Below are 142,403 nucleotides of genomic sequence, written 5' to 3'. Positions count from 1 at the left end.
CTGCCTATCCATGAGCATGGGAGATCTTTCCATTTTCTGACATCTTCTTCAATTTCTTTTTTCAGGGACTTAAAGTTCTTGTCATATAGGTCCTTCACTTGCTTGGTTAGTGTTACCCCAAGGTATTTTATGTCATTTTTGGCTATTGTAAAGGGTGATATATCTCTAATTGCCTTCTCAGCTCCTTTGTCCATTGTATATAGGAGGGCTACTGATTTTTTTGAGTTGATCTTGTATCCTGCTATGTTGCTGAAGGTGTTTATAAGCTTTATCAGTTCCTGGGTGGAATCTTTGGGGTCACTCAAATATACTATCATGTCATCTGCAAATAGGGAAAGCTTGACTTCTTCCTTTCCAATTTGTATCCCCTTAATCTCCTTATGTTGTCTTATTGCTCTAGGGATGCAAGGGTGGTTCAACATACGAAAGTCCATCAATGTAATACACCATATAAACAAACTCAAAGAAAAAAACACATGATCATCTCACTAGATGCAGAAAAGGCATTTGACAAAATCCAACACCCCTTCATGATAAAAGTCTTGGAGCGATCAGGAATACAGGGAACATACCTAAACATAATAAAGGCAATTTACAGCAAACCAACAGCCAACATCAAATTAAATGGAGAGAAACTCAAAGCAATTCCACTAAAATCAGGAACGAGGCAAGGCTGTCCACTCTCCCCATATTTATTCAATATAGTATGGGATTTTCTTTTCTGATTCAATCTATTAGGTGTTCTGTAAGCTTCTTGTATCATTATAGGAATCTCCTCCTTTAAGTTAGGAAATTTTTCTTCTATGATTTTATTAAAAATATTTTCAGGGTCATTAAGCTAGGATTCTTCTCTTTCTTTTATTCCTATTATTCCTAGGTTTGGTCATTTCATAGTGTCCCAAATTTCCTGGATGTTTTGTATTGCTGCTGAAGGGGAAAAAAATCAGTAGTCCCCTTGAGCATCATCCCCCATCTCAAGGTATCTGTTGACTGGTGACTGAACTCGTGTGGAAATAAGGCTGAAACAATAAATCTAAATGTATATCCTGGACCCAGAAAAACAGATTATAGGTAGTAAAAATATTATGTCTCTATAGATGCCCTGCATCTTGTCAGTATCCTGGGACTTTCTGCAAACATCCTGTCAGCCATTAGTAATTTCATGCTTAAAGCTCAGCCAATAACTTCAAAGAACTATCTCACTCCTAGCTCCCTCATCCAATCCTAGGACACTAAGATATGCAACCCACTGCTTGTAAACTTTTTCCTATATAAACCCCTTGTAATAAGTGCTCAGGACTTCCTCCTTCACTGCTGTAACTGAGTATCAGATGAGGTTCTTGCTCAGGCTTGAATAAAAAAAAAACCTTTTGTCTTGGCATCAGAAGTTGGCTCCTTGGTGGTCTTACCAGGGGACTCATGACACAGGCATAACATTTGGGGGCTCGTCTGGGATCCCCCCACTACCCCTGGACCCTGACTCCAAAGGTTTTGGACCAATCAGTGGGTTTTTATCTGTTTCCTGTTGTGTTGCCTGTCTTCCCTGTTAACCTCAGTTTTTGTAAGTCAGAGACGTGGACTCCTCCAAAGATTCTTTTTGGAGACAATTGGTGGAGCCTAAGTGGGTGCACTGGGGGGCCCAAATTGCAGGGTCTGGAAGACGTTCCAGACCCCATGAATAGAGATTCTGAATCCATTTTGGAGGTCTGAGGACATCCAGTCTTTATGGTTTTCGGAGTCTTAAATCCCCTGGACCCAGATCAGAGGCAGAGGCAAGACTTTGACATACTAAATATGTGTGAGAGAGTCTGTTCATTCTGCTGGGCCCTTGTTATTGTTCTAATTGTCCTGTCTCTGTGTGTGATGCTGACAATTGACACTAACTGCTAATATGGGACAGACATCTTCCTCCCTTCTAGGTTTATGTTTGGTGCACTGGAGTGATGTGACAGGCATCGCTCAAAAGAATAATGTTCAGATTCGTAAGGGTGCTGGGTGGTGGTGGCGTATGCCTTTAATCCCAGCACTCAGGAGGCAGAGGCAGGCAGATCTTTGTGATTTCAAGGCCAGCCTGGTCTACAGAGCAAGATCAGGAAAGGTGCAAAGCTACACAGAGAAACCCTGTCTCAAAAAAACAAAAAAAAATGCATAAGGGCAAATTTAACATTTTCTGTAATTCAGAATGGCCATCATATAATGTGGGATGGCCTCCAGAGGGTACTTTCAATGCCCTCCTCATCAACGCAGTGGAGGAGATTGTTTTTCGACCATGGAATGGCTGCCCTGACCAGATACTATACATAGTCACCTGGAGGGAGCTAACTGAAAATCCCCCCTCTTGGGTCAAGCCCTTCTTGCTGCAACAGGTAAAGGTGCTGGTAGCAGAAAAGAAGTGGGACCCACATTCTCCCCAATTTTACAGGGTGCCACCCCAAGGAAGACATGCCCCCCCACCATGTGCTGCCCACTGCTCCAGGCCCAGCGTCACAACTGGAGGCCCCTGCCAGGCCAGCAGCACCCGATGCTCCAGGCCCAGCGTTACAGCTGGTTGCACCCACTGCACCAGCAGCCCCTGCTGTGCCTGTGGCCCCTGCTGCTCCAGGCCCAGCGTCACAGCTGGCAGCACCCACTATGCCAGTGGCCCCTGCCACTCCAGTGGCCCTGCCACTCCAGACCCAGCATCAAAGCCTGTGGTACTTCCACCATGGGGCCCAGTGCTCAGAGCACCCCTACCACCTGGTCCAATGAGGTAGAGAGGGGAGAATACCAGAGGGGAGAGTGCTAGAGAAGTTATCCTGCCCAGGGTTGGAGAGGTGGGTCCGGCTCGAGTCACACAGAGCCAAAGCACACCCCCACTCCAGGGTCCTGTGGTCCTACCCCTGAGACCAGCGGGGCCACCAGGTGAGAATGGAAGCCAGCAGTTTCACTACTGGTCATTCACTACCAGTGACCTATAAACTGGCGTTCACAGTACTCCCTTTTCTCTGAGAATCCTCGTGATCTCACTAACTTATTCGAAACTATCTTGTTCACCCATATGCCCATGTGGGATGATTGTCAGCAATTATTACAGATGATCTTCACCACTAAAGAGCAGGGAAGGATTATCCTGGAGGCCCACAAATTGGTGCCGGGACCTAATGGAGAGCCAACAGTTGGTCCTGCCATAATAGACATGGGCTTCCCAACTATATGGCCCAATTGGGATCATAACACTGCAGAAGGTAAGGAGAGGCTCAAGATCTATTGCCAGACTCTGTTGGCAGGTCTGAAGGCAGCAGCTAGATGGCCTGACAATATGAGTAAGGTATATGACATAAGACGGGGAGCTGAGGAGAGCCCAGCAGCCTTTTTAGAATGTCTGCAGGAGGCCTTCAGGTGATACACTCCATATGATCCAGAAATCTTGGTATAACAGTTCTCCCTGGCTGACAACTCTAATCTCCACCCTCTTGGGACCCCTACCGCTACTAGTCCTCATACTAACCTTTGGGCCCTGCCTCTGAGAGAGCAAGACAAACTTCATTTTAAAGAAAAACTTCATTTCTAATAGCACTAGGATGCAAGCTGAAATAAGTTTCAGTAAAACTTAGAATAGCCTTCAAAATAGCTCTTAGAGAAATGTAAACAACCAGCTAGGACCCCACCAGGGTGGGAAGGCTATGGCCAAGAAGTAGTTATTATGATAAACAACATTTGTTGGGCTCAAATGTCCTTGGACAATGTCTGAGAACTCTAAACGTCCTTCCATAGTTGTTGTTGATGAAAATTCCCCTGGACCCCAACCAGTAACCTAACCTTGTCACACCAAAACTCGTACTTCCCAGCTTGTGGTTTTTCTCTTTAAAAACCCCTTACTCTAAGAGCTCAGGGTCATCCTCATCCACCTGCTAGTCAGAGTATTGGACACAGACCAAGCCCAGGCTTGCTTTGCTATTAATAAACCCCTTTGTGCTTGCATCGGATATCGGCTCTGTGGTGGTCTTGTTCAGGGGGTCTCGAGACTTGGGCATTACATCTCTTAAACAAGCTGATGCAATTCATCAGAGAGAGAAAGATTGGGGACCATTCAATTAATTGTGCAAAGGACTCAAACTCAATATGAGATCCTCAACCAAGACATAGAAGAGGGCCATCTGGCTTGGGATAGGCACTCAGTCTACCAAATCAGGCATTGACAACCTATGATTTTGTGTCCTCAAGTCACTAGGAGAGGAGGGAATGAAGGAGGGAAAATCAGTAGCCTCCTTGAGCATTGGCCCTCATCTCGAGGTATCAGTTGACTGGTGACTGAACTCAGAGCTGACCAGAGACTGAACTTGTGGAAATAAGGCTGAAACAATAAATCTAAATGTATATCCTGGACTCAGAAAAACAGGATATAATGAGTAAAAAGTTTATGTCTCTATAGATGCTCTGCATCCTGTCAGCATCCTGGGGCTTTCTGCAAACATCCTGTCAGCCATTAGTAATTTCATGCTTATAGTTCAGCCAATAACTTCACCTCTGGCTCCTTCATCTAATCCTAGGACACTAAGATATGTAACCCACTGTTTGTAAACTTTTTACCTATATAAACCCCTTGTAATAAGTGCTCGGGACTTCCTCCTTCACTCACAGTAACTGAGTGTCGGACAAGGTTCTTGCTCGGGCTTGAATAAAGAAACCTTTTGTCATTGCATCGGAAGTTGGCTCCTTGGTGATCTTGTTGGGGGACCTGTGACGAAGTCATAACACAAGAAAATGTAATGGAATTCAGCTACTATCCCAAAAGCTACTACTTGGAAAGGTCAAGGACTTTTCCAAAGGTCAAGCCATGGCTTAAGAAGTCTTGGTGATAATTTAGCTTTTGCATATATATTAGCCAATTCTTGCAATGATTTCCTTGTATACTATGTATGCTTCTAAGAACTGCTAACAGTGTATTTTATCTGAAATACCTATCAAGCATCCAAAGCCAAACAAGCTCCTGAATTAAGGTATATTAAGCTCAGACCTTCCTTTCTTATACAACCTTAGTGGTATTTATACTAACATTATAGACTCCTAACATTTACCTCACCACCTCTAGGAATGTAGTTTGAGCACATAAATTCCCTTTTTCTGGTATATTAACTGGTTTTAGGTCTTAGTTGACCTCCTCCTTTACCACTCCCCTTTTGGGTTGTTAAAAAAAAAAAAAAAAAAAAAAAGCCTGACAGTCACTGCCTGAGGAAAACTCTTGTCTGCCTTCATGACCCTGTAAGGATTCAAGCCTGGTGACCTTGCTTTAACTAGAGCATTGCTATTGCATGGGTATAGAACTGTAAACCTCAGAGACTTAGAGAGGATTTTGACTGGAGAAGTTTTTTGACTGGAGAACTAGATGGAGAACTAGAAGAATGAGATGGGAGACGAGGAAGAGCCAGATGGGGAAGAATGAGATGAGAAAGACCAAGATGGGGCAGAACTAAGATGAGAGAATTAAGATAGAACTTAGAGGGGACAGCAGATAAATGTAGAGAGAAATCAGGCAAGAAAGGAGCTAGGCATGAGAACAGAATTGAAGCTGTGTAAATAGAATTTTATCATAGAGGAATAAAATAGATGGACGAAAAAGCTCAATGTACATAGATTCTTTCTCCTGAAAATAATTCGCACCATTTATAGCTTCTTTTCTGGGCCCCTGGGAAGAAGATTATTAAGGCTGGACCATAACAATATTCAAGATTATATCAGGAATTTAGATGTTTTAACATTTTCTTTGACCAATGTATCTATGTCTTCTATTGTATCTTCAACGCCCGAGATTTTCTCTGCCATCTCTTGTATTCTGTTGGTAATGCTTGCATCCATAGTTCCTATTCACTTACCTAGATTTTTCATTTCCATAATTCCCTTCACTTGTGTTTTCTTTATTGTGTTTCCATTTTCAGATCTTGAACAGTTTTATTCATTTCCTTCAACCGTTTATTTGTTTTTCCCTTGACTTTCTTGGCTTTCTTTCATTTTTTTTCCTCCAATTTTTTTTTGTTTTGCCTTCTTGATTTCTTCAAGGGATTTATTCACTTCCTCTATAAGGACCTCTATCATCTTTATAAAATTGTTTTTAAGTTCTTTTTCTTATGCTTCATCTGTGTCGGAATATTCAGGGCTTGCTGTAGTAGGATAGTTGGGCTCTGGTGGTGACATATTGCCTTGGCTGTTGTTGATTGTATTCTTACACTGGTGTCTAGGCATCTGGGATTGGGGTGATTATCTGTCTAGGTGCTGATTTCTGAGTTTGTCTTCATTGGATGGATGTTGTTTTTTTTTTTTTTTCTTAGTTTCTGTTTCCTCTGTGGTCTTCTGGCTGGTGTGGCCTCTGGTCAAGATGGGAGTATCTGCCCAAGTTGGGGGTGGAACACCATGAAGAGGAGGGTTGGGGGTAGGGTGGAGGCACTAAGAGAGTGAAGGAGGTCCTGGGCAGATGTCATAAGCATTGCAGCTCAGATGGAATGGTCAAAAGGCAGGTTTGCATTTTTTCCTTCAGAGTTCAAACCACCCTGTGAAAATCTCAGACTATCAGGACTATGTTTTAGGTTCTTTTCCCTTTTTACAACTTTATTATTTCTCCTCAGTCCTTTCAGGAGCCCAGTCCATCCTCGGTCAGACAGGCTCACTGCCACAGGAGACCCTGAAGGATCTCTAACTGGTCATAGTCTCTTTCTGACACACCCCTCCCACTCTGCTTCCTTCCCATCTCCACCGAGACAGTGAAATGCAACTTTATTTTACCAAACAGCACAGAATACTGGACAGTGAGGGTTTCATCAGAGGCTTCTAGGTCTACGATTAATTGAAGTCTGGGGACAGACTCCCAAGAGACTCCCTGAAGGGTTCCCCAGTTCCCTGGCACATAGGAGCGTTGGCAGCTCTTGATCTGGCCAGAAAATAGCACTGAGCCACCACACTGTTCTCAGACCTGAGCCTGGTGTAGATCAGAAACTTGTGAGTCTGTTTTCATGGGCTACAAGGTCAGAGGTCAGACTTCTCAAGACAAGAACTGATTGACTAAATGCAAAGTGTTGGGGGAACAGCGAGAAGAGTGATGATACAGGGGACTTGAGGCTCACTCTGCAGCACAAAACAGGAGGGTAAAGTCTAGGAGGGAGAACGCTAGCTACTGACAAAGCAGTCGCTCTCCATGAAGGAAGTTCGCTCTGGGTGGTGACTTGTGCTTGAACCAGAGATCCAGGGCAGAAACTTTGCAAAGGAAGAACAGGTTACATCTGGATCTGAGAAAAGACAGGATGTCCTCTACCTTGAAGTCGGGATCATATGAAATGCACTTCCTCAACAAGAGGAAGAGGTAGGAAGTAAAAAATAAAAATAAGGCACCTGTGCTATAGATGAATGAGTGATTGACTATAGAGGTCAAAGTCTGTCCTGACCCAGTGAGGAGGATCTTGGGTCTTCCTGTGACATCAGCAAATAGCTAACGAATGGTAGTGCTGCCTCCCTGCTTTGCTCAGTGACTCCAGATTTTACAAAGGCTTGGAGAATAGCCCTCACCAAGGACCCTGCCGGCCTGTAAGTATTCATTGCTGTTGTTACAGTTGACTGTGACTATTGTCAATGGGGGAAGACAACGTCGCCCTCTAGTGGTCCTCTTTGGGGGATTGTTGCACTTCGGGCTGGGAAAAGCACTGCTTGGATATTGCTCTTCCCCTTGTGAGGCAGAGGAGTGGGGTTCAGAGAGAAGTGCACAGGGCTGCAAGATAGCAAGCATGTAAACGTAATTTATAGAGAGAAATCTTGTATAGTATTCGAGGGACCAGCCTTAATATTAATACTTCCCAGAGGTTCAGGAGAGAGAACTACGAACGGAGAGGACTATTTCCGGGAAATAGAATCTCAGCACATCGAGCTCTATAGTCCACTTGCTTTAATTCCTCCCGGATAACATCCTATTTACACAGCTTCAGTTCTGTTCTCATGCCTAGCTCCTTTCTTGCCTGATTTCTCTCTACCTTTATCTACTGCTCCCTCTAAGTTCTATCTTAATTCTGCCTCATCTAGGTCCTTTTCATCTCATTATTACCCAGCTAGTACTTCCCCAACTGTCTCTTCCTCACCTTCCATCTTGTTCACATGTTCTCTCTCTGTGTCAAAATCCTCCTTATCCCTCTCCATTATCCGTCTCTCAGTTCTCCCCAAGTCTCTCAGGAGTCCAGTTATAAACCCAAGCAATAGCAATTCCCTGGTCGAGCAAGATCACCAGGCTTAAATTCTAGGGGGTCATAAAGGCAGGTAAGAATTTTCCTCAGGCAGTGACCACCAGGCTTTCTTTTACAATCCAAAATGGGAGTGGTAAAAGGGGAGGTCAACTGAGTGCTAATGATTGGTTAGTATATGAAAAAGGGGGTCTATGTCAGTCTACATTCCGAGAAGTGGTTAGGTAAGAAGTTAGGGGTCTATAAAGTTAGTAAGGCTGTAAGAAAGCAGAGTCCAAGCTAACTTGTGTAAAGCTATTACTTAAGGTCCACCTAACCTAGGCGGTGTCTCCTTGTGGAATTTACCTTAAATCAGGAGACTAGCATGTGGTGGTCTGGAATGTTATTTCTGTTAGTCCTTGAATATGGCTAAGGGAGATATCTGATTCCAGTGCTGAAAGGGGAGAAATGGATGGGATGGGGGGAAGGAAGCCTTTCCTGAGGCTGTTCTCCAAATACCTTGAATGTGTATGTCCAGAGAGTCATCAGTCCACACTGTTAGCACTTCTTAGGAAAAAATCAATTGGGAAAACTATGAAGGCACACATGATTTTCATAACAGAAGACAGCTGATATATAGCAAGCCAAATAATACCAAAAGCTCCTTGGAATTTGGCTTCCTCTGAAGGAATTCCTTGATCCCTTCAGGTAGTGGCTTTGCCATAACCAGTTGAGTTCTTATAATATTTTCCTGCAGCCCAAAGCAGAGAAAGATGCACCCCCTCCTATCACGGCACATACTTCCAACCTTACTCCCTTAGAAGTATACTGTTTCTAAACAAGTTAAATGTCTCCTTTGCTACTACTGTCCATGTGTCTCTGTCCAATATCATGTTCCAAGACACAGAGCCTGGAAATCCAGGTGGGTGCCCAATGTCCCCTAATTTCTTGACGGCACTTGGATATTCTAAAGGCAGAGTTTATGGGCAGTGTGAGGAGTAGGAAGAGAGTTTTTAAAGTGCAGTTGGTCCACACACTTCCTGTCTTTTGTCATTTTCACAAAAGCACAGTGCAGGGTTTCTTTGATTACCAATTGCTCAGACAGAACTCATGCTACAGTGAAAGCTGAATATGTTATGTGGTTGACAAGAAATGTGACTTTTAAGAAAGAAGCAAAAGGCCATTTACCCCAGAAGGATCCAGGGCTCACACTTCCTTCTCTTTAATTTCTAGGGGAACCAAGGTCATCAGTGTTAACCTCTGGAAGACTAAACCATGGGTGCTGATGGGAAAAGTCGAGTGAGGGTTTTGTTAATACGTTCTCTGTGCATCATTTAGCCACAGTTACATAGTTCCTTACCGAATTATCATTTTGGCATGCTGAGGTAAGTATATAACACTTCCATCAACAGTTACTGGTTTATTACACTTTCTTTTTAAAGTTAAAGCAGCCTTACAGGTCCACTAAGACATACTGTGCTGTTTTTCTTTTATTCTCAGATGAAAGAAGGCATGACAACCTAGGTTGGATGAGAAGAAATAAAGCATAGTACTGATAATGGAAGCCAACCTTATTGTGTTTGTTGCACGGGCCGAGCATTTTCATGACAGACATGGGAAATCAGCTCAGTGGGGAACAGAATATGAGATATTTGTTGTGTAGATAAGAATTGGGGAGGAAGGCAAGTGTCACACGTGCTCACAGTGCCACACTCCTGCAAATATCTGACCTTACGAACAATTTAAATGAGTTTATCCTGGACCCATAATCTATTTTAAGAATTTTTGTGACATCTATAGATGACGAACATTATTAGGAAAATGTGTGAAGTGCTATAACCACTGCCTCTTGGGTTGTTAATGTAGAAATGAATCATTTTCAATTGATGGAACCTAGTAAGTAAAACAGGACAAACAGCTAACCTATTCGGACAGATGACTAGAATTTCCTGAGCTGCCAAAGGGTTTCCAGGGAAGCTCACTCAAGAGATGCTCTGGAGTGAAGGCCAGTGGGAAAGAGCACTTAAGAAAAGAACATGGGGGCTGGAGAGGTAGCTCAGCAGTTTAGAACACTGGCTGCTCTTACAGAGGACTGGTCATTCACATGGAAGCTCACAACTATCTGTAGCTCCAGTGCTAAGGGATCTGACGCCCTCTCCTGGCCTCCTTGGTACTGCAACAGACTCACATTCAGGCAAAATACCTATATGCATAAAATAATTTTAAAGAGAAAGAAATGTGTAAGACTCAAAAATTCCAAGAGACTGGTGTTCATAAAAAACATCAAAGAGGGACAGTCAGGGCTACACAGAGAAACCCTGTCCCCAAAAAATCAATAATAATAATAATAATAGTAATAATAATAATAATCAACCATAAAAGATGGGAGGAAGGAATAATTGTGTTAGAGGTTATCATCAAAGAGACTAATTATTAATTTGTTTTAGTCAGAATAACTGTAGGCTATGATCTTGCTAAGGCCTAGGTAAAATACTTCAATGGGGTGAAGTTTTAATATGTCTCTGTTCCTAGACAAAAGGAGAAATATCTTGGTCACTGGAGTGGTTTCTTAGAGATACAGCCTCAGACAAAGCCAAGACTGGAAGCAGAAGAGAAGTGAAGCAAGCGTCTGAGGAGAGGGCAGAGAAAGGACAGCACACCCTGAAAGGGACAGGCGGGGAAGGAATAAAGAGCTGGTGTCCTTGTGTTGTGGGGGTGGCTACCGCTTTCATTGAATTGGACCCGAAAACTGATCTGCACAGGGTAACGGGCATCATTTGAGTGGCATGTTCCCAGTGCTCAGACCAAACACAGAAGAAGTACTGAGCCACATTCTCTTTCTGTTTTTAACTGTGTAGTCCATAAAAGACTGTTGTGTGTGGCTGGAAACTCAAGATGTAGGTTTGGGATAGGAAATAGCTGACTGTATCTATTGCCTGGTGTTTAGTTTTGGTTCAGCTAACACCTGCCTGCCGTTATTCTTGAACCTCTCCGATAATTACAGGCTGTTCTGTTCGTGGCTTATTTTTAACTGGCCATAGTGACCTGAAAGTTGGGATTTTCCATTATCGCTTCTGATGCCCATCCCCTTCCCCGTTCCCTATTCCTCTGCCTCACCCCAACACCTCTCTTGAGGAACTCTCCCTTTCAGAGTCCCAGCCCCAGGTGGTAGAGCTGAGGCATTGACCAAGAGACTAAAATTATTTCAGCCAAGTGCTTTCTCTGTGATACTTTTTATTTTACCACTGTAGATTTTCAGTTGATAAAAGAAATTCTGAATGAAAATATGGACCCGAAGAATAAAACTACAGCTGATTTCATCCTGCTGGGGCTCTTCCCCAACTGCAGGTACCCAAACCTCCTCATCGTCCTCATCCTCTTCATCTACACCCTGGCCTCTGCTGGGAATTCCATCCTGATATTCCTCATCTGGCTGGACCCCCGCCTTCACACCCCCATGTACTTTTTGCTCAGTCAGCTGTCTCTCATTGACCTGGCTTACATCTCTAGCACAGTGCCCAAGGCGGCTACCAACTACTTCACCGGGAGGCAGAGCATCTCCTTCTTTGCCTGTGCTGCTCAGATGTTTTCCTTCCTCACCCTTGGTCTTGCTGAGTGTATCTTATTGACACTAATGGCCTATGACCGCTACGTGGCTGTCTGTAACCCTCTGCGATACACCATTCTCATGAGTCCCAAGGTTTGTCTGAAGATGGCTGCCTCCACCTGGATCGGCGCAGTTGCCGCAGCCCTCGTTCATACTATCTACCCCATGAATTTTCCTATCTGCGGCTCCAGGAAGATCAATCATTACTTCTGTGAGATGCCCGCCATTCTGAGAATGTCTTGTGTGGACACGTCAGTCTATGAGATGGTGAAGTTTGTGTCAACCATTATCTTTCTCCTGGCCCCATTCACTCTGATCCTCACCTCCTACACCCTCATATTCCTCACCGTCCTCAGGATGAACTCTCCCAAGGGGAAGAATAAAGCCCTGGCCACCTGCTCCTCCCACCTGACTGTCGTGAGTCTCTATTTTGGTCAGGCCATCTTCATCTACATGACGCCCACTTCTTCCCACACACCTGACCAAGACCAGGTAGGAGCTGTGCTGGGCACCATCGTGACCCCCATGCTCAATCCTCTTATCTACAGCCTGAGAAACAAAGAAGTGATAGGAGCCCTACAGAAGTGCACCAGCAGATGCTGTAACTGTGACAATGCCAGGTCCCTCTGGTGAAATGTCCTATCCTTCATCTGAAAAGTCAATTTAAGTCAACTTAAATCCCAATTGGAAATAGAATGTTGTGAGAAAGGAACATATAAGACTCATAGAAATTGGAATTTATTGGAATGTTGTTGTTCTTAGTTCCATAGTGGTGACTTTAGTTGAGCAAAACCTTAAAAAGTATTACTTATTTGTAAAATTACATGGATTTTGACAATAACATCTGTGCAAAGATAAAGCGTTCCTTAATTTGTTGAGTTACAAGTCAAGAATCTATTTGTTATTCTAGCATTCCCATTTTGAATTACATTGCTAATTTAAATATCATCCTGTCAATGTTTCCTTTTCATTTTTTAACTCTCACTTAATCCCTTGAGATGATTTGTGCAATTAAATTTTTCTTTGTTCTAACTGAATGCATTACTGATTACATTTATCAGGAACAGGTGTGAACCATCTTTTCTTCCTACATTTTAACCCTTTTCATGAGTTATTAGGATAGCTCCATTTATATATTTACATATATGTATATATAGATATCAAAATAATGAGTGAGCTCATTTCCAATTACTGATGATATTCAGTGTGCTTTCTGAAGAAGGTAGATGGTGGAATTTTCATGCAATCATGTTGTCTTTAAGTGAAACAAGCAATAATAAAGTCCCATATTATGGAACAGAGGCTGAGCATTACAGGCCTCCACCTTCCTTACAGTCAATGCATAATCACACACTCTTAAAAACAAATGTGGCAAAATAAAAGGTAGACAGCATATAACCACAAATATAAAAATAGAGAAAATCAATTTGGGAAATTGTAACAATTTGTTGGGCTTGAAAAATTATAGCAAAATTTAAATGCAATCAGTGACCCTCCTTAAGCATCCCCTCACTCTTCCTTTCCACTTAGACCATTCCTGGACGTGTGTCGTGGTTGAGGTTGTCACAAAATTGTATGTTGACAAGCCTTCACTTTCTGGAGAATGATCATGAGATGACACGGAATTTACCTCGTGGGGATTTTAATTTCAATGCTTTTGAGATAAAGGACTTTAAAGTTATGAAGTTAAAACTACGAATTAGGAAATTTTCACTTTAGAAGCCCAGGTACTCACGCCGTTTTACAGCCAATTCTTACCAAACATCAGAGTAACTTCTCATCTCCACACTTGGTTTTAGGAGTTATAAGGACCTTTAAAAGCAGCTAAATAACTCACCATTTCAGATACTATAGGCTCTGTGAAAACACATGATTTTCTTTCATAGAACCATACTTTGATGAAATTTTCTGTTTTCTATATATTTTCCATTTCCTCAGATAAATTAATCCTTGATACCTTTAAGTTCTCAGAATTTTTCCCAGCTCTACCAGGGTATTCCTGGAAAAATATTTGCATGTATCTAATATGTAAAATGTAGTGTTGAGATAAATGGGCTTTGTGAGACAATTCCAGCAACGACATGTGTAACATCCAGCCATCATCTCCCCCAATGCCTTTGGTGGTTCAAATACTTAAGAATATACTCTCTAGAAAAGTTTTGTGTGTGACTATTAGCCTCCTAGTCTAGTATATCTTACTAGCATTACACAATCTATTTTTCCTTTCCTCCTAATCCCACTTGATGTCCACGTGTAGTAATCTGTTACCGAATACTGGGTGTTACACGTAGAGACTGATAGTGCATACAAACGGCTTCATTTGCTTTCAAAAGAGATTCATCCTCTTTTTAATGAATATACTCTTCGAATGGCAAACTATCACACAAGTCTATATGATAATCTACCCAGCCAGCAGCTGTTACAGGCATTGGTATATACCATCCAACCAGTGTGTAAGTAATTATTGTAAATTTATTTATAGTCACTAAAAAACAGAAAAAATCCAACATGCTTTTTAACCATTGTACATTGAGACAAACTAACCTGTGGTAAATAAATGGAAGAAAATTAATTAGCAGCAAGAAAGTCTTTAATGCCTTTTGTTGAGTGAAAGAATCAAGCCTCAAAAGGCTGCGTGTTGTATGACCCCATGAACAGGACTTCTAGGGAAAAGAACTTCTGGGTACAGAGGATCAGTCATTTCCGAGAGCTTGCGAGGGTAGTGGGAGAAGAGAGTATTCGCCCACAAAGGGGGCAAAGGGCCTCTTGATGATGATAAACACAGGTGTTGTGTTAGCCACTTTCTAGAAGGTCTGCAAACGTTGTAATCTTTCCCAAATAATTCCCACAACAGTGCAGGTGTTCAGAGATTGTTCAGAGTTCCACGCTTGCCACAGAAATAAACAGCTGACTTGCACACATTTCTCACACACTCTGGTCTCTGGTGGGAGGTATCCACTTACCTCCTCAGTGTTAGTCACATCTTACAATGGTTCCAACATTTTGTAGCAATTTTGTCTTCTTTCTCAACAAAGAAAGTTTGCAGACCTGCTCTGTCTAAGGAAGCAATATCTGGAAAGCCAAAGGAGGGAAAACAAGGCTTTGCAAGGTCAGTCAGGCAATAAACCTTTGGCCAAAGTAACCACAAGGGGGAAAGAATGGGGTGGAATGAGAGAAAAATGGCCACTCCCATACACACAAACACATTCGTCCTATATAGTGAAATTGGAGGTCAGCTCATTACAATAGATGCCGCTATTCAAAGGGCTGAAAATAAGAGACACAGGCATGGTGGCACATACCTATAATCCCAAAACTTGGGAGGTGGAGGCAGGAAGAACAGGAATCTCAGGTCATTCTTCTCTATACAGCAAGTTCAAAGTCCCCTGGGGCTACATGAGCCACTGTCTCAAAAATAATAAGACCACAGGCACGTTAAGCAGTAGTAAAACTGTCCACATCATTTTAAAATAAGTTTTATTTAGAAGACTGTCGTTGGAAGGATGCTTCATTATATTCAAATATTGCAAGAGAAGGGAGCATGTCAGGGCATCTGAGAAAGAACTGTCAAGAAATAGAAGCCATGGGCAGAGAATGCCAGCAGCAAACATTCATGTTCTTCAGGATGGAGTGGGTTTCAGACTGGATTATCCCAGCAACTCCAAGGATACAGTGGCTGCCTTTAATTTCCACTGTGTGAACAAGCAGGGCAGCCAGACTGAGCCTAGGGTGAGCAGGGCAGCTGGACAGCCGCTTGCATGAGACAGTCCAGTAAAGATGGTGAATGGGAGGATGATTGCTGGACAGGTGGGTTGCAAATGACACATGAGTTTACCAAAGAAGCTGTTTACCAACCTTCACCTCTTACCTTACCGTAGGAGTCAACAGAGGGTAGATGCCAACATACAGGAATATAGACAAGGCAGCCATGAATTGCAAGTACTAAAATACTGCAGTCTAAGGGGCAGATTCCCCCAGATTGTTCAGTACGGTGTGGGACACTCTGGAAATAATCCTCCATATCTGTATTATCTGTGCACTAAACTCTGGGGGTCACACACTCTAGCCCTTCCTCCCTTCCTCAAACACTGAATTTACATATAAGTGACCTCCTCGGTCTGTCTCTTGCCCACTTGTGCTGTTCTGCAGAGGTCTCACTTCATTTGGTACTGTCTGTGATACAAGCTGGGCATGCTTCCATCATAAAAATTCTCCTTAAACTTCTGCCAGCTATCTATGAGTCTTATATAGTTAAATCCATTAGCTTAACTCTCCAGTTAGCTCAATCCTCTTTACCTTTGACCTCCTGCAAAGATACTGTGCAAAATTCCCTTGAGTCTTTGAACTCCATCCGCAAAGAAGATATTCAAACAAAGCCCTGGTGTCTTGAGAGGTCTCCTGCCTTACATAGACATTTCTATACCTTAGCATGTATTTCTTCCTGATTGGTAAGATCTACTGAGACCATGCACCACTCAGACCTTGAACCAGTGCGTGCTGTCCTGTGTCTCACTGACAACACCCAGAGATGCAATGGGGAAAACATACAGTGAAATAAATCTCGGATTTACTCTACACTACAGATGGCATACCAGGACACATTTTCAAGAGAAGACTGTGCACTGAAATGGTCCTCACATGAAAGCATAAGTGTTGTTCTCCCAACACAGGCACAAATCTCAACATAGAATCAAGGGCAAACTTTGCCCATGCTTCTTCCAAGAGTTAATAATTCCAAAGTAACTGATTCCAGAATTGCTTAAGTAGGTGAAATAGCAAAGGATTCAAATGAATGCTAAAATCCTAGACCTAGAAGACACTAAGTACTCCATCAAAGATCACTTAGAAATAAAAATATAAATCATCAAAGAAGTGGAATATAAAACCAGCATGGATTACTTGAGAAAGAGATGAGGAAAACAATTCTATTCTCAAGAACATTACTGAGTCATAAGCTCATCCAACAAAGTAGAGGACCTCACTACAGGGAGCCAAAAAAAGAACACTGAAGAAAGAAACCATAGAGAATGTTAAAAGATGGAAAGACCATCTATGCTCATTGGTGGAATTGGTGGGATTAACACTGTGAAAATGGTCATGTTTTCAAAAAGCATCCCATAGGGTCAATGCAATCCCAATAAAAATCCAAAGACATTATCACAGAAAAAAATCCTAAAATGAATATGGAAACACAAAAAAAGGTCCGGTATAGCCAAAGAAATTCTGAACAGAAAGAGTAATGCTAGAAGCATTACAATAGTCTATTTAAGGTTGTATAGTCACAGAGCCATGGTAACAACAACAGCTTGACAGTAACACAAATGCAGACACTTAGACCAATTAAATAAAATAAACCCATCCAACTACAACCATCTGGTTCTTTACAAAGGTACCAAAAACACACACTGATGCAAAGACAACCTCAACAAAGGCTCTTGGGAAAACTGGATATTCAGACCCGGAAGAATGACACTAGACCCTATCTCTCACCATGAACAAAACTCAGCTCTAAGTGTATAGAAGACCTGAGTGTGAAACCAGGAACCCTTAATATACTATAGAAAAACCAGGAAAACACCACAAGATGTGATGTGGACAATGACCTCCTCCAATAGCCAAGAAAACAATAACTACAGCTGACAGATGAGATTGTACCAAAATAAAAAGCTGCTGCAGAGACAAAGAAACAACGGAGTACAAAGACAGCCCAGATTGCAAAATGGAAGAGAATATCCACCAGGCATTCATCATTGTATATACCCAGAATATACAAAGAACTCAAAAATGAAATATAAAAGAACAAATGATCTAATGTACAAACAAGCTTAGTAGATACTTTTTTAAAGTGAACAGGGGTTATTTAAGGGTCCAGTCTATCGTGGCAGAGCAGTGAAGGCAGCAGGCGTTTGGAGAATTGGGTCATATCACATCCACAATCAGGAAGCAGAGAGAGATTAATGCAGCGGTAGGCATTTTCAGGAGAGAAAGGACAAATGGCCAGTGCATACATAAATCAGTATTCAACCCCTTTGGTCGGCAGAATGAGGATCTTACAAAATAGATGCAGCCTGCACCCTCTCAGGAGAGGAGAACTAGTGCTGTGTATAAATAAATAAAACAGTCTTAAGCAGACTTACCAAAAGATGGGAAGAATCGGTAGCCAAGACGGTGCCCCTTCCTTGAAGAAGATGAGAATATAAGAAAACCATGGTAGTACCATGGTGGTTATCATAAATGCAACTGCCCTTCCCGGAGACCACCAGCTCACAAGTGCGAGAGTCTGTGTGAGAGATCTTCACAATCCCTGGCACATCTCAGTAGAACTGGTAGATTTCTTTGGGCTGCAATTGGCAGGCTTGGGGTATAGAATGTAGGAGTGGTAAAAGCTAGTGTCCCCCAGCCCAGATCTCGAAGGCCGCTGGTAAATGTTGAGAGCCAGGCCAATCCAAGGCTTTCTCAGAGGCCCTGGTAAAAGGATGAAGGGAACTTAGCTCTTGCCTGAGGCAGACTTAGCAAGGAGCAGGGAGGCTTGTGGGAAGAACAAGGAGTTTGGTGGAAGCAAGAGATGGCAAGAGAGGATAATAGGGGAGAATATAATCAAAGCGTATTTTACAAAATATATGAGACTGTGAAAGAACAAATTTCAAAGAGTCATAGAATTCAAATGTGGGGAATTCAGAAGTAACCATTAGTTGACTTTTGTATTTGATTGTACCTATATTTAACTGGGAGAATATCCCTCCAGTGGACACTTCCAGGGTGCATTCCTGACCTCTGTTACCTCGGATGCCCCACTAAGACCTAAGCATCACTCTCTAAAGTCCCTCCCAGTAGACCAGTTATTCTGCAATCCTGAAGAAATTCAGGCAGCTATCAGAGAAAAGAACTAATTGATATCTGGAGACAAGATTCCCAGAGGACAAAGGCAATGTGGGCTCCCAGAAGTGCTTGTGTAATGGAGACATAAGCACCCTCTCAAGCTGTAGTCATTTGTGCCCTGTAGTAATTAATGAGGGTGACTAGCTTAAGTGTACTGGGGGCTGCGTGTGACCAGGCTGCCTGGATCAAATCCAGGCACTGTACTTGTACTAGTCTTGGACGAGCATGATGGTTCAGGGTTTGAGCTACAACCAAACAACCTCAGCGTGCTGTGAGAATGATCAGTGAAGCAATTACCACAGGACTCCCTCCTGCTCAGAGTGGCAAGCCATGATCGTCTTTCTATATGACATTTCTTCCCTTCCAGAAATGTGTTTGAATTTCATAATTATTTGTATTATCTTCCTATAACCCTAATTTTTATCTAATTGCTCTTCAAGTCTAACCAGGCTAAAGAACAAAGCTAGATGGAACTCAGCCTGCAGCATCCAAGCGTATTAAGCCAGCCATCAAGAGAAGACAGCAGACCCTGACTGTGTGTTGGCACTGACTTAGGACCTGATCACCCCAGTGTTGAGACCACAAGTGGTAATGATCTGAAAAGGTAGAATAATGTTTCCTTGGGTGACCGCCACTTTTAACCAGTAGTGTCATAATAGATGTTTACTTGGATAAATGCTTAAAATAACATCTGTGGGACTCCCAGACTGGTCTCAACAGGTTCATTCCCCTCCCCCTGTACACTTTCCTTCCTCCTATCTTTTCCTTTCTTGGCACTGGATGGTTTTACGTACCAGGCATTATGTGATGGCACTGAGATCCAGACTGATCAAGCCAGGCTTCTTCCAAGCAGACAGACACATCAACAACCAGAAATGCAGAAATGCCTGTTACCTGGGTAGGGCACGCCAAATAAAGGCCTTGTTGATGAAGAGGCCAAGCCTCATTCAGTCACTAGGCTGCCTTGTCACCTCAAAGCCCGTCATTACATACAAGTCCCTCTTTCAGATCAAAACTAATTCTTCATGGCCTTAAAAACATCTCATGTCGAGTGAATTCTGGTCTTTGAAGGGGACAATGATATGTAGTTCAATTGTAACAAATGCTTCTCTCTGGCTGGGGGAAGGGGACTCTGAGTATGAGAGCACTTCGGGGTATGTGAAAATCTCCAAATCCCCTTCCCCCATTCACATCTAATATGCTTTGAAGACAAAAGGGATCTCTAGTATTGCCTCATCTGATCTCTGGAGAGAGTTCTGTCTCATTCAGCAGAGCCAGAGTAAGGGTCTGCTGGGAAAGCGTTACCAAGGGGGCTGGGAGCACACTACAGCTGATGCAGTCAGGGAGATGGCCTGGGACACTGAACAGAGTACAGAAGGACCCTAAAGGCCAGCCTAGCCTCCTGAGTCTCTCATCTCATTGTCCCCAATTTTAGACAGGAATCAAAAGTTGAGCATTGAATTTCATTTCAGGTTAGTTCCAGGACATCCCATAGTTGCACTCAGGGTGTAGAGAACAAGCTCACATCCAGCCAGATCGTGCTGTATCCAGGTGAGTAGGTGGGTACCTGCATCACGTGGGTGACATTACCCAGAGCCATCAGCCGCATGTGTTATGTATCCAACTGGATATTATAAAACATGCCTCCATTGATCACATTGAAACTAAGAAAGAAAGTGATTCAGTCAGAAACAAATTAATAAGATTATTAGCAGAGGCTGAGGCAGATGGTGAGTTCAGGATTTCTGTATGTGATGCTGGAGATTGAACCCAGGGCCTTCAACATGCAAGGCAAGCACTGTAATACACTCCAGCTCCTGAGACATCTTGGTAAACAGTCCAATTACATTTTGATGTGCTGGTCAGACCAGCATGTCAATGTATTGGTATGTAAGTGGATCATTGAGCTACCAGAGTGCAAGATTCAAACAGAACCTGGTACTAGAAAATTTGTTCCATTTTCTATGATTGCATTTGACTAAGAATATCAGAAAAAGTGAGTGTGGAGCAAGAACTACTTAGTGATTGAAGTAAACAAAGAAAGTATCTCAGAAATGCAAAGGCTGTTACAGAACAAAAAAATTCACACATTGCTTCTCTAATTGACCCAACATGTCATTCTCCTATACACAAGGCAGATGACCAGAAATTACAATCATCCTCTCAGTTTAAATGTATTAGAATTCCTCAACAGGCATTTTTTGCCAAAGAACCCAACTATTTTTTTTAAGTGTGTGTGTGTGTGTGTGTGTGTGTGTGTGTGTGTGTGTGTGTGTGTGTGTGTGTTATGCATATGGCTATGTGTACATGCTTACAGATGACTCAAGAAGCCAGAGAGGACATTAGATCCCCTGGATCTGGAGTTCTAAGCAGTTGTGAGCTAGCAGCTAGATGTTGAACTGAGGTACTCTGGAAGAGCAGCGAGCACTCTTAACCTCTGGGCCATCTCTTCTGCTCTGCAGTGAATCCTTTTTGACACCTCCCTGGTCTGCCCATGCTTGCACCATCTCGCATCAGCGTTAATGTCACATACAACATATTTAAGTAGCCCTGTCCTCAGTCTTAAGACCTCACCTTTCATCCCCAAATATATTTTCACAAGAGTGAGTTTTATTCTAATAAAAGGTCTGGTCAACTTTGTTTTTCTTTGATTTGATAATGATATTCAAAGGATGCAATTCTGGTATTACATCCTTTCTAATGTTTTCTCTGCACTGCCCAGCTCATCGTTGAGAGTCCAGAACATGAACAGAGGGAATGGGACCTCGGCAGACTTCATTCTCCTGGGGCTTTTCCCAGAGCTGCGCTATCTGGGCATCCTCATCACTTCCATTCTCCTGATCTATTTCATCGCGTTCACTGGGAATGCCGTCCTGGTCCTCTTGATCTGGGCGGACTCCCGTCTCCACACCCCAATGTACATACTGCTCAGCCACCTCTCTCTTATTGACTTGGCCTTGATTTCCACTACTGTCCCAAAGATGGTCATCAACTTTTTCTCCAGGAAGAAAAGTATCTCCAAAGTTGCCTGTGGGACCCAGATTTTCTTTTTCTTTGCCCTTGGGGGTAGTGAGTGTCTCCTTTTGACCCTCATGGCTTACGACCGCTATGTGGCTGTCTGTAATCCCTTGAGATATTCAATTATCATGAACTCTAGAGTCTGTCTGTGGATGGCCCTAGTGTCCTGGGGTGGAGGCGCCCTGAATTCGCTCATCAACACCATCTACACCATGCACTTTCCGTTCTGTGGCTCCAGGGAAATTCATCACTTCTTCTGTGAGATGCCTGCCGTCCTGAAGCTCTCTTGTGAGGACACTTCCTTGTATGAAACAGTGGTGTCAGTCATCTGCATCGTATTTGTTCTTCTCCCCTTGGGACTCATCATGTCCTCCTACCTGCTCATCTTCCTCACTGTTCTCCGAATGAATTCTCCAGAGGGCAGGAGGAAAGCACTGGCCACATGCTCCTCTCACCTGGCGGTAGTGAGCCTCTACTACGGGCCAGCCATGATCATCTACATGACCCCCCACTCTTTCCACACTTCGGAACAAGACGAAATACTCTCCATGATTAATGCCATCTTCACCCCCATGCTCAACCCTCTCATCTACAGCCTGAGGAACAAGGAGGTGCTTGCTGCTCTGAGAAAAGTAGTGAGTCGACGGTTTATTTTAAAGTAGAAGCCAGGGATGGTGGTGCACCCATTAATCCCAGCACTTTGGAGCAAAGGCAGGTGGGTCTCTGCAAGTTCCAGGGCACTCTGGTCTACATAGTGAGCCCCAAGCCAACCAGAGCTACATAATATAATTCCTAACTGCAATCTAAATACTTATCCTTATGCCCACAGATAGGTGTAGCTCTTGTCCCCCACCAAAGAAGCTTCTCTGTGGTAAATGGAGACCATTACAGAAAGCCACAGCTGGTCAAAAGGCAGAGAATTGGTGGCAGGGTGCCTTGCCCCACCATCATCTACAACACAGGTCCCACACCTAAGCATCAGGGAACGTTGCTCTGGGCTTTTAAGAATGATCTCACCTTGTTCATATTCTCTACAACACTATCGATGGTCCATTCATTAATAAATGTTTAATGAGAATATGCTCTGTAACCGATGTTGCCACATTCTCAGGGAGATCATAGGAACAACCTCTTATTTTTATGTAATGGAAAAGTAATGTGGGAATGCCTCTGGGGATGAAGAATGGTGCATTATGGGAAATGAGTGATGCAGATGGAAGCTGGGAGCAGACAGCATTTGGGTGCAATACTATGTTGCTCTTCCAGGAGGACTGGATCCTTCTGAAGTGGTCACTCAGAGTGGATGGTAAGTAAGAGGAACTGTGACTACTGCTGGTCAGGCTCATTGATTTAAATAAGTGTGCAAAAGTGTTGAGCTCCTAGCTCCATACCATATAACCCCAAACAAAGAAGCATTCAGTGGACCAGCTGTGTTTTCATATGATGACCTGGACATTACAACATTAATCTCTGGTCCTCAGAGTTTAACGAAGGCTAATATGATCTATTATTGTAGGGTCCCCACGAGGAAAATTCCTCCTCTTCCTCCTCATGTTTGTCTCTCCCACCAGTGTTCACGAAATGAGAAACTGGCCTCATTTCTCAAAGGAAGCTGAAGTGGGAGCCTGGCTCTGGGCTAACCTCATGTCTAAGTGTGAGATGTTACCCTGATAAAGGAGAGACATGTTCTCCTTTGCAATAGCAACATCTTTCAAGTTTCAACCAAACACCAGTGGCACTGACAATATCCTGAAGAGACCAAGGAGAAAAGGACTCCGGAGAAGCGGCAGCCACTCTGAATTTAATAAATATGCACTACCAGTGAGGAACAGCCACATTGCTCAGATGGCCACAACCACAGAGGCACAGATTCCACCCAAACCTATGGAGACACTGCAGGGCCACAAGACAGAGGTGCACAAGCCCGAAGCCACCAACCTGCTGAGATCACATCTCACTTGTGAGTAGAGCCTCACTCACCACAGCAGGAGAACCAAGGTAAAGGAACCACTTGCTGCCCTTCCAGGGCAGAGACTGCCCCTGCTGAAACCCTGAACAAGGTCTCTCAAAGAGGAGGAAGAGACCAGGGACAAGAGGCGTTAGACTTCCCCGGTGGACTGATTCACAGGGCACCTTGACAAGTGCAGAAGGCTAAAGTCTTGAGGACCACACCATGTCCAGGGCAGAACAACCAAAGCCAGTGGTCAAGGGCTGCAGGAGGTCTGCAAGGCACGCTGTTTGGGACCAGGACCTGAGACATCCTGAGCATTAGATGCTGTGTTAGTGACTTTTCTCTTGCTGTGACCAAGTACCTGACAAGATGCAACTTAAAAAGGGTTTCTTACAGTCTGAGGGCACAGTCCATCACGGCAGGGGAAGTATGGTGCCTGAGGGAGGCTGCTTGCTCACATCTGGGTTGGTGGGAAAGGAGAGAAAGGAGAATTCAGTGCTTACACAGCTTTCTCTCTTTTCATTTGTTGTTGTTGCTGTTGTTGTTGTTGTTGTTCAGTCCAGAATCCCAGCCCATGGGATGATGCCCAACGTGGGCAGGTCCTCTTCTAATCTTCTCTGAAAATTCCCAGACACACAAAGGTGTCCCTCAATAACGTCCTTTACAGTTCTTAACCCAATCAAGTTGACGATGAAGGTTAACCATCATTGATGCCATATTTGAAAAATTGCAGGCCAGTGATGGGGCTGGCTGCCAGGGTTAACAGTATGAGTTTGGTCCAGGGACCCACATGGTAGAAGGAGAGAACTGACTCCCACGAAGTGTCCCCTGACCTTCATGTATGCCAACACACACACACACTTTATATATATATAATGTTTTAAAGACCCATTAAAGAGCACAACAGTTAAAGAGAATTTTTTTTCACTTAGGATGTATTATAACACAACCTAGTGAATACAGCAAATGGTTATTACAGATTTCAAGTTCACTAAGTGTAAATTTTAAATATTCTCATCACTGAATGTGGTATTTGGATCGACAGATATACTAATTATCTTGATTAAATCATTTTATATTGTTACATTCTAAAACGATGGCATAATTTTTAACCACATACGCATAGAAACTGTATTTTATCGATTTTTTTAACTAAAATTTTTAAATAAAAGATTTTATACATGCCAAATGCATTAGTTCTTTTAAGTTGTCAAGGAGTACCCATAGAAAGAAAAGAGATATGAGTGTCACTGAGGAGGTGATGGCCAGAAATGAAACCATCCAAGCTACAGATGGGGCTGTGTGAGGGATGAGCGGTGAAGGCTGAGGTGTGAGGGCTAAGGTGGGAGACTGAGGTGGGAAGATGAGGTTTGAAGGCTGAGGTGTGAAGGCTGAGGTGTGAGGGCTAAGGTGGGAGGCTGAGGTGTGAAGGCTGAGGTGTGAAGACTGAGGTGTGAAGGCTGAGGTGTGAGGGCTAAGGTGGGAGGCTGAGGTGGGAAGATGAGGTGGGGAGGCTGAGGTGTGAAGGCTGAGGTGTGAGGGCTGAGGTGTGAGGGCTAAGGTGGGAGGCTGAGGTGGGAAGATGAGGTGGGAAGATGAGGTTTGAAGGCTGAGGTGTGAAGGCTGAGGTGTGAGGGCTGAGGTGTGAAGGCTGAGGTGTGAAGGCTGAGGTGTGAAGGCTGAGGTGTGAAGGCTGAGGTGTGAAGGCTGAGGTGTGAGGGCTGAGGTGGGAGGCTGAGGTGTGAAGGCTGAGGTGTGAAGGCTGAGGTGGGAGGCTGAGGTGTGAAGGCTGAGGTGTGAAGGCTGAGGTGTGAAGGCTGAGTTGTGAGGGCTAAGGTGGGAGGCTGAGGTGGGAAGATGAGGTGGGGAGGCTGAGGTGTGAAGGCTGAGGTGTGAGGGCTGAGGTGTGAGGGCTAAGGTGGGAGGCTGAGGTGGGAAGATGAGGTGGGAGGCTGAGGTGTGAGGGCTGAGGTGTGAAGGCTGAGGTGTGAAGGTTGAGGTGTGAGGGCTGAGGTGTGAAGGCTGAGGTGTGAGGGCTAAGGTGGGAGGCTGAGGTGTGAAGGCTGAGGTGTGAAGGCTGAGGTGTGAAGGCTGAGGTGGGAGGGCTAAGGTGGGAGGTTGAGGTGGGAAGATGAGGTGGGGAGGCTGAGGTGTGAAGGCTGAGGTGTGAAGGTTGAGGTGTGAGGGCTGAGGTGGGAGGGCTAAGGTGGGAGGCTGAGGTGGGAAGATGAGGTGGGAGGCTGAGGTGTGAGGGCTGAGGTGTGAAGGCTGAGGTGGGAGGCTGAGGTGGGAAGATGAGGTGGGAAGGCTGAGGTGTGAGGGCTAAGGTGGGAGGCTGAGGTGGGAAGATGAGGTGGGAGGCTGAGGTGTGAGGGCTGAGGTGTGAAGGCTGAGGTGTGAAGGCTGAGGTGTGAGGGCTGAGGTGTGAGGGCTAAGGTGGGAGGCTGAGGTGTGAGTGCTGAGGTGGCAAGGCAGAATGGAATGCTGTGGTGGGTAGAAAAGCTGAGGTGTGAGGTATGAGGCTGAGGTGGGAGGCTGTGGTGGGAAATCTGAGATGTGAGGTCCAGGGTAGGAAGGCTGAAATGGGAGGCCTGAGGTGTGACACTGAGGTGGGAAGGCTTGCTGTCTATGAAAGATCACTTGATTATCCACATGGAAGAGTCAACACACTGGAAGCTGTCTGATTGTGAAAAGTCCTCAGGAGGCCTGGGAATTTTCCCGGGGTGTCCCCCAGGCTCCGGATGGTTGTGGGTCCCTAAGAGCCCCTCAACAGAGTGTTTAGGAACCAATTCTGGTGATCTAGAATATGCCACTGCTTGTCAGAGCTGCTCACCAGGCACCACTCTGCACCACAATCAGGAAGTGTCAGGAGAGTGATGGGTCCTCTGGAGGAGCCTCCTGAACTGCCATGGTGGCTCTTCACCCTGCTGGGATTTGCCTCCCGCCCACCTTAATTCAAATCTAGAGAATGACTTCATGCCAATAAACAAAAATAATTATCTCCAGTGTTGCCAGTCAACATAAGGGAATACCAAAGCTAGTTACAATTTCTCAGTCCCTTAGGGATACCATAAAGCAAACACACTTTCTGGCAAATTACAGCCATAGTTAAGTCTGACTAAGCACCCTGACACTCTGAATTCACTAACAACCGACTGAGTGGAAATAGTCAATTTAATATTACTCCATGAATTATGGTACATATATTACTACATATATTATGGCAATTACATTGAGGGGAACGGTAAAAATACCAATCATTGACCATCTCAGAGTTCAAATTTCCCCCATTTTCCACATGTAGAAAGCACAGTTTCCACCACTGTAACTATAATGAGGTTTCGCATTATACATTACACTTTCATCATTCTCATCATCCTTCCGTTTCACTACATATTTTAAAACTGGTCATTTTTAAAGGTTAACAGCGCTCCCTGGGGTAAACCGAGAACATGCACACACCTACTTCTCTATAGCTTGGCAGTGGTGGTTCGTTCACTCTTATACTATTATAGTCCAAGCTACAGAGAAGCTGTGAGCATGTGACTTGGTTCCCCTCATTCATAACTGCTCCACCATAAGTTCACAGAAATGAAGCTATAGGGTCAATGTGTTTTCTAAATGTTTCGCTAATCTTCATTGCTACAAAATTTGAATGTGCACATAAAACTTGAGTATGTACGATTTGGGATTTCAGATTCCGTGAAAACCCAACACTTGAGGTAACTCTTCTGTAAATATATTTGAATGATCCGGTCTCGGCACATTCAGCTCTCTATAATCTACTAAGGGGGTGGTTTTGATGGGGGTCTGATGGGTCTGCCCAGAGCAGCACTAAACTAGGTAGCTAAAGTCAGGGGCACAGCAGCTGCTCGGGGGAACTCCAAACCCCCTCAGTGGTGAGAGTAAAATACTTTCATGGATGAAAGGTAAACATCATATGTTTTCTGTCATGTGTGGTTCCTAGATTTCATACAGATATATACAATCATGTACATACATATGACACAAAGGAAGAGATGAAACTGTCCAGGGGAGTAGTGTCGTGGGAAGGGAAGGGGAGGGGAAGAGAAGGAATGTGTTAGCTGTACAATGTGTTGTGTGAAAGTGTTCTTACACAACACAGTACTGTGTACAATGAACACACAAGATACTGTTTCTTTAAAACACCTTTGCCTATCGCAGATTCCAGGAAAAGGACTTTTCTTTCTTCCTCCCTCCCTCCCTCCCTCCCTCCCTCCCTCCCTCCCTCCCTCCCTCCCTCCCTCCCTCCCTCTCTCTCTCTCTCTCTCTCTCTCTCTCTCTCTCTCTCTCTCTCTCTCCAAGATATGGTTTCTCTGTGTAGTCCTGGCTGTCCTGGAACTCTCTACGTAGAACAGGCTGAATTAAACTCAGAGACCTGTCCGCCTCTGCCTCCTGAGTGCTCTGAGTGCTGGAATTAAAGATGTGTGCCACCCAAAATTAAAATGAATAAATAAATAAATACGTTCACTGATGGGATGCTGCATTCACAAAGCCCTAGAATTTGACATTTTAAAGCCAATCCCTAAAGCGAGCTATGGGGCATGATAGTCCTTGATTTAAAACCTGGCTCAGCCCCTTGTCCCCGAGAAAGTCATGGGATTGTCCCTGCCGCCTTGGAGCCCACAGATGTGATGATTCATATTTCATGGTACTGACATGAGGATGAAAAGCCCAACACCCACGACTGACATGACAAGTGTATGGCGAGTGGCAGCTACTCACATCATTATGCTTAATGTTAAGAGTCAATACGTCCAGAGGTTTAAACACTAATTTTGTATGAGTATGTAAACATGTATATGCATGCATGTGTGTGTGTGCGTCCTTATGTATGCTTGCATACACATGTTTGCACATGCCTTTGAAAGCTAAAAATCAACTTCAGATATCATCCATCATATTCTCTCCACCTTGTTTTTTGAGACAGTCTCTCATTGGTCTAAAACCCACGGATTAGACTAGGTGGCTGGTCAGGGAGCCCCAGGGAGACCCCTGTCCCCACTGCTCCAATGCAAGGATTAAGCACACACCAACAAGCTCAGCTTTTTAATGTAAGTTCCAGGGACCAAGCTCAGTTCTCATGCTTACAAGATAAGCATTTTACCAGGGGAGCCACCTCCCCAGCTCTAAAATATTATATTGACAAAAATATTTCAATATGTAGGGAAAATGTCACAATGACCACATTTCCTGTAACAATAGTTGCTTACCTGTGGAAAACCATTGCAGTGGGGTTAGTGCAGGATAGTAGACACAGGTCTAGAGACCAGGTGATACCAAAGTGGGAAGAGTCCAGTTTTAAGCAATGGTGCAAATAACTAGGGACCTCCAACTGTCCTCACCTACACACCCACATTATGCAATGATTGAAAAGAAAGACAATAGGAACTTAGTAAGAGGCTGGAAGTGATCCCGTCTCTATCAGTAAGAAAAGTGTCTGAACACCACATAAAATTGGCATTTGTGTGAATGCCTGTAATCCTAGCACTTGGGAGGTAGAGGCAGGAGGACCTGGATTCATCTTTGGCAATATAAAAATTTTCAAGACCAGCCCAGACTATATGAGGTTCAGAGATGGGAGGAGAGAGAGCGAGAAAGAACAACTTCAATCACACTGTGGGCATCCATGCACCTGTGATGACCTAAACCCCAGGGGTAAACATGGGGCTAGTGTGGTACACACTGGCCATGTGGAAGACCGGGAAGGGTCTGTGGTGACCTGTGACCACATCCCAGATCTGCTGTTGGTTGACCGGGGCACTGAACTAGTTAACTGTCATTTTCATGTTTAAAAACAACGATTTATCTCTCCCTCTGTCATGTTACTGTGTAAGTGAGATAAGGTAGAACATGTCTAACACAAAATAGGAGGTTAAAAAAAATTACTCCATTCTAATTTCCTTCAAGTTAAGAAATAAAAACACATTGTAACAATAAGACTTAAAAAAAAAAAACATTATAACTGAAGCTGGGTGTGGTGTCACATGCCTTTAATCCCAGCACTCAGAGGCAGAAGCAGGTGGACTCTGTGAGTTCAAGGCCAGCCTGGTCTACAAAGCAAGTTCCAGGGCATCCAGGGCTACACAAAGAAACCCTGTCTCAAAAAAAATACATGCATACGTATTATAACTAAAACCAACTTTAGTTGATACAAGAAAAGGATGAGAGAGGGAGGGAGGGGGAGGGGGGGACAAGGGAGGACTTGTATGTCTCTAATTGCTCACTGGCGAGCAGTTTCCCCAGACACCAAGGAGATGCTCTGTTGATCTGTTCACATGCACCCAGGATTGCCCAAGCACTTTATGAATATATATGTGATTTAGAACAATAGCCTGAGGGCCCTGGTGCCCTGAAGGTCCTTCAATACAGCTGAGTGTGTGTGTGTGTGTGTGTGTGTGTGTGTGTGTGTGTGTGTGTGTGTGTGTGTGTGTGTGTGTGTGTGTGTTTGCATTCTCTAAAAACAAAGAGCTTTTGGCAGAGTTTGACATGAGCTCTTATTTCCAACTCCTCAAGATCTAGCTTGTATTTCCTTGTAGAATCACCGGGTTTCCTGCTCAGAAAACACCAAGGAACACTTGGGATCCAATAGGAAGACAATCTCTGGCATTTCAGATTCAGAGAACTCCTCCAGCCCGACGACAGGCCTCGGATCTGTGCACAGGTGAGGAACGCCTCACCTTCATCACTGACTGCGGGGGGAGAAGGTGGATAAAGAGCCCAGCTCTTCCATCATCTGCTACTTAAAGACAAACATCCCTCTCTGCTGGGGTGTCCCGTGTCCGGGAAGCCCAACTGTCTCCATTCGTTAGCCATGAGCTGCCCTCTGTTCAGGTACTGAGTTGGACACACACAAGCTGAGAACTATGAGCCTGGGCTCATCATCCTGTATGTATCTCCTCATATATATTACATTTCTTTAGAAATTTCAACTTAGGTTTAGCTCAATCAGTGCCTGTAAATTATATGTCATGGGATTAAGCTAAGTCTTTAATTGGTGTTTCTTAAATAATTCTCAGATAGACTATCATTCACGATATTTGGAGAAGTGAGGTTTTGGAGAGCAATGTCAGAACAAGACCTGGCTTTGGGTCAGAATGCGCTAGAATCCACCACTCTGCCATCTCAGAATCCCAGCTTTCTATAGCTGTGGAAGACTCTGCGTCTTTCACAGAGGCAGAAAGGAAAGATAGTACAATCATCTGCATCCAGAGAGCATGGACCTGAGAAAGCCCAGTGTCACAGTGAAAACTGCGGGGCACAGAGGAAGCCACCTCTCCTCCTAGAGACCTGCTCCAGCCAGTGACAAAAATGACTCGGAAATTGGTGACTCCCACCACGGGCCTTGACAGTCTGCAGAACAGTGAAGCCAGAACTAAGTGAGGACGTTCTGTCTGTAGGCCAGGCCTTGGAGCGGTCGGGGACCCCGTAGCTGCTGTTGCTTTAGGCACAGGCTGACCCTGTACTCAGACGAGCCTAGCAACCCCCTGGGCTCGGCAGGGAGACACACTCTGCCTGTTTTCTCATCTGCCCAGTTAGCTGCTCGTGCCAAGCTCTTCACTTGCTGACCGTGTTTGTATCCCCAGAAGCCTGGGCTGAGGCTGTTTGGATGCTATGATGGTGGGAATTGACATCACTGAGAGAGTTTCTCCTGGGCTCTGGAGATAAGCTCCGTCAGTAAAATGTTTGTCTCGCAAGGTTGAGACCCTGAGTGTGATCCCCAGAACCCACATTAAAAGTGGGGTGTGGTGATGTGCTTTTATCCCAGTACTGGGGAAGAAGAGATAGGACCCCTGATAGTAGCCAGCCCAGCCTACTCAATGAGCTCCAGGGCAGTGAGAGACCCTGCCTCAAAAAACAAGTTAGACGGTGTCTGAGGAGCGACACCCAAGGTCGTCCTCTGACCTCCACACTCATGACCACACACGTGCACGTCTGCCCACACGAACATGCACACACAGCTCTTCCAGCTCATTCTTCATCTTTTCCCCTCTGATAATAGTGATCACACCCGTCCACACTACCCCTCAACATGCTAATTCAGCTCCCACCCAGGAAAGGGGATAGAAACACCCTCACATAAGTTTAGGACAGTTCAAGCTCACCACAGCCAAGGGCAGAGCAGGAGTGGACTTTCTCAGCCTCCGAGCTGTGGGTGTGTTGGGCTGGCTAACTATCTGTGCTATAATTGTTTGTGCTAAGAGCCCGACATGGGCTACTCCCCCCCACCCCCGCCCCACTGTGGGGTAAGCCAAACCTGGTTGTGAGCATCTGGCTAGAGCAGTGGTTCTTACAAGCCTCTGAACAGTGCTTATTTGGAAGGGTGTTGACATAGACCTCTGAGATCCACACCCAGTTTCTCACCTGTCAGATTCAAGTTGGAGGCTGAGGATTTTTACAGTAAACACATGTTGAATGGTGCTTATCTGGATTCTGTGCCCTGGTCTACCCCTGTGGCTGCTGGCAGTGGGCAAACCCATCACTCCTGTCCAGGGAATCCCTAACTCAGTAGATTTGTTTGTGCTCAGAATTTTTTTAAACCTTCCAAAGACCAAGCTATGCCCCCAGACCAGTTAAATGGCTGGTTTTAGAATGAAGCACAGGCCTCAGGACTTGCGGAGCTGTGGAGATCTTTTCAACATGAAGACTGACAGACTTCTATGTGAAGTCCCACTTCATCTCTGACTTAGAGACTTGGGACGAGGCAGTTGACAGCCCCTCAGAACGCTTGTCATGTAAGTCCAGCTTGCACAGGACAATGACAAGCCCTGCTCAGGACTGCATAATTGATGTCCTGAGAGTGGGAAATCAGGGAAGCTTCTCAGTGGTGGCATTCTGGAGTGTGTGGGTGTGCCGGCAATCGCCACCAGCTTACTGTCCTTGTCAGTAAAGGTCAGTAGAATATACTGTTCAGAGAAGGGGATCTGAGGGACGAGAACTCTTAATGAGTGCCCTGTGTGAAGAGGACAAATTTCACACTCAGTTTTCATGGCTCCCCATGCAGACTTCCCAAGGGAGCTGCTTTGGCCTCTGCACTTCAGCCTGCAGCTCTGATAGAACATGGAAGAAGAGGAGAAGTTGATGAGAGAGGAAGGCTCCTGATGGACAGTGCAGACTGGGACAGTGTGAGGTGAGTTGGGGAGGGGAAGACAATTCTCTTCTCTCTCAAGGTCTCAGCATCAGTATCTCTGATAGTCAGCAGGGTTTTTGAACATCAAATACCTGACATTATAAAAGTTAGGGCTATACCTTATGAGTATGGGGAGCAGTGAATGTCAATCCAACCATGAGATGAAATAAGACATAAAGATATAAAATCAGCCCAGAAAAAAAAACATAGGAGTCAAAACAACCAAACCAACCTTGGGCTAATACAGCCTATAATAGTAAACATATGAGTCACACCTATAAATCCCTTTATTCTTTCTAGTCACTCTTTAGTGCCTGTTGTCTGCTAATTCTGATCTCCACATGCGAGAAGAGATAAGAACAGAAAGCCTCATCTCTTCTGGAACAGTGTGAAGGAAAAAGAATTTCTTTGAGTAATTGTTCTGAGACACACACACACACACACACACACACACACACACACACACACACTCATACAGATAAGCATGTACACACAGGCAGGCACCTGTCACATACATTGAAGGGCACATGTGTACATGACTATAAGAACCCACCGAAGGAAGAAAACTCATGTTGGAACAAAGAAGGAAGCATTGCTGAGTCAGGCAGGAGTGCCCAGCTCCTAAAGGGGGTGTTGACTTCACATGACCATGGCATGGAGTGAAATAGAGGTGGTGGAGCCTCTGTGAGCAAGCGTGCTTTCCAATCTACTCCACACATCTTCCATGCACCTCCAGCACTGCTCTTGAAACAGCACTATCCAAATTCTATGGGATAACATAAGAGAAAGAAATGCATAGTCCTTCACCTCAGATAGTCTGCATTCTGCATGGGGCTATCCCCATCACACTACATCCTGTTTCAGGAGTCAAAACATGGTGACAGGGAGTCTACACATGGGAGGGACTACAAGCACTTTACAGAAAAGTATGTGGTTAGGACGAAAATGAAGTTGCTTGTGTGAAAAGAGTCCACATTGTATCTACTCTGGAAAAGGCACCCATCCTCATATCCCTAGTCTACACTCACAATAACCCTGGGAAGCGAGTGCTAGGACCCATGTTACAAAGAAGTCCATGTGAGCTACGCAGTGGCAACAACATGGATGCCAGCAGCAGCCAGTGCTCAGGGGGATGGGTCCTCCTGCAGACATTCCCAGGTGTGCACCACTTAATGCTCTCATTCTTTGAGACAGGAACCTGGGGCTGAGTAACCTGCCCAAGTCACATAGCTGAGAATCAGTGGACCTTGGTCAGGAGCCCAAGCAACTTGCTAACATCTTAACCACAAGCTTTAAACTGGGTAAAACCTGAAAAGGACATTCGGCTAGATCAGAATAAAAACATTACAGTGTGTGAGCTCCTAGGCTTGCTAATTTGCCTCAGTGGAGAGGAGGGGAGGGAAAAGATTTCCTGCAGAGATTCCCCAGGGGTGATTACAGCTGCAGGAGGCATTCCGTGCTGTCTTGAGAGTCTTTGGGCGGTCACGATGTAGCAGGATTGCCACTGGCATCTAGAGGGTACAGATGGCGCTAAGTGTTCTACAATACTTGCAGTCAGGGCATCACTGACTGCAAAGGATTACCCAGGAGTGAATGCCCATGGTGCAGAACAGCTGTGAAGATTCCAGCTGTAGCTGAAAGGTCAAGTTTGTGGGCCATGTTTCATGTTGCTCACCAATAAGATGAAGACAGTAGACCGGATTCCTTGCAGATATAAAAGCTGAGATGTTTGAGACATAAGTAAGTTGTACTTACAAAAATGGCAAAGCTTCTCGATCCCTTTAGGGGAAAGTCTTAAATGCACCAGAAACTTCATTTTTATTTTAGTACGAGGTCAGTGGATCAGGGGGCCATTGACAAGACAGTGTGATACAGTTCTCAAGAGGAGGGAACATGCCTGCTACCCAAGGCCACACAGGAAAGCACTATATGGTTGGTCAGGAGTCAGAAGGAAGGAGCATAGAGTATAGACAAACTCTCCCTGGTTTGTTGTCATTTTTAGTTTGAGGCAATTACTTGTGTATCCCAGGCTGGCCTCAAATTCACTGTTTAGACAAAGATGACCTTGAACTTTTGATCCCCCTGTCTCTACCCACCCCACCCCCACTGCTGGTATTACAGGTATGTGCCACTATGTCTGGTTTGTGTAGTGCTGAAGATCAAACCCAGGACTTGTGCGTGCTAGGCAAGCACTCTACCAACTGCACTACAGCCCCGTTGACTCTTCCTCAGTTTTGTCTGATTGTTGTTGGTTTGTTTTCTCTAAGAATGAATGAGCAAGTAGGTAAGCAGTGGTATGGGCGTGATTCAAATGACTTGGGCTGGCTCTGGGTATAGGCATCATTTCTAATTGCCCAGAATCTTGTCCTGGGATCATCTAAGATAAGATGATAGGTGTCCCAGACTGTGACCCCTGATACTAGAAAACTATGGGCTGTAGACTCTAGAATGGAAGGTTTGCATATAAAAGGCAGGCTGGCAGGCGTATTGTTAGGAATTAGCCCTGAGAGGCATCATTCATTTTGACTTAGTGCTGTCTGTAATGGTTGGTTCTAACAGTGCTCTTCTGTGCTCTACTCCTGAAAGAGGCTTTAGAGTAGACGCTGGGATCCTGGGGTAGTCGAGCTCGGAACTTGTTTGACTCGGATCTGAGATCTTTGTGCCTAGCAGGGCTAGCCTAAGAACGGTGCTGCGGCTGAAGCTGTAAACAGGGCTCCTTTGCAGAGCTCTAAGAGCCAAGAAAAGCACCATGGAGAGCTGCTTCCTGCCTCCTGCTCCTGGCTGTCTTACTGTGGGACAGTCCTGGCTTCCCCATCAGCAGTACAATCTGGCTGGGGTCTAGTTAGTGGCTCTCAACCCAGATCACCCATCACAGCATTCTGTGACAAGGATGGTGCTATATCTCAGTGGGTAGAGTGCTTGCCTAGTATGCAAGAAGCCTGGGTTCCATCCCTTGCATCTCATAAAAGCAAACATCAGGGCACGTGCCTAGAATTTCACCCGGGATGTGAAGGCAGAAGAATCAGAAAGGTTCAAAGTCATCCTTGGCTATATAGTGAGTTTGAGGCCAGTCTGGTTGCATGACAGCTTGTCTCAAAACGATTGATTGATTAATTAATTAATTAAATTTTAAAAACCAGCAAGCAGTCAGTCTTGGAGACTAGATTCAGGGACAAGATACTCAGCTTGCTCTGCCCTGGTAGTGATCCTCACAGGAGTGTTGAACTTAGGCTCTGCTGTGTCCCAGAGACCCACCTGCCAACAGCAGTGGTCTCCTGCACCCACAGCTCCTTCAGGGGACTCTGGGTGGTTCTTTATTTTCCTTCAGTCATCCCACTCAAGTCATTTGCTGCCAGACCCCAGCAGCTAGTCAAGGCATTCCCTGGGATACAGGATGCTGGGAACAGTGTTCCAGCCTGCCATGGTGAACAGAGGAATTTGCCTGAAGGGGAACAGGCCAATAACCTCATCCTAGCATCAGAAATTAACCTGATTGTATCCCTTCTCTGGCCTCCACAAACTGCCTTTGGGTGACTTGTTTCCCATTATAACTTCCCTGAGCTGTTCCTTGAGACTGGAGCTCACCTGAGTGAATGCAGTCTGAGGGTGGAGGACCCGGTGTCTCTGGTGCTCCCAAGAGACATTACTACAGCTGCTTTCCCTATTCCTTGCAAGGGAGTCCATGTGTTTATATTTACAGAGCCCAGTGGGCATCAGAATGTTACAGGGGCTCTGAGCACTGAGACAAGACTCATTTATGAAACTGTTGAAGATCAGAAAACAACAGTATGAAGATGACCACTATTTAGTGTTAAAACCCATAGAAAGCAATCACTGCATCAGAGCATGAAAACTCAAATGTGAGTTTCCTGTGGCCAGGACCACAAGGGAAGTGTGGGGCGGGGCAGCTTTGGCAGATGACAAAATGCCCCTTTTCAGCAATACCCACAGCTCTCGCTTGTAAGAAAAATGAGTCACACAAACCCTCATATCAACAAGAGTGTCGAACCATGTAATTCACACATGTGTGGACCTAGCCCTCGGGTCGGCCACAAGGCTGTAAAATAGTTTCCTGTGTGTATCTGTTTGCTTAGAACTGAAAATATCAATAGCTATGCGTATCTCATGAATGGAGGGGGGCATGTTGTGATGTGCTGGGTTTTTTCCAAGCATCCTTGTTTTCTCTGTGGGATGGAAAGTTAAACTGTTAGTCTATATATAGTCTTTCTTCTTTCACAGCACATGTTTGGAGTGGTGTGTTTCCCCCTGAACACTGTTTTCACTCCAGGCCATGCTTTCAATAACGGTTTCCCTATGAAATAATGACCCTACAAATCCTGGCAAGAACATTAATGACAAAGTATGTCTGCTGCCCCTCCGGCTCCCTGGGTGGTCCCTTGGGCTCTCCCGCTGTTCTCTTCTCACCTCAACCCTTCTCCCTCTCTCTGGTGAAGAACTGGTTCTCTCTCCCACAGGGCAGCTCAGCAGGAGATGGGCAGCAAGCACTGGAATTACTCCACCACTGGCTTTGTCCTCACGAGCCTTTTTAACAACAGCCAGCTACACCTGTTTCTGTTCAGCATGGTGGTGTTGGTCTACATCCTTGCCATGGCCGGCAACACGGCCATGGTCCTTCTGATTTGGATGGATACCCGACTCCACACACCCATGTACTTCCTCCTCAGCCAGCTGTCTTTTCTGGACATCTTCTTTACGTCAGTCACTGTCCCCAAGATGATAGTGGGCTTTCTCTTTGGTTGGACAAGCATCTCCTTCGGGGGCTGTGGGGCACAGATGTTTTTCTTTATGTTCCTGGGGGCTGCAGAGTGCCTCCTGCTGGCCCTCATGGCTTATGACCGCTATGTGGCCATCTGCAACCCTTTGCGCTACCCGGTGCTCATGAGCCGCCGCGTGTGCCTGCTCATGGTTGTGGCCTCCTGGCTGGGAGGATCCCTCAACGCCTCCATTCAGACCTCTCTGACCCTTCAGTTCCCCTACTGTGGCTCTCGGAAGATCTCCCACTTCTTCTGTGAGGTGCCCTCGCTGCTGATGCTAGCCTGTGCAGACACAGAAGCCTATGAACAGGTACTCTTCGTGACAGGCGTGGTGGTCCTCCTGGTACCCATTACCTTCATCACCACCTCCTATGCGCTCATCCTGGCTGCTGTGCTCCGGATGCGTTCTGTGGAGGGGCGTCAGAAGGCCCTTGCCACATGCTCTTCCCACCTAACAGTCGTCAATCTCTTCTATGGGCCCCTTGTCTATACCTACATGCTACCTGCTTCCTATCACTCCCCGGGCCAAGATGATGTCGTATCCGTCTTTTACACCGTTCTCACACCCATGCTTAACCCTGTCATCTACAGCCTCAGGAACAAGGAAGTAACAGGGGCAATGAAGAAGGCGATGGGAAGGTGTGGAGTCAGTAGGGACTCATGAGACCTGAGAGAGGCCTGGAGGCAAGCACCTCAGCTCATCATCATCATCTGCACTGACTCCTAAGGCATGTCTACTTCATATCTGTAACTTCAGGATCCTATTCTGGGACTCCTCCGTGGTCCAGGAAGTCAACTCCCAAACTCATACGCAGAGGAGTGAAAGGAAAAGCCATCACACACACACACACACACACACACACACACACACACACACACACACACACACACACCAGTAACTACGGTTTTCTTTCTGCAGAGAGTCATCTACACTGTCTCCCCTCCGCCTCAGCAAACCCCAGGCTTCTTTGTGGACCACAGTGGTAACCCATCCTCACTATATCGCTGAGCATCTGAGAGCTTCCCCGTCCAACCCCAGCAAAAGTCGAAGACCCACAAATCCCCTCATCCCTGGTTACTTCCTAACCTTCTTCATAGGCACCCTGTCTTCAAGTCACACTGTCCTGGCTGTACACCCTCAGCACAGGCCCTCAGCAGAGTCCTTCGTGGTCAGAATAGCCTCTGACATTTTCAGATAGCTTCTCTGTCTCTTGCTTAAAAACTGCTTAAAGCATCAGCTTTCTGGCCTCATCCCATCATCTTCTCCTCATCCCATTTGTGGATTTAAGGTCCCCCTCCCCATTAGATTTTGCAGACCCAGAAGTCAGAGGATTTGCTCTTTAATGCCACGCTGTCAGCTTCTAGGAGGGAGCCTGGAACATATGATCAATAATAAATACTGGATTGATACATAACTGCAAAAAATAACATTTCCTTACCAGACCTCAGTAGTGCTGGTCCTGTTTCCAGCTTTTTGGAACTTGTTCCTGCCTTGGCAATGACTCCATGTCCCTGAATCTTCTCCTTCTGGCCTAGTCTCTCCTATTAAATGATGAAGGTCTTTAAAGCCTGGGGCTAGACCCTTCTCTTCTCAACACCCCCACCCCCATCTAATGCCATGGTTTCCGTCATCGCCTGGCTCCAAAGTTAGCCATACATATTGACAGTCAGCCAGACTCCCCCTCACCTTTCTCCTCTCCCCCTCAGCATACACCCCCTACCTCAGCACACCCACAGAATATTTCAGAAGCATTTCAAATTCATCCTTCCGAGAAGCCCTGTGAAATCCAGCTGCTTGGCCTCATCTGACACCCCATGCTCTCCCCACCCCCTCCCCACTCTCCTCCCCACTGCTTCCTGTTAGCAGAAGTCTATCAGGGAAGCTGCGTCTCCACTGTGATTGGTTAACCCCTGGACATTCTACAGTTTCTGATAGTTTCGTTATTTTAGCCACCCCAGGCCATAGCAGACTACAAGATTTCCCCTTTTGTTTTGGCTGAATAATGTCTCATTGCCTACATATGACACCTTTTCTTTATCCATTCATCCGTGGATGGTTACTTCAAGAAACTGCTTGGATTTTCTGCAGCTGATGGGAAATCAATGCTTCAAGGATGGGGTCGGTGGGTGAGCAAGAGTTCCGGTACCTCTAACATCTATCATCCAGTTAACACACACTAACCGCATGCTCATGGCCAAGGTACAGTGTTAGGGTCTGGCGATCACGTACCTGCACAAAACACCTCCCACAAAATGTTTAATGTCAGACAGGCTGATGTTAGAAAATACCCTGAAATGAGGAATTGCTTGCTCTCCACGAATCGCCCACTGGAGGGGGGGGGGGGTGAGGAATGGGTGTCAGTTAGAAGTGCATAGGTACTTCTCATCAGAGGGTCTTCCAGACAGTAGGGAAGGCAGCCAGCCACAAGAAGACATCTTTAATGGATAGAGTGAGGTGGGGGGAACAGAAGCCCCAATTATCCACGCCTCTCACTATTTCTCAGAACTGCTGAAATCCCCTGCCAAGATTTCTCGGGTCACGTGGGAACTTGAGGCCCTGGAATCTCATTGGTCAAGGCTCCAAGAAGGCGGGAAGAGTTTAAGATACAGACCAATAAGAACAGGCAGACAAGCTGGAGGCCCTCTGCACGCATGCGCAATGCAGTTTGGCCGTCTTAAGGAAGAGCTGCGCTTGGGGATCCCAGCACCCGGTACTGGTTCTTGGTTTTACACTAGCCACCCAACCTTCCTAGTTCATCCAGAGGACATGGGCACCTCTTGAGCTACCCCCACCCTCCCACTACAGTTAAGCCATGGGAAAAGGAGGAGAATGGGCCAGAGTTCCCTTCAGGCAGTACAAGTCTAAGTCGTGTCTCTGAGTCCAGGTGCCCCCAGGGCCCAGCTGTCAGCACGGCCCACCCAGCTGCTGAGCCCATGGACTCAGTTTAGGACGCGTAAAGCCCTGGTTCCAGTTGTAAGCGGCTTTGGACTGGGAACCAGTGCTGCCCACATGGAGGAAGGGGTGAACCGGGGTGGCCGGGCCAGGTTGCTTTACATGTACTCCACCTGACCCTGCTCTCTCCACAGAGACGGAACCTAACAGCCTGGGCCATGCACCTAGCTGCCCCGAGCAGGCTTCTCTTGGCCTGTAGCCTCGCCTTCATGCCCTTCTCTACAGGTGAGGGTGAGACGGAGCCATCCTGTACCCCCAGCCCACCCCAGCTTGCATTTCTGTATTTTCCACATCCCTCCCCCTGAGTTCTCTTTTGCGTTCCCTATCCCACTCCAACTTATATCCCCCATCTCCATCTCCTACGCCATTCCCAACAGCCGTGTCCTCACAATCCCAATGCCTTGCCCCTTCGGCGCCACCTTCTCCTGCACTGTGCCCTGCCTGGCACCTGCCGTGAACTAGGACTCATGGTTTCTGCCCGCAGATCGGGTGTGATCCACTCGGCAGTGCTCTGGACAGAGTCCTGAGTGTCCCCTCATGACTACCTGGCTTGGGGGAACAGCTGAGCCTACCTGCATCCTTTGTCCCTTCTAGAGAGTTAGGAATGTGAGTTCAGCCCCTTGGAGTGTGAGCTCAGACTAACACAATGCCAGCGCCTCACTAAGTTCTCAGAGCTTTTCACTGGTTTCCTAGAAGTGACATCTTGTTGAGAGAAGGTAAAGTGTGCTGTGGTGTAAGGCTTCTGTTTAAATATCCCTGCTTCTTTCCTGTTTTCCCTGAGAACTGGGTGCACTGTGTAGGCACCCACTACCGGGGGAGAACAGGGGTTCTGGATTCGGCTTTGAGGCCTGGTCATGTGGTTAGTGCAGTAGGGTCATTTATGTGCTGTTTTGTTGTTGTTATTGTTGAGACAGGGTCTCCCGTAATCCAGGCTGGTCTCAATCCCAGAGAAATCCCCTTGCCTCACCCCACATGTTGCAATCACAGATACGAGCCATACTTATTTTTAAAGCTAGTTTTATATCTACACACACATGTATGTGTGGAACCTAGGGCCTCATATATGTCAGACAATCACTCTACCACTGAGCCACCTCACCTCCTTGTAAGGAGCTGAGGAAGCCTTGAGTGGATGTCTTGAGATGAAGTCCTGAGTGAGGGTGTATTGTTGACATGGGTATGGCCATGTCAAAGACCAGTGCATGGGTTCATGAGAAATTGGCAAAGCCTTCCCCATCCCCTACTACCCAGGTCAGGCTCAGAAGGATGGCAAAGCCTTCTACTGGTCCCAGTGCAAAGTGCAACATATTGGCAGTATGTAAAAAAAAAAAAAAAAAAAACTAGCAACCGCAGCTTCCTCCTTCCAGATGTTAGCATCCTCTCCCCACAGAGGTTAGCTAGCTGCTCCCCTCCATGCTGTAAATAATAAACATGTTGAGCTTCTGGGTTGCTGTGGCTCCATCAGAGTGCACACAGCCCACCTGACCCCAGCTTTTCTGTGTGTGTGTCTGTGTGTCTGTCCTCTCCTCATTCCTTTGCCTCTAGTCCGGTCAAGGCATCAAGTCATGTGAGACGCCCTAACTCTACCCCCCTAATCATGTGATTATTCATTTCCCCCTTGATGACAGATCCTCCCACGCCAACCACACAAACACTCAGCCCACCAATTCAACAGTCAGGGCCTGCTCATGTGCACCTCATAATTTTCATCCTCCCCCCCACCCCCAAGTCTGTACGTTCTCATTTCTTTGGCGGGGAAAGAGAGGGATGACTGACTGGCCATGCACAAGGCACCCACCCCTTTGCACTCACACTAACGGATCCATCCGCACAGTAAAAACAGTCACCGGGAAGAGTTTGCAAGGAGCCAATTTAGGACGCTCCTGTAAACAAAAGACCAGCATAGTTTTGTTCGCAGAGATTCAGAGCAAAGCCTACATCTCCAGCAGCCCCAGTGGGCTCAGCCAGCTGCCCCAGAGCTCCAATTAGAGGAACAAAAAAACAGCAAAAAGCAAACGTTTTGATGCAGGACTGTTGGTACCTAAGAAAGGTCAGGAGAGGATGCGGGGGCTCCAGTGGGCACCTCCTCATGGTCCTCGTGCCTCAGCCCTTGGGGTAACAGGGTCAAGGAGAGTTAGAGGGAGATGGCCTGGAGCAGTTCTGCGGAGAGCACCACGGGCTCTCTCTTCCTCCTTCCTCTTCCTCCTTCCTCTTCCCTTCCTAGCGCAGCCTCTGCCTCTCCATTCATAGCTCCCGTCACTCCAACCAGTGACAGCCATGGGGACACACAGATAGAGACACGGATCTGTTGCCTTACATCTGAGAGGATGTTATGGATCCCCGGAGGCAGGGGATGCAGGGAAAACAGGCTCCACTTCGTTGATTTGGGCCATTCTGAGGGCACCCTGTGATTCCAAGGCCAAATCCTTCTCTGCAAGTGTTTGGAACTAAACCTCCCCTGGGCCTCCACTCAAAATAACACCTTTTCATCGAGGGTTTCTCCGCCCCCCCCCCCCCCCCCCGTGCGCTGCAACCCCACCCTGAACTCCACGACACAGTCCCTTCGCTCTGAAGCATCCATTATCCTTGCAGATGGTGTGTCCTCCCCATCGGAGAGCATGCTCCTCGAAGGCTGGGAGTGCTATGCTAGCTCTAGTGTGACCTGGAGGAATTAGGAAGTGTCACTTGAGGATTGCAAGAGCGGAGCTGAGGATGGGGGGTCGGGGGTGGCTAACTGGGAAGGACAGGCCAAGGGGACCAGCTCTTTGGACATCTGTATTTCTCTTGCCTGTGACCAACGGCCTGCCAATTTTCTGTCTTGTCTTGCCCTACCGCCCCCCACCCCCCAGTCTCCTGGGAAATTACAATGAGTGACCTAGAGGAGAAGAACGTGAATGAATTCAGCTCCAGCGGCCTCAAGTGTCCCACATGCTTCGCGGTGAAGGGGAGGAAGTGTAGCCCAGAGCTCAAGTGGTGCCCGACGGACAAGATAAAGTGCGTGGAGTTCTCCGGCATCATCAATACAGGTGCTTTCCTTGGCTGAGACACTGTGGAGCCGGATGGAAAGTGCTCTCTCAGAAGCGTGAGGGGTGCGTGCCTCACCGTGAGAGCTGAGAAAGCCGCTCCTGTCCTGAGGAGCACACAGCAGTGTTCTGGATCTCCAGAATAAGTGGATAAGTCCAATTCACCGTCTCTGTACACTCGTGAATTTGTACGTGCGTTTATTGCCAGAGTCTCCCTGACTGCTCGGATGTTGTTCCACATAGCAGATGAAACCTCACCCCCTAAAAAATCTGATTAGTTTTTTTCGAAGCACAGGGTGATTTTGTGACAAGACACACACACACACACACACACACACACACACACACACACACACTTTCAAAGTCTGGAGAAAGGCAATGACTAAATTTAACCCTTCTTCAAAGGAATTATAAAACGTAATGAGTGTTAATTTAATATGCTTTAATAAAATCCAGTGGATCCAGGTGTGGTTGCAGATTACACACCTGCACTCTCAGAACTCAGGAGGTGTAGGCAAGAGGATTCCAGGTTCTGGGCCAGCGTGGGCTCTGTAGCAAGACCTTATACCAAAGAGAGAAAATGCAATGCAAAACCCTAAATTAATTAAAAGATGGGTTAGACATGAATTAGTAATCATAGTATATTTTAGCCTGAAGCGCAGCCAGCTAGGTTCCATGAGGGCTGGGTCATTTGCATAGGCCCTCTCTACCTACTCACTTTTCTCCTGATGGCTCTAGGGAGCTCAGCACACCCTGAAGTCATCACATGAGCCATGTGGGTTGGTTTCCTGGACTCGTACACCTCTGCATTCTGCAGTTTGTACCACACACGGATTCTTGGCTTTAAAACAGCAGTAAAAGGTTGCTGTTAGTATCCAGGCATGGCCAGATGAGACCTTTTAAAGCATGTAGTGCCCCATACCTGAGAGAACAGACCCAAAGCACTTTGAAAGGTCTAGAGCATAGTCACAAATGATAACATTGGTGACTGTTGCTGTTCTTACAATAGACAACTCAAGCCAAGAAAGAGTGGTTCATGTCCTCATGATGCTAAACCACATGCCTGACGGCAGCACAGGTCCACACAGCTCCAAGCAAGCAGCCCCACACAGAATGCTCCCAGCACAGCACACATGTCATACCACCATCGACACGCTGTCAATCAAAACTCTGCTAGCACCGCAGCCCTAGCGGGTTACTGTGGGTTAGAAAGGGTTCAGTTCACTGATGTTGAGAAGATGCACCAATACTTGATTGGCCTGGGTTGGGGGTAATTTGGGGACTGGAAGACCCTGTGCTTGAAGAAAAACATCCGAGCCCACTGCCCATCCTAGATGGAGAGAGCAGTGTGTGTGTGAGTCCCGTGAAAATGCAGCTGGTCAACCTCCTTCTGTAGACCAGTCTGTGTGGGTCCAAGTGGGATTTAAAGCCAAGCAGGGAAGTCTCACGTGTGTTTTCCCACAGGTGTCAGCGACATAGCCATCGAACTGAAGAAATGCATAACCATAGACCTATGCAGAGACACGGTGACTTCCTACATGGGCTTCCCGGTCACTAACAAAAGTGTAAGTTGTAAATCAGCCGTCAGAAACGGAGCCAGAGCCAGAGCCGGACCCCCGACCCCCATCTTCTTCTTCGTTCTCTTCCTGAAGAAACTGCTTCACTGAGCAGCTGCAGAGGCCCAGCCACCATCGCTGAAGAATTAAAGTTGTAGTTTTTGTTTATTGGTCGTATTGATCATCCGTCTCGCCACAAGTATATACACAATTATCCACCTGCGGGTTCGGCAAAGTTTAGTGTATACCCAGCCACACAGGGAATGGACCAGAGCCTGTTAGGTGACCTCCTGGGGAGGGATGAGCAAACATCTATTCATTCACCCTAAATAGGGCACCAATGACAAACCAGTGGAATGATTCCACCCAAGACTAGTTTAGTGGATCAGTGAGTTTGGGGGGTGTTATTTACAGGAGCGTGGCAGGGGGGTCACCAGCGATGTTAGCGGCATCACCAACAGCCCACCTCCAGCATGGGTGGCAACTCGGGAACGCTGCATCCCAAGAGCTCCCTACACAACCCGCTGACAGTCACCAGACTCCTCCTCCCCAGCAGTGTAGAACCTTGAGGAGCCTTGTGGATCTTGTACCTTTCTGGGTTTTCCTAATCCTAATGACCCTCCTCCCCGCCCCCCTTGCTGGGGGAATGCTTTAGAGCAGTGGTGCTCAGCCTGTGGGTCGAGACCATCAGAACACACATGTTTCCTATGGTCTTAGGAACTGAGACACTGCTCAGTAGCAAAATTGCAGTTATGAAATAGCAACAAAATAAACCTTTGGTTGTGGGTTCCTAAGACCATCAGAAATAGGTGTTTTCTGGTGGTTGCAGCCCGCAGGTTGAGAACCACTGCTTTAGAGAAAATAACCACAGCAGGGCCAAAGCCAGGTCAATGTCTTTAAGGTTTCTGAGCACCACGGCGTGATTATAAATCGGTGTAAAAAGTGTGAATGAACGGGGCTCTGCCCACCAGCCCTGGGTCTAGCTTAGACATGAGGTAGAAGACTGTGTTGTGACACGGGAAAGGTTAAGTGTGTGGCTGAAGTGTGAGGTCTGTGCTATGTCATGTGGGAATGGCTGGGACCCACAGAGGGAGAGACTACAGCACAGTGTCTGAGATTCCAAAGAAACACGTGTTTGGTGTTTAATGCACCATGGAGGTGCCGCCCAGCAGTGGGCACAGTGGACTCAGTGAGCTGGGCACAGTGCTGACGTGTGCTGGATTGCAGTTAGCTGCTCTAGGGTTCACTGGAGGACGAGCCCAACAGAGAAGCCTCTGGATAATGGTGTCTCTCCGGGTCCCCTCCCCTGACCATTAGGCTAGCCAGGAACCTGAGGCTGGACGGCTCATCCCTTGTCAACTGCGAGAAACCCAGGATGGATTGCTCTGAGCTGAGCCTGACTCTGCCACCACCCCCACCTCTGGTTTTGGTTCCTGCTTGTGGTTTCAGCCATACCCACCCCAACCGAGGTGATTGTCAGTTGTGTTAAAAAGTAGCTGAAGTGTGGGGAGTTCCTAATGGCACCGACTTGGAAACTTCCAGGCTCTGGCTGTGCTGCCTAGATTTTGTCAACACAAACTAGAGTCACCTGGGAAGAGGAAACCTCAACTGAGGACTTGCCTCTGTGACACTGGCCCGTGGGCAAGCCTGTGGGGCATTTTCTTGATTCATGGTTAATAATGAGATGACCTGGTGCGGTGTGGGTGATTGCACCCCTAGGCTGGTGGTCCTGGATGGTATAAAACAAAACAAAACAAAACAAAAAACAGGCTGAGTCAGCCATGGGGGGCAAGCCAGGAAGCAGCACTCCTCCATGGGTCTGCTTCAGCTCCTGCCCCAGGATCCTGACTTGAGTTTCTGCCCTGACTGTCCTCAGTGATAGACAGTAAGCTGTGAGCTCAAACAGACCCCAGGATTCTTTTGGTCGGTGTTCTATCAGCAACAGAAATGCAAACTGGGACTTGGTCTTCAGCCTCAGATGAGTCAGGCACACTGCACAGATGATAGTGCTTTCTCTCGGGACTTGCACGGTTTATGAATAATGTCAATTCATGACCTTGAACAATCCAACTCACGGGCTAAATCCTATTCAATCTGTTTGCTCCGTCAAAGAATAAAACAGCCGGCTAAGTGTGATTGGTTTTGTCTTGTGTAATAATTTGCTTCTCCCAGAACTCCCACTGCAAACATAAGCTAAATTCCAGCCTTAAAAGACCAGGCATAGTGGGACATTCATTTGGTTGCAGCACTCAGGAGGCAGAGGTGGGTGACTCTATGAGTTCAAAGCCAGCCTAGTCCACATAATCAGTTCCAGAACAGCCAGTGCTATGTAAAGAGACCCTGTCTTGGAAGAAAAGTGGATAATTATTTTCATCTCATATAATCTTGTTAAATAATATGAGAATTTTTATTGCAGATGAAGCTTTCCATAAGACAAATCAATGATAATGATTTCCCACACTTTTCTAAAAATTGTGTGAGTGTCATGCCCTAAGGGGCCACAAGAGGGTGTTGAATCCGCACAGCTGGAGTTACGGGTGATAATGAGCCAAATTTGTGTCCTCAGCAAGAGCAGCAAGTGTTTTCCATGGCGAAGCCGCCTCTCCAGTACCGTACTTTACCTAACACCTGTTGCTTATGAGAGGTACCCGGTGAACACAGGAGTCGGTGGAGTTAACTGGATCAATCAGCTTTGAAACTGATACACTTCCGATTCAGTCACATCAGCAAAGCGGCATCGCCATGGTAGCAGAGGAGGAGACACCAGCTTTGTCTACCCACAACAGCACAAGCATAGTGATCCACAATCAGAATGGCTCTCAGACACCCCAAGACCCAGTAACGGATCTGCAGTAATTCAGTGGAGAAAACGGACGATTCCCTGACTAGATCAGATCACATGAGTCTCCCTCAACCCCCATGCCCCCACCCTTATCATCCCCCTGCCTCCACCCCTATCACCCCCATGCCTCCACCCTTATCACCCCCATGCCTCCACCTCTATCACCCCCATGCCTCTACCTCTATCACCCCCATGCCTCCACTCCTGACAGCCAGCAGGATGCAGCATGCTGCCACTGTCAGTGTAGGCCACCTGGAGGGAACCACTAAGGTCCTCAGGTGACCTCCACCAGAAGACACATCATCTTCTGCCACTGGATAGCCAGCAGCCATTCCTGTCAGAACCCACAGAGCCCATGTGGCTAAACACTCCATGGGTCCCCAAGCCACACACCCCAAGAAGCGGTTGCTGCTAAACCATGTCACAAAGGGAGCTGTCACCACCCTACAACGTGGCAGCAGCCTAGAGGTAAATGCTGAGGCTGCACTTTTCCCAGGACCCTCCCAGACACTGCATCTATGCCCACAGCAAGTCACTTTGTACCGAAGTCTCTGGCGCAGGGGTAAGTGGTGCCAGATCCGAGCTGCAGCACTCAGATGGGAGCTGAGTCGCTGCAGGGGGGCTAGGCTGCACCCCCAGGTTCTTTCCCAGTCACCCCAGACCGTGCAGGTCTATGCCCCATGCTTGGCTCTCTGCTGCTGCTCAAGCCCCACACCTCAGGAGCTCCTGAAGCCCAGCACTATCTGCAGACCCTATTGCTGTCGTCCGTCCCCACAAACCTGTGTTTCAGGTTTCAGAGTCAGCCTGGCCTATGAGGCCCACCTGCAGCCATAACTTCCCGTTAGAGGATAGGGAATTGGGAGGATCTTATTAGCTATCACCCCTGAAAAGTTCAGAAGGCCTGTCGCCACCGTGGACATCCACACAGCACCTCAAGGGTCCCCTAGGTATCATCCATACTGTCCTCAAGTGACAGAGTGAAGGGAACCAGGGAGCCCAAAGGTGGCATGTTTAGAGCGAATGGAGTGGAAAAATGGAAACCAAAATTAGCTAAATTAGCAGTTATGCCATGAATGGCCACTAGATGGAGGTGTTCCTCAATAAAATTTTTCTACCCATTTTCTCCCTTGGTCTTTGGTTTTGTTTTGTTGACATAAGGTCTCCCTATGTAGACCAGGCTGGCCTCGAACTCATGGTGATCTGCCTGTCTCTGCTCTGTGGGCCACCATGACCCCCTCTCCTTTGTCTTGATATACCTCTCCCCAGACGTTGTGTCTCTCTAAGGTGGTTTTCCTCTGGTTGTGTGTGTGTGTGTGTGTGTGTGTGTGTGTGTGTGTGTGTGTGTGTGCGCGTTTCTTCCTTTTTGTGTTTTGTGTCATTTCTTGTGAATTTGAACACATTTTATAGAGGTTTCGTGCATGCATATAACAGGTTTTGATCAAATCCGCGCCTCCTCCCATTCCGTCCCCACCAGTTCCTCTCCTATTCCCGCCACTTTTCCCTCCTCATGTGCTCTAGTTTGTGAAACCCTCTGAGTCCTTGTAGTGATGCCATATATGCATGGATGTAGGGCTGTCTGCGAGAGCATGGGTAGCCTCTCAGAGGCCATATCCCTGAAGGAAACTCACTCTCCCTCCCCAGCAGCCTTTCAACTGCCAGTAGCTCCTCAGGCAGGGGTGGGACTTCATGGCTGGGATTTTGGCTGGCTTGATGTTGTGTGACAGTCAAGCCCATGAAGATGGCTCAGTGGGTAAGAGCACTTGCTGTGCAAGCCTGAGGAGCTGAGTTCAAATCTCCAGCACATACGAGGGGGGGGGGGACAAAAACAAAAAACTGGGTATGGCCATCCATGCCTGTAATCCCAGTGGCTGGCGGGGGGGGGGGGGGGGGGGGGGGGGAGTAGACCTTCAAATTCATCCAAAAAAAATAAGGAAGGGAGGGAGGAAAGGAGGGGAAACCAGTCCTCTTCCTTCTCCGGAACCATTAGAAACCAGTTACCATCAAATACACTCAGTCCTTTATTAGGATATAAAGAAATGAAAGTTAGTAGTTAGACATTACAATAGAACTTGTAGTCATATTAGATATGTTTTAAAAATTGAGCAGAGATGTTTTAGACAGGTCATCTTCAAACCCTGCTTTCACGGTGTGGGAGTGGCTGCCTTGACCCATCCTGCTGTGATGCTTTCTCTCTGACTCCTGAGGTGTCTGTCATCTGTCCACTTCAAAGAACCCGATGTTGCTTATCACAGAGGAGAACAAGATACAGAGGAAGATCAGTGAGACCGGGAGACTACAGTGGGGGATAAAAAGAAATGTGTGTGTGTGTGTGTGTGTGTGTGTGTGTGTGTGTGTGTGTGAGAGAGAGAGAGAGAGAGAGAGAGAGAGAGAGAGAGAGAGAGAGAGGGAAGGAGGGAGGGAGGGAGGGAGGGAGGGAGGGAGGGAGGGAGGGAGGGAGGGAGGGAGGGAGAAGACCGTGGATCAAGAGGGGGGAAAAGAAAAGGAAAATAACTTATACCGCCAAGTGTATTCTGATCATCTGGGTTGTGCCAAGTGCTCCATGCTGGAGCAACAGCTGGGACTTACCTTCTGTAAATTTGTGTTCACTACAATCGTTTATTGTGGGCTCAGTGAAATCCCCCAAATTTGAGAATGATTATTATCTGAGAATGCTGTAGTAAGAGTTGTAGTAGTTTGCTTTCTACTGCTGTGATAAACACCATGACCCAAAGCAACTTGGGAAGGAAAGTCTGTATTTCATCTTATAGGTTACATCGTGAAGGGAAGCCGGGGCAGGAACTCAAGGCAGGAACGTGGAGACAGGAACTGAAGCCGTACCGTACAGCAGCACTGCCTACTGGCTTACTCCTCAGGCATGCATTTCTCTTCCTTTCTTACACCCTGCCCCCAGGACCACTTGTCCAGGGATGGTACTGGCTACAGCTCCACATCAAACATCAATCAAGAAAGTGCTCCACAAATTTGTTTACAAGACAATCTGATAGAGACATTTTTCTCAGGTGAGGTCTCTCTTCCCAGGTGACTCTGGTTTGTGTCAAGCCGACAAGAAAATATCTTTACAGAAATGATTAAATTAAAACGAGAGCATTTTGGAAGTTTCTGATCCTTGCTATTCTTGTAAAAAAAAAAAAAAAAAAAGGGGGAGGGGAGATTTTGACTCTACTACATTTCCATGGATGATGTCTGAGTCACTTTTCTATTGCTGTGAAGACACCATGACCAAGGAGACTTCTAAAAGAAAGAGTTTATTTGAGGCTTACAGTTTCAGAGGGTGAGTCCATGATTATTATGCCAAGGGAGCATGGAGCCGGTACTCAGATGTGGCGCTGGAGCTGTAGCCGAGAGCTCACATCTTGAAACAACAACCATGAGGCTGAGAGAAAGACAGCTAACAAGGAATGGCATAGGCTTTGAAACCTGAAAGGCCCCCACCTCCTCCAACAAGATTACACTTCCTAGTCCCTCCCAAACAGTTCTCCAACTGGAGACCGGGTATTCAAACATATGAGCCTATAGTGGCCATTCTCATCCAAGCCACCACAGAAGGCCAAGTGACAAATAGAGTGCAAGGTAACATTTTAACTTAACCCTGCCAGTGGCCTGTCTGGAATTCTGCAATGTTCTTCCCTGTTATATTCCCTGGGCTATTTCTTGTGATGATGGTTTACACTGATTGTCAACATGAATCACCCTGGAGACAAAAATCTCTGGGTTTATCTGTGAAAGATTTTCTACAGTGTGTCCATTGAGGTGGGAAGACTAGATGTAAGCAACATCCCTTCATGAGCTGGGGTCCAGGACTGAATAAAAGGGAGAAGCCAAGCCGAGCATCAGTCCATCTGTCTCTACTTCCCGCCTGTGGATGCCACATGACCAGCCACCTTGAGTCCCTGCCACCATGAATGCCACGTAACCAGCCAGCTTGAAGCCCTGGCACGGTGCCTTCTGCACCTGCTGCCACAGCAGCCCTGCCATGACGGAATGATCCCCTTGAACTGTAAGCCAGAATAAAGCCTTCCTCCATCAATTGCTTCTGGTCGGGTATTTGGTCACAGTAATGAGAAAAGTCGTGAGTACACCTGGATTTGACAGAGGCCAGTGAGTAAGTTCTTAATAAAGAAACATGTTGCACTTTGTGGGGAGAGGAGAAGAGAGGGGCGTTGACATCTTGGAAAGGTGCCTCCATGGGCTCAGGGCTTTCTTTGCCCGGCTTCTGTAGATTGAAGGGACAAGGCAACTCATTGCACCTTTTCCTCTGAGATGATAGCAGGGGGAAAACGCACAGCAGACTGAGCTAGCGATGTGGGATTCACAGAAACTGAGGCAGACAGAGAGAGAACCCCTTCTCTGACTGACTCGGCCCCCAAAGCACACTGTCACAGCGGCTTCATGCCATGCCCTGTTATTTTTGGGTTTTGGGGGTTTAGGTTCTGTTTTGTTTTTTTTTTCCCAAGGAGGCAAAAGAAGTACACATCCTTGCCACATTTCTTATAGGACACTATGTGTCATGTCTGACCCCTGCAATAACTCAGAGTTGCTCCTCGTGGTAACACAACACCCTCTGGGAGTTGAGTTCTGCCTCAATGACAGTCACAGACCTTACTGGTGCAACAAAAGCCTTCCAGAGCTCCTTCCAGCCCAGTGCTGAGCTCCAATTATTCTCATTTATGAAGACCTTACAAAGTGTTGCGTTTTTTCCTCATCTGCTGAAGACTATCCTATAAATAAGCACACATCCTAACCACCACCACCCAACGTTTGTGTCGTTCTTATACGGTGGAAGAGATTTTGCAGATGTAGATAAGGCTCCTGAGATGGGAACATTCCCTGTATTACACAGGTCAGCTACAAGGGTCCTCAAAGGAAAGAAGGAAAGTGCTGTCTTCTGTTATGAAAATCATGTGTGGCTTCACAGCTTTCCCTATTGATTTTTTTCCTAAGAATTGCTAACAGTGTAGACGGATCACTATTTGTACATATACATTCGAGGTATTTGGAGAACAACCAGGAAAGACTTCTTTCCCTCAGGCCCATCTGTTTCTTCTTCTTTTAGCTCTGGAATCAGATATCTCCCTTAGCCATATTCAAGGACTAACAGGAATAACAGTCCAAACAACCGCATATTAAGTCTCCTGAAATTAAGCTTAACTCTACAGGGAGACACTGCCTAGGTCAGGTGGACCTTAAGTGATAACTTCACACAATTTAGCTCGGACTCTCCTTTTCTTACAGTCTTACTAACTTTATAGACCCCTAACTCCTTACCTAACCACTTCTAGGAATATTCAGATAACCTTCTGCGCTAACAGCTATGCACAGTCAGAACCCCAGTTCAAGCTTCCCTGTAATTATCATCATTGGCAGCATCTGGCAAGGTTCATTCCCCAGATGAAGGAAAGTACCTTATCAGAGATACCTCTATACTCTCTAAGAACAGACTTAGGCATCCAGGCTACCTGTTTGAGAAGGCCTGGCAGATGTGCCAATTAAGCTTAATTTTCTCCTTTCCCAAATCTTACCTCTAATTCCAGATCTCCCTTTAACTATCACCAGAGACATATAGCTGTACACAGGTTGCCTAGTGACTGAGCACACTTTCCCCCACCCTGCAGAAAAATGACAGATAGCTTGGACAGATAAGGGTCAAAGGGATAAAAAAAGGCAGTTGTATTTTCAGAGAAGGAGGATAGAACTTAGAGGTATAAGGAGACAGAGAGGAAGAGAGGAGAGGGGAACTTGAGGACGGAGAACTGAGAGGGAGAAGGAGGATTTTGATCGGAGAGAACGTGTGAATGAGAGGGAAAATGAGGAAGAGCCAGATGGGGAAGTACTAGCTGGGTAAGAACGAGATGAGAAGGACCTAGATGAGGCAGAATTAAGACAGAACTTAGAGGGAACAGTAGATAAATGTAGAGAGATTTCAGGCAAAAGAGGAGCTAGGCACAAGAACAGAACTGAAGCTGTGTAGATAGGATGTTATCTCAGAGGACTAAAGTAAACGGACAAAGAGCTTGATGTACTTAGTAGATTCATTTCCCAAAAATAATTCTCACCGTTCGTAGTTTCTCTCCTGAGGCCCTGGGAAGTATAATATTAAGGCTGGTCCTTTTAATATCATACAAGAGGAAAGGGCCCCAGAGGAAGAGGCTGTGAGCCAGACTCGGAGCGGAGGGATGTGTATAGAAGATGCAGAAGAGTGAAGGGATGCGGGTGATCACTGACCACTGTACGGACAGGGAAATGGGTCCCCACGTGCTCAACCACAGAGAAACCAGCTCTGAACACCTGAACTTTAGCTCAGGAGAACTCGTTCCACACTCGCCTCCAGAACTGTGACTTTGTGCTGTTTCAAATCACCAGTTGTATTGTGATTTGCTGTGGCCGCAACAGAAATTTCACACAGTTAACAAAGGTAAACATCTGTTCCCTATTTTAAATTAGATTTCTGTTGCAGCCATACCAAATCTCAATGAAGCTGGTAGCTTGAAACAGCACAAAGTAAATCTAATACAGTTAACAAAAGATAAACAAAACGTCCTGGTCCCAGATTTTAAATTTCTTCAGCTAATAGAGTGGGCAACTTGATTCTTTTACCTGCATGAAGTATTGGACTGAAATCTCAACCATCTACTACCAAGACAATTTAGTTTTCTGGCTCTGTCTCCTTATCTGTAAATTGGGAAAAGAAACAGTGCTTGCCTTACAGAACTTCTGTAGGAATGGACTGAGTACAGAAACTGCTTAGAACAGTGGCTAGTTCATCAAAAGCCCTCAACAAAGGCTAGGAGCTTCTCTCATTACCGAAATTCAGCTCTCTGGCAATGAGAAAGAGAGGGAACTAATCCTAACTAAATCACCAAGTATAGAAGGACACACACCACTTCCCAGATCAACTATAAGCATGCCAGAATTGAAAACAATGCACACATTCTAGAAAGTTCTGTGCCTTTTCAAAATGTGTTTCTTGCTTTCTATTCTCAACAAAGAGTAAGTGCAGGTACACCTCCCTGCTCCAGATGAGGTAAGGGAGTTGGTATTTATGGCGCTGTAGATCTATAAATTCTATGCTGGAAAAAAAAATCATTGAAAGGAGTCAAGCATATCCCACAACAGTGTAGGAGTCGAGCACACCCCACAGTGGTATAGGAGTCGAGCACACCCCACAGTGGTGAAGGAGTCGAGCACCCCCACGGTGGTATAGGAGTCGAGCACATCCCTCAGCAGTGTAGAAGTCAAGTACCCCCACAGTAGTATAGGAGTCGAGCACCCCTCACAGCAGTTAGGAGTCGAGCACACCCACAGCAGTGTAGGAGTTGAGCACCCCATATTGGTATAGGAATGGAACACACCCCACAGCAGCATTCATGCAGCCCTGAGGGTAAAAGCTAAAAGAAACTTCCTCCCTTCCCCAGACCTGAACCCACGTGGCTGCATTTTCTCTGCACTCCCCCATGACCTCTACAAGCTAACACAAACCCCAACCTCAGTGGAAAGGGTAAATGTAACCCACGAATCTCAGGAGATAGTTTGAGACCTGTTTCTTCTATTAGAAAGACAACACAATCCTTTTGGGCTGGTCTCTGCTCTGGGGTCTGTGATCCTCTCACTGTGATTAAGATGGGTTTGTCAAGCTAGTAGGTATAGCCCAAATCCTTCATATCCCAGTAGATTACTTCAGTAAGATTCCCCCCGACATCATGGTCAGGCAATGGACATCCTGATTTGGACAACAGATTAGTGAATTTCTAACAAACAGCAGTCTCAGGGCTGATCTTCATTCATATTGAGACTCAGCCCCACAGTGGGACATGAAATCTACCCCACACAGTCTTAGGTGCATGAAGACAGTGTAAGGGCTGTGTAGGCAGGCCTGGAGGAGGGGGCTCCCTCCAGTCATACACAGCTTTGCAGAGAGGCTGAGAAACACTGAGGGATGGCAGAGCTTGTGAGAAGAAAGAGGAAGCCAGGTGTCCGGAGATCCAAGGTAAGGCCTGGCAGGGGCAGAGAGCCAACTCCCACATAAGAAATAACTGCCGGGGCACTCTTCTCTTCCATGTGATTTCCAGAGATAAACAGGGCCCTGTAAGAAACCGAAACTAAACCAAGGGATTTCTTAAGCAAAATTGCTGCTTTGTGGCATCAGCGTCACATGGACGTGGTACAAGTTTGGATCGTAGGGAGGCTTCTCTCCTCAGCCAAAATCTCTCTTCGTGTGCATCACAGGAAGTGTGACGGTGGCTACTAACATTCCAGACCCCAAGTGAGAAGGGAGAACATTCTTGGCCCTTGATTCAAGCACCATCAGCCTTTCAGCATTTTTTTAAGCATTTATAGCCGCCTTCACAGCCTCCACCCGTATCCTGGTGCCCATCTCCTAAGATGCAGAGCTATACAGAGTGCATGGCAAGGACTGCACACACGTGGTTCAGAGGTGATGGAGGCTTGGTTGTACTTGCCTCCTTATGTCTTATTTTAATGTGTATGGGGGGTCGGTATGTGTGTACACATAGCTCTGTGTGGGGAGCCTCGGCTCTTACTCTTCATGTGCCGTCTACCATTTTTGTTATTATGTTTGAGACAGGGCCTCTCACTGGTCTGGAACTCACCCATTATGTTAGTCTGGGGATCTGCTTGTGTTCCCCTCTCTCAGCTCTAGAATTCAAGCGCATACTTCCATGCCAGGTTGTTTAAACTTGGGTTCTGGGAATCAAACTCAGATCTTTGTACTTACTAAACAGGCGCTTTGCCAACTGACCTATCTTCCCAACACTATTAGTTTCTGTTCTTTCATTGTATTTAATCTTTTTTTTTTTTTTGAGGCAGCATCCTGCCATGTTCATAGCTTTGGCTGGCCTGAAACTCAGCATATAGCCCATATTGGTAAGCATGGAACAATATCCCTCTTGCCTCAGCCTCCTAAGTGGATTGCAAACACCACCATATCCAGAGACTTCAATACACTTTGGAAAATGATTCTCCTGGGCTCTGAATTGTTCATTCAAAATCGTTTTTTTTTTTTTCTAGGCTGGCTGTGGTGATACACACCTTTAATCCTTGCACCTAGAGGCAGAAGCAGGCAAATCTCTGAGTTCAAGGCCAGCTTTATCTACATAGTGAAGTGCAGGCTAGCCAGAGCTTTGTAGTGAGACTCTGGCCCCCAAAAAATGAAAATAAATCTTTTCATTGACAATGGACAGTTACAAATGAGGAGTGTAGATGGATAATATTGGGAGAGGTTGTACATCGTGGGGGTGGGGTTCAAGGTGTGGGTAGGGACATGAAAGAGCTCACAGTCTTGTGAAATGTGCCAGAAAGAAGAAAGTAAGAGCTTTCCATATAAAGTACAGTCAGTGGTTTTTATTTCTCCCCTGCTGGGTAAAGGAGTCATGAAAGGTGGTTGATGTGTCTGAATGTGAGGGAGGATCATGGGAGTGACAGTCCCCAAGGGATCAAAGCAAGGCTTTGATTAGGAAGAGACAAGTCAGGGCAGATGAGAAGGACCTGAGAGGGGGACTCTCACTGGAGCAGAAGGTTTCGATTTTCGCGTTTTCCAGGATGGTCAAATTCTGCAAGCCGCAGGCAGTTTCGGTTGCGCAGCCCATTCCACGGATAATAGAGCATACAGGGCCCTTAATCAAAGCTGTTGATGAAAAGACCCAGGAGTTACTCTTCTCTCTCACTTTCTCTCCCTCCCCACTCATGCCCTTAAAGGAAAGTGTGCTCCGAATGGTCCAGAATCCACAACTTCCACCTCTGCGTGAGAACATGACCACAGCTCGTCCACGTGGAGTCTGGGCCTTCTTGTCCTCTGGCCCCATTGTCTCCTCCATATAGAAGGAACCTTAAAAGGACTCTTGCATCTTAGACACAAGACTAACACTGAGGCTTCCGGGTACCCGCTCACTAGGAGAGATGAACTTGATGCAGGCTTAAGAGGAAGGCCAGATGCAGGGTCTCAACTGCTGGTGGAAACTCTTCTAGTATGCCTCCCCGCCCCTTCCTCTCCTTCTCTACCTGGAGGGAAATATTGTGCATCCCTCAAAAATTGACATTCCTTCTTCTGAGGGCTCTGTGTTCGCTATGAGAATAACTATAGAAGGCACCGGGTACCAATGTTTCCCAAGGTAAACTGAGGCAGAAGCCTGCCCCATTGTGCATGGCTTTAATCCTCCTTTGCATTCTGTGACACCCCGTTTTCTTCATTCATCTCAACTCATCTAGACAAAGGGCCCTTCCCTCGCTCACCCCAGAACCTCTGTCAAAATTCTTTCCCAGTAAAAGTGTAGCTTGTCCCCAGACCTACCAAACTCTCAGTCCACCACTTAACCAGCTCCTAAAAACGCCACCTGCTCCCCAAAACTTTCCATATATTGTTCAGGAAAGAGTGGCCAGCTCCGCCCTCTAGCTGTGCATTCCAGAAAGAAAGGTCTTACAGTTGTTTCTCAGTTCCTGTCTCGATGGTATATGGGTCCTTCATAACAAATACACCATTTTCTCTTTTTTTAAAAAAAAAAATCTATCTTTTACTAAATGTAGAGTGACACCAGGTAACACTTGAGTGGTTAATCACGGGCTTTGGCTGTCACAGTGGTGGCGGTGGTAATGACTGGATCTGAAGGGCCATCACCTCCTACACTTCCAGTGAGCCACAGTCCCGTTCCAGGACATCACAGCGACACAGAGTCAGCGAACCTGACTCTCCTGTGGGAAGCAGATACACCCCTTCATCTCCTCCCCTCCCCTCCCATCCGTAACCCCTGTCTCCCAACAAATAGCTCCTTCCCACCTTTAGAAGCACATGGCCCCATACGACCACTTTCTCCATGTGGAGACAGGCTTCAAAGATGCCCCACAGGGTCTCTTCCATCCCCCGGTAGCTTCCACCCAGGTCCAATCAGGGTTGCTCTAAACTACCAACAGTCTATAAGAGGGAAATAATGCGTCACTTCAGAGATTAGAGCATTACATCCACAGCTCTCTTTCTCTCTGTGTCTCTATCGTTTGCCCTGAGGGAAGTCAGTGATTAGTCAGAAGAACACTGTGGCAGGCTATGAAGAGATCATAAGAAAAGGAGTTGAACACCCCCCCCCCCAGTGAGAAACCACACGTGAGCTGGGAAACAGTGACTGACACATGAACACAGCCCGCATGACACACCCTGAGCCAGGACCATGCGCCGGGCCATTCCCAGATGACAGATCTACACTTGCTGAGAAGTAATAAATGTCGGCTGTTTGCAGTTGCTACTTTTGGCATAGTTCACTACCTAGTGATGGATGATTTGTTGTGCTCTTTACAAGATGTTCGAGGAAGTCTCATACCTGTACCAAAAACCACAACGCACTTCGTCTCTAACCCTGTGCACTTCAGGGGAACCGGCTCACACTTCCCGTCCTCACTGTAGCAGGCAGGACATTCCACACCATTGGGTTGGGGTTTGGAAGATGGAAAAGGATCTGAATGGAGAGAGAAAAGTTTTCATCTTAGGGAATAGGCAGAAGAAATAGCTGAGAATGTGTCTATCCACTACTCATCCAAATGAGGTTTGTTTGGTTTGGGGTTTTTTTTTTTTCCCATGATTCTACCAAAAAACATTGCAACGGAGATGAGCTGGAAGGAGGTGCGGGAGAAAGGCACTGGTGTGTGAGAACAGGGAAGGACGGCATAGAAATCCGTGCTGTCCTCACCTTCGTCAGCTGCTCAGCATTCAGTCCTGGAGAAAAAGTCCAAGATAGACAGCCAGGCCTACACAGAGAAGCCCTGTCTCAAAAAACCAAAACAAACAAAAAAAGGCCTGGCTAACAGGAGAAGAGATAAACCGTTTTCTAGAAGGGTGAGGAATGAGCCAGGTGTGGTCACGCACACTTGTACTCCCAGCTACTCCAACTTTGGAGGCTGAGGCAGGAGGATTGCCTCAACCTACAAGTTCAAGACAAACTTCCGAAACACAGCAAGACGACTTCTCAACAAAACAAAAATGAACCTGAGAAATTAAATCGGTGAGCAAAGCCTGTCGGCCAGAGGGCCAGAGCAAAGCAGTTAAGCCAAAAGACTCACACTTAGAGAAAATCCCCAAGACCAGTCCCTGCCACGCAACTGTCACTCAGTCTACCACACAGGAGAAGAGCCTGTATCTGTCTCAAACCATTTTCAAGGAGTGCTATCCACAAAAGGAAGGCAAGCATCATTGTTGTGTCCCAGCACAGAGAGATGAGCCTACAGAAAGGCAAAGGAAACATGGAGCAGATAGTGGCGACCATCAGCTGTACTCACCATCACGTTTGGACATCGTGTTGCACTGCTCGGTGTAGCAGCATTGGTGGTCGTAGCTAAACGTCCGCTGGCCCCCCAGTGTTGTTGAGAATGCTAGTTCAGTACACTCATCTTCAGAACAGCTAATGTCCTTAATCTTTAGGCTTCCGAATGGATTATCTGAGGAGCAAACCCCCAAGAAATGTTCTCTTCTGAGATACAGAGAGAATGAAGCATCCAGCAGTAAGGAATCTGTTCCTTCATTCTCTCTGTCTTTATTTTTCCTCATCTCTGAAAGTCCCTCTGTTATTATTTCTGAGAATGAATCAATAGAGGGACACTTTGTTGCATCAGGACAGGGGTCCAGTGATAGAGTATTTGCTCAGCATGCATGGTGCCATGAATTTGATTCCCAGCATGGCAAAAAGAAGTGTGGGCTCACTCTCCAGTAGCCCTATGAGATTGATATGAGAAACAGAACCAGGGTCTCTCAGTTCTGTCCCTAGAGACTACATCTAGTATTAATGCCCATCCCTAACACCTCCCAGAAGCTCACACTCCCAGCCCCATCCTTGAAGGAGGAAAGGATCACTAGACAACTCTAAGAGTGTTGATTGGCTTACTTTGTTCTTTTAATTCCTGCACATGGAAGAAGCAGCCTTTAGTGGATTGACATTTTGGATTAGATTCGCATCTCCCATTATAGCATTTTCTGTTATCACAAGCATAACTCTCTGAAAAGAGGAAATAAACATGTTCAGAAAGCCAACCTGGGGCTTTTCAGCTGCTGACAAACTTTCCCAGGGGTCAAGGAGTCATGAGTGTTGAAGGGACTCCTGAAGGCTTGAGTGATTCAAGGAGTCCCCCTAAGGTACCTTAGTGGCATCCCCCACTTCCCATCCTTGAAACAGAAAGTGCCTTGTTGCTCTTACCCACAGAGCTGACAGACAAGTGAGTGCAGATGCAGACAGCAAGGAGACTCTTCAGAACTGAGGACCAGGACATGGTGACTCCCACGAACACTGCTCAAGGGACAAGTGGGGACAAAGGAATCACAGCTAACAGACTCAGTCCTTGTAATCCAGCAACCCAAATGTCAGGTGACATTACCTGTTCATGTTTTTATCCATTAATTAATTCATTCTGCAAGCCAAACTTTATCAAACACTGGCTTTATGCCAGATATGACCATTCGGAAGGATGCAAAACTGGAAAAGATGCTATATCCATCATTGAGGCTGTAAGGGAAGAGTTAGTCATCCTTCCCTGGGAAGGACATTTGCTCAAGAGGGATTCTTCTTGCATGGGTCTGGAAGGCACTAGATCTTCTTCCACAGCTGAAACAGCTGAGTTGGTGAAGAAGTGACTCCTGTGGGGAGCAGGTGGAGGCTCTCTATGTGCTACAAAGTCCTGGGCCGTGGAGCTCATCGGCCCTTTAGCGAAGGATATGGGTTCACCATTTCCAAAGCTGCCATTTCACAAAGAGCCAGCCTCCACCACCAGATGTCACAATCACACCCTGGAAATGCTCACCCAGAAGTGGTCCTGATTGCCTGAGACTGAGCAGGAGAGAAAAGCCGGTGTTCTCACTTTGAGACAGGAGGAAAGGAGCACACACAATGAGCACTGGACAGGATGAGCATTGAGGACAGGCTCACTGTTGCCGACTCTTACAACCTACTGGCCATCCTCGCACAAGTCAACATGATACATTGATAAAATCTTAGCGTGAAGCCAAGTGCACTAAACTGAACTGACCTGCTAGAGGTAGATACCATGAGAAGAGCTCTTCCTGGACCTCTGGTTGGCGGAGGAAGGAAGGAAGGAAGGAGAGGGATTACAAGGTCCCTGGGCGTCAGTGAGCTATGCCGGGGTCTTCTGGGTTCAAAAGTTATGGAACGGAGTTTGTGCAGCCCACTGGATGTGCCTAGAATCCTCCACATTTCCTCAAGGCAAATCCTAACCTTGCCTCTGTCAGGAGCCATCCCCTCCTTCCTCCAGGGAGTCAAGCTTGCCTCAGGACACATGTGCATCTCTGAGGGTGAGGGACTAAGTGCATTTTTCTACATTTTCTTTCTCTTTCTGCCTATTTTTATGCCAAACTCTTGTTAGGGCACAAGTGCTACATTTCTTTGCAATGGAGGGAAAAGGCAAGTTGGAGGGGCTCTCTTCCTCTGTCTTCTTGCAATCATCCAGATCTTGATCACATTCTCTCAAAATCCAGGACTGTGTCATGGAAGTGAGGGCAGGGAGAATCTTCCTGGAAACCCAATATGCTGAATGCTGAAGAAGGCGGGGATGGCAGGAAAAGAGCAGCAGGCATGTCCAGATGCCTCAGAAGTTGGTGTGTAGAGATATGGGAGGAAGGACACCCTGATGGGTCTGGAGGTCAGGAGACGCCAGCCCACCATCCAGGAAGCAGCATGTCATGGCACACACATAAAGCCATGGAACACGTGGCAACATATAGATTGAGAGAAATGGGCTGAGTTTAAGTATAAGAGCTAGTCAGCAGTTAGCTTGAGCTAATGGCCAAGCAGTTTTAATTAATATAAGCCTCTGTGGGTTTACTTGGGTCTGAGTGGCTGCGGACTGGATGGAACACAGGAAAACTCCAGCTGCAATCCATTCCAAAGAGTGCTAGTTAGAAAGCAACCTATTGTCAGGGCCTGTAAGATGATGGCCAGGGTTTACCGTACAGATCTCGATGGTTTTTCTAGAGTTATGTCCCCAGGGTCCCTTTGAATATTGCCAGCCTAGCAAGGAATCCCAACTCCCTACCTTGTAGAGAATCCTGAGTTGCCCACACAAGCCAGCCCCAAGCCACCTGCCCTCATATCCTCCCCAGGATCCTCAGTCAGTGTCCACAACTGCACATTCCATTCTTCTCTTACCTGCTCAGATTGTTAAACCTTCTAATCCTGGACGGTGGATTCCTGACCAGCTGAAGGAGCTGTCAATAAGGAAGGATCCCACAAAGAAGATGTGAGGCCAAGAGACCAGCAGAGACTGCAGAGCCTGGGATGAGACCTTGATTAACCTCAGCTGGGCTGTGGCCAGTGGCCTGGATTCTACCCAGCAGGCCAGTCAGAAGTGAGCTCGCTCTGTTGCTATGAACAGCAACCCGAGGCCACTGTGGTAGTGACAGGGAGAGCAAAGTGTGGCACCCCACTGGCCAGGAACCACCCAATTCTGTGCCAACTTCCTGCGCCCAGAGCAAGGCCTCAGTGAAATCTCCATGATGACAACCCATCAGATATGTGCTAATCTGTGGACACTCACCTGTGGTCAAAGAAGTTTGGGCACCATGCTTACTGGGTACCTAGAGGGTTCACTGGGGACCTAGAGGGTTCACTGTCTGATTTATATCCCCTGTACATTTGGCTTCAGAATGGTCCCATAGTCCCCTCAAGGGGCCTCCATCCCATTCTTGGGACTAGAAACATCATTCTGCGGACTGACAGCAGCCAACAGGGCATCTGTAGAGACCCAGGTGCCCAGAGATGACAGTCTTTTTCATTAGCCATGCTGTGGTGTCATCCTGTGACCTGACAGCCCTGAGTGGCCGAGGAGCCTTTATCCAATTGGGGGTCCTAAGGAGTCCCATCCTGGTAAGGAGTCCTTCTCCTCTCTATGGGTTGCCTATGGTTAGAGGAAGCTGATACATGGGGCTGGAGTCTGTAGAGGCCTGAGCAGGAATAGAAGAGGGCTGTGCCTGATCATAGGAGCTATCTGACTCCCAAGACACCAGAACTGAGCCTGTGGAGAGGCAGGATATGAATCGCAAGCTTCAAAGCATATCTCGAGTCATTAAAGGTCAGAACTTGGCCTTGATAGCTTCAGTCAACCAAGTCTGACACTGATTAACAAAGATTATTAACACAAGGAATTATTAAGAACACACAAAAGAGTTTTTTGTTCATTGTGGCCACACCTGGAAGAGGGACAAACAGGTTTGGTGGCCTACCCTCCAAGTCCATCTTTAGGCGTGAGGTTTCTGCTTGAGTACGGTGCCAGTTACATGCCTAGATAAGCAGTCCTGGCCAAAGTGCAGCCCTACCCATCACTGTCTAGGCTCCAGTTTAGCAAGTTGTCAAAACTAAATCTGTTTCTAGGAGATGAGATTCACCTCTGGCTGAGGCCTTTTCTTTCTCTCAGCATCAGATTCCTGGGGGAATTTCATTTACTTGGTTCCTTAGTGGAAGGAGGGGACCTAAGTGTCTCTTTAGAATATCCTCATTCCTACCCAGCAGACCAGTTACACTGGTATGTGTGGCTGGAGGCTAGAACCCCACTCATCCAAAACTTTACCTGTTCCTAATGGACAGTGGATCCCCATGGAATGAGGAGAGAGGGCAGGGGATAGAGCAGGGTTTTAGGGATACAGCCCAGTCAGAGGGAGCAGCAAAATCAGAAAAGCCCTCTCTTGGGTTCAGCACCTGCGGCCCTGGGGAAATGCTGAGGACGTATGAGAAGAAAAGCAATAGAAAAGTGGGTCTTCCAGCAAGTCAGGAAGAAGCCGGTGAAGTGGGGACAGTGATGGGTTCAGAAGACAGGAAATGAGCCAGCCCACCTCCTGGCTTCTAGGTGGCGGCTCTGCATAGCAAAGCCAGAAGGAGCCCTGCAGCCTCAGACCTTGTGGTATCCTTGCCTGCTTTCTTCCTTGGCCACATTTTGATATCTGGTACCTCAGAAAGTCACCAACTGCAGGGAGCGCACTCTGGAGAAGAGCCCCTGGGCCCCACTTTGAAACCCTTCTGCGCCTAGCTAGGATCACTCAGGCTCTGGAGGAAAGAAAGAAGCTCTTTGCATGTTTCTCTAAGGGGAGCTTAGTCCCTCGGTGTCCCATGTTAACATTTGGGTACATGGTACCAGCCATGACATCACTCCATACTTGGAGGCCATTACTGCCTCATCAGAATGAAACACTGCCTTCGGCCTTGGAGTGGTACCCAGCCTCCCTGCTCCTCCTCTTCTCTGGTCCTAAAACAACAAGGGTGTGCTTGGCCACACAAGGACTCATAGGAGGGCAACACAGGCCGTGTGGGCAGTGAAGAATCGGCCAGTTAGACTAACCTCAGTGGGCTTCAAGCTGTGGAGTGGTCCCTGGTGGCCTGGTACCTACCTGACCTGTGCCGATTAAGGTGGACAAGTTTCCCCTCTCTGTATGTAGACCAGAGAGGAGGTGTTGGCTCTGCTAGCTTGCTTAGCCCAGGTACTTTCTAATGCGGCACTAATGCTTCGCTGTCTCTAAGAGGTAGTTAAGCCCTCAGAGGGTTGGTGTCTCTCCAGATAAAATGATAATTCTATTTCGTTTCATTTTTAATATGTCAAAGCATGATTATATATGAAATTATGTGTGTACACACGCATTCACCTGCGCGTGCGCGTGCACGCGCGCGCGCGCACACACACACACCACACACACACACACACACACACACACACACTACATAGCACCTGTACTATGAGTCCCTACAGAAGTGATATCGGTCACCAGCTGCCCTGAGAGTTGCCACAGACTTCACTAACCTCGACAGTCACGGGCAAAAAAGGAGGAAAGGATGCGGGCAAGTTGGTGTCAACAGATATATTTTGAAATAGGAAAAGCTCATGAAACAAGAAAAAAAATGATGAAATAATGAGATGGGAAGTGAGGGGGAAAAAAGAGGAAGACTTCTAATGTTCTTATCACCAAGAAATGACTGATATTTGAGGAGATAAATACTATTATCAAGATTTAAACATAAAATGATGTGTACACTTGTTGAAATACAACATCATACTCCACAAATGTAAGTAATTTTCCTTTATCAAAACCCCCACATTATATATTATATATACATATGTGTGTATGTGAAAGACAGTGGCAAGGGTGTGAGGGCAGAGGGGATGCCATCAAAGGCCACCAGCTGTGTCCAGACAGCATCTTCAGTCCACAGCAGCCACCGTATCAACAAGCTTACCAAAGAAAGGGGAGTGTGCCGGAATGGAGGTAAGTTGGTAGAGTGCATGGGTAGCATGCACAAAGCCCTTGGTTTGATTCTCAGCACTTCATAAATCTGGGCATGGTGTCACACACCCATAATCCCAGCACTCAGGAGGCAGAGGCAGGAGGACCACAAGTCCAAGGTCATCCTCAGATACTCAGCAAGTTTGACCAGGTTGAATTATATGGGGCAAAGTCTCAAGAGAGGAAGAGTAGGCAGGGGATTCTTGACTTTGAATGGGAGCTCTTTTCACCAATGCTTGATGATCAAACCATGTTTGAATAGTTTGAAAAGCCACCGAGCTGATCTGCAAGTATCGCAGGTTATATGAGAACATGTCCTGAGGCACCCAAGGTGGTTGTGCATGTGTGAGGGGCAGATGCCCTGCCTGCCCTTTGCTCCTCGGGAAAACATCTGGTGTGTTCCTGGGAAAGCGCCACATCTCAGATGATCCTCTAATTTCTGACCTACACAAAACAGAAACCCTCTCCACCTGAATGTGCAGTTCCAGAGTGCTGTGCATCACTAACAAAAATAGAGATGCAGAGGCTGGACCCAATGGACAATGGAAACAGCCATAAGGTGTCACCCCCTCCCTGTGACATCATCAGAAGACACGGGTATCAGAAGGTCATGTTCTCCAGGCTTTCACATGTCTGGGATCACTGGGCCATCCAATACATACAGTTCAGCACCACAGCCTGGACTGCTAGCTCACTTCAATAAACGTTCATGTTCAAAACTGTTAAAGTAATTTCAGCCTAAATGCCTGGATGACAGAAATGCTCTCACACTTTGGCACATGGATGTCCTCTCTCTCCACCTGTATAAAGAGCCGGAGGGAAGTTTGGTCTATTTTCTGCACAAGTGCAGGCAGTTGCTTGCAAAATGGTACCTCAGTTTAACCCCATGCACACCAGGGACCTGTGTCCCTTCACAGCCTGGTCCACAGACCCTTCATCTACACCCTACATCTAACCCAATCAATCATCAAAGAGGCAGACCAATATCTTGGATTCCTCTTCCATTAACCTGCTCATTAGCTCACAGCCCAGTCCAGAGCCAGTAGCTCATCCTTCTGGAAGCTCACAGCTTTCTGACCACAAACAAATACAGCATTCAGGAAATTTTAGCAGAACTTTAAAAGAAAGCATTTTGAGCAAACTTAGGCTCCCATAAATGAACTGCTTTTTCCATTAGTGAAGAGGCAGACCTTCATAGTACTCAGCCTGCCATTGGCCTGGCTACCAGGTTCCAAACAGTAATGAGGAAATGACTCACAGCCAGCTCAAGTTCTTGGTTTCAGCTAAATCCACTGAGATGGGCAGACAATGCAGCATCAACCACACTCCTCCTCCCTACAAACACTGCAGCATCTGCTTCCAGTAGTGTCTGTTGGCCTGACTTAAGAGCCTTCCTCCACTCCAGTGGTTCTTCAACCTTCCTAATGCTACGACCCTTTAATACAGTTTGCCGTATTGTAGTGACCCCCAACCATAAAATTATTTTTGTTGCTACTTCACAACTGTAATTTTGCTACTGTTGTGAATCTTAATGTAAATATCTGATACATGAGCCCTGTGAAAGGGTCATTCAATACCTCACCACCGAGGTCATGACCCATAGGTCGAGAACTCATTACTCATTGCCACTGCCCCCACGGAGTCCACAGGTAAAAACTCTCCAGTTCTCCCTCAATTACAGATTCTGAGCTGAAGGTGGAGTGCCCTGTCTTGAACTTTGAAACCTTCTGACTGTTCCTAATGGCTGTGGACAGACAGAGCATATTCATCAGCCCATGGGCCAATGTTCTAACATGTTCCCATCCCAATGGTGAGTGTGAATCTGCAGGGTTTGGGGCTTCCGAATCTCCCTATCCAAACAGCAGAATTCAAGGCTCCAAGTTTGTGGAGAGCTCATTGCAATTGTTCAGCCTCTAAGTGGATGACCACGGCAAGCAGGCTAAGTTTCGAAGGTATTTTGTCACAAAACCCAAACTGTTCTCTGGACACACATCCAAGGTTTAGGAAATTGGCCTGGGAGGGGCGGAAGAGGTAACAGTCAGGGCTGTGTGGTTGCAATATCAGCCCTCGGGGCTGTGCACACCTCAGTGTGATTTCAAAAGAACCTAGTGGAAACCTGGCTGACTACCCGGGTTTCAGCACGAAGGTTTGAAGTTAAATCCCATACGTGCAAAAAAAAGGGCAAAGTCGTGGTGTTTAAGCACACATGGAGAAAGTTCCCGAATCCTTGGCCATTCCTGGAGAGGCCTCAGCTCTGTGAAGCTGGTGTCTAAAACACACAGGTGCTGTCTGTTGGGTGTTCAGGGAAGGGGCCCACAACAGGCCAAGCCTTTGATGCCTGATACAGGCAATGGGTTTTCTTTTTTACTATCATGGTATGTTTCTACATGCACAATGTAATGAGGTTTTGAAACATTCTCATTGATATAATTCACACACTGTATAATTCACCCTAAAAAGATGAGCAAATTCAATACATTAGGGGGTCCTTACCCATAAATTCTGCTGTCATTGTCACAGTTGGAAGGAAGACACCTTCATCCTTTGGTGGAGGCTGCCAGCCACCACTCCAGACCAGCTCTTACAAGCAGTATTTTCAAAATGGATGAGACACTATGAAAAGACCAAATCTAGGAATCATGTATAGAAGAGGAAAAGAATTTCATTCTAAACACAGAAAATATTTTTAGTAAAGCCATATCATTTAAGTTTCTTAACATTTGGGAAATGATAGTGAAGCAAGAGAGGTAAGAAAACATCAAACAACACAAAATCTACAAAATTCTAGAAATTAATACATACCTTTCAGTAATTCCTCTTAATACCAGTGCTCATAATTCCCCATATTAAAAAAAAAAAAAGTCTATCCAGTTGGCTTAAGAGCAGGGTTCAGGCCAGGCAGTGGTGGCGCATGCCTTTAATACCAGCACTCGGGAGGCAGAGGCAGGCAGATCTTTGTGAGTTCAAGGCCAGCTTGGTCTACAGAGCGAGATCCAGGAAAGGTGCAAAGCTACACAGAGAAACCCTGTCTTGAAAAACCAAAAAGAAGAGCAGGGTTCATATTTTTATTACCTCAAAGGACATGCTTCTTGATGAAAAATGGATGCTACTTTTAGAGTGAAGTCACAGAAGTGTGGAAAGGGTGTTCCAAGCAAACTGAGCTATGAACCAAGCAAGTGTCTGTCACCATTTTAATATCTGACAAAATAAACCTCAGACACAACTAATCAGAAGAGATCAAAGTCACCTCATTCCAATTAAGAAAATGATCCATCAAGAGGGCCTTAGAATTCTGAAACACATACTCAGCAAACATGGACCCCCAATTTTGTAGAACAAATACTACACCCTGATGATCAGAAATAAAGTTTCTTCTTTTCTCCACAACACTCCAAAGTTTGTTTTCTTGATAACAGCCATTCTAACTAAGGTAGCTCAAAGTAGCATAAGTTCTCATTTCTATGACAGCTAAGGGTGTTGAATACCATTTGCATTTTTTCTCTTGAGAAGTCTGTTCAATTCATTAGCCCATTCTTTATTGGTTTGTTTTGTTCTCTCTCTCTCTCTCTCTCTCTCTCTCTCTCTCTCTCTCTCTCTCTCTCTCTCTCTCTCTCTCTCTCTCTTTCTCTCTTTAGTTCTTTGTAAATTGTTGATGTTATTCCTCTTTCTGATATATAGGTATAAAAATCTTCTGTAAAGAGGAAGTGTTAGAGGTTCAAAGTCCAGGAAAATAATTTGAAAGCTTAACCCCACCTCTACCATGCCAGAGAACATAACTGCATTTGGAGACTGTCTTCCTTAGAAGTCATTAGTGTGGGTCCTTATTCAACACAGCAGGTGGCTTTGTAAGAACAGAGATTAGGCCAGGTATTAATGGCATGCCCTTTAATCCTGGCACTTGGAAGGGAGAGGCATGTGGATCTCTGTGAGTTTGAGACAGGCCTGGTCTACAGATCAAGTTCTAGGACAGCCAAGCCTACATGGGGGAACCCTATCTTGAACCCCCCACGAAAAAAACAGAGGTTAGAACCCAGATAACAGATACACAACAGGAAGACAATGTAAAGCCATGGAAGAAGATGGTCAGCTAAAACCCGAGGGCATAATCCCCAGGGCAACCAGACCTTTCAGTACCAAAGCTCATACGTCGAGCATTCCGAAGTAGGAGAGCATGAGGTCTTGTTTCTGCCACCCATCTGTGGTACACTGTGGTGACAGTCCTTGTACACTAGTACTTGGGAAGCTTGGAACACTGACACAGAATAGCTTCAAAAAAAAAATCTCCAGATAGACCCAAGGTTTTCGTCAGGGATATATGACAGATGATCATGTGAGGTCCAGGTCAGTCTGGTCTATGGCTAGTTCTAGGACAGCCAGGACTACATAGAGAGACCGTATCTCCAAAGAAAAGAAAGCAGCATTGGATAACGGTATAGCATATGGTGTGGGGGGGGATAAAAGGCTGTGGCACTCATGGCTGTGGAAGCAGCAAACTCTGTGAAGCGCCCACTGCTGCCCTGCACTTAACAAGGGTTACTACGGCTGGGACAGAAGTAAGTGTTTGTTACCGGTTTTCTCAGGGAATGGAGAAGGGAAGAGTCGGTGCGTGCACAGAACAATTAGAAGATGAGAGAGGCTGGAAAGCTGAGCCTGGGTACAGCAAAAAACAGCCATGGGAGCAGAGTGGCTCTGGTGTTTCCCAGAGTTGGTAGATACTTTATTTTTATGGTCAAAGATACAAATGTGTTTAGGGACATTTCATAAGTCATCATAAATTCTGTCCTAATCCCAAGTTAAAATTCACTTAGTGGTGTGTGTGTGTGTGTGTGTGTGTGTGTGTGTGTGTGTGTGTGCGCGCGCGCGCGCGCAACTTGAGTAAGCAGTTCAAACCAGCAATTTCTAAAATCAAGGATGCTAACATCGTTTATGTAACTAGATGCATCTGTGTAGTGGTATTGTGTTTCCCAAAATACTGTGCACCCTAATAAACTTATCTGGGGTCAGAGACAGAACAGTCACAATATTAAACATGAGGATAGGCAGTGGTAGCATACGCCTTTAATCCTAGATACAGAGGCAAGAAAATGGTGGCACTCATGCCTTTAATCCCAGAAAGCAAGCCTTTAATCCCAGGAAATGATGGTAGAAAGCAGAATGGTATATAAGGCATGAGGACCAGAAACTAGAAGCATTTGGACTGGTTAAGCATTTGGCTGGTTAAGCTTTTAGGTTTTGAGCAGCACAGTTCAGCTGAGATTCATTCTGGATGAGGACCCAGAAGCCTCCAGTCTGAGGAAGTAAGACCAGGTGAGGATCCGGTGAGGTGAGGTAGCTGTGGCTTGTTCTGGTTCTCTGATCTTCCAGTTCACCCCAATACTTGCCTCAGGTTTGATTTTATTAATAAGAACTTTTAAGATTCATGCTACACATCTGTACCATCTAGTGGAAGTCTTATGTCTTAAGGGAATGATCTGAGTCTCATGAAATGACTGTTCCACTGGAGAGGCCAACTTGCTTCTCATCCCGGGCAACTGCTCCCAGTTATGGACTGACCTCACTATGTGATGGTCTGCAAGGGTCCTGCAAGGGTTGCAGAAATCTCACATGATTGCAGAGTCTGGACAGTGATGGGAAAGTGCCTTTGGGGGGGGGGTACCTGAATAAGGTGGAAAAGCTGACCAACAGAAGCCTCACTTTTTCTTCATGACAGCAGAGGTCAAGGATGGCAAATTAAGAATTAAAAATGTGCACCACCAGTTCTGAGACCCCCAAATGTGATATGCTGAACTGAGCGAGAATATGACCAGAAGAGTTAACACGAGGGACACGGATGCCAACAGAAGGCTGAAAGGCCCAGCTTTATCCTGCTTTTACCTGTGACCTGGGAGTCTACAAGCTCCATGAGGGAGCTTTACAAAAGCACTGGGGCCACCGTGATACAAATAAGAGATTGCTTTCCGGCTTCCGGGCAGATGATGTACATGTAGAGAGCAGACCTGAGGAGCTCTGGGATCGGGAGAGGAGAGGAAGGCTAATTTAATTAGCTGAAGTGTCAGAAAAGGGACTTACCGTGACACATATCAGCATATGGGCAGCAGAGAGAGGGGAGAAGCCAGAGCAGGTGAGGAATTGTCTCCCAAAGAACAGAGAGTCATTCCACGTCTTCACTGATCCAAAAGCTGGTGATCAGGGGTACTCAGAGGAGGGCGTGGCAGCCACGGAGAATGGGCAGGGGCTTCTGGTGTGTCTTAGTTGGGGTTTCTATGGCTGTGAAGAGACGCCATGACCATGGCAGCTCTTCTAAAGGAAAACATTTCGCTGGGGCTGGCTTACAGTTTCAGAGGGTTAGTCTATTTTTTTGTCATGGTTGGAAACATGATGGCGTGCAGGCAGACATGATGCTGGAGAGGGGCTGAGAGTTCTACATCCAGATCGGCAGGCAGCAGGGAGAGAAGGGTCACACCGGGCATGGCTTGAGCATCTGAGACCTCAAAGCCCACCCTCAGTGACTCACTTCCTCCAACCAGGCCACACCTCCTAACAGTGCCACTCCCGCTGAGCCGATGGGGGCCATTTTCCTTTAAACCACCACATGGTGCCAGGCGTGGGTTTGCTAGGGTGGGGCAATGGTCCGAGGCACAAAGGGAGCTTCACGACTGCATGCTTCATGTGTCACGGACAGATTAGAAGGGTGGGACTGGAGCTGGGAAAACACTAAGCCTTTATTGTAAGAACACATCCAAGCAGGAGCCAGGGGTGGTGACAGAGAGCCCGCTGATTGCCACCCCCATGTCCCTCTGTGTGCAGGGAGGAAGGAGTGGCAACCCCCGGAGACAACAGCAAGCAGAGAAACTCCTTCCCTGGTCCTTAGGCCACCAAATCAAACGTGTCTCACCAGCTGCTTGGCATGACGGTCTATGATGTGTCACACCATGTTTTGCTGTTTCATCAGGAAATGGAAGCAATGGAAGGGAGCCCTTGTTTTTACCACCATGCGTCATGTCCAGAGTTCCTTGTAGAAAAGCTCCAGCAATAACTCTCTCAAAGGACTGCTCTCCCCATAACCTAACATGCTTTGTGTCGGCTGAATTTGCTCCCAAAGATGGCCACAGCCCTTAGTTAGGTTCCCCAGCACAGGACCATCTACAGAACTGCACCCAGTTCCAACCAGCCTCGCTTATGAATACCTTACAGAACGTTGAGACATTTTTTAATTGGTAGGTTGTATGATCGACTGAAGACTAGTCCATAAATAAGCACACATCCTAACCCCCAACACCAGTGGTGTTATGGGGTGAGAGAGACTTTGCAGAAGTAGGTAAGGCTCCTGAGATGGGAACATTCCCTGTATTACACGGGTCAGCTACAAGGGTCCTCAAAGGAAAGGAGGAAGGGCCCCAGAGGAAGAGGCTGTGAGCCAGACTCAGAGCGGAGGGATGTGTGTAGAAGATGCAGAAGAGTGAAGGGATGCAGGTGATCACTGACCACTGTACGGACAGAGAAATGGGTCCCCACGTGCTCAACCCCAGAGAAACCAGCTCTGAACACCTGAACTTTAGCTCAGGAGAACTCCTTCCAGACTCGCCTCCAGAACTGTGACTTTGTGCTGTTTCAAATCACCAGTTGTATTGTGATTTGTTATGGCCGCAACAGAAATCTCAGTTCACAGAGGTGGACAAAACACCCTGTTCCCAGACTTGAAATTTCTACAGCTCCTAGAGTGGCAACCTGACTCTTTTCCCTAATGGTAGATTAGGCCGAACTCTCAGTTCCATGTCCACTAGCAAAACAACCCACGTCGCCCCTCTGTGGCTGCTTCCTTTCCTGTTAGCTGGGGATGAGGACAGTACACTCATTATTAAAAAAAAAAAACTGTGCAAGCAGGAGCTGAGTTCGTGCTTGGAAATTGCAGAGATCAGTGGCCAGCTCATTAGAGGTCCCCAAAATACATCAAGAACTTTTACCATTAACAAAATTCAGCTCTCTGGTCATGAGAAAGGGGCAACTGATGGTCAGCAAGCAATGAGTGGGATCCTAGGAGGACCCCACACCGTTCCTGCTTCCTCAACTTTGAGCATGAAACAAGTAAAAGCAATATGCAAATTCTTTTTGTTTGTTTTGTTTTTCAAGATAGTTTCTCTTGAACTCAGAGATCCACCAGCCTTTGCCTCCTGAGTACTAGGATTAAAGGCCTACACTACCACTTCCAGGCCAATATGCAAATTCTTAAAAGTTTTGTGTCTTTAAAAAAAATTATGTATTTTACATGTATGAGTGTTTCGCTTGCGTGCATGTATATGCACCATATGCATGCCTGATGCCCAACTAAGGGAAGTCAGAAGGGGAATATGATCCTTTGGAACTGGAGTTTCAGGCGGTTGTGAGCCACTATGTGAAAGCCTGGGTCCTCTGTAAGAGCAACAAGTGCTCTGAACACCCCCGAATCATCCCTCAATCCTCCCTGCGTCTTTTATGTGTATGTGTTGCTTTCTACTTCCAGCAAATAATGAGTGAGTTGCCCTTCCCTGCTTCAGGCAAGATAAGAAAGTTGGGGTTTGTGGCTCCATGGATGTGTAAATTCTGTACTGGGGGAGGAGGATCACTGAAAGGAGTCGGGCACACCCCATGGCAGTATAGGACTTGAGCACCCCCACAATGGTGTAGAAGCCAAGGACTCCCACAGCGGTGTAGGAGCTGAGCATACCTCACTGCGGTGTAGAAGTCCACACCCCACAGAGATGCTGGAGCTGAGCACACCCCACAGCAGTGTTCACATAGCCCTGAGGGTAGAGGCTAAGAGAAACTTTCTTCCCTTACCTGGACCAGAACCCAGTGCCTGTGTTTGCTCTAGACTCCCCCTGATTTAATCAAGCTGTCAGAAATTCCAACTTCCTGGCAAAGGACAAGATTTCTAGGGACATTTAGAGACTGGGGTTTTTTTTAGATGAGACCAACTATCTCTGATCCTCCCATTGAAATTAAAATGGGTTAGCCAAGCAAGCTAACGGATATAACCTAAATCCTTCATATCCCAGTGGATCAAAGTAAATAGAATTCCCCACCACATACACCATGGTCTACACAGTGGACTTCGTTGGTTGAAACAAGTGAATCGCCTCCAAACAGCAATCTAAGGGCTGGGCTTCTCTCATATTCAGACTCAGCCCCCTCCTGCAGCATGAAATCCACCCCACGCAAATGGATGGAGTGCATCCAGAGTGTGCAGGGCTGTGGACAGGCCTGGAGAAGGGTGCTCCTGTCAGTCCACAGAGGACTGTAGGCAGAGCTTAGAGAAGCCTTGTAACTCATACCAGGAAGGAAAGAGGATATGCAGCAGGAGGACCACAGCCAGGCCTGGTGGGTGCAGAGAGACAGTTCTCACATATGAAGTAACCACCAGGGCGCTCTCTCCTTCAGGAAACCTCAGGAGACATGTTGGGCCCTGTTGGAAACCGAATCCGAGAACTGAGGGGCCCATTTGCGCAGGATTGTTCTATTGGAGGTCAGCGCCACAAGAACATGGTAAAGTTTGGGTTCTATGCAAGCCTTTTCTCTCCTGGAGTCCCCTTGCCTCACTGGCATGCAGGAAGTGTGATGGGAGCTAGCAATGGCCCAAACTCTGCCGTGAGAGGAGACAGCTTTCTGGGACCTTGGGGAAAATATCTTGATAATTTAAAGCAAGAATTTATAACTTCCTTGACAGACATCCACTGCCTTTACCCTGGGGCCCACCCCTACTAAAATACAGAGATATGCAGAATGAGTAGATGGTGATGATTCCATGCTCATGGTTCTGAGGTGAGAGAGTTCTGGAGGTGCCTGACATTTCCTCTTTTATTTGTATCTTATTTTGTTTAATTATATTTTTTTGAAACAAGGTCTTCTATGTAGTCCTAACTAGCCTCACATGATGTCCTCAGACATGCAGTAATCCTGCCTCAACATCCTGAGTGCTATGAGCTTATGTACCATCGTATCTAGCTCTATTTGAGCTGTGTTATGATAAACTGATCCTCCAAGACCCTGAATTATCCATTCAAATTCATTTTTTTAATAAGAATCAATTACAAATTATGAACAGAAATTAATAATCAGAAAAGATATGTTCCAGGATATGTGACTCAAGGGAGGCTTGGAGACAAAAGCAGGACTAAAGAGAATCTCACGAATGCCCTCTCAACATCTTGGACATGCTGCGAAGAGTGAAGAGAGAGGCTGTTTCAGAATGGATCATAGGGGGATAGAGAGATGGCTCTGCAATTAAAATCGTGCTCTTACAAAGAGCCAGAGTTCAGTCCCCAGCACGCACATCAGGCATCTCACGACACCTGTATCTCCAGTTGAACGAGATCTGACACCCTCTTCTGAACTCCACCAGTAACACACACACACACACACACCTTCACACACAAACACACACGTGTGAACACGCGTACACACACATGCATGCACGCACACAGTTTTTAAAATTAAGTAAAACTGAAAATGGCTTGAGGTTTTTTACGCTGAAATACAATCAAGCCAAGCAATCACCAGCTTTTAATTCTCCTACATTGAAGGAGGCCCTCCGAGTGTGTGTGGAGGACTATGGGACTGCCTGAGCCTGGAAGATCAAAACAAGACTTTCAGCAGGAGGAGAGTAATCAGAATTGGTACTGTTGAGATGGCTGTAGGTCGAAAGCCCATGCTGCCCGCACTGCCCGTGCTATCCGGAACTGATGGCTTGTTTGGAGATACAACGAACTCATCTGAGCAGAAGGTGTGGATGTTTGTGTTGTTAAAGACAGTCACAGTCAGGTTGCAGGCGCTTTCTGTCGCACAGCCCATTCCGGCCATCACCAAGGGAAAGAGGTTGCTGTTTCCCACTGCTAAGAAGAAGACCCAAGAGTTAGTTTCCTCTCTCCTCTCTTCTGCCCTCAAAACCCACATGCACTGGGAAAGGAAACTGTGCTCAGAATGGTCCAGAGTCCACGACTTCTTCCTCTTGACTGAGATGCATGAGCTCATCTCCATTCCATCCATGCAGAGGCCCAGCCGAAGTGTCCTCTGGTCCCATTGTCTTCTTCCCAGTACAGAAGGAACCTTATAGGGACCGTCACATCTCAGACACAAGGCTAACACTGGGGCCTCTGAATGCCTCACTAGGGGAGATGAGCATGTTGCCCACAGGGAAGAAGGCCAGATGCAGGGCTTCAACTGTTGACGAAACCCCTCCTAAGGTGCCTGTCTTCCCTACCCAGGCTCCCCTTCTTCAGAGGGTTCTGAGTTCTCTATAAGAATAACTATGGAACACACTGGATGTCTATGTTTCCCGGGGTAAACTGAGGTAGAAGCCTGTCCCACTGTGGATGGCTTCAGCTCTCTTCTATATTCTATGACACCCCTTTTCTTCATTCATCTCAACTCTTCTAGACAAAGGGCCCTTCCCTTGCTCACCCCAGAACTTCTGCCAAAATTCTTTCCAAATAAAAACATAGCTTGCCTCCAGTCTCATCAAGCTATCAATCCTCCACTTAACCAGCTCCTAATACACCACTAATTCCACGGAGCTTTTCATGTTTTGATGAGGATTTGCTAGCTCATCCCTGCAGCGTACAGACCAGATCAAAACCCTACAGTTATTTTAGCGGTTAATTCCTGAAATGTATCTATGTTCCTCACAACAAATACATACTTTTCTCTTACATGGGAAATTATAAATATTTCACTAAAGTCAGTGGCTTTAAGCAAAACTTGAGTGCTTATTGATGGAGTCTGAGTCATCCCAAGAATGATGATGGCTTCTGGAACTCAAGTGTTATCGCTCTGTGTACTTCCGAGTCAAGGTCCCACTCCAGAATATCACAGCAACACAGGTACCCAAACTTGATTCTTCTGTGGGAAGCAGTTAAATTTTTTCCTCTCCTTCCCTCGGTTCCCATCCCCTAGCCCAACTCTTCTTCTGTCACCCTTTTTTCTCAGGATAAACGGCTCCATCTGAGGTTTAGAGGGACAAGCAAACACTTGGCCCCTTATTGACCTTGCTCTATGGAGGGAACAGTTTCTAAGATGATCTGCCCCCATCATGCCCATCTCTTGGCAGAGGTGCCCAAGTGTTGAACCCATTGAATCCACCCATGTCACACCCGGGTTAATCTATGTGCCCAAGAGAGCGCAAGCTGAAATGATACGTCACTTCTAAGATGAGGGCTTGAAAAAATCTCAACTCCACCAATGACTCTATGCCTGCCTCTCATCACTTCTCTGAGAGAGAAGCAGGAGGATATGCTAGAACACTGGCATCCTATGAAGAGACCAGAGGAAGAGAAAGTGAGACCCACCAAAAGCAAGAGTGAGCTGGGAAGCAGATCCTCCATCTGAAGAACCATGAGACACCCTGGGCATCTGAAGGACCCCAGCTTATACCAACAACAGAACTCAGCTTGATGAGACACCCTAAGATAGCCGCACAGCAATGCCTTTCTCAGTGTATAGTCGTTCAGATCCTGAATGGTGATAACTATGTCCTGTTTTCACCTGTTAGGTTGTGGCACAATTATCTGTATAGTAATAAATGGCTGATACACTGTATGTACCCTGAACAATATGAGCGTCACAATGCTTGAGGAAATAATCATACCTGTGCCGATAACCAAACCGCACTTTGTCTCATTTCCTGTGCAGCTCAGGAGAGTTGGGATATTCTGCATGCCTAGCTCCGTATAGTAGGAGAGACAATGAACACCGTTGGCTTCTGCGGGCGGCGGAGATACTGAATAGAGAGAAAGGGGTATTTATCATGAGGAATAGGCAGGAAACAATAGCTGAGAAAGAACAACACTACCTCACCCAATCCAATACCATATAGTTCTTTCATGATCGAGGGGGGCGGGGGACCTAAACTGCCATAGGAGGAGGGAGCAGGAGGCAGGAATCTGAGATCCTTTGGAGGTAATTGGGTGCCCATCTATCCTCACCTTTCTTCAGTCACTTGGCTCTCTACTGTGGCAGGAGAAAAATTCCTAGACATTGGATAAGAAGGTGATCTGCCATCTAAAAAGATGCTGACCAAAGGGTGAGGAATTAGCCAGGCGTGACAAGCCCATACATTCCTAGCTACTCTCACTTGAGAGGTTGAGGCAGGAGGATTACTTGAGTCTAGGAATTCAAGACAAGCCTGGGAAACACAGAAAGATCCCATGTCCACAACAAAACAAAGATGAGGAATTAAACAGGTGAGGAAAATCTCTCAGCTGAAGGATGGGGGGTGGGAAGCACATTGAAATCAATAGACTCGATGACAAGAATGAGTACCAACTCACTGTCACTCATTCTCCCATCCAGGCAACAGGCTTGTATCTACCCTTACACTTCCCAAGGACAGGGGCCTCCGGCAAAAGGAAAGACAAGCACGCAGCTCTGAAGCATCCCAGTGCAGGGAGGAGTCCACAGATGGCCAGAGGAGCCATGGTGCAGGTATCAAGGGTGCAGAGACGAGCTGGACTCACATCGTGCCCTCTTGGTCGCACTTAGCAGTGTTACAGCATTGCTGGTTATATCTAAATGTCTGTTGGTCCCCCACTGTTGCCTATATAGTTTGGTCATGCACACCTGTACTCCCAGCTACTTCAACTTTGGAGGCTGAGGCAGGAGACTCGCTTGATCTCAGTAATATAACACAAGCCTGGATACATGCAAGACTCCATCTCAACCACACAAAAATTCAAGATGAGGAACAAAATAGGGGAGGAAGGTCTCTCAACTGGAGAAGCAGACCAAAGCATTTAAACCTACAGATTCATTGAATCTACTTAGAGAATAGACCCAGGACCAATTACTGCTACCCAGCTGTCAGTCTGTGTATGCAAGTGTGTACACACATACTCAAGAGAAGGGCAAGTGTGTATACACATACTCAAGAGAGGGACTTGTATCCAACCCAGACCCTTACAAATGAAAACTTCAAGCAAAAAGGGAAGGCAAGTATCAGGGCTGCAGCCCATCAGCAGAGAGATGGACTCCTGGAAAGGCAGAGGAGTCCTGAGCAGGTGGCGGGGCACAGACAGGAACTGTACTCACGAGTTATGTCCTCTTGGTTGCATTTGTCAGTTGTGCAGCACTTGTTCTCATAGATAAATCTCCGTTGATCCCCCAGTGTTGCTGAGAATGTCAGTGCACTGCATGTGTCTGAGGAACACCCTTTTTGCTTCCACACAAGGTCTGTACCTGTAGCTGCAGAATATTGAACCACCGGGTAAATTTTCCTCCTGAGCTAGCAGTAAAGAACCTGTCCCTTCATCCCCTCTGCCTTGAGCACTGCTCTTCTCCAAGAGTCCCTCTGCAATAGTCGCTTTCAGAGAACAAACCAACAGAGGGACCATTTGCTACAAAGGGGGTGACTGGTGGTAGAGTACTTGCTTAGCATGCATGATAGCCCGAGTTTGATCCCTGACACTGTGAAAGTAAGAATGGAGTCACACCCGAATGGTCCTCACCATGTAGAATCTAGGTCCTACAACAAGTGCATGCTCCATCTCCACCACCTCCCAGAAAGAACCCCAGGCTCCCAGTCTCATCCTGGAAAGGAAGAACGATAACCTGGAAGATGTTCAAGGTGTGAGGGTTGACTTACATGGTGTATCAAATTTCTGGATTTGATTGAAGCAGCCTTTAGTGGCTGTACAAACATTTGTGGCTGGAGAACATGACTCGTTTACACATGAAGATTCTGTACACTGGTAGCTCTCTGCAAGGAGGAAATGTACATCATTTGAAAGGTAATCCCAGAGCCTTTTAGTTGATGTTTCCTAGGAACCAAGAAATCATGAGGGGCTAGACAGACCACCAGAGTCTCATGTGGTTGGTGACCTCCCCAAGGCTCGACTGCTCACCTCCCCCTTCTTTAGGAGAAAGGAATACCATGTTTCCTCTTACCCACAGAGCCGACAGTGAAGGTGGTGAAGACAAAGACTGTGAGGAGGCTCTTCAGGCTGCAGGACCAGGCCATGGTGACTTCTGTGAACACTGCATGAGGTGCAAGAGAGGACAGTGGGGTCAGAGCTATGGGGTTCAGACCTGTAATTCAGCAACCCACACACCAGACTGTGTTGTTTGTCCAAGTAGGCATTCATTCAATCACTCCTTTGTTCATTCACTCATTCTTTCTGAAAGCCAAAATTTATCAGACACTGGCTTTATGCTAGATGTGGCCATTTGGAAGGATAAAAACTGGAAAAGACACCATATCCTCTATCAAGGCATGGGATGTGGGAAGGGGTCTTCCTTCCCGGGATTCTTCTTGAATGAGTTTAGAGAGCACTAGATCTCCTTCCACAGCTGAAATGGCTGAGTCAAGAAACAGCTCCTCTGGAGAGTAAGTGGAGGCTCTCTATGTTCTAGAAAGTTCTGGGCCATGGTGCTCAAGAGCAATCTGCCCCTTAACTAAGGACATGGATTCACCACTTCCCAAGTCACCTTGCCCCTAACAGCTGGCCTCCATTACCAGGTATCACAGCCCATATTGGAAATGCTCACCAAGAAGTAGTCCTGCTCTTCTGAAAGGACTGCCTTGAGATGGAGAGGATGGCCAGTGATCTCACCAGAGAAAGGAAGAAAGGAATATTTTCTCTGTACTCACTACCGTTGACTTTTATAGCCCAGCGGACAGTGCCTGACAATTAAGGTACTGTAATAGTATCTTGGCATGAAGCCAAGTGCACTAAACTTCCTGGTCTTCTAGAGAGAGAAAAAGAGATACGGTGAGAACAGCACTTCCTGACCCCTGGCTGCTTAGGAGGGGCAGGAGGCTATGATGGTCCTGAACCTCCACTGGGCTAACAGAAGAAACTCTAGGCACTTGAAAATTCCAGAGTGTAGGATCTTGGCCCCACACCATCCCCCACTTTTCCTCAGTGAAAATTTCCAGCATTCCCGCTCACAGACTCCATTCTTCCTACCTAGAATCCACGTGCTTCTCTGCTGGAGAGGAAATGAGTATGTTCCTCTACAGCATATTCATTATCATTCTTCCTGGTTTTAGACCAAACTCTTGCTAGCTCTATATCAGCCTACTTATTTGCAATGGAGAAATAAACAAGAAATATTTGCAATTCATCCACCCTTCTGAAATTGTCTAGATCTTGATTATATTTTATCAAAATCCAGGACAGTGTGGCAGGCACAGAGATTATGGAGATCCCACCTAGGAACCCACTATGTTAAGTGTTGAAGAATGCGGAGCTACAGGAAAGGGATGGCATGGCTGTCCAGACTCCCTGAGGCTAGGGTGTGGAGGTATGGGAGGAGACATTCTGACAGGGAAGGATGAAGTGTGGAGGTATGGGAGGGGACATTTTGACAGACACAGAGATCAGCAGAGCCTTGGCTGTAACTTCTACAAAGACATGAAACCCTGGGGAGGAGGAGAACTGAGCTTTGTCCTTGGGGGTCAAGAGTGTTGTCCATCATGTCCAAGAAAGAAAGAGAGGCGGAGGCAGAACACAAGTGTATGACAGCAATGAGAACAATGGCAAGGCATGGTCAGTTCCTGACCCAACAAGTGACTCCAGCAAGGACCACAGCAGAGGTTCCTATTCTCTAGGCTTCCAGATGCCTGGGATGGTGGCCCATCTGACCAATGTATCCACTGAGCACCCCAGCTACGAGTTCACTCAGGCAGGCAAGAGCATCTTGCCCTTCTCAGCAAACTCCCAGATTAAGACTACTCCAATAACCTGAACTCTAAATGTCCTGGCTGGCTGGCATGATCTTACATGATCACACATAGATACTCTCTTTCCATCCCTGTAATGGGCTGTGGGAAGGTTTGATCTCTGGTCCACACAACTATAGTCAGTGTTGTGTTGGCTGGTGCCTCAGTTTAAACCCATGCACACTAAGGACCCTGTCTAACCTCCCTAACCTGGTCCACAGGCTACATCTAACCCAACTATTAAAGAGGGATCAGCAGTGCCAGCATTTTCACATCATATGGTCAAGTCAGTAAACATCAGCTCATCCATCTGGAAGCTCAGGGTTTCTGTGCATTAACTAGCAGAACACTTCAGCCAAACTTCAGGGGGCAGAGATGTGTATGACATAACGGTGCACACCTTTAATCCCAGCACTTGGGAGGCAGAGGTAGGTAGATCCTTGTGAGTTCCAGACTGCTCTACATAAAGACTTCCAGACCAGCCAGAGCTACATAATAAAACCCTATCTGAGAGAGAGAGACAGAGACAGAGAGAGAGACAGAGAGCGCAAACTTCAACTTCCATAAAAGGAGAATTATTTCTACAGGTACTTCCTGGACTTTCAATATCAACACATATTCTTTGTGCAACAGCTAGAACTTGACGGAATTCAGCCCACTATTTACACAACAAAAAGAGTCCCCAAAATTAACATATAGAAGACAGAATCACTGCACCCCAGAATGTAACTTTATTTAAAAGCACAATCTTCCTAGAAACAGGTCAAGACAAGGTCATTCCTGTGGGTCCTTATCCAACAAGAGGTCAGGACACAACATATGCCAACTTCAGGCCATATAAAGGGGAAGATGCTCGCTACAGTCCACAAACAGAGCCTCAGAGAAAGCAGACCTACTGACCCTGGATGTCACACTTCCAGCCTCCAGGATCACGGGAGCAGGCTGTGTTGTGTGTCATCCCGCAGTGGTGCGTTGCTGTGACAGTGCTTTCAAGCTCATGCTTGGGTAGACTAGAAGATGAAGAGAACAGCCTTAAAGAAACACTAGCTTTCTTAAAGAGAATTCTGGATACGCTACCATGTGGGATCCATAGCCACAGGCTAGCTCACACGGTCTGGATAAACTCCTATGTCATGAACAGAGTCCTCACACAAGACTGTCTTTGAGAAGCTGAAAGTTAGGGCCTCGTCAGAGAAACTGGACTTTTTCAAGTCTGAGAGTCAACGTTCTCATCCCAACAGTGAGTGTGAGTCTGTAAGTCTGTGTCCCAAGATCTCACCATCCAAGCAGCAGAACTCCGAGTGCAAAGTTTGTCAAGAGCTCTCACAACTGCTCTGCCTCCTCACAGCAACCACTGTGAGCCCTGTAACCGGTGAAGGTGTTTTGAACTATAAAATCTCATATGTTCTCGAGAAACACACCCAAGATTTAGGAAACTGGGCTGGGAGAGGCAGGTTGCCTAGCTGGAAAAAAAATGACAGACAGGACTCTGCAGTAGCAGCCTCAGCCCTCGGGACGGCACATACCCCATTGTGATTTTAAGGGTGTCTAGTGGAGACTTGACTGACTTGGCAGAATCTAGCAAGGAAACTTTAAACTCTATCCACACAAAGAAACTACATTGAGATGCCATCACACCCCAGTCAGAATGCTAGTCATCAAGAAAATAGTATCTAATGATAGCTAGTATATGGACCAAAAGGAATCCTTCTAGAGTGCTGAGGGGAATATAAACTAGTCTAGCCACTGTGGACATCAGTGCGGATATTCCTCAAAAAGCTAAAACTAGATCTATCATATGGCCTGGCTATGGAACTCCTTTGGGGCACAGAGGTATCTACACATCAATTTTCGTTGCGGTACTGTTCACAGCGGCTAAGTCATAGAACCAACCTGGATTTCCCAAAACAAAAGAAAGGATAAAAAAATGTGGCTGGAATTTTTTTCAGTCAGCAAGAAGAATGACATTATATTACCTGCAGGAAAAATGCATTTTCTGGAGATGATCACACTCGATGAGATAGCAGCCTCAGAATGACAAATGTCACATATTTTCTTTTGTGGGCCACAGATTTTATAGATACTGAAAAAGCCCAATCGCTTTGGCTGGGCCTCAGCTCTCACTCTGGAAGAGACTCACAAAGCTTCAACCAAGGCAGACAAGGCCAAGAATTGGAGTTTATGGTGTAGAACTGGACTCATCAGGAAGCTGTGAGCTAGCCTATGGCTCTTTCATTGATGTCATACTTTTCCAGAACTCCTAAGAACTCTGGCTTTTGTTTAGGTCTACTCTAGTCTCCTGGTCCATCAAAGTATGAGTTTGCGAGAACTACCACAACCATGTACTACAGAGGGATGGTGAAAAGAATGGGGCTTATAGTCTCACAACCCCGGAAGCTGGAACTCTAAGATCTCGAGTTGACTGATTCTGCAACACTTGCTCAATTGTCAATGGCTTTGGCTAAATTGAAGAACTTGAGTTCACTAGGAAGCATCACCTCAACACTATTTGAGGACTGGTAGCTGTGTTAGCAGAAGGCTGAGCTCTAGAAAGATCTGGTTAAAGAGGAGATGCTGGAGGTTCGAAGTCCAGATGCCGTTTGAATCAATCGGCTTGATTGGTCGGGCTGATTGGTTGATTAGTTTGTTGGTTGGTTTAATGCTGTTTAGCACTGGTTAATGGATTGTGGGCTGCCAGATGAATGAGATGGTGGCTATGGTCCAGGCCATGGGGTGATGGACAGATAGATGTGGGCAGAATGTTGGATGCTGACTGCTAGGTTAGGTGTAGGACAAGGAGGCTGTGGACCAGGTTGGGAAGGTAGACAGGCTCACTGCAATGAATGGGGTTAAACTGAGGTGCCAGCCAGCCCCATCACTCTCTACAGTTGTACAGAATAGGTATCCAAGTTCCCCGCAGTCCCTTAAACAGGTGGAAGGAGAGCATCTATGTACAAACATATAAGAGTATTTCAGCCCACCCTGAGCATTTAGGTCTAAAGCTACTGTAGTAACCTTGAACTTGTGAATTTGGCTGCTGAAATAAACTCCAGGCTGTGGCTCTGAACTGTATGTATTAGATGAATGGACCACCATCCAAAACATCTGAAGACCTGGAGATAAGAACTTCTGATGTCTGTGGCTCCAGTCATTTTCTAGGAGCTAAGAGCTGACTTTCAACCCCGTTACTTTTTCACATTTCACATTCAGGTCCTGCCTCCATTTCTCTCTTCCTTTCTTGGCCATGGGAGACATCATTGGAATTACACATGCAGCTGCAGATGGCTCATAAGACTGTGTAGAGCAAAAACTCCTGTCAGCTGAGATAAGGAATCTTTTCCAGGCACATGCCAGATGTTCTCCTAAGGAGCCAAAGGACAGTCAGCACACTGTCATCTATCACATGTTCCTGATTACAATAGCCTCAGGGCTTCAGGGCACGTTCTTGTTTAACCTGTAGGAACTGAAGATGAAGTTTGTGACTGCTGAGATGATTTGCATATTGCCTCATTGAACCTGTTTTTATGGTGGGCACTTAGCTTTGGTGGGACCAGTGTCATCTTTTGCTATGTGTACTACAGCAATTTCATGGGCACCTAGTAGAAACCTCTGACTGAGTTGGCAGGTCTCTGCCTGGGAAGAACAGACAAAGTCCCACTGTTTAAATTGCTGCTGCAGGTACCATCAGGCACAAGGAACTTCCTGAATCTGTGAAGGGGCCGGGGAGGGAGAAGGTATTGTGTCATAAGGAAATAGGTCCAAAGTCAGATGACTTTATCCACTAGACTAAGAGACATTTATGTTTTCTCGTAGTTCTGATTAATGTCCGTGTTCAAAAAGTCCCAAAGACAAGGGCATCTGGAAGAATAAAAGGCCTAGTTAGTGTGAGATATGACAGTGGTCACTTGTGTTACCTGTTGCCTTTCCCCACTTAGAGTTTTCTATCTGGAAGAACAAGTGGGGAGAACACATTGGCCCTGTGGGAGGAGATAGAGGCTACAGCTGGAGGGTCTGGGGTCTAACAATGAACTTGTTTATTTTTATATAAAAAAATTAAATAAGGCTGGCAAGATGTTCGTGGGATAAAAGTGAGTGTCACACAAGCCTGACAACTTGAGTTCAATCCCCAGAACCCATTTGAAAAATGAAAATTGCCAGATATGGTGATTTGTATCTATAATCCCAGCACTCTGAAAAGCAAGATGGGAGACAGAGATAAGAGAGTCACCCAGAACCTCATGGGCCAGCTAATGGAGGACTCAGCATAGCATCAAAAACAAGAGAGACCCTGATTCAATGTGATGGAACTTTCAAAAGTTACCCCCTGACTTTGTCTTAGTGTTTATTGCTGTGAAGAGACACCATGACCAAGGCAAGTCTTATAAAAGAAAGCATTTAACTGGGGCTGGCTTATAGTTTCAGAGAGTTAGTCCATGGTCATACGGCAGGAAGCATGATAACATCAGGCAAATGTGATGCTGGAGAAGCAGCTGAGAGTTCTACATCTGGATCCGCTGTCAGCAGGAAGAGAGAGACATGGGGCCTGACTTGGGCTTTTGAAACCTCAAAGCCCACCCCAAGCAACACACTTCTCCAACAAGGCCACACCTCCTAATCCTTCTCAAATAGTGCCACTAACTAAGCATTCAAATGCAGGAGCCTATGGAGGCCATTCTTATTCAAACCACCACAGAACCCCATACAAGCATGGCATACATACACTCACATGAACATGCATACAATAATAATTTTTTGTTTTGTTTTTAAGAATTAGATCTTCAATGGATAGTGCAGGACAAATAACATCTTCAATATATATAGACAGATTTTGTAATCACAAATTCTGAGAAGACTGCTTCTTACATAAATACGTAAGTTTAGAGGCATTTCAGAAATTATTGGAAATTCTGCCCTACTCCAAACCAAAGTTCATTTGATATTCTTTTTTCCCTATGAAGCCACCAACTCAGTGATTTTTTTTAATTCAAGCATTATAATACAGTATAGCCAACAACTGACTAGCTTAGTAGTTATATGCTTATGAATGATGCTAGAAAATCAAGTCTCATTTCTGTAATTAAATAATTATGTTTCTCTAAGAGTGGGGAAGTTGATGTGTATAAAGAAAACATTGCAATTCATAACATGCAGTAGTCTCAAATCTGAGCTGATGTGTTTCAGGCAGAGTGTGTTAGAGTCATAGCATGACAGCAGGAGGAGCACATATGTGTTCAGAACCAAGGCGGCAGTGACGATGTGGGGTGCAACACAGGCAAGTTCTCCTACAAACAGCTCAGATTCATAGTGTCTTAGATTTGGAATTAGCTTTTGGTCATTATATAATGAGACGCCTTTACAGTCGCCAATATGTTTGTGTGTTGTTTGTTTTTACAACCCTCACATTCAGTTACACAGCTCCATTGGGGTCATGACTAATGGCTTAAGAAGTTATGGTTTAGACTAATTTCCAATCTCCCAGCAGGAATTCACATCATACCATAAAAGCCAGCTTTAGTTGACAAAAATGTCATGATTAATAATAGGCTATGTATTCTAAATAGACACTCACTTCAGTGAAAAAAATAACCACAAGGTCTGTGTTATACAGACTGGAGCTGTTCCCAACCTATACCTGAGATTGTTCATGTACCTGAAAACACAGCACAGAAATGATGGCCTTAGATTAAACTGTTCCAAATTATAAAGCCAAAATATGTCTATTGAGGGGGGAAATCATTATAAAGTGTAAGTTACATCATCCACAAACAGAATGATTGGCATATCCATACATTAAAATCACACTGGCCCACCAAGGGGTGGGAGTGAAGAAGGAGCCCACCAGCCTGCAGCTGTTGCCCCCGCCCACCCTTGTTGCCTGTCACCACAGCTCATTGGTTAGGCCAGTTCTCAGCACTCTGTCCCAAGATCCTCCAAGAAGCAGGCAGGCTTTCCCTGAGAGCTGGAGAGCTTACAGGCCTGTAAGGAACTATCTAATCAGATAATTACGATTGACACTTTACTAAGACTTAGAAATCTCTTGTCCAGCTATTTTCAAATTATTTGAAATCTACTTCATATAGTTTCATGTCCTGGTTCCTAACTTTGTTCCCTGAGCATCGCTGCACACTGAGGGTATCCTAGGCCACCAATCTCCTGTGAGCACAGAGTAATTCTGTCACTAGCTGAGGTCATCTGCTTCTGGGAGAACATGCAGATGTTTCTGTTAATTTACATTTGGGCTAAAGCTGCCACTTTAGGTAGTGAACTTTCTCCTACATTATTGTATAAATAAATTCCAACTAGACCAAGGGCATATTCTTTTATTTGTTCAGATTTTGTTTAAACTGATTTTTAGGTCAACACACAAGGTAATGGGTTTTATCATGGCATCTTTTTTCTGGTTTTGTTGTTGTTGTTGTTTGTTTTTTGAGACAGGGTTTCTCTGTGTAGTTTTGGTACCTGTCCTGGATCTGACTCTGTAGACCAGGCTGGCCTCGAAGTCACAGAGATCCTCCTGGCTCTGCCTTCCAAGTGCTGGGATGAAAGGCGTGTGCCACCACCGCCTGGTTTTATCATGGCATCTTTATACTTACGTGTCATTATACTTTGTTCCCATCTATTTCCTCCCCACCGCCCTTCTCTGTGACTCTCTTGCTCCCTCAAGCTAGTTCCCTTTCTTCCTGGTTAGTGTTCTCATCTGCTTTCCTACTACACATATCTCATAACCATCTCTGTTTCCCACTTTCTTTTTTTTTTTTTTTTTTTGGTTTTTCGAGACAGGGTTTCTCTGCGTAGCTTTGCGCCTTTCCTGGAGCTCACTTGGTAGCCCAGGCTGGCCTCGAACTCACAGAGATCCGCCTGGCTCTGCCTCCCAAGTGCTGGGATTAAAGGCGTGCGCCACCACCGCCCGGCCATGTTTCCCACTTTCTTAAGATCTCTTCCTTCCCACTCATGATCCTCTTTCTAACGACCTACATGGCCACACACATAAAAACATGTGCATGAACATACACATGATGTTGATCCCGTGTTTTACGTAGAAGAGAAGACTTGCATTTGCCCGAGTCTGGCTCATTGCACTTAACACTGTTTCCTGAAAGTGGCCTTGCTTGATGACTGAATAAAATTCCATTGTGTGTATGCATCTCATTCTCATTGGCTGCTCCTCTGTTTATGGTTATATGGGACTGTTTCCATTTCATGGCTATTGTGAGTACAGCATGGACAAGCACAGGTGTACAAGTGTTTTTGCAATAAGGTAACTTGGAGTCCTTTGGGTAAGTACCTGGGTTTGATACAGCTGACTCACATGGTAGCACTAGTTTCATTTCTTTTTGAGGGCCTTCATGTTGGTTTCCCTGTGGTCTACACTAGTTTCCATTCCCACCAACAGAAAGTCAGGATTCTCCTTTCTAGACACCAGGATTTGTTGTCTCTATGAGGGCCATTCTGATTGGGGTAAGATGGCCCCTCAAAGCAGCTTGACTTTTCATTTTCCTGATGGCTAAGAATGTTGAATACTTTTTAAAGTACTTATTGGCCATTTCAATTTCTTAGTCTAGAACTATTGTATTTTGGGCCCACTTGTTGGTTGGAGGAGTTTCTGGTTTTTGCAGTTTTTCACATAGTAATCCCCTGCCTGATATGCAGCTGGCAAAGCTTCCCCGGTCCTTCAGCCATCTCTTCCCTCTGGTGTTGCTTCCTGTAAGAGGCCTTCTTTGGGGCCACCACCCGGCTCCCAAATCATGACATGGAGGCTTATTATTAGTTATGAATGCCCAGCCTTAGCTTAATCCTGTCTCTGGCCAGCTTTCCTAACTTAAATTAACCTGTTTCTCTTCATCTATGTTTTGCCTTGGGGCTTTTTGCCTTTCTTTTCTTCCTTCTGTATGTCTTACTTTTCTGCTTCCTCCGTGGCTGGGTAAGTGGGTGGTTCTGTGGCTGGCTCCTCATGTCCTTCTCTCCCTCCTCTCCTCTTACTTATTCTCTCTGCCCACCAGCCCCATCTGTCCCTCTCCTCCCTAGCTATTGGCCATTTGGCTTTTTATTAGGCCAATCAGGTGCCTTAGGCAGGCAAAGTAAAAAAACAACACATCTTTATTAAGCAAATGCAGCATAAACAGATACAACACACCTTCACATAGTTAAACTAATATTCCACAACAGTTTCCTTTGCTATGTAGAAGCTTCTTAATGGTATACCATCCCATTTGTTAAATCTTTGGGTTTGTTCCTGGGCTGTTAGAGTTTTTTTCAGAAACTGCCTATGTCTGTATCTTGGCAAGTTTTTCCTGTGTTTTTCTCTCTATCAGTTTCAAGGTTTCAGGTTTATATCTTAATGTCTTTCACCAATTTTGAAGTGTGTGTGTGTGTGTGTGTCTGTGTGTGTGTGTGTGTGTCTGTGTGTGTGTACATGCATGTGCAAGTGTATGATCAGAGATATGGATCAAGTTTCATTCATCTACACGTGTGTGATAGTTTGAATAAGAATGAACCCCATAGACTCATAGATTTGAATGTTTGGTTACCAGGGAGTGGCACTATTAGGAGGTGTGGCCTTGTTGGAAGAAGTGTGTTGCTAGGGGTGGGTTTTGAGGTTTCAGAAGTCCAAGCCAGGATCAGTGGCTTTCTGTCTCTTCCTGTGGCCTGTAGATCAGGATGTAGAGCTCTCAGCTACTTCTCCAGCACCATGTCTGTCTACATGCCACCATGCTTCCTTCTGTGATGATAATGAATTAAAAACTTCTGAATGCAAGCAAGCCCTAGTTAAATGCTTTGCTGTGGTCATGGCGTCTCTTCGCAGCATCAGAACATTGACTGAGACAACATGGAAATCCATGTTCCCCCAAAACATTTGTCAAAGAGTCTGTCTTTCTTCAATATGTGCCTTTGAGGATTTGTGAAAAATTATGTGGTTGAGTCAGGCTATGGTGGCACACACCTTTAATCTTAAGAGGCAGAGGCATGAGGATCTCTGTGAGTTCAAGGCCAGCCTGATCTACAGAGCTAGTTTCAGGACATCCAAGGCTGTTACACAGTGAGACCCTGCCTTGGGAAAAAAAATTATGTGGTTGTAAGTACATGCATTTACTCCAGGCTTTCTATTCTATTCCATTAGTTGACATGTCTGTTTTGTGACAGTACCATGTTGATTTCATTTTGATGGAGATTGGGTGTTCTGATATCCAATATTGCTTTCTACTCAGGATGCATTGGCTGTTCGGGGTCCTTTATGCTTCCATATCTGTGTTAGGAGTCTTCGTTAGTTCTATAAAGAATGTTGAAATGTTATATTCAGTAATCTCGTCCTCTTCACAATATCAGTTCTGCCTTACCCATGCAAGGGTGGGTTTTTCAGCCATGCAGCTGCCTTTAAGTCACCCATATTGATGTAAACCAGTGGTTCTCAATCTGTGGGTCACATATCTGACATCCTGCATATCAGATATTTACATCACAATTCATAATAGTAGCAAAGTTACAATTATAAATTAGTAACTAAAGTAATTTTTTAGATGAGGGTCACCACAACATGAGGAACTGTATTAAAGGGTCACAGCAATAGGAAGATTGAAAACCAGTGGTATAAGCAATCCCTCATTCAGGTGCCTGGAAGCAACCCAAATAAACTCACTGGTTCAACAAGGCAGATTTGTGTGGAATCATTTCTTTCATCTGTCATTATTTTCTGTCTAGGATGAATGGACTCCCTAGGCATGAATTGTTCACACCTCCCCAGGGAAAGTCAGACAACACTCGACAGTTACGAATCATCTTGACTGAGCACAGGAGTGAAGGTTTCTCTCTGAGACCCTGACTTTGAATCTTTTGCAAGATGAATGTGTTCTGGAGATCTGATAGACAATGCAGTGTCCATTGTTGATAATCCTGCATGTACACCTGAGAATTTGTTGAGGAGAGATTCCATGCTAAATATTTTTACAATTTAGCAATGGAATTTGAAGTAAGAAAAATAGATTTGAGCAGAGTCTCATTTTCATATTGTGATTTGAGATATATTTTACTTTTTCTTTAAGAATTATGGTAATGATGAGTGCTATATGTGAGCATATCTGTATACCATAAAATTCAAAATCAATGATATTGTTAATCATTAGCTTGCAGTGAAGTAAATGAATCTTTGCTGAATAGATTAAAATACATATTGAGCCAAGTGGTGGTGATATAATTAAAGGTGTATGCTTTTAATCCCAGAACTTGGGAGGCAGAGGCAGGCGGATCTCTGTGAGTTCAAGGCTAACCTGGTCTACAGAGTGAGTTTCAGCACAGGCTCCAAAGCTACACAGAGAAACCCTGTCTTGAGAAACCAAATACAGATAGATAGATAGATAGATAGATAGATAGATAGATAGATAGATAGATAGATAGATAGATAGATAATATGCAGGCACACATGTGCCATACATGTCCTGCTTTTATGTAGGTTTTGGGGATTCAGACTCAGGTCCTTACGCTTGTGGAGCAAGTACTTTTCTCCAACAAGCCATTTCCTCAACCCCAGATCTGGTCTACTTCACCATAGACCAATAGAATACCTTCTGCTCTCTCTCTCTCTCTCTCTCTCTCCCTCTCTCTCTCTCTCTCTCTCACACACACACACACACACACACACACACACACACACACACACACGGCTCTACAGGCTCTAACACAAATGCTCATGGGCATCTTTGTCACCCTGTGAACCCACAGCAGACATTTTCAGTGAGGACACTCTGCTTTGCTCTCATTCTGTGACTACTTCTGCAGTGAAGTTTTCAGTGACGTCTTTGAGTCACCCATGTTCCACATTGAGCAATCCCAGTCAACTCATTGGTTCACCCAGGTAGACTTGGGTGGGTCTGTTTCTTTAGTCTGTCATCACTGTACTCTCGAGATGAACAGACATTGTTCAGGTCTCCTCAGGAAAAGTCATGAACCACACTCCCAGTGTCTCCAGCTGGTATTTTCCGAGAAGTTATACCTCAGGGTATATGTGTGATGTGTTAGAAGCTACCATGTAACGATGATGGGGTTCTTCACACTCTGTTTTATAGGGGCATATTGGTACTTTGCTCCTCAGGAAGAATTCTACACAAACTGGAGTCATCTAAGAAGAGGGAACCTCAATTGAGAAAATACTTCCGTTAGACTCACCTGTAGGCAAGACTGTGGTACATTTTCTTGATATACAATTTGTATGGGAGGGCCCAGCCACTGTGAGCAATGCCACCTGGGTTGTGTACAAAAGCAGGCAGAGCAAGCCACGAGGAGCAAGCCAGTAAGCAGCATTCCTCCACAAGTTCTGGTTCAAGTCTTGCCCTGCTGTAACTCCTACCTGATTTCCCTCAATAATAGACTCTAACCTGTAAGAGGAAACAAACCCTTTTTCCCCAAGTTGCTTTTGGTCATAGTGTTCATCACGGAAATAGAAGGCAAGTTAGAGCAATGTCCGATAAACCTTGTGTGGTCCTCCCTCTTGTGGTGATGGTTTTGTCCTTAGGTTGTCAGAGCCAGGGGTGTGTCTGGCACCTAAAGAGGAAAGGTCTGGGATGTTGCCCACGTCCTAAAACACACCAGATAGTGTGCACCTCAGGGATGCATCCAGCCTCCAGTGCCAATAGCACAAGGCTGTACCCTCTAATATACAGTGTCCACAAAGAAAAAAATCAAGACTATCTTAGTTGATTATTCACTGAAGAGCATATGAAAACATTATCTAAGGTGTCCAGAAACACTTTACATCTTGGCATATGGCATTTAAAGCCCACTGAAGAGCTGGCTATAGTAGAGCACATCCGTGATCCCAGCACTCAGGAAGTAAAGGCAGGAGGATCAAGAGTTCAAGGTCATCCCCCTGATCTACATAAGTCTGAGGCTAGCCTGTGTAGCATGAGTCTTAACAGGTCTTATTAATAAAATCAAACCTGAGGCCAGTTATTGGGGTGAATGCTGGAAGATCAGAGAAGCAGAACAAGCCACAGCTTCCTCACCTCACCAATTTCTCAACTGATCCTGTTTCCTCAGACTGGAAGCCTCTGAGTCCTCATCCAAATGGATCTCAGCTGAACTGCTGCTCAAAAGCCTAAAAGCTTAACCAGCTCTAGTTCCTGGTCCTCATGTCTTAAATACCTTTCTGCTTTCTGCTATCACTTCTTGGGATTAAAGGTGTGTGTCACCATGCCTGGCTGTTTCCAGTGTGGCTTTAAACTCACAGAGATCCGGATGGATCTCTGCCTCCCAAACAATAGGATTAAAGGTGTGTGTGCCACCATTTTCTGTTTTCTGTGTCTATCTAGAGACTGTTCTGTTCTCTGACCCCAGACAAGTTTATTAGGGTGCACAATATTTTGAGGAACACAATACCACCACAAGCCTGAGCTATATGAGACCTTGTCTCAGAAAGTACACACACACACACAAAGAACCATGAGACTGGATATCTTGATTTCTCATATGGAAAATACGGCTTTAATGTTAACATTAAAAAACAAATGGAGGAGTTGGGGGTTTAGCTCAGTGGTAGAGCACTTGCCTAGCAAGCGCAAGGCCCTGGGTTCGGTCCTCGGCTCTGACAACAAAAAAAAAAAAATTAAAAAATAAATAAATAAATAAAAAACAAATGGAAGACAAAAGGGAAACAGAACAAAACTGCATCCTGGCACTGATATGTTCAATAGCTCCCCCTAGAGGCAGGACTCCCAGTGACTCGTCCACGCCCGTGTAAGAACAAGAAAAAATTGCGTTTACAGGGTGATGACCGCAGCATGACTTGAAGGCAGGTGGAGCCAGGGCTGCAGACAACTGTAAACTAAAACAGAAAACCATCATACCTCAGGACAAAATCTGCTATTGCCTTGTCCCTGACCCACTCCATCCTTTGTGACGTGCTTTGTGACAGGCAAAGCTGGTGGGGGAAAGCAAGGGAGACTGGGATTGTGCTGAAGCCACCGCCCAAAAAGACCAAGTCAGTCCCTAAGTGTGAAAATGTCCAAGTCCAGGTAGGTCTGTTGGATCTCATATTGATGTTTCACTCACTGTGATCAACAGAAGGGTATAGTTGTGGAGGTGTGTTTTGAAAAACACAATCCAGAAAGAAGGTATTAGGGAAGAGAGACCAGGCGAGAGGAGGGAGGGAGGGAGGAAGGGAGGGAGGGAGGGAGGGAGGGAGGGAGGGAGGGAGGGAGGATGAAGGAAGAGGAGGAAAGGAGGAAGGATACTCATCTTCAGCTTCTCCAACAGACCAAGAATGGTTTTTACACACTCCCCACCCACTTACTTTGCTTTTTGAAGCAAAGAGTTAATTAAGAAAAGTTTTATAAGACACCCAGTGACCCATAATAGATGTGGGTGCCTAAGGAAGTCGTACTGACTCACCTTAATAGTAGTTATACACATATGACATCATGACTTCTTAAGTACACTGTTCATAGGGCTTAGACTATTAAAATGTGTTGGTAGACTTATTCTTAGCTACAGTACATTCTGTTAGTAAATGAGCTCACGGGGTTTACGAGGTGCATTCTGTGGATTTATAGACTGGTGATATAAAAACAGAGGTCAACAACAGCATTGTTACTGTGCATAGGTCACAAGGAAGTGAAGGCACGTGTTTTCATGGTAAGTGTGGTCTGTGTCTTATATATGAGAGCCTGCTCCAACATCCCCTTAGTTTTCCCTGTCTTTCTATACTGCCTCAGTTTCTCCTTCTGAGACATGGATTCCTAATCTTAGGGTTGATGATGGCTGAAACTCCCTTGTTCTGAGGCTTTTAAAAAAAAGATGTACGTGTATGTGTGTGTATGTATACATGTGTGTATGTATGCATGTGTGTATGTGTATGTGTATATATGTGTGTTTGTGTGTGTATATGTTTGTGTGTGTATGTGTTTGTATGTTTATTTGTGTGTATGTTTGTATGTTTGTGTGTGTGTGTGTGTGTGTGTGTGTGTGTGTGTGTGTGTGTGTCACATTTTGCAGGTACCCACAGAGTTCAGAAGAGGGAATCAGATCTCCTGGAACTGGAGTCACAGACAGTTGTGAGCCCCTATATGTGGGTACCAGGAACCTACTCCAGTTACCTACAAAAGCAGCAAGTGCTCTTAACTGCTGAGCCATCTCTCCAGTCCACCAAGGCTTCTTCATGCTTAAGAGAGACATGGATCCTGCTTGTGCAAAGATTGAAAGTCCACCTGCCTGATCTAAAGAGACACAAGAAGGCCTGAGCTTAGATAGTAAAAGATCATGATAATTACATGAGAATTTGAAAAATATTTTATCAGTGAGACATCAAATCACAGAAGCTGTAAAGCTTACAGCAGATTTTCATGTTTGATCCAAGATTAACATAAAAAATTGGACCTTTTTTCTATCATAAAGACCTGCAGATGATGCTTATGAATCATCAAGACTGTAGTGAAAGTCTGGCAGATTTAACTTAGGTGTGAAAACCTAGAAGAGATGATATATTCCCCAAGTTGTCAGATATACACGCACGGCACTCTCCCTTAATAACAGCAAAGACCCGCTCATGCTGTCAAAACGCCAAGCAATGTTTGCTGCTTCTTAATGAGGAAAGCAGATTTACATCCTAAGAAGTGGATGTGCTTGAGAGTTTTCACATAAAGAATTAAATTTTGGCTGAACATCTGGTACTGAAAGACATATACCATCTTCAACATTTTTCAGAGTTGATATTTTGATTTTATAATCACAAATGCTAAGAAAGCCTCTGAGAGGACCAGCTTCCAAATGGCAGTCCTCTGCTAACCACTATCATTGATTCTTTGCCAAGTCCGGTATCCAACACATCACAAGAACCGTCTACACCTCCACTAACCCAGTGCAGCAGGCAAGACCATTGTCCCCACTGCACAGGTGGCAAAGCTAAGACCTGAGGAGGTGATCACCTAAACCAGGCTTGGAATTGGGAACCGTACTTTCAGATTTTAGAGGTTGTCTTAGTTAGAGTTTCTATTGCTGTGAAGAGACACCATGACTGCAGCAACTCTTATAAAGAAAAACATTTAATTATGGATGGCTTACAGCTTCAGAGGTTTAGTCCGTTATTGTCATGGCAAGAAGCATGGTGGCATGTAGGCAGACATGATGCTGGAGGAGCTGAAAGTGCTGCATCTTGATCCACAGGCAGCAGAAGGAGATTGTATATCACACTGAGGGTAGCTTGAGCATATGGGACCTCAAAGCCTGTCCCCACAGTGACACACTTCCTCCAACAATGCCACACTTACTCCAACAAGGCCATACCACCTAATAGTGCCACTCTCTACAGGCCAAGCATTCAAACACATGAGTCTATGGAGGACATACCCATTCAAACCATCACAGAGGTCCTGCCCCTGACCACTGTGTTGTATATTTTGTTTGTGCTCTGACAAATAAAGCTTTCCTGGAGATAAGAGGGCAAGGCCAGCCACTAGTTAACCATAGAGGCCAGGCAGTGGTGGCACACACCTTTGATCCCAGCACTAGGGCAGTAGAGACAGGAGCGTAAGGCCGGTGGAGACAAGATCTCGGCGCCCCATTCGGTCTGAGGATTCGTACAGGTAAGAAGTGACTGTGGCTGCTCCTTTGCTTCTCTGATCTTTCAGGTTTCACCCTTGATATCTGACTCTGGGTTTTTATTATTAAGACTAAGTAGGATTGTGCTTCACCACTGAGCAAGAGTGCCTCTGACATCAAGCCTGAAGAGAAGCTCGTGGGTAAACTCCCACAGGCCATGAGACTGGGTTCTGCCAATGAGGTATGAGCACACATTATGGATGTTACTGCCCCATGTGACTTGGTTCTGGCCAATGATTTATAAGCACAAATTACAGATGTTATTGCCAACTTTGTCTCCTCAGGCATACTGCAAGGTCTCTTAGAGTCCTCTCTCTCTCTCTCTCTCTCTCTCTCTCTCTCTCTCTCTCTCTCTCTCTCTCTCGCTGTGTGTGTCTCTCTCTGTCTCTCTCTGTATCTCTCTCTTCTCTCTGTCTTTCTGTCTCATTCTCTCCAGAGAACTACATACATAACATTTGTCTAGTATTTTAAAAGTCACAGAGGATGATGGGATAAAAGATCTTGCCCTCTTTAATCTCAGAGAAGAACTGGTCAGGGAAGCTGCCCAACCAGGACCATCCATACAGAGTTTAAGTAACTTAGAAATGAACAAATATTGCATGGTGTTTGTAACTAATATCTATTTGTTATATCAGCGACACTTACCCTATTGTTTAAAATATAGTAGTAACTTCACAAAACACAGGTAGTTAGCACCTTCACCAACTGGCCAAGGATAACATCACCAGCAACACAACTCATTGGCATCAAATGCCTCCTTAAAGGCACAGCATTGCCAAATGCATAACTTCTATAAGAAAATCCAGAGACAAGCTCAATCTGAGAGACAGTCTAGAAAACAGTTGGACAATAACATTCTTAATGTGATGGTTGTAAACTTGACTTTATCTGGAATGAACTATAATTCAGAAATGGAGGACACACTTGTGATCTGGACCTTGAGGCAAGAAGACAACATGCCTTTAATCCAGATCTTGAAGTTGGAAGGCACACATTTAATCCAGGCCACACACCTTCTGCTGAAGGACAATGGAAGAAGGGAAGGGGTGTGTTCATCCTTTGCCTGCTTGCCCTGGCCTTGTCAGCACATCCATTTCCTTCACTGCCATTGGAGCCTACTTCTTGGGATTCCAGAATATGCAGAAGACCAGCTGAGATCCCCAGCCTTTTGGGACTGAGAAACTCTAGATTCATGGACTTTCCATTCACAACTAGCCATTGTTGAACTGCAGCCTCTGAGTCATTCCATTAAATTCATATATATATATATATATATATATATATATATATATATATATATATATATATATATATATGGGAGAGAAAGAGGGAGGAAGAGAGAGAGACAGACAGACAGAGACAGGCAGAGATTCAATACATAGGTTCTGTGACTCTAGAGGACCCCCACTAATACATTTAACTATTAAGGTCTTGAAAGATCTCAGAACTATCATAGATTGGAAGAAACTGAGGAAATACGAGGATTGATTCCGAAGAACTAGAAAGCAGACCAGAGAGGGGATACTAGAGAAACTTCATAAAATACAAATGAAGTGTGTTAGCCAATGATACTGTTTCAATGTTCATTTCCTGCCTTCACTGGCTGTATTGAGGTGATATGAGATGTGGACTTAAAGAGAACCTAGGCATGATGGTTAACTTTAATTGTCAACTTGACACAACACAGATTCACTTGGAAAGAGAATGTCAGTAAGGGATCATCTATATTGGGTTGGCCTTGGAGTGTGTTTAAGAGAGATTGTCTTGAGTCAATTCATGGGGGAGGACCCATCCCACCATGGGTGGCACCATACCCTAGGAAGGGAGTCCTGAACTGAGAGTGGAGAAATTCAGCTGAGTACAAGCAAGCAAGAAAGTGAGATGTATGCATACATTTCTCCCTGTTCTTGATTGGGCACATGGTGTGACCAGCTGCCTCAAGCTCCTGCCCTGCAATGATGGACTGTAACTTAGAATTGGATCTAAAACTATTTTTTTATTCCCTGAGTTGTTTTTCGTCGGAGTATTTTATCACAGAAATAGAAATTAAGCTAGAACAAAAATTGATACGACGGAAGTGGCATTGTTGTTGTGATAGACATGGCCATATGGCATTTTACTCTTTGGACTACATTATAAGGAGGACGTGAGAGCATTTGGGCTAGAAAAGCCACTGGATGCTGGAAATGGAGTAGGGGGGACATTCCAGTGGGAGCTTGGAAGATAGAAAAATCTGTAAGAAATATAGATTATTGAGACCCAGCTCACGGGGTTTTAGAGAATATCAAAGACTTTATCAATGGGGTCATTCTGTGTGGCATTTTGGATAAGAATCTATGTGTGCTGATTGGGCTGGGGCAGAAGAAGCAGCTGTGATTGTCAGAGAGATCAACACCCCTGAAATGAAGTTCTAAGCTTCAGTGAGACAAAAGGAAAGTATTTCCTCGGGTCAGCACATAGATCCTGATAGAGCTGTGCTCCAAAAGGGGCAGGCTGCATCTCCAGCTGACAGCAGAGCTTGTAGATAAAAGCATTATCCACATGGTACTGGGTTTGAAAGCATAAAAGATGCAAGATTGAAGGGGTCATGGAGAGGAGCTGAGGGCTGACATTGTGTGGCAAAGTCAGTCAGTCCCTGTGTGGAGCTGTGAAGATGGTCTCAGTTGCCATGGAGACCCCAGGGTACTGGAGATGCTAAGACCATGTAAAGCTGCAGGTATAGAGTGGAGCAAAGAAGCTATAACTCCTGTTCCAGAGAATCCAGTGACTTCCCCTGACTTTGGGAGGCACTGGGGGCATTCGTATGGTGCACAGGCATGCTTGCAGGCAAAACATCTACACACATAAAAATTAAAAAAGTGAAAGATTCTGGTTTAAAAGTGCTGTGTCAACAAGTTGACAAGAGGTGGGGTAAGATGATTGGCCTTCACTATCAACTTGACTTAGAACCACCTAGAAAGAGTGTCAGTCAGGGTTTGTCTATATTAGGTTGGCCTGTAGGCATGTCTTGTGGTGGGGGAGATTGTCTTAATTAAGGAATTGATATAGGAAAACCCATTCCACTATGGGTGGTGCCATTCCCTGGGCAGGGGGTCCTGAACTGTATGGGAAGAAATCAAGGTGAGCAAGTGATGCTGTGTGCATATGTTTCTCTCCACTCTCAACTGTGGGTGCCGTGTGACCAGCTGTATCATACTCCTGCAGCTGTGACTTCTCCTGGGGGATGAACTGTAACCTGGAACAGCAAGCTGAAAAAAGCCCTTGGTCTCCTAAGCTGTGTTTTTTGTGAGATTCTGTTATCACAGCAGCAGACATGAAACTGGAGCGTTGGCTGAAGGCATTCTCAAACACTCGGGGTTTTGTAACTTTTCAGTAAACCTGAAACAGAAAATTAAGAGCTAAGGGGGGCTGGAGAGATGGCTCAGCGCTTAAGAGTACTTGCTGCTCTTGCAGAGGTCCTGGATTCCCTTCCCAGCAGCCACATCAGGCTGTAATATCACCGACAACTCCAGCTTCAAAAGATCTGGCACCCTCTTCTAGCCTCTGTGAGCACTGTACTCGTGTGAACACACACACACACACACACACACACACACACACACACACACACACACCATGTGCACAGAAACAGTGAGAATAAATGCTTTTTAAACCATCTGAGCCCTCGTGGTGCCTTGCCCTTGCTTCACGGTCAGCAGCCCTTCCCAATAAAGACCCTTGCTGGCTTACGCCTTTCAGTTTCTTTATTACAGAAAACCCCATTTATCCAAAACTAGCCCAGTGCCCACCTTACTATTAAACCTGAACCCTGCAAGTTTGGGTCTGAGAAGCTGTCTTGCCCCCTTGGTTATCTGATGTGGAATGCATGACCAGGTTCAACTCTCTGAGTGAAGGGACCAGGGCTCTGCAGCCACACCCCATCCTGCACAGTGCTACAGGAGACCTGCTCATCCCCGGCTCTGAGCCCCTCTGTCCTCTCTCTTCCTGGAGACTTGATCATGCAGCCAGCGGGAGCGGTCTGGTCCTCGGCAGTCCTCCTGCGCATGCCTTTCTTGGCCCTTCATAGTGACAGGCCTCTGGGATGACAATTTTTTTCTTCCTTTGCTGTGGGCCTCGGGACAACTGTTGAACAACCAGATGTCAAGATGTCGCAGCAGATTGAAAAGCTGCTGAACTTCTGTGTTGGTACTAGGAGCAGCCCAGGGCTCAACAGGGCTCGGCTGGGGGACCTCCTGCATGTGACTGTATAAGCAGCAGCAAGTAGAACGCTGGAGGACAGGGATGCTAAGTAGAAGGTGCCAGCCAGGCCACAGGTTCAGCTTCTCAGAAGCAAGATGGACCAGGAGAGGGGACATCTTTGAGTCCTGAGGCAAATAAGCTCCTACCTCCAAAGCAAAGACCCACCTACCTCCACCCAGGATGAGAAGGGGTGGGCAGTGGCTTGAATCATACCCAGCCCCAAACACATCAGGACAGGCTGTCTAGAAGTCAAACAACACTTTAATAAGGGGCATAATGTGGCTGCTAGCATTGCCTGGAGTCCTGTGACTTCCAACCCACTGAGCAATAAAACTGGAAGGAATGTGAACAGAAAGGGTGTTAACGCCCATGGGACACTGGGTGGGGCAGAGCCCAGGGACCTCAGAACAGCAGCTTCAGAAGCAGGAGGCTGCCGAAGACAGAGGAGGTGAAGGAAGCTTTGATGCCTGTGCTGGTCGGAGGGGTCTTGGTGGTGAGCGTGTTTATGGTTGTTGCATTTTCGCATATGACGCTCCGGAAAATGAATTCTCCCACTGTTGTGTTCTCAGGAGCCAGGGTTTCACAAGTAGACTCGCTGATATCGGAACAGCCTTTCAGCTCCACCTGGTTCCGTTCAGTGCCTGAAGATGCACGGGAGACAGTCAGAACTCTAGGCAACCCTACCGCCCAAGCCCCAGCCCACACAGAGTTATTTATCTGCAGGCAGTTGAGCAGCATACAACAGCCCCTCTGCCTCTGAAAGCCACCTTAAGGAAGAAGTCCAGAATTAAGAGTACCAGACAGTAGCAGCAGTACAAGAACTATGGAGGTCAGAGGCCGGACCCCTCCTCACCCAACCCCCAAAGCAACTGAGGCTGTGAAAGGTGGGTTACAAACCCAGGCCTAAAGAAAGGATGGGAGCTGTTGTCTTGGACGCCCCATCTCTTGTGTTCCTGTGGAGCTGTCAGATGAAAACGCCAGAAACAACTGGGTGCGATGGTGCAGCCCTGCAAGCCCAGTGCTTGGGAGACGGTAGCAGGAAGATCCTGAGTTCAAGGCTACCCTCAGCTACATAGCGAGACTCAATCAAGAAAAACACAGAGAGGAGGGAATGGGAAAAGAAGGAACAGGGAGAGAAAGGGGAGGAGGAGGAGGAGGAGGAGGAGGAGGAGGAGGAGGAGGAGGAGGAGGAGGAGGAGGAGAAGAAAAGGGCAAGTGTAGTTAACATCTTTCAACTCTGCATTCAGAAAGGAATAAATCAGTAGGCGCCCTGAGCTCCACCCACCCACCCACCCACTCCCGCCCCATTTTCTTTCACATCTCATTCCTCTGGATCTGACTTCTTCCTGCCTGAATTTTCCTTGAGAAAAAAAAAAAAAAGAAAAGCCAACAGAAAGTATACAGGAAATGCTCAGCATCTCTGTCTTGACTCAAAGCTCTGTCTATTTAAACAGTTTCTGATTCCCGTTGTAGAAAAAAAAAGGTCCACGGCACTTTCAAAGATGTAGTTATAATAGCAGCTACTTCTGAGTGGTTGTGCCCCTATGGGTCTGTCAGCTGCAACTCCAGCATCCCTGGGAAGCAGGGAGCTCCCAGAGGACTGAAGGGACTCGAGGGTGTGAAGGGACTTGGTGCTGTCAGAGCATAATGTGTGAAAGAGACCTCCAGACCCCAGGAAGAAAAGATTGCTCTTGCTTCATCCCAGGTATCAGCGCTGAGAGTTGAACTAACCTGGGGTTAGTCAGGAAGCGCTTGTACACCTCAATGGGATTTTAAAAGTGACGTTGGACAAAGCAAGCAAGCAAGGGTCCATTTGTGGCCGGACTGGCTTTCGGTGTCAATGAGGTGACACCAGGAGACATGGGGGTGAGATGAGCAGAGATGGTCTCTGGCTGCCTTTAAGCACAATTTTAGAATTAAAAACCAGGCCAGTGTGGGCACCTCAACCATTCCCAAAGTGGTACAATGTATGTTTTGCCTACATTGTATACCCTCCATTAGGTGATAGAGTAGAAAGAGAGACAGAGAAACACAGAGAGACTCAGAAAGGGAGAGGGAGAGAGAGCCGATATTCCAGAATAAGAAAATGTGTAGAGGAAGTGTAAGAGACCAGTGGTTGCCAGAGTCTTGTGGGGAAGAAGAAAAGCCCGAGCAGGTGGGACCCAGAAGGCCTCCTCTATGTGACACCATCCTGCTGGAATGGACTATATCAGGAGTGAACCCTGAGGTAAACTGTGGACTTGGGTGACAACAAGTGCCTGTGTAGGCTTACCACTGTGGCGAGCACTTTGACAGTGGTGACAATTACACTTGACCCAGGCAGCAAGGGTACGTGGGAAATATCTATGTCTCTAACTCAGAGAAGGGAAATATCTATGTCTCTAACTTCACCTAAAAGAGAAGGTGCTTGGATCCACTGGAAACTCCTAGATTAAGCTTTGAAGTTGATGTTAGGCAAAAAAAGAAGAAGGAGGAGGAGGAGGAGAAGGAGAAGGAGAAGGGGAAGAAAGAAAGAAAGAAAGAAAGAAAGAAAGAAAGAAAGAAAGAAAGAAAGAAAGAAAGAAAGAAAGAAAGAAAGAAAGAAAGAAAAAGAAATGAAATTGTATTTGGGTGCAGGCCTTAAACCCTTTTAGTCTGAGCGGTGTATTAGCTGAGACAGGCTGGTTATTCATTTTTGGTTTGTACCTCTTTTTTTCCTACTTAGAAGTCACTAGACCACATTCCCAAGGTTCCCTTAGCGAGGATGGACACATTGGTTCTCCCCAGTGTAGTATAGGAGGACACTGCACATTTACTTCCAGACCCGACGGCTGAGAAGGCCCTAGCCTTGACCCACTGCCCTCCGCCACCCACCCACCCACCCACCCCCACCTCCCACCACAGTGGACCAGCCGAGGTCTGCTCTGTCCTAGGAAAATAAGGGCAGAGCTACAGACAGCAGAGGCCCCAGGGCTGTTCCATTAGCAAGGAGCAAATGTGTTCTGCATGCTGCCATCAGGCAGGGTGGATACTCTGACAAAATGATGGTCACTGTCAGCTTACTTTTGTAGGAAAAAAAGAAATAACCGGATGGTCCCAGCTGCCCCAAGCCAACACCTCTCAAGATGTAGAAGAAACGTGTGTGTATATATAGGTATAAAAACAAGTAAGTCACGCCTCTCCACACTTATAGAGCAATGGCGGCCTAGGACCAAAGCAAGTGCCAGAGGGCCATGAAGTCAAATAAGTGAGGCTGGGGTGTAACCACAGGAGGGTAGGAGACAGGCAACCAGAAGTAGCCCTGGACTAAGAGCGGATGTAGCAAGTAGACTCTCTGGCAGTCTCTAGCTGAAAGGCATCCTGAGCTAATCCCCCCTTGCTTCCACCCTCCCCAGCCCTTCTGCCCTTCTTAGCTCAGAACTTGGATCAAGACCCGATGTGTTTCCACTCCAGCCTCGTTAAGGAACTGAAGTCCCAGACTTACCGTTTACAAAGTCAGCAATGATGTGAACACATCGTTCTCCTTGGAAACACTGCCGGGTTTTCTCCTCGCAGGTTGTTGTTGTGTTGGAGCGATAGCAAGCAGAGCACTGGGTGTTGGTGATAGCCTGTGTTCCTGGGTAAAGGAAAGCCATTGCTTAGAATCATGTTCTCACACTGCCCTGGAGAAGAGGGGACAGGCAAGCAGAGAAGTGGCTGGAGAGTCTGCGATCAGGGAACCTCAGATTTAGCCCCAAAGACACGTGCTTTCCCATGTACAACCCCTGAGGCCACCCTTATGGGGCAGCCAGTCTGCAAGAATGGTAGTCCACAGTGCCCTGGGGTAGACAGGAGCAAGAATGGAAAGAATCCAAGCTGTAACCAATACCAACACCAGCCAGCTGTTTGAAGTATTAGCCATCAGGTATCTGATTGACATTACTTCTCTTTGACGGCCTCTCAAATTGTGGTCAGGAACTCCTGGGTCCCTGAGGCCCTGCAGGGATTCCAAGAGGCTAAAACCATTTTTATACAACATCAAGGTCTTATCTGCTCCTGTTTCTCCTATTGCCTTGTGTGCTTGCAGCAGAATTTTCCAGAAGCCCCACATAATGAGTGAGACTGAAACAGACTAAATACACAAGCAAACATGAGATCCCAGCTTCCGGCTAAACCAGAAGTCAAAACACTCTATCAAAATATATATTTGAGGGTGTGATGCTAGAGAGATGGCTGAGCGATTAAGAGCACAGGCTCAATTCCCAGGTTCAGTTCCCAGCCACCATGTGGCAGATCACAATCCTCTGTAACTCCAGCTCCAGAGGATCTGATGCCCTCTTCTGGCCTCTGTGGGCATTGCACATGCATGGTACACATACATGCAAGCACACACACATAAAATAAAAATAAATAAATGTAAACATACATGTACATATATACATATATATGGAACAATGCCATTCATCTCATTAAATGTTTTTTGGAAGTTATTTTATGTAAAACTCTATTAGTATTAATATGCATAACTTTTTATTTGTTTTTTGTTTCTGAGACAGCGTCTCATTATGTAGGCTGGCCTCGAACTAATAGAGATCTACCTGTCTCTTCTTCTACATCAAAGTTCTAGGATTTAAAGGCATGTGCCACCATGCCCAGCTAAATATTTTTGCTTTTGAGTAAATAAATTAAGATTTGTGAATTTGCTTAGCTTTAATTCCCAACCTTGTAAATGTTAGCAGGTAGAGATCATATAAACAAAAGATTTGGGGAGTCTTCACTTGTTCTAAGACTTAGAATGTTGCCAGGTGTGGTGGTACACACCTATAATCCCAACACTCAGAAAACAGAGGCAGGAGGACTGAGTAAAGGTCATCCTTGGCTCCATAGCAAGTTTGAGATGAGCCTTGAACACAGGAAACATTGTCTAAAAGAAACTCTTAGTTGAGGCCCTGAGATCACAAAGTTTAAGAATGACTAGTGAGCACTCGCTTCACTGGCCACACAAACGAACCGTGAGATCCCTATTTTCATTGTAGAAGAGGAAAGCATGATATTGGGCTGGCTGAACATCTCACATGTTTCTTGTGGGACTACAATAAGTCAGATGCTAACGTCATCCAGCTGTGTGCTGAAGTGCACGGACTTGAGACATCCACCCCCAGCCAAGCAAACCAGACAGAAAATCAAGGGTGAAGCATGGAGGTGTGACACAGGGCAGGCTGTTGGACCCAGTACAAACCGTGGTTGGTGTCGTTGCATGCCTCTCCTTGGCAGCACTGGCTTGCAAAATGGAAGCTTTGGTCATCAAACACGTGCACTGTGAAGGCCACTTGGGCGCTGTTCTTGGGGCAATCATTTGCCGAGCAGGATCTGTTCTGGTACAAATAGGGGGACCCTCCTACATCAAGGCAAACAGAGACTATTAGTGCCTGGAGAGGCTCCAGGGTGAGGAAACAGTGATTCATACAGGGGCAGTTGACTTGAACCTCTGCTCAGCCCAGCTTGGGAGAGACTGGTGTGGAGGCCCAAATTACTCAAGGTCAGACAATCTGAGCTTGCTTTACCCAGCAGGGTTGCATAAGGGAATGGTTTGACCACAGGCGTGGTTACCAGGTGTTTAGAAGGGTCGGTACTTGGCTGTATCTAGCAAGGGGGAGGTCTTTTGCCTCGCCCCTTGGCATTACTATAAAAAGCCTTTTTGAATAAAGTTCTGGGCCTTGGGTATTGACTCAGGTCCTTCCGAAGCTATCCTGTCTCTCTGTCTTTCTTCTCATCAACTAGGTCTATCATTCTACCTAATATTTCTTATCCCTCTCTCCTCAAGAGAACCCTGGGAAAAGTCGGGGAAGGTCCCCCACAGACTGCAGGTTTCTTAAAACAAGAAGAACCCAGCGGGACACCTTTAATTCCAGCACTTGGAACATAGAGGCAGGCAGATATCTGTGAGTTCAAGGCCAGCCTGGTCTACAAAGTGAGTTCCAGGACAGCCAGGCATACATAGTGATAACTTGTCTTGGTGTGGGGGGATGTGAGGGGAGAACAAGAAGAAAACCCTTCCCCATCAGAGAACTCTTTCCTTCATCAGATTAGCAGAGAGATGGGTTAAGCTCTGCCATTAGCTAACCTACACCTTGTGAGCCTCATGTGGTCACATGCAGGCAGGAGAGATGTAAATGAGACCCAGCACAAAGTTGTAAACTTATTTAACATATTATTAAAAGTTTTCATAATCTTTTTGTTGGCTACATCTCTTGGTTCTTGAACATGAACTTTGTGGGTGACAATGTTGTAAATAATGTCAAAATGTTGGGTACAAATGCCAGGCAGGAGGGATACCAGAAAATGGTGATTTAATCTAACACATATGCAGCCCTCCCAGACCACTAATTTTCTTAGCATCTCAAAATATAATAAAGCAGACACAGTGGGGTTTGGTATATGATACAACATCACAGTACTGGCTGGGGCTCCTTCCTAGAAACTGCATGAGAATCCAGTCAGAGCCACCCAATATGGAGACATCCACATATGTGGCTGTTACATTAAATGTGGATTGGTCAAAATAAATTAAGGGACTGGGAGTGTGGCTCTGTGGTAGAGTGCTTATCTGGCGCATACAAAGCCCTAGATGTAATCCCCAGCACCACAAAAAAAAAAAAAAAAAAAAAAAACACCAAAAAGTTAAATAAATTTAGTTGGCCATGTTGGCGTATAATCGTAACCCCAGCATTGAAGAGGCAGAGATCAACACTGGCTTTCCCAATGGCTCTCCGACTTGTTTTTTGATAAAGCGTCTTGAGCTGATCTGGACCTCACAAATTTTAGACTGGCAAGTTCCAGGAATCATCTTGTCTTGGCTGCCACGATGCTGAGACTGCAGGCATGCATGCCATGCCTGGCCTTTTTACGCAGATGCTGAGGGACAAGCTCAGGTCCTCATGTTGGTGTGTCAAGCATTTTAATGACTGACCCATCTCCTGAGGCCCTTGTTGACCAAGGTCACAGTTTAGATGTCAGTTTGTTGTCCTTCATGCTTTTATGCATGAAAGAACTCTAAGTGCCCCCAGAGGTTTCTGTCAGTCAGAATGCCTGGGGAGGAGTTCACCAAGGAAAAGATATTTGATCTAGAAGAGAAAGGAGCCAGGAGGCTGAGAGCCAAGACGGCTGAAAAAGCACATGTCCCGGGCAAAATGTTTGCCTCTTATTTAGCTCTGAGATGCTCTTGCTGTTTACATCTACCAAAAAAAAATGTATCTACAGTGAGGTTTTAATCAGTGGGATTGATTTCCAAGTCATCACAGGGCTTACCCTCTTGTTTGAGTCTGTACCTGTACTGCCAGGCAGCTCCTGCTCACCTCAGTCACAGGGGAGTCGTCTTCATAACCCACTAGTCTCACTGCGCAGCCCGGCCCCAGCTCAGGGGTCCTTCTTGTGCCCACCCTCTTTAGCTCCCCCCGCCACAAGTCCCAGAGATGGAGGCAGCCCCACTCACCTAGAGTGGAATTGACCAAGGATTCCACACAACTGACGCTCCCTTCCGCACACTCAGTGACAATGTTGCTGCAGCTCTCATTGGGTGAGTAACACTGTCGACAACTCAGAGAGTCTAAGAGGACAAAGGATTCACGGAAGTCAACAACCAGCAGACATGAACACCACTTCACAGAGCACCACACCCACCCCAGGAAGCAAAAACAGAGGGGGTGGATGCCCAGCTGTTCTCTAAAGATCCGCAAACTGATGCTGTGACATGGAGTTATGCCCATTAGTTTCTCCCCATTATTCTCCATTCCCCAAGAGGAAGAGTCAACCCTGGCCGGCAGCAGAGTGGTCTCTCTGAAGGGTCTCACGCAACACACCAGGCCAGGTGGTGGGTACCAAGATGCCAAGAGCAAGGACGTTCTGACGGGGTGGAAAAGAAGACTTTATCCAAAAGGGGGCTTCTCTCACCTATAACTGCGATGGCAAATGCCACAAAGATGCCAGCGATGAGGATGCCTTTCATGATGCTGGGCCTGGCTTCTCCCAAGGGTGGGGCCACGGAGCCTCAAACCTGGAAAGACACAAAGAGGGCAGCCCGGAGTCTTGGAGGGATACCTACCATCAAGAGTGTTTTAAAAACACTGAAACATGCTTACTACTGGGTCTGTCCTTGTTTCTGGGGGAGAAAAACCAGTCCTGCATGGGTGGACAGAACTGTGACTCTTATCTGTCCTGTCCTGATTCAAGGTTAAGTTCAGGTGCAAATGGGCAGACCCAGATCTGCTGGGGCCAAGGTATGTGTCTGTCAGATTTCTGTCACTATGATAAAATACCTGAGATAACAATTTAGAAGGAAAAGAAGATTCATTAATTGTGGCTCATGGATTCGAAGGTGCCAGTCATTTTGACCCTTTGTGGAAGTTCATGATGAAGGAGGTTTGTTCACCTAATGGCAGCCAGAGAACGACAAGGAAAGAGGGGAGTGTCCCAGTGTCTCCCTCTATGAGCTGACTTCCTTCTCCCAGACCACCCTCCTAAAGGTTCCAGCATCTCACTATAGAGCTGCAGGCTGATGACCAGGCCATGGGCTTTTGTGGCATATTTGAGATCCAAATCCTAACAGAGTCCCAGATAAAAAGAGTGGCCCAGCCATGCGGTGGTGGCGCACGCCTTTAATCCCAGCACCCAGGAGGCAGAGGTAGGCGGATCTCTGTGAGTTCCAGGCCAGCCTGGTCTACAAAGCTAGTTCCAGGAAAAGGTGCAAAGCTACACAGAGAAACCTTGTCTCGAAAAACAAAACAAACAAAAGAATGGCCCTGGGTTTTGTGTTCTTCTCACCTCCCTCAGGTTCTGTAGTTGCCTCAACTCCCCTGCCACAGGATCTGTGTCCCCCACCCCCACAATTCCAGAGTGCAATGTCTGCTCTCCCTGCGGGGGTCTCCTCCATTCACTTTGATGCTGGGGGGGGGCGAGGGGTTTGCTGCCGCCTCCTATACATTACCTGTGAGCCCTGCTCGGCTCCAAGCCCTTTACATGCACTAATTTGAATAATGTCTTAGCACCTGGACAAAATTGAGCCCTAGAAGGGAGAAATGATGCACTCAAAAATCAAGATCTCACGCCTGAGAGGTGTCGGGGCTGGGATACAATGCCGACCCTTCACTCCCACTCCGTTCGGCCATCCAGCTCACATGACACACCTCAGAAGCCAGAGCCTGAACACATCAAAGCTCCTGAGTTAGATTAAAGTGGCACCCATTTCTCAGTACCTGGCATTCCTTACCTGCAAATCATCTGAATTAGATCTTTCTTGTAGGTTTTTGCCACATTCGTTAGGATGCTAAGTCAAAACTCAAGGAGTTTCTCTTTGCCTGAGTAGCAGTGGAGCACAGGAAGCAAACATTTGCACAGAGCCCTCCTTGATCATCACCTTATTTATGGCAGCCATAGCCAAATGGGGCTCCTTGGGTGAGCTCCGTCACGGCAGGTGGTGACACATCTGTCCGTCAGCACAGGGACCACTGTTCAGACGGTCAGCAGCCACATGTGCTGAGCAGCTGCTGCTGCTAACCATGGCAGACAGAACATTTACATCCTGTGGAGCCCCCGTGAGTAGTGCTGCCTCAAGACAGGCTGGTGCCTCCACTCCACAGACATGCAACTTCTGGCAGAAGCAGAAGCAGCCAGGCTCACCAGTGGGCCCAAAGCAGAACACACTCCAGGTGCTTCCCGCTCTGATGCTTGGCTGCCCCGTGACAGCGGTCACAGACTGAAGCAGAGCTAACCTTTTCTCAGGGAGAACATCCCTCTTCCTGCTCCACCCCGTACCACAGATCAAACACACATCCCACCACACAGCACACACAGCTGCATGGCCTCCTGGTTGACTTACTAGGGACTAGTAAAAAAAGAAGGGAAACTACCCCAGTCAAGGGACAAAGAACCCATATGCTTTCCCAGTGGCCACACGGTTTAGAAACCCACAGGTCAAGGCGGGCGGTGGTGGCGCACGCCTTTAATCCCAGCACTCGGGAGGCAGAGCCAGGTGGATCTCTGTGAGTTCGAGGCCAGCCTGGGCTACCAAGTGAGTTCCAGGAAAGGCGTAAAGCTACACAGAGAAACCCTGTCTCGAAAAACAAAAAACAAACAAACAAAAAAAAGAAACCCACAGGTCAAATCAAGTATGCCCTGTGCAGGGTAATATGGCACAGGGGCTCTGCACTCAACTGTATATTCCTCCATAACAAGACACCTCCTCAGGAACCCCAACTTCTGGGAAAGACTTCTAGAAAATTGTTACTGTCAAGGAAGAAAGGAGAGAGATAAATGTAGGGGAGAAGCTATCACAGAAGGACATTCACTCCACCTCAGGAGATCACCTCAGCTCCCAGCAGCCTGATGGTGAGTCTTAGTCTCAGATGCAGAGAAGTCAGGACCTGGCTAGTAGACAGCGGACAGGCAGAGATGATCCTGAGGTGGGACATGAGGCCTGTTAATCACTTCTTTTTGCCAAAAAAAAAAAAAAAAAAAAAAAAAAAAAAAAAAAAAAAAAGGTCTCTCATGTAGCCCAGGCTAGCCTCAAAACTGACTACATAGTCAAGGATGACCTTTAACTTCCAGCCCTCCTGCCTCTGCCTTCTGAGCGCTGGGATGACAGACATGTGCCACCATACCCAGGTTATGAGGCACTACGGATCGAACCCAGCACTTCCTGCTTCTTAGGCAAGCACTCTGCCAACTGAGCTACATCTCCAGTCTCCTCCCTAACTTGCAACATTCTACTGTTAAATCTTTCAGCAGCCTGGCAGCATGCGGCCACAATTGCTGACATCTTCCAGGGAAGCCAGAGCTCAGAGACACAGTGCCACACGGACAACAGAATGCCAAGCAAACACACCGCCGGCCTCAACCTCTACTCCAGCCTGGCCATCCTGAGAACAGGGCAGCAGTGGGTGGCATTGGCAGACAAGAACCTCAAGAACATCCTGAACACTAGCCAGAGCAGGCCTGAGTCCCCCCAAGTCCACACCACAGGATTCAGCTTCTCCCAGGATCAGGCTCCAGACTCACAGTCCCCTCACCTTCTGGGTCCAGTCAAGGACACTGTCCTGAGGAAGGTGGGATCCTGGCAATGTGTTGGAGCAGGTGTGGGGAGAGGCCTTATATAGCCGGTGGCTGTATGCTCTGAAAGTCCAGTTGCCTACTGGGGAGGGGCCTCTTTGTTAGCCAGGCCCCAGCTCAGGGCTGTTAGTGCCCTGCCCAACCATAGTGACTAGACTACTTAACCCTTATCCTTATGTAGGTGGTGTTCTCTCCGAGACCTGCAGGAATTGGAAGTACCTGCCTTTCCCACAGTGTATGAGGGGACACAGTGTGTTCCTGGCATCTCCCAGTGTCTGCCATAGTGCACTGACTCACTTCCATGGCCTGGAAATAGTATTCTGCAATAGTAGCTTGATAAAAACAGTCCACTCCCAGTTCTGGTAAAGCACCCATTTATAGATGAGTACCCCAGCTATAGATGAAAAATGTAACAGGTTTGCCCATGGCAGGTCATTGGGCAGAGACAGATAGATCACAGGAGGACCACACCACTCTGAGAAGAGGCTCAGGTCTCTCTGGCAAATGGTTTCACCTGGCTAAGTTTCAGAGTCATCCAGCTGAGACAAAGCTAAACTCATTGTGCAGCTGCATGGGATGATGGGTGGGCCGTGAAGGGAAACTTGCCCACAGCGGCTCTACACAGGGGTCAGGGCCCCCATCAGGGGTTACTGCCTTCTCTGACAACCAGGCCAGCTTCCTGTGATCAATCTGGACAGCTAGCATTGACTAGAGCCCAGGTCAGGTGCACTGAGACCCGTCCCACCCCCTCGTGTGATACTGTGGCTCTCCTCATCTTTCTGTTGTCCTACCAACGTAACACACACACACACACACACACACACACACACACACACACACACACACACAATTCCCTAGACACTCCCGAAGCACCCTCCATATGTCAAGCTGGTTCTAGGCATTTGGGAGGGCCTATGACCTTTACTCTCCTGTTCTCTAGAGAGGAAGTCAGAACACAAGCAAATATGATAAACATGCAAAATAGACGAAAAGACCAGGGTCAATGCATCAACCAAATGGGAGTGTAGGACTGATCTTTAAGTGGAAGCATCAGAATCATCTAGCAGAGAAGGCACAACCTGAGTCAAGTTTCTAAGCGGAGACTCTGGCCAGTCTTCTTCTCTCTGCCCCACCCTTCTTCCAGCTGTTTGATGAGGGAGGTTCCCTGAATGAGAGCAGTCCCCTGTCTCACAGAATCCTGTTGTTTCCAGCCACACTCCCACTTATGCAACAAAATTAGCTAGCAGGGTGCAGGAGATGGGGTGGTGGATACAGGAGAATGATCAGGGATGAGGGCAGATGAGGAGTCCCAAGCATGTAGCTGCCCCAACTGCACATGGAGGACCTTGAAGTGCCCATGAATTTGTTTGACAGTCCTGGGAAGCCTCATCCAGTATTATAATGAAGATGGGTACAGGAAAACTAGACTGACCAAAGCCAAGTCTCCTCAAGAGGCTCAGATACCCAGGCTAGAGAGACAAAAGCAACCAAAAAGATATGGTCTGAATCCAGACTTTGCTCCTCATGTCACATAAGTTACTTATTAACCTTGTTCACCATCTGAGCTCACTGTGTGAAATCCCAGCAATAGCCCTAATAAAAAGAGCTGCTGGTTATTGCTCCTGAAATTCACATGTCATTCCACCAAGTTCTCCAAGGCCATCCATCAGGAATGTTGGAGGGGGGTTGAGCCTTTGGAGTTACACAGATGATCTTGACCATGTGTCCTCATTGGTGTCAACACTGAAGGCAACAGCAACCCCTAGATTCAGATGCAGCTCTGTACCACTCATCACCATCCTGGGTTTAGTGCCTTTGATGTCCTGAATAATACAGATGGGTACCACATTTCCTTGGACAGATGAGGAAACTGAGGCCCAAAGAGGTCTTTCCTCTAAACCTTAAGCCAGGTTTCCCTGCATCCCATGTAGTTCAAGTAGCACTGGCATACATACATACAGGTCATAGGGGCCACAGAAGCAGTGGCTAGCTCTGTAGCCATGAGCTCACACTGGAGGGACACACAAGACCACACAGTATAATGATCTGGGTGAAGGCCAGCCTCAGAGTACACCCTGCCATCTACCAGTCAAGCAAGCTTAGAAGCTTGCACACTATTTGAATCTCTGGTTCTTCACCTGAGAGGAAAACGGAAGCTGCAATGTCTGATTGGTTGTAAAGATCAAGAGATTTGGGAGTTATCTTTATCATTTCTACAAGTTGTGCCAAAGTGCTCACTGATGTCAGGTCCTTTGCACCAGCCCAACTTCAAATAAAATAAAGTAGTATCAAAAGCAAAACAAACAAACAAAAGGTAAAGAGAGAAACATGTGATGATCTTTGCACAAGACACAGAAGACTATAAGGCTGGCCCGAGGAAACTGTCACTGTGCTGTCAGTGACCCAGGCAAACCCACCAACGGGGCCCTTTCTGGTGAGCATGTGTCTGGGAGCAAATCATCCAACAGTCGCAGGAAAATCTCAGTATAATCAAAGCCTGTGAACAGGACCGTTGGACTGATGGCTCGGCTATTACGAGCACACACTGATCTTCCAGAAGGCCCAGATCCCAGCACCCATGTTAGGCTAGCTCACAGCCACTCCCAGCCCCAAGGGATTTGACAGCCTCTTCTGGCCTCTTTGGGCTCCTGCACACATATGCCATACACCCACACAGACACACGCATACGCATAAATAAAAGTTTGCATTTCAGAGGTGGCAGCTCCCTCCTTCCTTCCTTTCCTCTAACCATTAACCTTTATTTTTTTCCCCACACATCCCCACCACCACGTTTCAAATTTACTCACTCATTCAACAAGGCACTAACAGAAAGCCAAAGAAGACAAATCAATTCCCTGCCCTCCCTAGCTTTTTAAAACTCTAGTGAAAACAACTACAAGCAGACAGACATGTACAGATCAATGCAAATCACAGCGTTGTCATAGAATTAAAATGGAGCAAACACAGGAAGCAACAGGGCCAACTCCGCAGACACACAGCATTCCAGCAAGGAAGACCCTTCCGAGAACTGAGAAGAAACCAGGGAGGGAGTTAGAAAGGCAAGATGGGCCCAAAAGGTCTAGTTGGCTTTGGAACAATGTGTCTTGCTTAAGGAATTGAACCAAGTTTACTACAAGATTACCAGTTCACGAAAGAAACCAGTTCATGGAGAATTTACAGGGCTGTGCTCACACCTTCCTCCTGAGCTCATTTTAATATTCTATGTTCTCCCTCCTCATAAGCACCTTAGATTATGGGCGAAGAGTATCTGAGGTGCTTGCAATATACTAGAGCAATTTATGGTCTGTGAGTCAATGTTCCATTCAAGGTTACAATTTCCTTCTCCATAAAATGGTGTGTTTTAGAATTGGCATCTTTACACACCAATAATAAGCATACACAGAAGAAGATTTAAGAAACTGGATTCTTATGCCACCAAAAAAAATGATAATATACTTAAGGATAAAGTTTACCAAGTGAGTAAAGAACTCTGTGGTGGTTGATATTGGCTGTCAACTTGACAGGTTCTAGAATCATCTAATAGGCAGGCCCCTGGGCATGTCAGTGTGGGAGTTTATAGTCTGAGTTAACTAAGGTGCGAAAGTCAACCCTAAATGTGGGTGGCACCCTTTCTCTCTCTCCCTTTCCCTCTCTTGTCTTCTCTCTCCCTCTCTTTCCCTCTCTCTCCTTCTCTCTCCCTCTCTCTCCTTCTGGTTCCTGACTGCCCTGCTGATGCTTGAAGGAGTCCCCCTATATTTTCTTCTAGAAGCTTCATGTCTTATATGTAGTCCCGTGATCCATTTTCTTCTGAGACATTCCAAGCCCCTGCCAGCATGACTGCCCCATTATGATGGACTGTACCCTCGAACAGTGAGCCGAAAGAGAACCTTTACCTCTTAAGTGGCTTTTGTCAGACATTTGCCACAGTAGTGAAGAAAGTAACTAATCCAGACCCCTATAACACAACTATGAAATACCAATGAAAGAAACTAAAAGAAAGCCCAAGGAATGGGTGATCCTGAGTTGGAGGAACTGACATTGGTAAAATGCCATGATTCAAAACAACTCCAGATGTGATGCAAAATGCAGTCCCCATCAAAATACCAATGCGACTTCTCAGAGCTGGAGAAGATAACACTAACATTCATATTCAGGCCTAACAGACTCCAAAGAGCCAAATAAGTCTTGGGCAGAAAAGAAGTCTGGAAGAATCAGAGCATTTGATTTTAAAACTTAGGGCAAAGCTATAAAAACCAAAATACCACTAGCATAAACACCAACATACAGATCAATAGAACATGACTGAAACCTTAGAAATAACCCATGCATCTACCCCTGAAAACTGATCAATTGCCAAAATATGTACTGGAGAAGGGATGATCTCTTCAGTAAGTAGTGATAGGAAAGCTGGATATCCATAGACAATGAAAGGAGGCCTTGTCTCCACTCAACTCAAAGCGACCAATGGTAGCTCCAGGACATTAGCAAAGGCAACTTCTTACTGCATTTATGGTGTGTGTGTGTGTGTGTGTGTGTGTGTGTGTGTGTGTGTGTGTGTGTGTAGGTCAGAGGACAGCCATCAGGTCTCTCCTTCTATCATGTGGGTCCCAGGAGTGAAACTCAGGAAGCAAGAACCTTTACCTGCAGAGCCGCCTCACCTACCCAAGGCATGACAAACTTCAAAAGCACAGGAAACAAAAGCAAAAAATTGACAAGGGGGATCCTTTCTTTGGGGCATAAGCATGGTGCTTGAATGTTCACACCATTGGGTGACATGTGTCTCCCACAAACCTTGTTAGCACATCGGAACAATACCAGTCTGATGTAGAAAAAAAAAAGAAAGTAAAAATAAATAAATAAATAAAAGTAAAAGAAGAAAATAAAGACAAAAATAAAGTAAAAATTAAAAGATTGACGAATTATTTCAAACTGGAAAGTATCTAGTCAGCAAAGAAAAGGAAGAATGAGAAGACAGTTTACACAAGGGAAAGATGTGTACTTTGTTCATCTGAGAAAGAACTGGTGTCCAGAATACACAGGGACTAAAAAGGTCAACAGCTGAAAAAGTAATCCAGCCAAAACCAGGCAAACGACCTGAGTGCCCTTTTCCCAAAAATGCTGTATAAACAGCCCCCAGGCACATCTGCCAAGGAAACAAAATGCCAGGTCGTTCATACTCATTGCAGCACTGTTCAGCCAGTAGACAGAGTCCCCACCAGTGGTCACTCATGGTTGAATGGATTTGGAAAAGGTGGTGTATATACACAATGGAATGATAGTCAGCCATGAAAAAGAACAGAATTCTGGAATTTGTGGCAACCTAGATGGAGGACATTGTACTAAGTAAAAGAAGCAGTACATGTTCTTACTCATGCATGCATGGGAGCTTATCAAATTGGTTTCATTGAAACCAGAGTAGCACAAGGCCATACTGACGTCCATGATCCATGATGCCACTGGGGACCACGTTGAGGTTTGTGGTCCTTGCTGCAGCCAGAGGCCATGTGAATGTCTGTGGTCTGTGCTGCTACTGGAAATCACGTGGAAGTCCACAATCTGTGCTGCTGCTGGCTCTTGCAGGCAAGGCAGCTTCTTTCACAGTGCTTTCAATGACTGCAGACTCATTGAAATGAGAATGAGAGGCACTGAAGACATCTGTGACAATCTCTCCCCATCCCACCCCACCCCGCCAAAAGAAACAGTCTAGACAGGAAGCCATTGAAAAGAAGCCATTTCTTGAAAATCATGATAGGGATGCTGAAGTGTAGCTCTTCACAGGTGGTGGCTTCTGGTGAGTGGAGGACTCAGTTATCTTTAAGGGGCTGACCACTGAGAGTCTGGCCGCGCTCCAGTGAGTTTATGAGCAAAGGGCAATACAACTCGGACTTGGCAATTTTTTTTTCTCTTTTGGGGGGAAAAGGGTGGAAGGGTGAGCCTGGGAAGATTGGGAAGCAAATGTGGTCAGGGTGCAATTTGTGAAGTTCCCAAATAACCAATAAAAATATTGTGTTGGGCCAGGCGGTGGTGGTGCACGCCTTTAATCCCAGCACTCAGGAGGCAGAGGTAGGCAGATCTCTATAAGTTCAAGGCCAGCCTGAACCTGGTTTACAGAGTGAGTTCCAGGACAGCCAAGGCTACACAGGGAAACCCTGTCTCTAAAAAAACGAAACAACGACAAAAAATTATGTTGGGAAAAAAATAAATAAATAAAAATAAACATACAGTCTATTTAGGAAAAAATAAAGGAAATACAGAGTAGAATATGTGGTGATATTTTATTTGTGCTTTAATAAAGTTTGCCTGGAGATTTCAGAGGAAATAGCAAGCCATTTTAAGTAAACAAGAAGTCAGGCAGCACACACCCTTAATCTCTTATCAGGCAGGATCTCTGTGTGTTCAAGGCCACACTAGGGAACAGAGCCAAGCGTGGGGACACATGCTTTTAATTCCAGTACCAACCATAGAGGCCTAGAGGTCTGTACAGACAGACCAAAAGTGACAGAGCTGTATAGGAAGAAGTGAGGTAGCTGGGCTAAGATAGCCAATGAGAGGGCAGAACAGCAAGGCAATAAAGGCATGGATAGACAGGAAGTAACTCGCATCTGGAAGCTGCAGAGTTGGTGAGGTAAGGCTGTCTGGTGGCTTTTCCTATTTCCCTGATCTACGGCTTTCACCCCTATATTTGGCTCCGTGCTTTTTATTTTAATAAGACCATTTAGAAATACATCTACAAGAATTTGGGTTACTGAGGCTAGAAAGGGGATGAAGGAGGTAAGACTAGAAAAGTCAGTTTGTACCTACAAAACTCCAGCTAGGTATCTAATCAGTCCTGGAGCATGGTGGCATTTGGGAATATTGGAGTTCATAATTATTGTATATCTCAAAATCGCTAAACAAATGAGTTTTAAAGGTTCCCAAAACAAAGAAATGATCAGAGCTGAAGAGGTAGCTTTAGTGCTTAAGAGCACTTGCTGTTCTTCCAGAGAACATGGGTTCAGTTCCCAGTAGTGGTATGGTAATTCACAACCACTTGTAACTCCATCTCCAGAGCATCTGACCACCCTCTTCTTGCCTCTGAGAGTATCACACGGCAGACAGATACTAACAAACACATAAATTAAATAACAGTAATGAAATAAATAATAAATGTTTGAGTTAATGGGCATAATAATTGCCTTCCTTTGATTATTACACTTTATATACATACAGCAAAATCTCAATTTGTACCAATAAATATGTATAGCTATTATGTGTCAATTAGCAATAATAAAGAGGAAGAGAAAAAGTAAGATCAAGAAATGTATCTATGAGAGAAAACATGTAGTATCTCATCACCCTTTATGAACGAAGTGAATTAGAAAACAATCAGTTGGCCACAGACTCCACCAAACCTCACCAATGGGACATGTGAGCCAGGCCCAGGAGTCTAACATCCTTTCATGGTGTGTCAAGAACAATCTTCCCAGGTGAGGAACTCCTCACTGCCAAGGAGACAGTCTGCATCCAGCTGTACTCTAACTCACCCTCCACCCTCCAGACCCAGAAGCCAAAGACAGAGGACAGAGGACAGCCTTCACTGGCACCTGGCCATACCCCCAGAGTCAAGGCATCAGAGGCTCCAGAAGGAAGTGAGGGACAGAGTTCTGGGTTACTTGGGATGGCATATGGGTTCCTGGGGAAGTGGAAAGAAGGAAGAGAAGAATGAAGGCTTCATAGAATGAGATAGAGGCAAGAAAGCCTGGAATGGGCAAAGAGAGACAGAGGAGGAGAAGGAAGAAGGGTGGCTCTGAGCCCTACCCCATCTCACCATTTCCATGCCACCCAGGATAGGAGCCACATGGGTACCACATCAGAAGCAGGTACACAGCCTGATCTGTCTCAGAGCAAGACACTGCCCCCAGCCTCTCTGAGGGTGAGGACCAATGGTGCTGATGGTTTTATTAGTCTAGGTATGTTATTCCACAGAGCCAGCACCTCCTTTGACATTTCAGTCATTTATTCGTCTCTCTTCTGAACCCAAATATGGCCACTGAATTTGGATATTGGCTTTGTGTAGACCATGCATGACACCAGTGTGTAAAGCCTTTCAAAGCTGTTTAGTGAGTTTAAAGGTTCTTGAAATGTCCGCAGAGAAAAAACAAAGGTAAAATACATAGATGATAGGTAGATAGATGATAGATAGATAGATAGATAGATAGATAGATAGATAATAGGTAGATAGATAGATAGATAGATAGATAGATAGATGATAGGTAGATAGATAGATAGATAGATAGATAGATAGATAGATAGATAGATGATAGGTAGATAGATGATAGATAGATAGATAGATAGATAGATAGATAGATAGATAGATAGATGATAGATAGGTAGATAGATAGATGATAGATAGATAGATAGATAGATGATAGATAGATAGATAGATAGATAGATAGATAGATAGATAGATAGATTATTGATACATAGATAGATAGATAGATAGATAGATAGATAGATAGATAGATAGATAGATAGATATAGATAGATAACATTTAATTTGATCATCTCCAGTTGTGTCTGTTTTCCTACAAACAACATAACTTCATTCTTCTTTATGGCTGGAAAAGCCTCAATTGTGTGCATACACCACCTTTTCTTTACCCATTCCTTTGCTCTGGACATCTAGGTTGGTTCTGTAACAAAGCTGTTGTGGATAGCGCAACAGTAAATACTGATGTGCAGGTGCCAGTGATGTTGACTTGAGGTCCTTAGGGTAGATACGCAGCAGTGCTGTAGACAGGTCACATACATCTACTCTTAGTTACTTGAAGAACCTCCATACTGATTTCCATACTGATCGAGTTACATCTGTCTCAAAAACAATGAATATCACGTGCATTTTCTCATTTGTGGATCCTAGATTTTACATAAAATCATGTGTATACACATCACACCAAAGTGGAAAGGAGACTGTCTAGGGAACAGGGGGCCTAAGGAGAGGGGAGAGAAATGAGAGAGGGGGGTAATGGTAAGGGTGTCGTATGCTCAAAGTACTTCATATACTTTTGTGAAAATGGCCTATGTGTTGGCTAATCACAGTTGTCAGTTTGACTGGATATGACCAAGCCACTGAGCATGCCTGTGGGGATTTTCTTGGTCAGATTATTTCAAGCAGAAAGAGCCATACTAAATCAAGGCCTCTTGTGCAGCCCAGAATAAAAGACATGGAAACCTTGCTTTTTGCCTGCTTCTCTTCACTCTTGCTGGCAAGTCCATCTACTCTGTTGCTGTTGCATTACTCCGCCAATGTTAGAATCATCCTCATCAGCTCCAAAGTAAACTGAAGTCCAGCATCTCTCTGGGAATCCTCCAGTCTCAGTGTCAGATTGGGAGTGTGGAAACATCTGGCCTCTTGAACTGAGCAATTGCCTCTCCAGCATGAGACAGCCATTGTTGGGCTCTCTGGGTCCCATCATATAGCCAACCTAATAAATCCCCTTTTAATATATGGAGCTGAAGTTTTCCTGTGTCCCACCTGGCCTATGATCAGGACAAATCTCTCTCACCCGACCCGCTGGTCCTGCAGGTGCTCGGACCCAAATAAACACACAGAGGCTTATATTATTTACGAATTGTATGGCCATTAGCTCAAGCTTATTACTGACTAGCTCTTACGCTTAAATTAACCCATAATTCTTATTTATGTTTAGCCACATGGCTTGGTACCTTTTCTCAGTTCTGCCTTCACATCTTGCTTCCTCTGTGTCTGGCTGACTCCTGACTCAGCCTTCTTCTTTCCAGAATTATGCTTGTCTGCTTATCCTGCCTATACTTCCTACCTGGCTACTGGCCAATCAGCATTTTATTTATCAACCAATCAGAGCAACACGTTCATAGCATACAGAGCAATATCACCCATCAAATATATATGTATTCATTCTATCAGTTCTGTTCCTTTACATAACTGTGACCAACATACCTTATATAACCCAGTACAATAAAATAATAAAACATTCAATTTCCAAACGAAGCCAATATTTTAGAAAGTGGATTCCCTTTCTGACGCAGTAGTCTTAGGAATCAATGCACAGACTCCCTGTGAAATAATCAAACTACTGAAAACCATTTTGAAAACCAGCCAAGCAAAATTCTGTAATGAACAAGTATTTATTAAGGACAGAGAGATAGCTTAGTGATTAAGAGCATGTATTGCTCTTACAAAGGACTGGGGTTCAGTTCCCAGTACCCACAACTGTCCTTGACTCCAGTTCCAAGGGATTCTGACACCTTCTGGGTGTCACAGACAGGCTCCTGCACACAGATGGTACACACACATACACTCAAGCATACACACATACACAATCAATCAATTAATTTTTAAAAAATATTTATTCAAGAAGGTCTGACAAAACATTGTAAGAGCAGCAGTGCCTGCAGCCTTGAGCCCACCCCCACCTCACCCAGGCTCCTTCTCATTCTCTGCATGCTAGAAGCCTGACTCCAGGCGGACACAGCCAAGATGGCTGCTGCTTCTCCAGATCCAACCTAGTTGTGGACCAGAAGATGTAGCCCATCCCACACTGCAGAAGCTGAATTCCAGAGAAGTGCAAACAAGACACTCCCTTCTTCCACGCGCATACCACCTGTGTCCAGAACGATGTGTGGATGAATGAATTCAACACACCAATCAAGAGGCACAGACTAGGGTCAGCAAGACGGCTCAGGGAAGGCCTGGAGAGATGAGTCGGTAGTTAAGAGCACTTGCTACTCTTGCAGAGGACCTCGGTTTGGTTCCCAGTACCCATGCTGGGTGGCTCATCCAGTGGAATCAGCTGCATCCAACACCCTCTTCTGCCCTCCAGGCACACACATGGTGCACATACATGCATGCATTGAAAACATACACTTAGAAATAAATCTTTAAGATGGTTCAGCCAGTAAAGGCACGGACTGCCAAACCTGACAACCTGAGTTCAATCCCCAAGACCCATATGGCAAAAGGAGAAAACCAACTCTGGCAATTTGTTCTCTGACCTCCATATATGTATTATGGTGTGTGTGGGGTGTGTGTGTGTGTGTGTGTGTGTGTGTGTGTGTGTGTGTGTGTGTGTGTCTGCACACACATGGGCAGGGCATGAGAATAGCTGTAATAAAGAAGAGGTCATAAATTTGAGAGGGAGTAGTAACAATACAACTCCCACACCTACAAATATTTATGTGTTAGTCATGTTTCTATTGCTATGAAAAGACACCATGACCAAGGCAACTCTTATTTTAAAAAGCATTTAACTGGGGGCTTGCTTACAGTTGCAGAGATGTCGTCCATTTTCATCATGGTGCTGGAGAAGTACCTGAAAGCTACATCCTCATCCACAGGCCAAGAGAGAGACAGAGGTGCTGGGGCTGGTGTGGGCTTTTGAAACCTCAAAGCCCAGCTATCCTCTTCCTCCAACAAGGCCACACCTACTCAAACAAGGCCATACCTCCTGATCCTTCTAATCCTCCTCCAATAGGGCCACTCCCTGATGCCTAAGCAATCAAATGCATGAGCCCGTGGGAGCCACTCTCATTTAAACCACCACAGAACCCAACCCCATACCTCCTAAAAGGAAATGCACTTGATTCAAACATGAGCATCTCTGTGTACATTGAGGTTGATTCAGCTCTCACCCCATTATGGTTCCTACAGTGTATCAGAGACTAAGAGCTGCCCCTGCCAGCTTCACACCCCAACTCCTACCAACAACACCCCCCCCCACAGTCCCTGCTGATGGTAACAAACAACTGAAGAGGAGGTTGGGCATTTATACACTGACAGGTCGAATCTCCGGGCTTTGGGATCTAGTTAGACACCAAATAGCAATACTAGGGAAGATGAAGCTCACGGATCCCACGAGATGGGTGGATTGTGAAGTCTCATGAACTTGTCTAGTAGTGGTCACCTAAAGAAAGGAAGTTTTGAGCCAGCCACCAGGATGCAGGACCGTGGATGGCAGGGTGCTGTGGCCACATGGAAAACTTCACGGAACTACAGAGAAGAGTGAAAATCTAAGACCCAAGGCAGGCAAACCCTAAGAAATGGTAAAAACTGTAACAAAGACAAAACAGGACATGGTCATCTATCATGTGTGAGACCTGGGACCTGGGGGAAACATTTCCACCCACACGCTACCAGGCTCTGCTACCAGGCTTGAGGCCTTCCTTCCCTGTGCGCTGTGTGTGGAGGGGGTGGGCTCAGTATCTAATGGGGATTTTCCAGTTTGCCTGGGGATTCTTGGGAGGTATTTGGAGGTGTTTTGTTAATTTTACAACTTATGCTCACATATTTGGGGTCAGTCATTTATTAAATGCACGCACAGGTACTTGGAGGATCCTTGATGCCATACTGGGCCAGTTGTTTGATATGTTAGTGAGACAGGTGTCATGTAACATGAATGAAATTTCATGAATGACAGAACTGCCCCCACTCAGGAACTCCAGAAGGTACGAAGTGTGGCACACAATGTTACACTTTTCTTTCTCTCTGGAAGACAGGGGGATTGGAAGATTCTAGAGTCCCAAGAAGAGGCAGGGTGGGGACAGTCTCTGCGGCATGGGAAACGGAAGGAAAACTAGTTTCATTTCTCTCTCAAGGAAGAACGAGGTGCTCCTCCACCCTGCCACCAGCTTTAAATGGCCCTTGGCAACTCCTCAAAGGCAGGTTCTTCTTGGAGCAGGAAAAGAACAGGCATCGTCAGAGGTCAAAAGGTAAGGAGGATGGAGATCTGGGCAGCATGGGTTGGGGCAGCAGTGGTCCTTAAAAGCCAGCCTGATTTTCAGACCTACGGGCCATAAGCTTAGTTTCTGGAAATGCCCGTGACTGTGCCGGTGAACCCACACACACCCCACTCCCTCACTGGTGAACAGCCCTCCACCTCCCTCCCAAACAGAAACACCTGGCCGTTCTCCATCATGTCATTCTCCAGCGTCTCACCTCTAGACATTACCCAGCAGGTGACCACAGGGATCACCCTGCAGTAATTTACCAGCACTCAAGAAAATACAGAGAAAAGCATTTCCCCCAGATTCAGGCTCTGGTACACTGCGTGGTCTTGGAAACACCACCAGCCCTCTCTGAACCTCAGACTCTTGATCCCTACGCTGAAATCATTGTCCCAGTGGTTCCCAGCGACCCTTTCTGTTTTGAGGGAAGATGTGCACACGTTCTAAAATTCTGCTCCTCCTTCAGGGTCGCCCAGAGCTGAGCATTCACAGCCTTTCACTCTCGGGGACTGTCAGTTCAACAAAGTCTGGAGACATAACATACACTGTATTGTGTACTGCGGCTGTCACCTGCGGTGACTGTTCCCTGTGGTGAAGGGAAGGTTAACAGTGGGTCAAGGAATAGAGGAAACCTTGCAGCCTCTGCTTGATGTTTTTTCATGCACCAGCTCCTGGGAATAGAGAGATGACTCACTGGCTGAGTATGTTAGGTGGGTCAAAACTACCTGTAGCTCCAGTCCCAGGGCATCTGACACCTACTTCTGGCCTCTATGAGTACCTGTGTGAGCACACAAAGAGAGAGAGAGAGAGAGAGAGAGAGAGAGAGAGACAGAGAGAGAGAGACAGAGAGACAGAGAGACAGAGAGACAGAGAGACAGAGAGACAGAGACAGAGAGAAGCAGAAAGAACAGAGAGAATCAGAAAGACAGAAAGAGACAGACAGAGATAGAGACAGACAAGCAAGCACACAACACTTAAAAATATATCTTTTTAAAAGTTAAATCTTTACAAAAATTATCACAACATACGTGGACACTCAATTCCTTTAATTTGTCCTCAAATCTTTGCTCTGCAGCAGGAATCTGGAGAAGGGAAGATGCTGTGTCCTAGGACTCACCACCCCCTCCTCCAAGAGCCTTCATGGTGTCATAGATGCTGGCCAAATCCCATGGCTTCACATGTCCAGGCTCATCCTCAGGAAGAACCCTCCCCATTCCCTGCCTGAGGGCATCACGCAGTTACCCAGTGCTCATCTGGAAAGACTGTTTGGCGACTGGTAGCCCCAAACCACTGTCCTTTCAAGGATTTCCCTTTGCCCTCTTTGGCTATCTAAGGAGAAGGCGGGTCACTAGCAGCTCTACTGGAGTCACCTGCAGAAGCTCAGTCGGGTTCTCACTCTGGCCACATCTGCTCGTGGCCTGACCTGGAAACACAGACTGAACTTGTGCAGGTAGTATTTCCAGGGTTACGGGAAGGACGTGAGCATCACTAGGTTAGAAGAGAGACCTTCCTTAAACAGTTTATTCCAGACCATCTACCCAGTGAAAGAGGTCATGCTAGACTTTGTACATAAAAAATCAAGAGTAAGAACTTCAAAAACTAATCTTCAAAAACTAATCAAGGGTTCTGACTCCAAGCCACCACTGACCTGCACACCACAGCCCTGCACACCACAACCCTGGACACCACAGCCCTGCACACCACAGCCTGAACACCACAGCCCTACACACCACAGCTACACACTACAAACTAAACACCACAGCCCTGCATTCTACAAGTTGAATGGGGTTCAGACTGTAGTCAACCTGAACTTCACAGCCTGCACACAACAGCCTTGCACACCACAACCCTTGCCCACCAACACCCATCACCACTACTACACGATGGACAGACCCAGCTTGGGTCCTCAAGATTTTTTACAGTGGCCCCAACATACGTGCCAACAACTCAGGGCATAGTCCACAGGCTCCCGTGGAAAGCTTAAGAAGTATACCATGCTCCCAAGCCCTCCCACCCCTAATTTCTATATGAGTGGCACTTGCTTACAGTCAATTGCAAGGACTGACAGAAGAGGTTAATCACTAACTGTATTTCTCTCTAGATTTATAATGTAGTTACTATAGTAACCAAGGGCTCCAGCATGTGGAGAGCCACCTTTGGAAATTCCCAGCAAGAGCCCTGCAATCTAGTTATGATACCCTAAGTGAAATGGTGCTTCATCATGGAAGGGTGTGGTAATGGGCGAGGGCAGGTAAGAGCCTGCCAGCTCTCATGGCATATCAAGGCTGTTCTTGGGTGGGTTTTGTTGTCTGTGTCCTGCAATAAACCATCACATAAACACACACGAGGATGCAGCTAGTCGACTAAACCCTCTAGGGAGGCATCTCAACCAGCTTGCTACACATTTCCAATAAGCTAAGAGGCAAGACAACCACAATAAAAAAAAATAACTAAGGACAAAACTGAAGAATCCTTCCACTGAAGGGCTTTCCAAGTCATCTCTTCCTACTGTCTGTGCCTCCGCTTGAGACCTCCACATACCTGTTGACTGCTCCATCCTCTTGAATCGCCCTCACTGTGTATTGTGGGTCAATGCAGCCCATCGCCGAGCCCAGCCTGGAGGAGGGCAAAGATGTGCTGGGGTGAACTCTGACTGCAGTCTAAGGGGTGAGCCAGTCACATGCACCTGTTCCAAGAGGAGGCTTGACCAGGAGGAATGTGGTCGTAGAGTCAAGCATACTGTCCCCAGGGTCTCCAGCTTAGACTTTCTGAAGCCAGTGCTCAGAGTATCAAACCACCATGTAAGGGTTCTCGCGTTGGTACACAGTACATCAGAGCTCAGGAGTAGCTCCTTGAGAAGTGACTGGACCAGCCGGGTGTTGGTGGCGCACGCCTTTAATCCCAGCACGCGGGAGGCAGAGGCAGGCAGATCTCTGAGTTCGAGGCCAGCCTGGGCTACCAAGTGAGCTCCAGGAAAGGCACAAAGCTACACAGAGAAACCCTGTCTCGAAAAACCAAAAAAAAAAAAAAGTGACTGGATCATGAGAGCTCTGACCACACCTATGGGTTAACACATTCATGAATTCATAACTGAGCAGATCGATCATTACCTGGTGAGACCTTGGAGGAAGTGGGTCACTAGGGACATGCTTTTGAAGGGTACACTTTGTTCCTTGCACCCTGTTCTTGCAGTCCTTCTGATTATGTCCTCAGTGGGGTGAGCTTTGCTCGACCACAGCTTTCACCCTGATGCTCCCCCTCCATAGGCCCAAAACAACAGAGCCAAGTGACTGGGTCTCTGAGACCTTGAGCCAGAGTGCACCTATTCTGCTTCTTGTTAATTATTTCTCTTGGGTCATAGTGGCAGAAAGCTGATGAGCGGAGTGTTCAGCATTCCTGTCCCCTGTCCACAAAATGTCATGGCTCACCACTGCCACGGTCAATACTTATAAGGACTTTGAAATACATTTATCAACCCCTAAAGCCTTCCTGGGGAGTGCTCAGACCAGAAGGGCTTCATATTTTGGATTTCTTCCTTTTTTGAAGATTCACATATATAATGAGACACCTTAGAAATGGGACCTGATTCTAAATACAAAATGTCCTTATGTTTCGTACACATTTTGTACAATTAGGTACATTAGGTACACTTAGGCAGCATTCTGCATTTTTTCATAATTCTGCGTGAAACAGAGATTCATGAACACTGACCCCTGAGAGATCAAATATGGAATTGAATTTACTACTTGAGGTATCATGTCAATGTTTATTGATCACTCCATGCCCATACTAAATGTTTGGTGTTCTATTGGATTGACAGAAAACCTATGAAACAGATGTTATCTTGGGAGATACAGTATCTAACTTAATGAGAAGGTATTTGAGTAGTGGTTGTTGCTTTCATTCTGCAATTGAGCTAGACTTTATGGTAGGAGGTGGGAAGAAACAGGGTAGGTAACTTAAGAAACCCGTTGAAAATGTAGACACAACTTTCGGGAAGGTCACTGGTGATGGGGAAGTCAAGTTTGAACTCTAAGATACTACTCCAGATAAGGAAACTCTGAGGAAAATAAAATCAGGTCTTCAGGAAGCAGAGAACAAGAGGACAACAATGGGGGGAGGAGGGGCAGAGCCACATTTAGAACAATAAAAGGAAACTGAAATTGCAGATTCTAGGGATCGGGTCTCCAAGTCATGTCTGGTGAGAGCCTGGAGAAAAGACTTGCATCTCCTCTGTGCTATTCTGGTCTTGGGACACATGCATGACTCACTTTCCTTACAGGTCAAGGGTGTCCACGGAGCTATCATCACCTCCAGCCAGTACCAACCTCATCCCTTGTATAGTTCAAGCCCCTCTTTGAGGATAAGGAGTCAGAGGTTCGGAGAAGATGCAAAGCTTGACTGAAGCAAAATGAGAATCTACTTGAAGGCATGAAGATAGCACGAAAGAGTTGTGTGGTGGTATTGTGTTCCCCAAAATATTGTGTACCCTAATACACTTATCTGGGATCAGAGAACAGAACAGCCGCTAGATACTTAGGCAGTGGTAGCACATACCTTTAATCCTAGCATTCCAGAGGCAGAAATCCATGTGTTCAAGGATACAGCCAAGCATGGTGACTCACGCCTTTAATCCCAGGGAGTGGTGGTAGAAAGCAGAAAGGTATATAAGGCGTGAGGACCAGAAACTAGAAGCATTTGGCTAGTTAAGCTTTTAGGTTTTGAGCAGCACAGTTCAGCTGAGAGCCATTCGGATATGAGGACACAGAGGCTTCCAGTCTGAGGAAACAAGATCAGCTGAGAAGTTGGCCAGGTGAGGTTAGCTGTGGCTTGTTCTGGTTCTCTGATCTTCCAGGTCACCCCAAAACCTGGCCCGGGTTTGTTTTATTAGTAAGACTCTTTAAGATTCATGCTACAGAGTTGCTTATATCCTCCCTTTGGCTATCAGATTATTGAAACCACAGACTCAAGAAATTAGAGTGTCTCCAGGAATCTCATGCTAGAAGAAAGAAAAAAACAAATTCTGGTGCCATCCAGAGTTGGACCTTTCCCCTAGAAAGAGGTTTCACATAGTTCTGACTTGTCAGACCAGCTAGCAGGAGCTGAGGCAATGATGGGTCAGTGATGGACGGGACCATACCTTGACCAACACTGTTTAGCTATACACACCCTTTGCCCTCTATTTAAACTTCAGCCTCAAAACAGAATACAATATCTTGACATCTCTGTTCTTCCCCATATGGCCACATTGACTGAATATCTTTTCTCTGCTTGTCACTATGATTTGTGTCTTTATTGACCTGTTAAGGATGGATGGTCAATTCTCACATGTTGGGACTACAGGGCCCAGTCTCTGACCCTGGCAACTCTGGTAAAGACCCAGGTTTTCTGATTCTCTCACTTACCCATTTTTTTCCCACCAGCTCCTGTCAACATCAGAAGATTCAGAGTCGGTCTAGTGTGACCCTTGCTCCAGATCCACTTCCTAGTTCCTAGAGGAATATCATACTCTCAGATCCAGGCAGAGGCTGAGAGCAAGGAACCATGCTTCCAGAGTCAGAGGTCCTTCCTGGGGCACATTGTACAGTCCTGTCTCACTGATGTCAAACTTGGTCTAATGATCTGCTTCGGCCAATGAAATATTAGCAGAAGTTATAATACAATATATAAAAGCACCAGTGACAGATTCTCATGCTGTTATTGAATTTGGGGATCATAACATGTGCTCCAAATCAGGTCGGGCTGCCTGTCCTCAATAAGTGAATGAAAAGGGCCAAATTAGAAGTGAAAGGCTGAAAAAGGAGATTTATTCAATGTGGCCACACTGGAAAGAGGGACAAAGAGATCTAATGAAGTCCTCAAATCTGTCTTCTTAGGTCCTGGAATAAAATTAAAATTGAAGTAGACAGCCAAGGACGTGCACACCTAAACAGTCCCTGTCACGGTGTGGTTCTGCCCACCACTGACCCACTGCCATCTGGGCTGCAGGCTCATCCTGTAAGGTGGCCGGACAAGGGGGTGCCAAGTGAGATATCCTTCTGGGAGATGAGTTCCCGCTCTGGCCGGCACCTTTTGTTTCTCCCAGGATGAAATTCCTAGGGTGATCCCTATTTCTGGGGGTTCTAATATTTCAATAGTCTCATAGATTGAAGGACACAAGGGTCTCTTTAGAAAACCTTCATTTCTGTCAGGCCTCTTACATTGCTCTTTTTTTCTCCTCCATGGCAATCAGCAATTCTTTTTTGCTGACGTTGTTTGGTAGTTTTTTGTTTGGTTGGTTTTTGTCATTTGTTTGTTTGCTTGTTTGTTTTCTGAGACAGGATCTCTCTACATAGCCCTATCTGTCCTGGAACTCACACTGTAGACCAGACTGGTCTCGAATTTAGAGATCCACCTGCCTCTGCCTCCTGAGTGCTGGGATTAAAGGTGTGCGCCACCACTGCCTGGCTTTCAATAATTCTTCATGTCAAATATTTTTTTCCTTCCTTCTCCCTTTTTGTTTTTTTAATTTTGGTTGGTTGAGGTTTTGAAACAGGATTTTACTATACTGGCTGGCTTGGAATTCACGGTGTAAAGCATGCTGGCCTTGAACTTGCAACAATCCTCCTACCTCTGACTTTCATGTGCCAGATTTAGAGGCATAATACATCACTGTCCTCAGTCTAGAATCTCTTCCCTTAATCTAGGTTGAGATGACATGGGTCAGAAATGCAATAAGCTCAGATAACGTGAACAAGAAAAAAAAAATCTCTGATGTTGTAACTTCTAGTACGACTTGTTATAGCAGCTTCACATAACCTATGATGACTGATACACAGAATAACACAGCTATGGTCTCCCCCTTGCTATCCACACTCCTGGCAACAGCCATGAAGGGTCCATAATATTGCACCTGCCTTAGGCAAAGGGAAGAGATGCGTTTCTATATTCAAAAACCTCAAGACACAGGATGCAGACCTGCGGTTGAAAGAGCTAAAAAGCAGAGGCAGAGGACAGCGGCATAACTGCACTCACCGGTGTGGGCCATGAGCCAAGGGCCTGGTGCCCTGGGCTATGAAGGAAGGCTTTTCGTAAGGAGGGAGCCCTTTTGACAGGGGTTAGTCAAGTGAAGGGAGGCACAGCCAACTTCCTCATCCTTAAGAGAAGTGGACAGAGGAAAAGACATTGGTTGAAAGTCTTAATTATCGTCCTCCTGAGTGAGGACCATTGTTGGTGCCCACTCCTGATACTATGCAGATAGACACCGGCCAATGAAATGCAGAGCTGTGCTGGCTGGACTAGCACAATGAAATGCTCTGGCCTGGCTAGACTCACTCACCACTTGTTTGTTTGTTTGTTTGTTTGTTTGTTTGTTTGTTTGTTTGTTTGTTTGTTTTGAGACAGGTTTTCTCTGTAGTTTTGGTGCCTGTCCTGGATCTCGGTCTGTAGACCAGGCTGGCCTCAAACTCATAGAAATCCACCTGCCTCTGCCTCCCAAGTGCTGGGCGTGCACCATCACCGCCCAGCTCACTCACCACTTTTACAGCTCTGACACCCAGCAGAACAAGATCTTTTGAGGTGTCTAAGGTCTCACAAGGATAAGGGACAGGTGGCATCTCTCAAGGACAGACCTGTGTCGTGCAAAGATGGAAGAGGAAATAAGACTGTGCAAACATTCAGTCCCTCTTTATGACACCTAGTCATATGCCTGACAGCCAACCAAGCCATCTGAATCTGTATTTCCTGGACATACGAAATGGCCTGGAAAAAAAAATGAGCCAGAGTGTGAGGGCCTGGAAGTGAGAGAGCTGAGCTAGATGGGAGACAAAGCCCTGGTGTGGCCCATCAGAGAATAAGCAATCAACTGTATGGCTTTCTCCTGGCTTCAGGAGCCCCAAGGGCTTGCCAAACCCATGGAGCTACTTAAAAGAGCCCAGACAGGGGGGCTGGAGAGATGGCTCAGAGGTTAAGAGGTCCTGAGTTCAATTCCCAGCAACCACATGGTGGCTCACAACCACCTGTAATGAGATCTGGTGTCCTCTTCTGACCTGTAGTCATACATGCTGTATACAAAATAAATAAATAAATATTAAAAAAAAAAAAGCCCAGACAGGGAAAGATAAAAGCATGTGATTTTCTTACATGAACTCTAGTTCCAGAATGCATATGGTTAGGACCAGATAACTGGTATAATTCATTCTGGACCAGTTCTAGCTGCTTCTGCCTCAACTCTGTTCCTATCAAGTGCTTCTGTGGAGCTTCTGATTGATCTGTCAGGGCTAGTCTGAGGCCGGGAAGATGCACGAGACTCAGCTGGGCCCACAAACCACTGTGGAAGTCCCATTGTCAAGAGCCTGAAAAATGAAGACATGGTTGTTGGATGAGGGAAGCCACCAAACAAAGTCTAGGGAGCCTAAACCTGAGCCTCAGAGAGTGCCACAGCATAGAGATCAGGACCAAAGTGCATCCGAAGAACTGAAGTTGCTAATCGCAGTGTGGAGAGTCAGATTGAGAGGCAGCCTGGTGATGAACTGTGAAGCTGCAGACCTGATGCATCATGCAGGACATCACTGAAGGTGACCTGGGGAGACCATGGTTCCGGGACATGACAGGATTGGCAACACCAGGCAGCTTCCTTGAAGTGACCCCTCAAGGAAACTCTGGAGAGAGGATGCAGGTGCCTTGGGGACCTGAAAGGAAGGGCTGAGGGGGAGGTCATTCCAGTTGCCTCATCTCTTGCCCCAAAGCTGTGTTTTCCACTCACCGATTCACATTTCCAGAAAGAGCTTCCCAGCTCCCACACAAGCACACACATGGTGAGGTGGAGCAGGGTGGGGTGGGGTGGGGAACTCAATTATATCTCAAAAAAAAAGGTAGGGTGGAATAAGAAGGGGAGGACACTGAGGTGTGTGTAGAACATGCTCAAAGTACATTATATACATATATATATATGCAAATGACCTTTTGTAAACCAGTATAAGAAGAAGAAGCCAGGGGAGTGGAGGAAATGTGGAAATTTTCAGGAAAGGATGAACCTGTAAATAAAAACATAAATAAAAGGTAGCAGGGCTTGAGGGAATAGCTTGAAGAGGACCTGAGTTTAGTACAGGTGGTTGTGAGCTGCCCCGTGGGTGCTGGGAACTAAACGTGAAAAGGAGTACTCATTGACCTCCAGGCCTCTCTACCAAACTCTGGAATCCCATTCATGTGTCCTAGAGACAGGAGAAAGACTCCAACCATAGGAACAGAGTCAGACCCTTTTGGAACGGAAGGTGGGTGTTCCTCCAAAGTACAGACTTCTCTTACATGCAGAGTTGAGAGATGGTTGAGCTTAAGAATGCTCTAGAGATGGACAGGGGAACAGAGCAGGTTGTAGAGAAAAGTCGTTGGTAAGCAAACTGGCAGTAGATCCATGGCAGATAATCACCTCAAATTGACATATTGGAACCCTAATGTGATAGTATTTGGAGGTAGGGTCCTTGAAAGGTAATTAGGTCATGAATGTGGAACCATTACAAAAGCAACCCATGATGAGCACTCTTCCCGTGGGTAGACACACAACAAGAAGTGGATGGTTCACAACATGGAAAAGGCCTCACTATAGACTGTCTGTGCAGGCGTCCTGCTCTGGAGTTTCCAGGATCCCAGGTTGTGAGAAACAAACTTCCATTGCTTGTCACCCTGTTGGAATGGTCAGTCTTCATTGTCAGCTTGACAGGGCTTAGAATCACCTAGAAGACTCACCTCTGGATTCCAAAGAAATCCAGGGAGGTTTTTCTGAACAGGAAAGACCACAATACCCACCTATAGGTTCAGGATGACCCCTATCAGGATAAATCTCTGTATTTTAGTGAACTCACAAATCAAAGCATCATGTGACTGGATTAAGGCAGCTTCTCAAACAAACCCTTGTCCAGTCCCAAACTCCATGCATCTTGGTGAACATTTTCTATACAGTTGGAATGACCTTTCTGAAGCCATGGAGCTTCCCATAGGGTTTTACACTTTCATTATCAATTACACCTTTAGGCACAAAGCAAGAAAAAAAAACAGGAGGAATGACTTCTAACAGGATATAGTTAGTACAGAGTGCAACCATGGTTACCAACAGTCTACAGTATGGAGTATAACCATGGTTACCAAAAGAATTATAATACTGAGCGTAACTATGGTTACAACTAAGTGAACAATAGAGAGGATTTCTTTTTATTGTAATTGTTTTGACACAGTGTCTCATCTTGCTATGTAGCTCAGGCTAGCTCAGAACTCACAAGTCTCCTGCCTCAGTGTCCTGAGTACTGGAATTCATAAGCGACACCAAGGACTGTCTTATGCAGGATCTTGAATGTTCCAACACAAAGAGATGATAAATGTTTAAAATGATATATTGCAATGACCCTAAGTGGACCATTACACATTGCATAAAAGTACTGAATGATGGCCATACGATACAAATTACTAACTATTGTTTTGTGTCCATTAAAATTAAAAATAAGGGGGAAATGGGGCTGGAGAGATGGCTCAGCAGTCCCCAGCCACCTACACAGTGGCTCACAACCATCCATAGCTCCAGTTCCAGGAGATCCAATGTCCTCTTCTGGCCTCAAAGAACACCAGATGTATACATAGTACTCATACATACTTGCAGACCAAACACTCGTACACACAAAGTAAAAGTAATTAAATCTTTAAAAAATAAAAGTAAAGATGGAGAGGAGCGCTGGACATGGTATAACTGTCACACTCATCAACTCACTAGAGTTATGGTTAGTTCCCAAGAACTACACCAGATCAACAATATCCATCAACAGGTTCTCACTGCACTATGGGCTAAATAAACAAATAAATGAGAGGCCATAAAAGGGGATGCATAAATAAATAGGGAGGACATAAAGGAGGCAGGGGGATGTCTATGGGGAAGAAAGGGTGAGTTGTGGGTGGATATGATTAATGTGTACTCTGGTTCTAGGAGATTTGATGCCCTCTTCTGGCTTCTATGGACAGCTACACACATGTGCTGCACATATGTACTCTCAGGCACACACATAAAATAAAATGTTAAAAAGTCCCATTGGTGAGGAGGGTTTCTGCTCAGGGCACTGACAAGGGAAAACCAGCTTGCTGGGATGCCACAGGGTCAATATTTATACCTGCCGAGCCCTCTTTAATACTCTGTGTTACTTCTTTTCACAAGAAGTTAGGACGGTGTGCAAAGAGCCATAGCTTGTTTGGAATCCAGTGCGCATATTTATGAGCGGTGTGCTCCCTTCCCTATGAGTCACATCTTCATAATCTGTAAAAAAAAAAAATGGTGAGTTTCAACATCAGTTATCTTACCTGGGGGAAATGAGATGTGCCTCACCCCACTCATTTATGAAATAGTCCAGGAAACAATTTGCCAGTAGACCCACATACCTCACAAATGAGACATGTGAGCCGAGCCCAGGAGGAAGTCCAATATCCTCTCCTGGTTCTGTCAGGGCAATCTTCCCATGTGGGGTCCAGTTAAAGTCAAAGAACCGGAAGAGTTTGCTTTCCTCACATGAGGGTGAACAGCATGCTAAGAAAACCATAAGTACTCACCTCCCCTTCCCAGGAAGTGTGTGCCCCACTGCCGAGAAGCCCAACCTAGACCCACCCTCCAACCCCAGAAGGCGTGGACAGGTAACAGCTGTATTTGCAGCTGGCCGGATCCCAGGGTCAAAGCATCAGAAACTCTAGAAGAAAAGTGGAGGGGAGGGCTCTCGGTCCCTTAGGATGCCACAGAGGTTCCCTGGGCGGTGAAAAGAAGGAAGGGAAGAAGGAAGACTTCGTAGAGGGAGGTCGGGGTAGGGAACTAGGGAGGAGCACGGAGAGGCAGAGGGTGAGAAAGGAAGGAGAGCTCTGAGTCCTCTCTTCCTCCTGTGCCTCTGTACCACCTGGTGTGGGAGTCACGTGGGCTGAGGCCATCAAGGGCAGGTGGGTGAGCCTGGTCTGTCTCCCAGCAACACTACCTTCCTATTGCTCCAGTGGTAATGGCTGACAGCATTGCTGTTTTGTTTTATTTTGTTTTAAAGTTTATTGGTGTTTTGCCTGTCTGCATGTCTGTGTGAGGGTGTTGGATCCTGCAGTTACAGACAGTTGTGAGCTGCCATGTGGGTGCCGGGAATTGAACCCGGGTCCTCTGGAAGAGCAGTCAGTGCTCTTAACCACTGAGCTATGTCTCCAGCTCCGGCGTTGCTGTTTTTACTTGTGTTGTCTTTAACAACACTTCTTTAAAAAGTTTTGGAATTGGCCCTCAAACAGTGCCCCCTCCCCTCTCTTTTTTTTTTCCCAAGACAGGGTTTCTCTGTGTAGTCCTGGCTATCCTGGAACTGCCTCTGTAGACCAGGCTGGCCTCAAACTCAGAGAGCCACCTGCCTTAAGGGAGGATTCGAGGATCTCCCTGGGAAGGGGAAATAGAATAGATTCCGTGGGTGGACTGGGGATGGGTGGGGTTGGGAATAGGAGGGCTCAAGTGGTGGGAAAGTAAATACTGGGAGAAACAGCTGGAATTGGGGGGCATTTCAGGGACAAGGTGGAAACCTAGTGCAAGGGAAACGGTGGGATCTATAAGACTAACCCTAGCAAAGACTCCAATAATGGGGGACATGGAGCCTCATCCTGCCATCTTCTGTAACCAGGCAAGGCCTCAAGTGGAAAGATTAGGACCCCAACCCAGCCACAAAACCTTCGACTTACAGTTTGTCCTGCCTGCAGAGTGTTCTGGGTGGGACCAGAGCCTAGCAGAATCCTCATCAAAGGGATCAGAGAGATTTCATCCAGCAACTGATGGGAGCAAATGCAGAGTCCCACAGCCAACCATTAGGGGGAGGGAGGATCGGAGGAACCAGAGGCGTCAGGAACACCAAGAGCACACTGCCCACAGAATCAACTGGCCGGGATGCATGGGGGCTCACAGAGATCAGGGAGTCTGTAGGGGTCTGATCTATGTCCTCGGCATACATGTTATGGCTGAGTGGCTTGGTGTTCTTGTGGAATTCCTAGCAGTACAAGTGGGGACAGTCGCTGACTCTGTTGTCTACTTGTGGGACCCTTTTCCTCCTACTGGGTTGCATGGAGCAGCCTTGATGAGATGCTATGTGTCTGGTCTTATAGTAGCATATTATTCAGTGTTTGGTTGATATCCACGGGAGATCTGCTCTTTTCTGAGGGGAGATGGAGGGGGGTGGATCTGGGGAGAGGAGAGGTAGGGTGAGAGACTGGGGGAGGGGAGGGAGGGGAAACAGCAGTTAGGATATAACATATGAGAGAAGAATATTAAAATAAAATAATAATTGACCCTCAAGATAGCTCAGCAGGTCAAAGTGCTTGCTGCCAACCCTGATGACTTGAGTTCAAACCCTAGTTTCCACATGGCAGAAGGAGAAAATAGACTCTTGTAAGGTGTCCATTAACCACCACACATGTGCTCTGGCCCTCAAGTACACACCCACACAAATACACACACAATAAATAAAACAAATAATTTATTGAAAAAAATGTCATGGCCCATGCCTGTAATTCCATCTCAGGGGCAGAGGCTAGAGGGTTGCGAAATTGAGGTTAGCCTGGGCAACACAGAAATTCTGAGAGAGAAAGAGGAGGAGGAAAGGAAAGGAAAGGAAAGGAAAGGAAAGGAAAGGAAAGGAAAGGAAAGGAAAGGAAAGGAAAGGAAAGGAAAGGAAAGGAAAGGAAAGGAAAGGAAAGGAAAGGAAAGGAAAGGAAAGGAAAGGAAAGGAAAGGAAAGGAAAGGAAAGGAAAGGAAAGGTAAGGAAAGGAAAGGAGCTGAAATGTTGGCGAACTCAGCACTGGGAGTGGATGTAGAAGGGTCAGGAGTTCAAGACTAGCCTCTCCCAATAATGAATTTGAGGCAGCCTGGTCTACATGAGAAAAAAGAGCCTGAGAAATAGTTTAGGGGGTAAAAATGCTAGTCCTGCAGGCCTGACAACCTGAGTTCATTCCTAAGAACCCACATACAAAGCTGGATATACACCTTGCATCTGTACTCCCAGAATTCCTATGGCAAGGTGGGAGGCAGAGACAGGAGGAACTCACAGAAGCTTGTAGGTCAGTGGGCCTGGAATACACAACACAGCAGCTCAGAAAGGTGGGAGAGAAAACCAAACTGACTCCTGAAAGCTGTCTTCTGACCACTGAACACTGTGCTGTGATGTGAATACTCTCCACTCACTCACTCACTCACTCACTCAGAGAGAGAGAGAGAGAGAGAGAGAGAGAGAGAGAGAGAGAGAGAGAATATAAATAACTTTTTGAGAAAGAAAACCAAAGCCAGGCATGGTGGCACACGCCTTTAATCCCAGCCTTGGCTGTCCTGGAACTTGTTCTGTAGACCAGGCTATCTAGAACTCAGATCCGACCGCCTCTGCAGAGGCTGTTACACAGTTAAACCCTGACTCAAAAAAAAGAAAAGAAAAAGAAAAAAGAAAGAAGGAAGGAAGGAGAGAAAGAAAGAAAGCAAGGAAAGAAGAAAGAAGAGGAAGGAAGGAAGGAAGGAAGGAAGGAAGGAAGGAAGGAAGGAAGGAAGGAAGGAAGGAAGGAAGGAAACCAAGAAAGAGGAAAGAAGAAAATAAATCTAGAAACTTTACAACAGTTCAACAATTTTATTTGGAGCCACAAATGTGGCATTTTGTTGTTTTATTTGGTTTGTCGTAAAGGCAACAGCTAGAATGGAGAATTGTGGAGGACGAGCAAGTCTAAAAACACAATAAACAGAAAAACCAGTGAGGGCAGAAAACAGGGAGGGACTCTCCTGTACCTGCTCCCCAGGCTTCCAGTACCTTCTGAAGCACTGGATAACTTCCTCTGGACTATGGTTCTATTTTAGGAACTACGTGTGAACTACCACCATGTGATGTTGGTGGCATAGGAAGTAGAGAGCTGGTTCTCACATCTGATGTTTGTAGGCTGTCACTTTGATCCAGAACCAGTAAAGCCGCTGATCTGTCCAGAGTTCAGCCTGGCTTCAGCGTGACTCCAACCCAATTCAAGGCTTTTTTTTCTGGTCTCAAATCTGTCCATCTGGCTTGTGTAGAACATGAGCGGACTGTTACATAAGGCTTTTCCAGTTATCTTGTGGTTCAAATGTCCTCAAAAACGTTCATAAGGATGAAAGGAATCCCAAGCACCCAGCACAACTACTCCACGGCCGCCGATAAAGCCCCTGTTTGCCAAGGTGGGCTCCATGTGTACAACGGCAGTGTCAGGAGTCTGTGCACACACTTCCCAAGGCGGGTCAGCTGAGTCTGGGGAAACTGTTTTGACCAACAACCAAACGGCCATCTCTGAACATACACATTGTGCAGATGAAGAGGTATTTGTTCCAGAAAATCTTCTAGAACATTGTAAGGGCAGCAAGCACCTGCAGCCCTTCAAGTGAACCCTACTTGTTTCATCCCACACCCAGGGGCAATGAAAACAACTCCAAGTGAGTGCAGGCAAGTTTGTGGGGCCCCTGTTCCTGGGGGTTCCCAACTGAGGGCTGTGGTGTGTGCGGTCAGAGCTTTTAGGGCAGAGCCTGGCAGGCCGGGCTACCCACCCTGAGCGAAGAGCAGAGAAAGAGCAATTCTTTCTCACAACAGGAAGAAGAACAAATAAAGAAATTCAGTGACCCACCACCACCACCACCACCACCACCACCACCACCACCACCACCACCACCACCTCGAGTCCATCTTTGGAGTCCTAACCTGAGGTTGAGGTTTAGAGAGCCAGAGGTCTGCATTGCTAACATATCCTGATCATGGTGTGGTCCTGCCCATCATTATCTCTTGCAAGGTGGTCTGGCAATCCTCAGAACTGTGTGGGCTCTTGCAGGAGACAAGCTCCCCATCTGGCTGGCACCAGGCTTCAGCCT

General features: G+C 46.1%; 7 protein-coding genes and 1 non-coding gene across 10 annotated transcripts; 5 read left to right on the top strand and 3 right to left on the bottom strand.

Annotated features, from left to right (window-relative positions):
- Positions 1-6,903: 6,903 nt before the first annotated feature.
- On the top strand, positions 6,904-12,811 carry LOC102926737 (olfactory receptor 2T27-like). The gene is made up of 3 exons (XM_076542461.1): positions 6,904-7,551; positions 9,408-9,559; positions 10,707-12,811. The coding sequence occupies exon 3, from the start codon at positions 11,461-11,463 to the stop codon at positions 12,412-12,414; it is 954 nt and encodes a 317-aa protein (XP_076398576.1). The 5' UTR covers positions 6,904-7,551; positions 9,408-9,559; positions 10,707-11,460; the 3' UTR covers positions 12,415-12,811.
- Positions 12,812-21,401: 8,590 nt separating this feature from the next.
- Positions 21,402-22,340, top strand: LOC102916738 (olfactory receptor 2T2-like). The gene has a single exon (XM_006984919.1). The coding sequence runs from the start codon at positions 21,405-21,407 to the stop codon at positions 22,338-22,340; it is 936 nt and encodes a 311-aa protein (XP_006984981.1). The 5' UTR covers positions 21,402-21,404.
- A 14,931-nt stretch (positions 22,341-37,271) lies between these two features.
- Positions 37,272-38,219, top strand: LOC102916420 (olfactory receptor 2T27-like). The gene has a single exon (XM_006984918.4). The coding sequence runs from the start codon at positions 37,272-37,274 to the stop codon at positions 38,217-38,219; it is 948 nt and encodes a 315-aa protein (XP_006984980.1).
- Positions 38,220-40,183: 1,964 nt separating this feature from the next.
- On the top strand, positions 40,184-45,255 carry LOC107402202 (uncharacterized). Its single transcript, XM_016003436.3, has 4 exons — positions 40,184-40,266; positions 40,643-40,733; positions 43,358-43,534; positions 44,996-45,255. The coding sequence occupies exons 2-4, from the start codon at positions 40,667-40,669 to the stop codon at positions 45,196-45,198; spliced, it is 447 nt and encodes a 148-aa protein (XP_015858922.1). The 5' UTR covers positions 40,184-40,266; positions 40,643-40,666; the 3' UTR covers positions 45,199-45,255.
- An 11,859-nt stretch (positions 45,256-57,114) lies between these two features.
- Positions 57,115-63,359, bottom strand: LOC102915388 (protein RoBo-1-like). Of its 3 annotated transcripts, none has more exons than XM_076542465.1 (6): positions 61,313-61,682; positions 61,135-61,224; positions 60,826-60,936; positions 60,224-60,382; positions 59,272-59,406; positions 57,115-57,590 (listed from the first exon to the last, which is right to left on the bottom strand). In XM_076542465.1, exons 2-6 carry the CDS (start codon positions 61,205-61,207, stop codon positions 57,400-57,402), a joined length of 669 nt encoding a protein of 222 aa, XP_076398580.1. In that variant the 5' UTR covers positions 61,208-61,224; positions 61,313-61,682; the 3' UTR covers positions 57,115-57,399. The 3 variants fall into 3 exon arrangements, with proteins under 3 accessions (XP_076398580.1, XP_006984977.1, XP_076398581.1); XM_006984915.3 differs by lacking the exon at positions 61,313-61,682 and adding an exon at positions 63,097-63,356 and having other exon boundaries at positions 57,118-57,590; XM_076542466.1 differs by lacking the exons at positions 57,115-57,590; positions 61,313-61,682 and adding exons at positions 58,737-58,871; positions 63,097-63,359.
- Positions 63,360-76,248: 12,889 nt separating this feature from the next.
- Positions 76,249-81,201, bottom strand: LOC102926422 (protein RoBo-1-like). Its single transcript, XM_042283349.2, has 5 exons — positions 81,129-81,201; positions 80,827-80,940; positions 80,274-80,426; positions 78,835-78,966; positions 76,249-77,083 (listed from the first exon to the last, which is right to left on the bottom strand). The coding sequence occupies exons 1-5, from the start codon at positions 81,199-81,201 to the stop codon at positions 76,827-76,829; spliced, it is 729 nt and encodes a 242-aa protein (XP_042139283.1). The 3' UTR covers positions 76,249-76,826.
- Positions 81,202-102,914: 21,713 nt separating this feature from the next.
- LOC102926121 (ly6/PLAUR domain-containing protein 8) lies at positions 102,915-110,689 on the bottom strand. Its single transcript, XM_042283348.2, has 7 exons — positions 110,635-110,689; positions 110,177-110,290; positions 107,924-108,082; positions 107,283-107,288; positions 106,190-106,321; positions 106,092-106,102; positions 102,915-103,350 (listed from the first exon to the last, which is right to left on the bottom strand). The coding sequence occupies exons 1-7, from the start codon at positions 110,687-110,689 to the stop codon at positions 103,129-103,131; spliced, it is 699 nt and encodes a 232-aa protein (XP_042139282.1). The 3' UTR covers positions 102,915-103,128.
- Positions 110,690-118,508: 7,819 nt separating this feature from the next.
- LOC121831936 (small nucleolar RNA U13) lies at positions 118,509-118,613 on the top strand. The gene has a single exon (XR_006075529.1). It is a non-coding gene; the product is annotated as a small nucleolar RNA U13 (small nucleolar RNA).
- Positions 118,614-142,403: the final 23,790 nt, after the last annotated feature.

Source organism: Peromyscus maniculatus, chromosome 8, assembly GCF_049852395.1.
Source record: "Peromyscus maniculatus bairdii isolate BWxNUB_F1_BW_parent chromosome 8, HU_Pman_BW_mat_3.1, whole genome shotgun sequence".
Classification (NCBI taxonomy): Eukaryota; Metazoa; Chordata; class Mammalia; order Rodentia; family Cricetidae; genus Peromyscus; species Peromyscus maniculatus.
This window is presented reverse-complemented; position numbering and strand designations above follow the sequence as displayed.

Coding starts and splice junctions, on each gene's coding strand:
- LOC102926737 (XM_076542461.1), top strand. CDS start 11,461: ATGGACCCGAAGAATAAAACTACAGCTGATTTCATCCTGCTGGGGCTC.
- LOC102916738 (XM_006984919.1), top strand. CDS start 21,405: ATGAACAGAGGGAATGGGACCTCGGCAGACTTCATTCTCCTGGGGCTT.
- LOC102916420 (XM_006984918.4), top strand. CDS start 37,272: ATGGGCAGCAAGCACTGGAATTACTCCACCACTGGCTTTGTCCTCACG.
- LOC107402202 (XM_016003436.3), top strand. CDS start 40,667: ATGCACCTAGCTGCCCCGAGCAGGCTTCTCTTGGCCTGTAGCCTCGCC. Junction 40,734..43,357: donor CTTCATGCCCTTCTCTACAG/GTGAGGGTGAGA, acceptor CCCACCCCCCAG/TCTCCTGGGAAATTACAATG. Junction 43,535..44,995: donor CTCCGGCATCATCAATACAG/GTGCTTTCCTTG, acceptor GTTTTCCCACAG/GTGTCAGCGACATAGCCATC.
- LOC102915388 (XM_006984915.3), bottom strand. CDS start 61,207: ATGTCCTGGTCCTCAGTTCTGAAGAGTCTCCTTGCTGTCTGCATCTGC. Junction 60,383..60,825: donor GCAGGAATTAAAAGAACAAA/GTAAGCCAATCA, acceptor TTTGCTCCTCAG/ATAATCCATTCGGAAGCCTA. Junction 57,591..59,271: donor CGTTGTGGTTTTTGGTACAG/GTATGAGACTTC, acceptor TTTCATCAACAG/CTTTGATTAAGGGCCCTGTA.
- LOC102926422 (XM_042283349.2), bottom strand. CDS start 81,201: ATGGCCTGGTCCTGCAGCCTGAAGAGCCTCCTCACAGTCTTTGTCTTC. Junction 80,427..80,826: donor CCAGAAATTTGATACACCAT/GTAAGTCAACCC, acceptor AATATTCTGCAG/CTACAGGTACAGACCTTGTG. Junction 77,084..78,834: donor CGGTTTGGTTATCGGCACAG/GTATGATTATTT, acceptor TCTTCTTCTTAG/CAGTGGGAAACAGCAACCTC.
- LOC102926121 (XM_042283348.2), bottom strand. CDS start 110,689: ATGAAAGGCATCCTCATCGCTGGCATCTTTGTGGCATTTGCCATCGCA. Junction 110,291..110,634: donor ATTTGCCATCGCAGTTATAG/GTGAGAGAAGCC, acceptor TTGTCCTCTTAG/ACTCTCTGAGTTGTCGACAG. Junction 108,083..110,176: donor CTTGGTCAATTCCACTCTAG/GTGAGTGGGGCT, acceptor GCCTTGATGTAG/GAGGGTCCCCCTATTTGTAC.